General features: G+C 40.5%; 1 protein-coding gene across 1 annotated transcript; it reads right to left on the bottom strand.

Moving 5' to 3' along the window:
- Window positions 1-4,014: 4,014 nt before the first annotated feature.
- BMP2K (BMP2 inducible kinase) lies at window positions 4,015-110,925 on the bottom strand. Its single transcript, XM_074950468.1, has 16 exons — window positions 110,769-110,925; window positions 77,802-77,920; window positions 70,615-70,720; window positions 64,812-64,954; window positions 64,255-64,376; window positions 61,517-61,598; window positions 58,251-58,383; window positions 52,963-53,066; window positions 49,143-49,222; window positions 47,040-47,200; window positions 43,986-44,161; window positions 42,748-42,843; window positions 40,313-40,497; window positions 33,557-33,714; window positions 25,033-25,146; window positions 4,015-8,966 (listed from the first exon to the last, which is right to left on the bottom strand). The coding sequence occupies exons 1-16, from the start codon at window positions 110,923-110,925 to the stop codon at window positions 7,516-7,518; spliced, it is 3,387 nt and encodes a 1,128-aa protein (XP_074806569.1). The 3' UTR covers window positions 4,015-7,515.
- Window positions 110,926-121,896: the final 10,971 nt, after the last annotated feature.

Raw genomic sequence — 121,896 nt, 5'->3', positions numbered from 1 at the left:
GTATATAAATCTCCCCACTGTATTTTCCACTGCATGCATCCGATGAAGTGAGCTGTAGCTCACGAAAGCTTATGCTCAAATAAATGTTAGTCTCTAAGGTGCCACAAGTGCTTCCTATCTAAATGCGGTCCAAGGTCAGGGAGCTAATCCTTCGCAGTTTTTTCATTCCCAAAAGGAGGAAAACCTTCAGCTCCCTCTTGATCTGAAGAAACTTGATCAAATTCTAAGAAACACTGCATGGTTTCTTTGGCTACCAATATTAATTCCCTCCCTTTGCAGGAGCAGTTTGGGTCAGTCAAACAGATGGATCTTGGTCATATTTCAAGATGAAGTAATTGCAGGAGATTTTGGGTTATAGGTTTGTGTTGGACAGGGATCACTTCCAATACAAGGTCCTAGTCACTGCAAAGGGCACAGGTACATACATTGTGCTTAATCCCAGACACAGGAGGGCCTGGCCCATGTCCCAGCCTGAATTAAACCAGGTCAGCACAAGTAAAGCGAGTTCACCTGTGATGCTTCTCTTACCTTCCTCAATGAGACATTCCCTCCTTCTCTGCTAAGCATGGTTCATGTTAGAACAACAGGGGCATCATTTTCTCCTCTTCTTGGATGCATTGTTACAGGAAATCAAACTACTGTAGGCTTAGTAGAGACCATAAAAGTGAAATTCCCATAGTAGTGTTGTTACCAAGTAATCTTGCTGTACGTGTAGCCTACATCAAGATATTGCATATGAAAAGGAGTGGGTTTTGGGCTAGAGCAGAAAAATTGCTCACATATATTCCTCTACTTGATTCTGTCGTGAATCCTAAGGAACTTTAACAGTAATTATGCTATCTCCCCGTATGTTGCATACCCGGGCTGTGTGTTTGTGTGCATGTGGATTTCAGCACTTGCAAAAGATGTCAGACGGATAGTCCTGGAGATTTAAATACTGTAATTAGCTGTAGCACAGGCATCAGAGTAAGCTCTCTCCCTCCCACCACATTCCCCCCAAAAGTCTGACCAAAATGCTTACATCTTTAACTAAAAAGACCACTGTAATAGTTCTCAACATCCCCTTCCAGCAAGACCTGGTTTTGCAACAACCGCACCCCATTTCCTTCTGGCCAAATCAGACTCCCTTCCGTCCCTTTCTGGAGCTATAAACAGAGAGTCCAGCAAAACAATCTTCACACCTGACATAAACCAAGAGTTTCCTGGCCCTTCCTGGGCTCAGTGCTCAGCCCTTCAACCTTCTCCCAGAAAGCTGGCTCTCAGGTTTCCTCCCCTCAGAGTCCACACTTAGCCAACACACAATGAGTACCCACTGCTTCCCACCAGCCACACCCCTCCTGCTTTGAGTCTGCCCTAGCTCAGTTCCAGTCCCCCCCAGAGGAGCCAACCATACAACCGGCCTCTCTTAGCTCCCTTTGCTGTCTGCTGCTTCTCCTGGGAACTTGGCCTCACTCCACTCAAGAAGCAAACCCTTCTTATGTGCAATCCACCCAGCTGAGCCTATTAATGAACCCATCTAAAACTGCAGCTGATCAATATCATGGGGCGAAGGGGGAGCTCAGCTGGCCCATGTGTGGCTGGGTTTCACCCCCCTTAAAGGGACAGTCAACCTGTAACAACCGCCTAAGAAGAATGAGAGATTTTCTGTGCCTATTCAATCACTGGGTCCTGTACTGAGACTGCTAAAGAAGGTGCCAAGTGTTTAGCATAAGACTATAACCAGCCAACCAGCTGTTGGTAACTTTTACTCAAAGGCAAACTGAGCTGGATTTGAAAAGGGACCTACAGATGAAAAGAAATCTCATTAGCCGCCTATTTAACAAAGCTTCTTTTATAGATGTACATCATTTTTGAGACTCTAGCCGGGTCTACACTGGGGGGGGATCAATCTAAGTTACGCAACTTCAGCTATGTGACTAACATAGCTGAAATCAACATACTTAGACCTACTCACCGCAGTGTCTTCACTGCGGTGAGTCGACTGCTGCCGTTCCCCCATCGACTCCACCTGCGCCTCCCGCGGCGGTGGAGTACAGGAGTCGACGGGAGAGCTCTCAGGGGGTCGATTTATCGCATCTAGACTAGATGCAATGAATTGACCCCCGCTGGATTGATCGCTGCCCACTGATCCGGCGGGTAGTAAGTTTCTGAATCAAATGATGGTGACTGAAGGACAGAACACACAGCCAAATCACCACTAATATGGGGTACTCACCACCAATTACTAATATTGGTTTCTTCCCGTTTCACTTTACTTTTACATTTGGTTTGAATAGGGGTAACATTAACATTGTCATTAGTCTTCAATAAAGCCCTACTCTTACCCCAGTCTGCTCTGGGGTTTTAGTAGATTGGCCCAGAGTAGTTTTATCCTAAGAAATGGTTAGAAAATCAATTGCAGGGCAGAATCTGTATAGTAAGCATATAGACAGTATTTAGAATTCTAGCCAGTAATGGAAATTGCAAACATTTGGCTTCCCAATTAAGAATCTGAATGTTCACATATGAAAATCTTCTGCAGGACGGAGTCAAGTAAATATGTTGCATTCATGGAATTATAAAAGAATGTGTAATCCACTGGGATTTACTGCTTTAAGAGAAAGCAGATTATTAGGCAGCAGATATAATAAACAATAAGAAAAAAAATATTTCAAACAAAATGAACTAGGGACCAAAATCAAGTCTGTAGCAGTGAAAAGGTAAAATGCCGTAAAACTCAATTAGTGATTAAATGGAGAACGTTAATGGCAGCTCATCAGGAATATGATATTACACAATTAGTTGTTTAAGGAGGTCTGCAAAATCACTATCACATTTGATTATTTTTTTAATAACAATCGCAAGTATTTTATGATGTACATCAATTTCACAGAAAAATTAAAGTTCTCTGTTTAGTGGTACACAAAAAAGCTTTAGAAACTTCAAGTCTAACAAGAAATGGAAGTGTAATTCAGGAAAGTGCACTTAAAGCTGTATGCCAGCAATTTAAAAATAGCTTGTATGCTGTTTACTATTAGAGGACACCCTAGTCACACAAACAAACTTGGTACACACACAATTATTTGATTTTCCTTTTGAAAGAAGTACTATAGAAAAATAACTGGGCACCCACCCCCTGGCGTTTTTCTCATGTCTCCCTGGCATTTTTAATGGCTTTTGTTCATATTCTCTTTTCCAGTCACATGAAAATGATTGTGGTTGCAATGATACTTAAAAAAAAAAAAAAAAAAAATCACATTAACTCCAAGAGATATGTAATGTGTGAGTGCATGTGTATATTTATATATATAAAAATACACCGTATAGTATAAAAACCTCCAGATAAACTCTATTTGTTATCCTCACAGTAGTCAAAGTATCCATTTATTTTCACAGTGGGTATCTCATCTGACTAGCTGGAACATGTTAAAAGGTATTTCCGTAAGTGTGGGACACACTAAACTACGTCCAGCTCTTGTATTGTGCAAGCTAGTAAAAAGCAATGCAGATCTCCCAAATCTGATGCTTTGGGATCTGCAGAGAAGCTAGACTTATTTTCAGTGACTCTTGCCCTTAACCATGAAGGGCTTATTAGTACCTTCTGACAAGATGTGCAATCTTAGAAAATCCATTCAACGCTTGTTAAGACGAACAGCTAGTGCATTGCCAGCTGGGGTGTAAATCTACATCATGCTAGCGTGCTATCCACTGATGGACTGTGTGGACTGCTATCATGGCACTACGTTCCCTAATGTGCTTGGATCTACTGCAGTTTGAAAGTAGTTGATTTGTGAAGATCTCCCCTGCTGCCTTTTATATTCTAGAGCAGGGATCGGCAATCTTTGGCCCGCAGCCCGCCAGGGTAAGCCCCCTGGCAGCCCGGGCCAGTTTGTTTACCTGCCGCGTCCGCAGGTTCGGCTGATCACAGCTCCCACTGGCCGCAGTTTGCCGCTCCAGGCCAATGGGGGCTGTGGGACGCGGCGGCCAGCACATCCCGTGGCCCCCGTTGGCCGGGCACAGCGAACCGCGGCCAGTGGGAGCTGCAATCGGCCGAACCTGCAGACGCAGCAGGTAAACAAACTGGCAAGGGCCGCCAGGGGGCTCACCCTGGAGGGCCGCAGGCCAAAGACTGCCGATCCCTGTTCTAGAGGGAAGGATCAAACCCTAAAACGATACTCCCTGCTGGGTAACCAAAAAAAAAAAAAGTGACAATTCCCTACCTTTCTATCGTTGTCTTATACAGCATCGTGGTACTTATCATAGTATGTTTTTTCCAGTATTTGGTCATGATATAATAATCCTTTTTAAAATATATACATGCATACACACACACACAGTACAGGCAAAGGTAAACTGTTTTCCCCAGTGACACCAGTTACTTTGGTTCCATTAACAGATCTTAATGGAAATTAAACTCAAGGTCAATATCTCCACAGGCCAAGTCTACTGCACAGCCAACCAGGCAAAGCCAGGTTTGTAAGGCATGCAAATATTGTCTCTCTTAACCATCGCCTCCAAAAAATCATTGTCACTACAGAAACATGTTAAAAATAAGTCATTTCTGAAAAGGATCTGCTAAATAAATAGAATACATAAATCAAGGTATATTAAGCCATTAGGAAGGAAAGGCCATAATAATGAAAGGCCAGAGAATTTTGGAATTACTTGGTTTTACAGTATTTTTGTTTCCCTTAAATGAGACTTCATTACTGAGTCTCATTTAATCTAACATATACCTTCCTTCTGCTGCGAGAAAAGAAAGACGAAAACATTTAAAACATTCTCCAACTTAAACATGTTTCAGGATAAAAGTCTTAGAAAAGAAATCCAATTAGGATGACAATGATCTGCCTTCTATGCTCATTTTAACTGAAAATCCAGGAAAGAGTTATCTTAGTACATAACCTTTTTTGGGGCCCAATGTTCCCCCCATTGAAGTCAAAGGCAAACTCCCTTTCACTTCAAAGAGCAGAGTCAAGAATCCCTTTGTGCAGACTGTTAAATTCAGAGGTATAATTCCTGTGTGTGAGATAGATCTAAGACTAAAAAATGAATTTTCCAATTTAAGACAAATGTTTTGCAGGTAGTTAAGATCATTCTACACAAATGAAAGCAATGACCAGAGTGTTCTAGACATGATTTACTATAATTTCTGAGTCCACATTACACGATTTACCCCCATGAGTAATCTGATCACCTGTTCACTTTTGGAATTAACATCTTCCAAGAACTAATTAGGTAGGTGCATAAAATTTCAATAAAAGCAGTTTGGTGGGTTTTTTGTAAATCAGTGTTAATCTGAGAGCCAGAAAAAAACGCAAGCTCAACATTTGCTTCCTGGCACAAGAATAGGAAAGAACAACAGGGATAGAGCCTAAAAGAACTGGAATATTCAGATGCAGATAGATAGAGGTTACCCATTTTTAACTGTCTTTCCCACAGCTAAACATTTTAGCACGAGGACACCCCTAACTCAGCAAGACTTTGTATTTGAATTTCATCTGTTTTGTCAGAATAAAGAAAAAAGAGAGGAAGAGATAAAGACCCATGTATGCAGCTGTTATTTCTCATGCCTAAGACCAGAGACATGAATACTTTAGCTACAGATGGTTTCTAGTCAATCCAAAAAAGCAGTCAATTAAAATGGAATAAAGCTATCAAAGGAGAGCAGCCATTTGTTTTAAGAAGTCCCCTTTTTCTTTTTGTGCGTGAAAAGAGCCAGACTCCTCTGGAAAAAATCTATGGAGAAGTCTGCACCTAACTGTATTTGTCTTATTAACAAGACTTTCAGAAGAAATGTGTTAATCTAGATGTTTAGCTAATCCACAATGTGTGTGTGTGTGGGGGGGGGGGGGGTGGACAGGTGGGTAGGAAGGGAACACTCACTGCATCTGTATATACATTCATCCATTGATTTGTCTCAAATAATTTAAAATGGGTTTTTTGTGCAAAATGTCAATATTCAGAGCAAGATATACCATGTTGAAATAAACACAGAAGACCCGATGCCTTCCATCTCGTGTCTAGTCATTTACACCTGTGAAAAATGAGTGTGAAATGGGTGTCAAATACCACCATTCTGATTTCTGTTCACTTTGCAATAGGTGTAAGTGACTAGACACAAGGCACAAGACAGTGGAGATTCAGGCCCATATATAGCTAGTATATTCTTTTGTAACAGAACAGCTAAATCATGTATTCACCAAGTGGATTAGCATCACCAGCCCATCATGATATACTGTGTAGTATACGTTTTTAGCAATCTCATGTGCACCTATTGGCTTAGAGGTACTTTGTAGCAGGAAGTGGGTCCTGTCTGTAAGGCCTTGTGGTGTGAAATGCAGTTTACTGACAGAATAGTAATCAGTATCTACAAGCTACCTGCTGCTTACTGCTTCTCTTCTGAAACTCTGTGGTTTCATGGTATAGCTTCTTCATAGCTCAGTGCATTTAGCAGAAACTCTTATAAAACAGACTAAGTACAATAGTAGAGTTGTCAGAACTGAAAAGAATATTATGCGACAATTTCATAGTTGTCGTTTAAAAACAGTTTCTAAGGTATACACAGATTTTGTTTGGAATAAAAATCCAAAAGAAAGTAGTGGTATTTTCAGATGCACACCCTAATTAATAATCGAATAAAGCCACTCTGTAATCTTTACGTGTTTGCACTTGCTGCCCATTGTACTGATGATCTGATATACTCCTGCTGTGCTAGACATGGCACCCAGGTAAATCAGCCCCTCTTGTCAAGTGTACTGTGTAGTCTTCAAAGTGCTGCAAACGCTGGCTGTATCCCTGCTACTTTGTTACCCAGGATTTTATCTAGCAAACCAATATATTCTCTATATCTTTAGTTTTAACTCGAGACTTTCATTTTGCTATTTTACATTAATGGCACTTACTGTAAAAACATTTATGCTCAGGCACACAAAAATTGCCTTTCACCTCTACTTGTGCACCAGTTCTCAAGCCACCACCACACTCCACAATCTTGAGACACACAATCCTTTGAGTAGGTGTCTTGGTTAGGATTAGAAAAGAGCTTTCATTTAGAAGGTGGAGACTGAAAAATTTCCAGCAAATCCTGGATACCAGCAGATACGTATTATCTCAGGTCTCAGAGAGTCACAGGTTTGTATCATGGAAGGATTCCATTCCATCAGACCTACTGGATGCATCATGGCAGACCTTCTTCCCTGGTTTTTCCCCTGGCACTGCCTGTGAGTGGAAAGGCCATGCAAAAGTGCAGAACAGTATATTTCATGGCTACAAAGTCAGTGGCTGAAATAAGAGCTCACGTCTGATTCCTCTGGAAATGTGCTGTCCTACTGAAATGCTTCCTCCTTTTTCTGGGTGTTTTATATGATACAAAAACACATGATTTTAAATTTTTGGGGAGAGCTGGGCATGCAGTACCGAGGCTGAATAAACTGTACGAAAAATCAGTTTCCTGTCAATTCAACCAGATGGATTATTACACTATTTAAAAACAAAGTTAAATAGTGCGGAGAACAAGAAATCTGGTGGAAGCCTTTACTGTTTGGAAGGAAATGGAGCTGCCCCAAATGGATCTAACTCTAATGCCTGTTGCTGCTGGGCCTGCTGTGGTGTTACACTCTGCACAACCAGTTCTGTGAAGGGCACTGCACCGAAGTCATCTGTTTTTAGCCCATCACCACTGTGAACGGCCCCATGCAGGGAGCTCTGTCTAGGTCTACCAGGCACTACTATATTATGGTCCCCACGGTTGTCACCCAGTCCTTGATGTTGTGGGTTCCGCATCAAGTCTGGTGGGTGGAAAGGTTTGGCTCCAAAGGGGTCCAGCAGATTCTCGTCCGCTTGCAAAGGGTTGCCTCGATCTTTGCTGTCAGTCAATGCAACACTTATGTTTTCCTTGGAGTCTGAGATGGTTAGGAATTCGTTGCTGCTTTGGGAGTCCCTGCGGCCAGTTTTTTTGTGCCTGCGGGCTCTCTCTGGGGTGCGGTAGCTGGGTTTCAAAGCCTTCTTGGTGCTGGTCGGGGTGCCATGGTGGCGCTTCCCATTGCTTTTGGGCACCTCCTGTTTCATGCGTCTTTGCCGGGAGGAGAGTTTCTGCAGGTTCCGCTGCTGCTTCACCTTCTGTTGCTGCTGGCTCCCTGTAATCTCCTCAAAGGGGACAAGCCCAAAGAGGTCCTCTCTGCTTTCACTGCTCTTTGGGGTGGGAAGAGGCTGGAAAGGGGTGCAGCCAAAAATATCCACACTTCGGGGAGAAGTAGGGGAGGTTTGGCTCTCAGCTCCTACAATCGGGCCATCTGGCTGGGCCACCTTCTTGCTGAATGGGGCTTTGGTGAAGACATCAAAGTCATCCTGCTCTTGCCTCAGGCTGAGAAAAGCAGGCTGAGGAGAGAAATCTGTGTCACTCTCTTCTCTTGGCTGAGGTTGCTGAGTCTGAAGAGCAAAGAAGGGGACAGCCCCAAACACATCAAATTCTTGGCCAGGGCTCACCTTGGCCACAGTACTTGGTAACTCAGGCAAGGAAGAGAGTGCTACATTAGGTTCTTTGTCTTCACGACTGCCACCCACCTCTCTGTATCTACCGCAAGGGATCCCTTCCATGGGCTTTCCCTTGGTGTGATCAGAATCGGAATCAGAACTCTGCTTTTCTTCCTCCTCTTCCTCCGCCTCATCTTCAGAGTCCATAAGGAGAGGCCGATGGCCTAAGTTCTCAGGTTCTGTATCATTGTCATCATTAAAGTCTCCATGCTCCCCCTGTAAGACATCTTCATCCTCCTGCTCTTCATCTTCCTCACTGCTCTTGGGAGAAGGAGGATCAGATTCAAAGTCACTCTCTGACTCATCGCTTCCTTTCTGCACTTGTCCCCCTGCCGTTTTTCTTCCTGAATGGTGCTCTCGAGAGGCTTGACTTGATTTTTCAGTCTTGTTTGGGCTCCCTAAATTATTTTCTTGACTGCTGGCTGAATTGTCAATTGCCTTTCCCGGAGAACCTGCAGGGCCAAAGAAAATATAAAACATAACTTTACATTCATTTTTACAACCAACAGCTCTTATTTCACATATACCACATAGACATGTAGAAGGGTGCAGGTGCATTCAGATGTGCCTCTTTTGCAGTTATTCACATAAAAGAGATTGAAGGTCCATATAGAGTGTCAACTTTTGATCTGATGTTAATGAAATAGGTAAACTGTCAGACCTTTGTGCCCTTTGGTTACTTCTAATACACCTGGCCTGTGAGAACAACATTTTCTCTCCTTTGACAGCTCTTGGTATCAATCTTCAAAAGATAATATAAACAAGTAGGGCCAGCTGTTCAGGTGTGCACAATGCAGCTCCTACTGAAAATGATGGGAACTGCTGGGTGCTGAGCGCTTTGAAAATCTTTCCATTTCTTTAAGATGCCTAAGTGGGAGCCGGTGGGGTCCTGATCTTTTGAAAAACTAGTCTGAAAAATCTTATAGCTCAATTAATGGGGGGAAAAAAAATCTACCAGTGTGAGCTAGTCACACTGAATCTAATTTGTGCAGTTTCTGTACACCATGTAACAAACTACCAATCACAAATCAGAGAGCAATACAGTTGTATGACAGCATTTGAATTTGAAGATGCTTCTTTATTTTTGGAAGACAAATGTGGACACCACCTTACTTGGCTGTGTGCACTGTACAACTGCATAGGTACCGGTCTGGGTAGCAATATTGATTTTTTTATATTGATACACTACCGCATCGTACATCAGCGGACAACTTAGCTATGCTCTGACTGTGAAACCAAATTGCAAAAAAATACAGTGCAAAGAATGGAGAGTGTATCATAGAACAATATAATGGTAGTAATAATCGTACTGATTACTGTTGTTGCATGAGCTCTCAAAGGGTGAAATTCACTTTTTCCTGCACATAGTCCGAGTAAGAAGGCTGTGTGTGAAGAAATACACAGATGAAGAGGAGGTGGGGGAATTCAGCACACCAGCAAGCCACATGGCTGCAATACGGTCCCAGAAGTATTTTTTATACAGCACCACGTGCAGGGTGAACTATTGGTGAATGTGCCAACCTGGCGGTGTCTTTGGATCAGCATATGTATAAGCGTATGCAAATTCCCTATGAAGAAGCCCGCAAAAACAGATGTTTGAGCAGTACCACTTATATCTATAAAAGGACGTAGCTGTTATGAAACACCGGTCTCTTGCTTTATTTTAAAAGGTCACGTCTCTTCCCTCCTCCCTAGGAGCACATTTTAAAAGCTATGTTCTAATTTCTCACCTACAACAATACTTTGGCCCTGGTTCAGCAAAGCACTTAAGTCCATAATTAATGTTAAGCACATGCTTAAGTGCCTTGCTGAATCAGGGTCTTACACTGCCTACAGGCTGTTCATTTTCTTGGTAAAACACTGATGCACTAGAAAGACTAAAACTACAAATACAAAATCAAGTCTTCTGAAATAGCATAAAGGGGATATGTTAAAGGGTCTTTCTTCAATCTCTACGGAACAGAGATGATGGGTCCTGTTTCAGTGGTACAGGATTGTAGGTTTGCAGATACAGATCAGAGAATATTCTCCCCACTCCAGAATAAGGTTGTACTTGAGGTAGTAGAGTCTCAAGTCTAATTACTTGGAATACTTTTGTTAATTATGAGGCCAAAACAGTGTCTATAGAGCTTGTAAACAAAAGGGGGGGGCAGGGAAAATAGAAAAGGCAGCTCATCTTTATTTAGGCTCCATCTGAATAGCACAAAATGACCTCTTTCATTAAATGATTTTTTCTACACTGCAACCCCAGTTTTATGGGTGAGGCAGAGTTGCGTAGTGGATGAAGCACCAGACTGTGATATAAGAGAGCTGGGTTCTATTCCTGGTTCTGTCACTGGCCTACTGGGTGGCCTTGGGAAAGTCACGTTACCTCTCTGCCTCAGTTTCACCATCTGTAAAATGGGAATGATATTGATCAGGTGGTCAGTATTTTGTAAAGCCCTTTGAGATCTATGGAAGAAATGTGCTATACAAGAGCTAGATATTCAAACTCAAGTTATCTGTTATTAATCTGATGTGCTACTGAGTGTAGTTAACCATGCAGAGCTCTTAATCCCCTGCACGGGTCGAGCAGAGCCCTACTCCTGCAGAGGGTTAGACTTGCTCCAGCAGAACTTCAGAGCTCCCCTGTTGCAGAAATTACGAGTGCCATTGGAGTTTAGCTTCAGCCTTGTGGAGCTTCAGCACCCCTTTCTGCTGACTCAGCCAGCCTATAACTGAGGGAACATGGGTCACCTGAAGCCCTGATTTTACATAGGCATCATGTGTCCCTTGAGACCTTTGTAAAATTCAGAGTTCAATTATACTAATATTTTAATATCTTACAGGTGTCTTATACAGCACCTTTCATCTTAAAGGACATCAGAAAAGATTACTCACACACACAGTATGGAGAATATTTATACCTTTGTAGATACATTTCATTTCACCCACAGAAGATTGCTTAATGAATATGGGTCTCATGTTTATAGTATCACACCAAAGTAAATCAATTTATTTACTGAAAATGCTATACTTCCTGACTTCTCAGATCTTCACTCTTACTGAAGCACACCACTGATTGTCTTTAATGAGTCCTACTTTTTAACTACAAAAAAGGACTGAATCTCTCCTAGCAGCAGCTGTTTTACTACTGGGTTTTGCTGTCCTACAGGGGAAAATATAAAGCAAAGCTCTTGTACTGGCCTTTACTTTTGGCTTTATTAATTACTTACAGCAGTGCCTAGTATGAGTCGGGTGCTTTCCAAACACTGAAACAGGATAGTCCCTGATCTAAGACCTCAAATCTAAGGACAGACAAGCAAATTGAGACTGAGGAAAGGGAACAATAGGCAGTTTATATACAAGTTAACTAGAGCAGTGCTTCTCAACCAGGGGCCTGGGGCCCGGGAGCTGATTTTAGGGGGTCCACCAAGCAGGACTGGCCTTAGACTCGCTGGGGCCCAGGTCAGAAAGACAAAGCCCCATCGCATGAGGCTGAAGCCGACGCCTGAGCAACTTAGCTTTGCACATCCCCCCGCGGCGAGGGGCCCAGGGCAACTGCCCTGATTGCTACTCCCTAATGCTGGCCTTGGCTTTTGTGTGCATAACAAGAGTTGTGGTGGCACTGGTGGGCTGTGGAGTTTTATAGCTTGTTGGGGGAGGTGGCTTAGAAAGAAAAAGGTTGAGACCCCCTGAACTAGAATCATTATACACAGCATCACACAAATGTGTCTTTCAGAGGGACTTAAATGTGGATGGGGTCAAGTCTTTGCAGGTGAGTTCAGAGAGCTCCTATGTAGCATAGAGGTCACATGGAAGACCGCACAGAGAGGCTTGTGCAAAAAGCTAACAAATGAGTGGACAAAGGTAAGAGCATGGGTGGAGTAGAAGGGATGATGGAGGGGCAATGAAAAGCTTGACAAGGAAAGATTAGTAGGGAGGACCAGAATTACAGCGAGCTTTGAAGGTAGTTGATGAGAAGCTTAAGTTGGATGCAATAGTGGGTAGGCAGCCAATGGAAGGATTTGGAAAGAGGGGGATGGTTACATTGATTAAACTGACGGGCAAGGAGGAGGGGATGAGTGTCTCTTCTAACGTGAGCAATAAAGGGAAGTAAGCCACTACTGTATTCCACTCCAGATAGTAAAAAAAGCAACTGCTAACACCTACCCACAGAGCACTGCTACACTGAAATGCTTCATAATCAGTAGGAAGGGAGAGGGATGGGTGGCATGGAAACAAAATTACTCGTCGGCAGAAGAGTTTAAAATATGGAAGGGCCAATTACCTCTTTTCTCTCACCTACACTCCCCCCACATGTAACTCCATTCTTACAGCATTTAACACATTTTAAAATTTAATATAAAAGACTTTAAAAGGCATGTTTATTTTTAAATTGAAATATATTTTGAATGTATAAAAAGACTTCTTACAACTGACATACAGTCACCTATTTCAGAGATGGGACAAATTTGTAATCCCCAGCCCTAGGCACTGTTTTTACAAATACAATTGTAGCATAGTAGGGGAAAAACAGCCTAAAGGCAAAAGATCTGATGCAGTTCTTCAGTTTTGGGAGTGTCAAGGGCACAATTTTGGATCTGAGTTTAACAGTGTTGAGATGAACATGGTCAGCAGTAGCACTAGCCAGTAGCAAGGGCTGTATAGTTATATGTCTGCTCCCAGAAGCAGCAACATGTACTCTACCGTATATCCCCTTGCTCCTCCTTCAAAGACACACAGGACAAAATCTCTGCTTCTTGTCACTGCATCTGACAAGAAAACATTTAGTTGTGTGTTCCAAAGGCTGTTCATAAAGTGAATGAGAGGTATACAAAATACTGAACAGAATAAACACTTTTGTCAGTAGAAATCTGTAGTTCTGTGGATGAGGGAAACCAGCTACACATTTAAGCACTTCTTTCCAATTCCAACAACATTGGCCCAACCACATTACATCTATGCTCCATGGACTGCTTCCCAGTTCAGTTTTTAATTGATAAGGCCATATGTGGTTTGGGTCCTGTAAAACTTGAACAGCATCCCCTTCCTATGCCTCGTCATCTCAGCTGAAGCTCTTTTGCTGACCGTGCGATGGTGTTTTCGTGTAGGGAGTTGAGGCTGGTTAATTTCCTAGCATGGAAGCCACTTCTTCTGGGTGTATCACAAGAGATCACTTTTATCGACCTTCAGAGCATGGAACAAAACATATTTTTGATCAAGCATTTGCTCGACTAACTGATAATTACTACTTGATTTATGGTCAATTGAAATGGGTTGTGCTGGGGGGAGCTATTTGTACTGTCCACTGGGGGCAGTCTAAAACAGTAAGATTCAGTAATATACCCATATGCAACAGTCATTAATGCATAAAAATAAATGAATAAATCATTACATCACAGTCAACACCCAACGTAAGTTATAGGTAGAACAGCTATGTACTGTTAAAGCAACTAACAACCTCTGTAGTACCCCACTTGACCTGGAAAGTCCTCAGCTAAGCAAAATTTACATATACTTTAATGACAGTTGTGCTTGAGTAAGGACTAAAGGATTGGGCCCTCTCTTCATAAAAAAAAATCAGCACTCCTGGAATATAAGCAACTGAAGATTGTTCACAGTACAGGCCAAGTTTGCATGGTTTTTTTGTTCTTTTCTTAAAGGATGAATTGGTTAGTCTGAGTAAAATGTTTGTCACTCTACTCATTGGTTTCTAACTGGTAAAGCTTCTGCTGTTGGCTTACGATTTATTCCTTTGCCACTCAAGGAGTATGCAACTTTATCACTCCAAGCAAGGTCAGTATTATCTTTTGATGGTTAATGGTCTATTTCTGGCAGGAAGTAGACGCTTACTGGACTATCTTGTTGTATTCTATGAAAAAAAGTATAACAATAGTTTTTGGTAACCATTTTTTCACCTCTAAAACATGCCCAGAGTCATAATAAGAATTTAGAAGTAATGTATGTTTTTTATATGGATTTAAGAACAAAATGACCAGAAACATCAGGTGATTATAGCTTTGGACTGTTTGTTTGCTTCTGGTGTTAAATTGCGTCTTATCTGTTCTTAGTTTAAATAGTACACATTTGGTTTACTGTTAAATTAAAATCTGGATTATTTGACTGGATACTTTAGATTTCCCAAAGGTATAGCCTTCATGTTGGACTTGATAACCCCATGTCTTCCAAATCCTGACATTTCCAATATTTGTTGAGACACTGTAATTGTTAACATGAATGTGATTAGTTTGCAAAATGAAAATAACCTAAATCTATCTGATTTAGGGTAGACATTAGCAACATTAGGTTCAGAAAGACAAACTTGTTTTTAAAATATTAGTACCAATGTAAGTGTATACTCCGCTTTTTTGTATATACCTACACACATATTTCTGTATGAAGAGAGCTGAACACTTGTAACCGGTAAATGGTTCAATTTCTGTCTGATGAACTGAAAATTTGGTACACTGAAAATATCTAAATATCACATATTAGTCTTTAGTCTCATATTCATGCTCTCACCCTGATGATACTAGGAGACGAACCATCCCCAAACTGCATTAGCAAGACAAAGAGAAACTGTGAGGGCTGTGTTTGACCCCCTGGAGCATACACAGTGACTCCTCACTTAAAGTCATCCTACGTTGCTGATCAATTAGAGAACGTGCTCGTTTAAAGTTGCGTAATGTTGCCTTATAACATTGTTTGGCAGCCGCCTGTTTTGTCCACGGCTTGCAGAAAGAGCAGCCCATAGGAGCTAGCTGGTCGGGGCTTGGAACCAGGGTGGACCGACAGCCCCCCTATTTATCCCCACTCCCCTAAGTTCCCTGTGCGGTAGCCGCCGAACAGGCTATCAGTTGCGGGGCAGTTCAGCTGTCCCTCCCCCCACTGCCATGTGCTGCTCCTGTCCTCTGCCTTGGAGCTGCTCCCGGGAGCCTGCTGCTTGCTGTGCAGAGGGGAGGAGAGGGAGAAGAGAGGTGCTAATGTCAGGGTGTCCCCCTCACTCCTTTATCCCATCTCCACAGAGCAGGACGGAGGGAGCTTGCTGGCAGCAGCAGCTGTCTCAACTTGCTGACCTAACACCCCCCCCGCCCCGACCCTTACATTAATTCTTATGGGGAAACTGGATTTGCTTAACATTGTTTGATTTAACGTAGCATTTTTCAGGAACAGAACTACAACGTTAAGTGAGGAGTTACTGTACTGCGGCAAGATTTAACCCATATAATGGTGCGTGTTTACTTTTTAAATGGGAAACGTTGCCATGACAGAACACGTGTAATAAAAGACTTGGGGCTTGAGCCTGTGCACGTTATAATCAGTGTGCTGAATCTGATCTATACAGTTTAAGAGTCCTAGCACACTAGGTCAACTTCACTTTTGTTGACCTACATGAACATCCGAAAGCCTAGTTTTCCAATATATGGATAGTAACTCATGTAGAGGCAGGGGCTTGAGAATGGAGGAACGGGAGAAGAAATCAGTTGGGAAATAATTTTTTAATTTGAGCTTGCTTGCTATGTCTACTGCAAAGAGGTCTTATTTTAATTATACATGAAGTGGTTAGGTGGGTTTTTTGTTTGTTTACTGGGATGAACATTTGCTGTTACTGGGTCTGATCACCCGAGCACCTCTTACTATCACCATGGCCTTTATCGATGTTTTTCTTTCAGCCGTAATAAAGCCAAGAGAGCTTTGAGAGATTTGGGGAACAGTTTAATAGCTGACATAAAATAATATTTAGTTTTCATATTTAGAGCACTCTGCAAACAGTCCGTATATGACTAACTGTTCCATTGCCAATCAGCTTTGGTGCCTCCATTCCTTGTAATGGCATAGGAACAGGCAGTCCTATTGAGGCTGATGGGACTAGTCACATGAGTAGCAGTACTCACAGGCATGTTTCCACGATCAGGTCGATAAAGGGGCTGTGTTTGTCCGAGATTGTTCGATGGAGTCCTTAGACATTGTTAGCATCCATATGTCACTAATCGTAATACTGAAGAAATAGATCTAAAGATCTGCACAGAGATGCAATAAGGATCGGGGCAGAGCATGGAACAGGAAGAATAAATTGCTAGGACTAGTGTTATTTGCGTGCTTTCTTATTTATTCTAAGTGTCTGATGAATTAGGATTGAAGTCTTTTACTGTTCCCACCTATCAATCGATTGAACAGAGATCATATACGTATGAGAGGCTATTTCAGAATAAAGATTAAACCAGGGATCTCAAACTCAAATCACCATGAGGGCCATGTGAGGACTAGTACATTGACCTGAGGGCCGCATCACTGACACCCCTCCCCTCCACTGCTCCGGCCCCGCCCCCACCCCTTCCGTGAGGCCCCGCCCCTGCCTCGCCTCTTCCCACCCCTTCTCTGCCCCCATTCCAACCTCTTCCCCAAAGTCCCCACCCCAACTCCGCCCCCTCCCTGCCCCTATTCCAACCCCTTCCCCAAATCCCCGCCTCTTCTCCGCCTCCTCCCCTCAGTGCATGGGTCCCTGCTCCTCCCCCAGCCCCCCGGAAAGCGCTAAGCTGTTTGGCAGTGGGAAGCACCTTGAGGTAGGCAGAGGAGCGGGGACACTGCATGCTGGGGGGGAGGGGAGCTTGGCGGACGCCGGAAATAACTTGGGAGCGGGGGCGCGGGGAGCTTGGCGGGCTGCAGCAAATAACTCCATGGGCTGTGTGTTTGAGACCCCTGGATTATGCTATATCAGCACTGAAGTAGGTAGATCACACAAAAATAATAATGACCTATACATTTCTAAGAGTCCATAGTTTTTCATTGTGTCCCTTACTTGTATATAGTAGAAAGTATAGCAGTTTTAACCAACTGGACCATTCCCTATCCAAGGTTTTCGAGAACATGAACCTAACTTTAAAGTCCTAAATCCATATGCAGGTACCTAAACAAGTGGCTTGGTTCTTGAAAGTGCTGAGCACTGATGAGCTCCCACGACTTCCGTGGGAGCTACTGAGCACGCAGTATTGTTGAAAATTAGGCCACTTAAATGTCTAAACAGAAACTCACTCTCGATACCCATTTTTGTACATTGTTTCAAAGTACAGAACAGAGTAACTGCACTCCCCAGAGCATATCATGCACAGAAATAACGCCCTTTAAACTTGAACTTCCTACTACTTCGGCTCGTGACTGCAATGCAGTTACAAAAGCATCATATCTGTTGCTATGGGGTTGAAAAAAAGAGCAGCACAGTTTCTGAACAAGTGGTATCCACACTACTTATAACTCACCCAGTAGAAAAATAATTCAAAATATATTATTTCTGTGGTTACAGGCTTACTTTGAAGACAGTTGCAGGATTTTCATTTTCTGATGACTGCCAAGTCATTTTCTAGTTTGATGGTTCCTACCCTATATACTATACAGGAGTGCCCACTTAAACTCTGAAACCACAACCGTGTAAGTGTGGGGATTAGAATCAAAGCTCTGTCTCCTGAGCTTGTACTACAACTCAAAGAGCTTTCACACAGAAGTGCACTTGAAAGACTCTTGTTCATCCCTTGTTCCCCTTTCCACCTCTCATATAAAAAGATTTTAACGAAGCAGCAGCCATGCCGACTCATTCTTAGTTCTCTCTCTGCCATGGTCTAATGTGAACCGCTGCAGTTTAAAATCGGTGACCAAAAAACCCCTAAATATAGGAGACAACCCAAGAATAGAGAACAAGAAACTATGTGGGGGATTTGTTTCTTTAAACTTGCAAGATCTTTTCTAACCACAGCTCTGTGTCAGCGTTCTGTTACCATTTATTGACAGTAACTAACAGTGAGATCAAGTTTGGGTGTCTTGGATGTAAATCTGAAGCTTACAAGACATAGCTTGCAAAGAAGTGGGGGTGAGAGATACGTTCTGTTAATTCTCATCCCTATCAAAACCACCCTCAATATTACCCACTCCATCTGGAATTTTAGAATAATCAGATTTACAAAATATTTTCCCCCAGGACAGTTAATTATTTCATAGCTTTAGGATTGGGTTGTCCTTGCTCCTTATCTAGATGTGACTATTATCAATTAAAAAAGTACCTCTGGTTACTATTAGACTTAGAATAACTTCCAACTTTCATTTAAGTAACACTTCTGCCCTAAACTGCTTATTTCTCATACTTTGTTTACAAGCCACAGAAGTAGGTTTTCCTTGTTTGTATACACAGGTGATTTTTGTTTAGATCTAGAAATAAGTTGCCTCCCTGAACCCTCCCCAGGGTACTTGTAAGTGCATACAACCAATGCCAGTTTATGGGGGTTAATTTGGAATATTTGTTTAATTACTCAGCAATAAGAGAGGCCAAAAGTCATTCCACTTCTATTAATAGCAAATCTCGATTTCTTTTTTATCATCTGCAGGTAAAACTGTGAAAAACTATTTCCTAGAGGAAGAAGCACAGTGTTTTATTCAAAACTTGAGATTAATTTCCTGACATAGTCCCTACTAAAACTGTCAAATACTTATTAGAATGATACAAAAGCAAACCCAGGAACCCTCTTTTTCCCCCCCTAATTTCATTGAAGAGATTCACATTTTGCTTCGTATGACTTTCCTCAGCTTTGCTGAGGAAAATCTGATATATTATGGATGTATTAAACTTCTGCAACTTCTAAATCATATGCTGAGATAATATAGTTATAGAGATAGTAAGCCTGGTTTTCCTCTCACTTACACTGGTTTTACAATGGGGTCTCCATTGACTTCAGTGGAATTACTCCAGATTTAAACCAGTTTAAGAAAGGGGAGAATCAGGCCCTTTTGGGGGTAAACAGAAGAGAAAGCTCATCAGAAGGTTACATCAGTTTCTGCAGAAATAAGAGTTTTCTTTACTTTTTATATACACCAAAAATACACAATGAAACATGTCCAAGAGAAAATCCTTTTTAAGCAACCATTGATTTTGAGATCACCTCAAGGAATTCCCTTACATACTGAATACATTCTTGATCACGTTGAAACGTATTATTTGGACCCAGAGGACCAATAAAAATGAATTGCCCAAGGCAGTCTTTCAATCAACGTACGTTACTTCTGAACAGGAAAAGCCAAAATTCCTACGGTTCTCTCCTCGCCTCCTCACCCAAAATTCCCCCAGGGTTCTCTCCTCTGTTTCTCCTCACCCTCCACCCATGTCCCCAACAATATGCAGGAACATTGCTGATTTCCTGATGTGGAGAGAAGAACTGAATTACTAGATTTTTGTAATGAAACCAAAAAAACCCTGAATAAATACAAAAACATTTAAAAAGATGGACTAGGCATAATGGATAAGCTAATTAAAATCTTCAGTAAGTGGGAGCAAAAGTTGTAACAAAAACTTGCTATTGGTAATGCCTCCATGACTAGAATTCAAAGGGGCCTCAAAACAGGAAAACAGTGAATGTCAGATGTTCCTGATGGCAGATGTTTCTCCCTCTTCTCCGTTCTGTGACGAATGCATGGCTAATGTATATTATATAGTTGGGACATCACTGGTCATATGTCCTTGCATTTTAGAAAAGAGCGTGGATCTTACTCTACTTATTTGTTTACAGTACAAAGTCACAGCACAAAAAAAGTATGATTAACAGTCTTTGCTGAAAAAAAGCCCAAGTCCAGAATATACTAGGCATATATTACAGTGCTACACTTCGCTGGATTCATCATTGCTTGAAGAAGCTTCCACTACGTACCTGCACACATTATGATTATGCAGAGCTCAAACATGCTTTTAGGGAATAAGCATACTTCCACTTGAAATCAACAACAACATTCCTGGTGACTTTGGTCAGCGTCACAGTTGGTTAAATTAATGAGCACTACATTCAACCTTAAACAAGTAAAAATAAATATCCAAATACAAAGCCCCGGTATTGTTAATAATTCACATAAGTTTAAACATTATAGAAATTTTCCTCCATAAATAACAGTAAAACTATTTTCAACCCCAAAAGTAGAAGCTGTCAAATTACACTTCATTTACCAAAATTTGTAAATGTATCAGAATAAATGCCCAAAGGGGAAAAAAAGAGTTTTGTTGATTTAATGACATTTTAATGTTGTCAGAATGCACTTTAAAATAAACACAGCAGAAGATTTCATTTTTTTTAAGTAATCTTCTCAAACTGTAAACTGCTGCAATGAAATTTTCAAATATATATTTATAAAAGCTGAAGAAATATGCAGTAACATCTGTTTGCAATGTACTGCTCAGATTGCTACACTTCTAATCAGGTTTGCATCTTGTAGGAGACAATTGTTCTTCACTCAAATGCAAGGCAGGTGGAACATCTTTAATCATATAAGAAGATCCTAATAATCTTCAAGGAAATTTTCTGTTCTGATGTTCTTTTTCTAGACATCCGATTATAAGAGGATGAATGGCTTGTAACAACTGCAATAATTACATTCCTTCTGCTGGTTCATCATTTTAGGGGTTGGGGGAGAGGGGTGGAAGAGTGGGGCATAAGGACCTTACGCTTTCTTTGAATTGGTAACATACTGCCACCATCATTTCACAGCAATTTGCCACATGTCAGGCCCCAGGATTACTGGGACATTTCAACTAAATCTGCAGTATTTCTTTGACGACAGGCAGAGCAGCAGCTGCTGAATACTGTAATAGATGTATGCTGCTTGCTGCTCTTGTTTTCAAGACAAGAACTGGAAATTAAAACATGTATTTCTTAGAATGTGTTTTTTCCCCTTCAAAACACATCTGTGAATAACTTTACAATTGTTAGGACGTCTTTGATGGTTTTTAGTGGGACCCCTCTTGTATCATGAAACATGAGTGGACTTACATAATGCATGATCCTGATGTACTGATCTATTTTAATTTTAGGAGTAGAAAACCTACTTCATTATTTACTATTAAAGGATGCCTAGTTATGCAGCCTCCAAAGGATCTCTGTTCATCCCCAAAAAGGAAAGGACTGAAAATGACCACACAACAAAATGAGTGACAGGAGTATACTTGAGTCATTTCAAGAGCAAAGCAATCAGTATTGTCCTGGACCATCAACTTGTCACAGATCATGAATTCCCACTGTAGTAGGAAACTGACAGCCATAGTTTAATAAAGACTGCAATATACGCTATGCTATTTTTTCAGTCAAAGTCCACAATATTAAGTGCGAGGTTTTAAAAAAAAAAAAAGTTTCCCCCCAAAGTGAATTACTCCATGAACTCACTGATATTGTTACTGTGAAGTGGACCACTGCTTAGTAGATGATCATTTAGCCAGAGATACTGGCATGAATTAGCTGCATCATCTTCCAGGCAACTCAAAAATACCAAAATAAGTATGTTTTGCATGCAGCTGGAGAACTGTGCAGTCTTATTTGATATTTATATAGGGAATCAGATGTTTTATGCAAATTTGCCTCATTGATTCAACTATATTCCATATTTCTTCTGCCTAAATTTAAGTGAATTGTGCCTCACATTTACAAATCAAAATCTATAGTAATCTGTGTGTTATAGTAAAAATATGATGGGGAGAAATTTATCACATGAGTTACCATGGTCTAAAATCATGCCTACAGATTTAAAATCATGCATCATTCATTATTCTTGATTACCACAGTCTGATGACTGGGACACTACCACTATAGTTTACCTGTTCAAAATTAAATTTTCAGGGAAAGCTAGATGATATTTCTGGTAAAAATATAAATTAGTTTCATTACAGATGCTTTGCAGTAGTAAAGAAATGAAAACTCTACTTTTTAAAAAAATTTTACCAAAAGCTACAAAATACAACTCGATTCAGAGAATAATTCCAGCCCTTGGGAGCCTGAAAATATATATATTATATATATATATATTTTTAAAGTCTTCAAGTTCTTGGGAATTGTATGCATTGCAGTTTAGTTACTCTTAAAAGACTGAGACCAAAATGTCCTATGCAAGGAGTAGAGTACAAGGCTGTTAACGATCTATCTATAACATTATCGTTGAGTACCATTCCAAATAGCAGAAATTTATTTATGGGAATGTTCATTTTTTTCTTTTAAACAAAAACTCTACCAGAAGTTAACCTACAAAGGACCAATTCGTTTGTAGAATTCAGAACTCTTTCATATGTTATACCAAATTGTGCCAGCCATCACAAGACATTATACACTGCTTTGAGATTTGACAGACTGTGGTATAGTAGATATGCTATCAAGAATTTAGGGAAAAAATAACTGTCACCTTGTAACGAAAGGACGTATTTTCAGGCTTCTGTATTTGCTAAATAGCACTGATCTTGCTGTATCATGTCCAATATCTCAACAAGTGGTCCTTGTTGAAGAAATTAACCTAATAAAGCCATTTTTGAAAGCTGTGTTTATAGTACCCACAAGAGGTTTAGTGGGGAGGGTCCCCCCAGGATAACATAACACCACTAAAACTATTTAAAAAGCTAAATTTTATTTTAAGGGACGAAGCTGAAGCTATGCACACAGAGAGGTTCCGACCCACACGAAACAGCAGTGACAGGAACTGGAGAGGTGGTCAGTCTGCCCTGCCCTTTATCCCCTCAGTCAGAGGCACAAGGTGAGCCAGGGAGCACATGCGGATCAGTGGACACTACTTTCAAATTCTCTGGCTTCAGACACATTGTGTGAGCGTGTAATCCGCAGTGGAATACAATAGGGACCATCACTTGAAGAAGAACATTGACATTTGTTGCAGTTTTTTCAGTAAAAGACCTCAACATAGGCCATGCCTCCCAGACTGCTGTAGTGTAAGAATTTTTACAATCAACAGCTAGAGAAGATCTTTTATAAGTCTCCTCTTACTTTTCAGCCTCAACTGATCCAGGATTGTAAATATTTTTTTTTTGGTAAGTTTTACAAATGGCAAAAGAGTCAATAGTGAGGGTATACAGTTTCTCTCTCTAGATCTCCCCAGCTCTTCCATTTCCTGGACTCAAGATTATCCTAAATATGTAAATGGAAAAAAGTGGGGGGTTTTCATTATATGATTTAGTAAATTCAATGTAATTATCTTAAGGTTATAGGCACAGCAGGCTGAGAAGCAGTAGCAGAGTAAAAGAATCAAAAAGTTGTGTCAGAAGTTAAGGGACTATAAAAAGTTTCCAGACCTAAAAGTATCTCAGTGCAGGATACCTTGGCTTGCTGAGTGCGTATCAAGATCAGGAAAGTAAAACAGTGACACTAAGTTGGATGGCCATCACTCAAAGGGACCATTTCTTTCCTTATTTCACATTAATTCAGCCTTGCCTATAAGGCAAAGAAGAGTCTTTGCAGCTACTGCATAATGCAAATCCTGCAGAGTCTAGTTCTATGGAAAACACACCGTACTTAGGACAGGCTTAAGAGACCTGAGAAATGCTAGAACTCTTTAGAGCAGGGTGATTGAAGGTGGTAATTTAGTGCTTGCTGAGCAGATATAACAGACGAAAACTCAGAGAATGTAGTAATGTGAGCAGAACCGGTTTAAGCAGTTTAACCAGTTTTAACCAGTTTAAGGCAGCCTGACAAGGAAAAAGTTGATAGAGAATGAGAACAGAACTAACAGCCTAGCTCTTAATGAGTACCACAGTAGAGAACAGAATGCCAAATATTATTCTGTTCACACCTGGTAGTGCATGGTCAGAAAGGGCCTAAGTGTTAGATCACATAAGGAGATTCACAGAAATGCAAAGTGAAAGAAAAAAAGGGAATGTGGCTGCAAAAAAAAAAGTACACAAGACTGAAGACAAAGTGAAATCAGAGCATATTAGAGGAACCATTTCTGTGAATATGGACAGTCAGAAAAATCACATGAAGAGGGCATTTTTAACTCAACATACCCACAACTTTGAGCATCTTTACGTTACACCTTATTTTACTCATTGCTGGCTTCACAGTAGTACAAAGTAACAAAAACTTTTTGTAATGTTACGGAGGAGTGCCCTAGATTCTATTCTACCTCATGCATTAAAATTGTCAATGAAGTTCTTGTTGCCGAATTTTTAATAACTGGCAAGTTAGTAAGCGATAGAGCACAACTTGGTTTTTAGATCCCAGAGTTCACAGTACAGTCAGAAAATTTGTCTCTATAAAGAAAGTTATACAGAGTTTCAGTGTCATAAGTGTGACTGTAACCAGACATAAAGCTAAGCTCTTTATCCCTCTGCTGTTGCACCTGCAGATTCTAATAAAATAGAGGAGCCAACAACAAAAATAAAAGACAGAAAGGCTGGTGGCTGAAAACAATAAAGGAAAGTAGCAATACTTGTGTGTGACCTAAATGACTAATTTCCTTAACAGGAGACTTTTTTTTTTTAAACTGACACAGGTTGTATTAAATTCAATATATCATGCATATGCAATTTTTGAAATGTAAATGTATCAATGCATTTGGGTGCTAGGTTAGATTTAAACTCCAAGACATACATGATAATGTTCGAAAAATTGTCGTCTATTCAATCTTCAACCACAAGGCTGATGATTCCAATTTGCACTGGTTTGGTCATATAACTGAACAAGCTTCCTTTGAGAGAGAGATATTTAAATAAGAGGTAGTGATGTTACATATGTAACTTGCCTGGGTGAGAAATGAAAGGTACAGAACCAAAGGGATCTTCAGAAGGATGGTTCTGTGGAGCAGAATGTGGCTCCACATTCTTATCTGAGGATGCTCTCCTCTCCACGAGCCTGTCTGTAAAAATAAATGAAACAGAACAAAAAATAAAATAAAATAAAAATGGCAGTTCTTATGCCAAATTAATGATACGTTTAATAGATTTGTGTTTGTTTCGGAAGGATAACATCCTCTCCTTGTACCCTGACAGCTATCCCATTTTTGAAGGCCTTCATCTGCAAGAGTTCATTCTTGCTTTACTTCTCTGCTCCCACCCCGAAGTAAATTGTGGCAGATGATGAAAAAGTATTAAAACCAAAAACCAATATAGTCAACCAGCACTTGTAAGAGAAACTAATTTTCATTCTGTTCCGTTTAGGTTCTAACATCACAAACACCATGGTATCCAAGGACCTAAGTCAGACACCTTGTGTTACATTTTAATTTTTTATGTCTAAAAACAGTTTAAAAAAAAATTCACCAACTTCCCTAAAGGTAAAGATTTTCTGCTAGAACCACAATGAAGGACATAAATTTGTAATCCCGCCAGCATTCCTTTTAAATTATGGAATTGTACTAATGATTGCAATAACAGTTTTTGAGTTTCACCAAATCCAAACAAGTATAGTTATGTTTTGTATGCTCTTTATTCTCTTGTGTTCTGGTCCATACAATGTGTTTTAGAACGGGATACATACAGTAATCAACATTACAAGAATAATGCAACACAAAACTGGGAATGTAGTCTCCTCATTTATTGTAGCCTAGTGTTCCAAGGGTCATCAGTGATAAGACAAGAAGGTAACCCATAACTGGAATTCTGTCAGCAGATCTATCTTGGTGCACTATTGCTCAAGAGTCCTGGAACCATTTCAAAGCAGTTACCCAACAGCACACAAACTGATAGTCATAGTTGAGCATTCTGTGAATATAAAAAGCCCACATCCTCAATTGCCCACGGCGCCTCTCCATCTGGCTAAACTCCAATTTTTGATTCAAAAAGAAGAAGGGATGGAGGGCAGGTGAGCAAGAATCTACAGAAACTATACATTCACCTAAAGAAAGAAAAATTACCAGTAACCAGAGTTAATATAATTACCCTTGTGGTATTCCATCGTAGATTAACAAGTAGTTGCAATTCCCAGGTGGATGACTAATGAGTGCTTAATTGGACAGATATTGGATAAATGATTTGACAGAGTGAGCATATTGTCTAGCTCCAGCATTTTGAGAGAATATTACTGAGCCAGATACAGATACAAACTGAAAGCATTCTAAATCTGATGGAGGCAAGATAAAGAGGTGGCCACAGCTCTTCTAAAATGGGTCATAAGCCCTTCTGGCAAATACCCACACAAGAGTTGCAGAACATGGTGGTTCAACTATGTTGATTACAGGTATGTCACTTATAGCAGTATCCAAGTCTCAAGACTTCATATGGATCTCTGTGTAGGGGAAGATAATGGTGGCAACACCACTGTGTCAGACCTGAGCAGGTTCTTGAGTCATATGTGCACTCAACTTGCTCTCAGTTGCACTAGCTCATCTGTGCACTAGGTGCCAGTTTATGTGTGTGTGTTCATCTATCAGATTGTTGTATTAAAAGCCTGTCAATTTCTGCTCTGTTACAGCAAATCCTGAATGTCTGAGTCATGGAAGACTTCAAGTAGCTCCTGGTCAGTTTAAGTTTCAAAAATGGCATTCTGCAGAGGCCATAGTAATAAGCACTGTCAAATTAAAGCATAGTATAGGACAGGTGTATGGGTAGGCTTTAAAAAACATTGTTTCCTCCCACCATCACACCCCTGCATAGGGCCAGTCTGAGGAATTTGATTAGTTGTTCTTTTGCATATACTCTACTTATACGGCCTAACATTAACTGTTTAACTCTTACATTTTGCCTCCCTGCCCATGATGAGCAGACAACTTCCAATTTTTTCCATTTCTCCCACAGCCATCTTCACATTTGTTCCTACATGACCCTTTTACAGGTAACATCTTCTCTGATCTGGTCTGTACTGACCTTTCTTATTTCCAAGTGCCAATTAAATGAACTGACTATTCACGGAGAGTCTGAGGACCAGCTGGAGATAGCTGATAGAGGAAAAAAAAAAAGTATTTTCCTCCACCCTTTGTTTGCTGCTTGTTTTTTAAGCTGTGAGGTCATCAGGACAAGGACTGCCTCTTACTACATATCTGGACAGAGCCTGCTGCATTGTGGCCACTACCGTAATACAAGTTTATGTAAAATGTGCATGTGGGAGGCTTTAGGTACCATCATCCCTAGTCTCCTGCTATAGGCAAAATGGAGACCAGCTGTTTTTCCCCTCTATTTTTCACAGAAAAGACCTCAGAATATGGATGGGAAGGAGGCAGATTGATGGGTAGAAGGTTTTCGGACAGCTAGATTCCGAATAAAGAGTTGGGATTCTTAGCTCTCTGGGAACATCAGCTGATCCAGAAGACGAAGCTAATGGGATCCAGGAAAGGTTTCACTGACTTGGCACTCCTTGCATTCCACACCCTGAGACTGCCGCTATTGAATTGTTTTTGCTGAGGCTGGTTTTCAGTCTGTGTACCATTACAGTTATACTGCTGCGAATAGCAAAAATGGGTAAGCCTTCCTTCTCAATTGAGCTAACCTTTGGTGTTAATGTCACAGTGACACGCTTCCCTTTGATTTGTAAATTTACTGGTAACAACAAGGAGCCCAAGGAAGGAAGGGTGAGGAAGATGATTAAATCTTGCTGTGATTTAAGAGTTTGTCCAATTTCCTGATTAAGGCCAGGGCAGAAGCAGGCTGACTCCATGGTTTCTTGATGCTCAAAAGGACCCTCAACATGTGGAGCAAGCAAAGTTACTTTCATGTGATAGCCTGGAACTGAGGGATAAAAAGCTTGCATGAGCTTTCCTTGAGTGTCAATGATTAAGGCAATTAAGACTGTTAGCACACTGATATGAAGATTTATTTGTCCTTCAGCATAGATGATTAGGCTTTAGAGGAAAATTATCAGTTTCTTTAATGCCAATTGACAATGCAATAGATTCCACACAAGTGCCACAATCCAAACAAGACTTGCATCCTGTCATAAGATGCACACTTCTTTAATAACCAGCTCTCTCTAGTTTTTACTTTGAACCAACAAGAAAGCATAAAACAGAATAAAACTGGAAAAATGACTATACAAAAAAAACATTTTCAAAAAATGGTTAATTTGCTTAAGACAGGGACTGGATGGTTCCTCAACACAGCTGGAGTTAAACTATATTGAGCATCCCATGCCCATGGGTCTTCTATACATTTCTCTAGAATGCTGGCAACCATGGGCCCCATATGGGGGGAGGGATAGCTCAGTGGTTTGAGCATTGGCCTGCTAAACCCAGGGTTGTGAGTTCAATCTTTGAGGGGGCCATTTAGGGATGTGGGGCAAAAATTGGGGATTGGTCCTGCTTTGAGCAGGGGGTTGAACTAGATGATCTCCTGAGGTCCCTTCCAAACCTGATATTCTATGATTCTATGATATGCACACTTGTTTGAAGTGATTTTGGATCTCAAAAATAATATGATTCAGAATGGATCTGAAGAGGAATTCTATTTAGGAGAATGGGCAGTTTTCAATCCCAAAACCATAGGTTCCAGTTTAAGAGTACTGGAGCTTAAAAAGCAATAACTCAGCAATAGTAAAATTTTCCAATTTGGGAAAGAATGTTTTATTTATTTATTTACACTAGGAACAAAATCTTCAGCAAAGACTTCAGGAGCCAAGATAACAGAAAATCATAGTGAGCAGAGATGACCGTTCAACTATTGTTACCCATATTCCAGTGAGTGTTTTACTTTGGCTCCAAAGTGTAGTACTGCAGCTGAGTGTTTAGTCAGTAAGGAAACCATTTAGTCGTAATGCAATTTTATAATTTTCAGAAACCCATTACAATCACTCATGTTTGGCCTTTGCAGCTTCATTGGCATCTTTAAAACCATGACCACGGAAAAGGAAACCATGCAGAAAAAAGCCAATAGCTAATGGAATAGCTAATTTTGAAAAAAATGTTTTTACACAAAAGAGTTCTCACTTAGCTTCATCTAGTGGTTAATTGTCAAGTGACTTTGTCTCTGTGAAAGTAAGATCTTTTCCACAGCATAATATTCTTTTATATATGATATAAAATATTCAGTTTATTCATTTCTCCTGCAGTGACCATGGAGAACAAAAAGCTTAACCGTCATAGCATCAAGAACTTTAGTTCTCTGTGCATACTCTACTATGCACGCAGATAATAGTTTAACCAGTTTATATGAGAGATTGTATAGCAGAACGTGCCCACATTAAGATGAAGATGCTGATAGCTGCAGATAAATCATATACCCTAAAAACGTTGACTTTTGAGACCCAAAAGGGAGAACCTAGGAAAGTTGTTTAATGAATGGTGAACAAAACTTTACATATTTTTAATGTATATGTAAACTGTGACATGACATAACAAATTAGGCTTTTAGAAAATAAAAACAAGGATCAACATTTTGTGATATGCCAGCCCAGTGAAACTGAAAGCAAATGGAAAAGTTTATTTCAAAAGACTATATGATAGCTTATAACGCGTCAATTATCGGGCTAAGTAGTACAGCAATGAAATTTTCTTCTCTGGGTTTTCATTCTTCCGTCCTTATTCCCTCAGATCAAAAAAAGCAAAAATAAACTTAGAAAATTTACACATTCTGTGATAAACAGTGGCTTTCTCTTGTAAAAACTGATGTCTTCTCCTGTTGAAAGGAATCTGGTTATTTTATGAAAAGAGCAGTGATATATATTTAAACACATCTGCACGATGTCAAAAACATTTTAGCAAGTATAATCTTGTTAATGTACAATGAAATAACTAAAACCAGTATTATGTAAATTATCTCTGTAGAGGTGTATGCCTGTACATTTACCACTTTTGCCATTTTAACTGTATAGTGGTAAACATTTGTGCTCTGATTTTAAAAGATTACTATAGGTATTACAGAACATACATTTAGAACAAGACTGCTAACTGTCTCAACATCAAAATCCATAGGCTAAAATGTAATGGAAGTATTTTATCTACTTTGTCTACTATTGCCTTAATATCAGGGATCTCTTTTGTGACAGGACATCAATAATTGCAATGAGAAATTCATTAAGAAAATCCTCATTGTCGGAGTGAAGATTGTGGAAATTTGTGATGTGTAGTAGGGCTTGCCACTGAGGCTTTTAAACTGGACTCAAGCCAAAGGTGAGGAAGAAAAACTATTGCACCTCCTGCAGTATACTAAACCAGCCTGCCACCTAGTGTATTATTTGTCAAACCACAGCAAGTTATGTCTCAACATTTTCCTAGGCAGCGCGGTCTTGTGGTTATATATAAAAAAAAAAAAAAAAAAGGAGTCAGGAAACCTGAGTTTCTAGTCTTGGCTCTAACAACTCATTGAAGGACCTAGGGCACATCACTTAACCCTATCTATAAATGGAGTTATTCGCTAGTTCAGAAATGTAATGTGATATTAGTTGATGTTTGAAAAGTTTTTTTTTTTTTAAATATACAGTGCTACGTACAAGCTAAGTACTAAATACTGAATAAATGGAACAGTGCTCAGGTACTTAATTTTACAATGTGAAGTGCTAGTGGCTTATTATCATGAGCCTCTTATACAATAGTAAAGTCACTTTACAGACTAGGGTAGGGGAAAAGCAAGATACACCAGCACCAGCACCCACTGTTTGTTTAGTCAGTTATACTAGCAGGGTATAATACAAACACTGAACAATGGAAGTAATCAGTAACTCTTAAAGGAGAATCAGCAGAAAAGATACAAGGAATTGTAGAGTACAAGACATCATTAGTTTATTTTCTTCATATAATTCTCTTGTAGAAGCTCAGTATACTTGAGGAAATAAGGAATAACTCAAACAGATGTCGGCAGTAAGGTAACATGAAGTCTAATGTCTACTATGCTCTAACTTTTACTACATATTCCGCCCGACTTAACAGTAAAGAGCAAAAGAGGAGAGAAAACTGTGTGGTTTCAAGCACTCCCGTTTTTACAAGGACTGCGTTCCAAGAAACATCATATTAAGGTTACTACACAAATTCAATGGCAGGCATTATAATATAATGAACGCAATATTAACAGGAGCCACCAACCATGTAAAAGTTGTTCTAATTCTTGTCATGTTACAATAATTCTTCCTTTTTATGCCATCACTTTACAGTCCCATCTTGCTCACTGTGATGTTGGAATAAAGCAACTGTTGGCCATGACTACACTAGTGAGCTTATAGTGGCACAGTTGTACCGATGCAGCCATGCCGCTGTAAGATCGCTCGTGCAGCTGCTCTATGCTGACAGGAGAGAGCTCTCCCATCAACATAATTAAACTACCTCCAACGAGCGCTGTGTCGACGGGAGCACATCTGTGTACTTACGTCGGTGTACTTATGTCACTCTGGGGTGTGTTTTTTTCACACCCCGGAGTGACATAAGCTATAACGACCAAAGTGCTAGTGTAGACGTAGCTCTAGCCTACAGACTGTATAATAATCTTAGTCAACTATTCTTCTTTGTATTCTCCTTAATCTTGCACTGAGAATACCACCAGTCATCTCACTACAAAGCGTCATAAGCTCTCTATCAGGTGTGTATAAAGGCATTACATAACTTCAGGGCCTCTGAGACAATGGTATTAGAATTTCCTGATGAGATAACCTTATGCAAAGTTCACTAGCATTTACAGGAAGAAATCAACCTCCTAGAACCTTCAAAGAAAGTGACTTTGCGTGAAAATAGCATTACTTTAGGATTTCTATTTTGCTGGAATTTTAGAATATGATCACACTGTATGAAGAAAAAAATTAAAATCTTAAATCTCTGACAATCTTATTTTCCCTTCTTAGAATCTGTTTAAGTTGTCAATTTTTCTACATCTTTCACCAGACTGAACAGAACTTTGGGTATGCTCAGTATAGCTGGCCATTCTCAGTAAGTACATTTGCTAGATGGCAGCTAGTACATTAGTCATGAAGCCACTTAAAATATTTTTCTGGTCAGTATATTTTGTTTTCCTTACATCTATTGGAAACATGGAATAATCAGTGAAGCCAGACACAGGACATACTCCGGACATTTAGCATAATTATGGTCAGCAAAGTGGTTAGGAATTATGAGAATGGGCAGCGCTATGCTGACCTTTCACTTTTAAACAAACATTCTCCTGTTGAGTATTATTTTGATTTCCAAATCTTCCAGGGCTCCTTTTGAAGGAAGTATGCTTAAGATTTTAAACACAATTACTGGAAAGACAATAGTTTCAAGTTCAATTTTTTAAAGAATGGTTATTTTCAACTAGGACAATCTTCATTTCCCAAACATTAACAAGAACAAGTTTTTTGTTCTACTGGAAATAATTCATTTTTGCAGTGCTACTTTGACATCTCTTAGAAAAATGGTACAAATAAACCACATTTGTGCAACACTACGGTAAGCTTTCGGTTCTGCCCTATTTATTTTAGGATGATTTCTTGAATTTAAATGGTAGAAAAATGATTTCATGTATGTTCTTTAATATTCTTATGTTCACTTTGCTTGTTGGCATTCCACATTCTCACAGCAAGCTTACAAAAAAAAAGTCACTTGGAAAAATTAAGCCACCAGAAATGTGAAAGAAGCCAGCTCTGTTAAAATTATAGTTTCTTTTTCCATTAATTCCCCACTAGCTATTTTGTTGCATTTTTACAAGTGAGAAATCTGATCCTATCTGTCAAATTATTATATCTGTAACTCTGAAGTCAATGTCATGTTTTGTTACATGCTACAGGTCTTTTTAAAAACAGATCTAGTCTTCCTTAACAAAATTACATTTGAAAATAGTATCGGGATGAATACCAACAAGTTGACTAAAGAAAGTGATTTCAAGTAAAAACATTGAGATATCTGACTTAAAGAGGAAAAAAGTTTATTTAACTATTGCCATGTCAGAACAATAAAGCAGCCCTTACATGTAGCCACTCATCAAGGACATTACAAAACATTAACATAATGTAATAGACCAATTTTTCTTTCAGGCATTTTCAAAGGGCATTTCAGACCAATAGACCCTTCTGTTCTGGTGTGCAAGAAAACAGAGCTGCAAATGGAATAATGCAAGCAGCTAAATTGTCTCATTTATCTGAACACCATACTACTGATACTTAAAATTCTTGACAATCAAGGAGATGTGAGAAATATTGAAGAGTTAAAGATTATATCAATAGCTGCTAATGCTAAACAGTGAATTTCCCCTGCACACAACATTTTCCATATGGAAAGAAAAGTGAGAAAGCGGACCTAGTTCTGCCCTCAAACGCTCAGAAAGAATTTTGTGTACAACAGACTGCATGGCCCTTCAAAAGGACAGTCTTTGGCACTGTTGAGCGTACCTACAGAGCCCTTATTTACTGTGAAGCGAAATAAGCCTTCAAGCGTCCCTTACTTGATCTCAGAAGGTCAAATTCTCTGTCCAGTAGCTCCTCCTCTGTTAGCTTGGAGAAATTGTCCTCTCCAAATGGGTTCCAGCCTGACATATCCGGTGGGTTACTGACGTTCTGCTTTGGGTAACTGGAAACGGCCTCTGCATCAGGAACGGCTGACCTGTGAAGTCAATTTGGGGAAGCAGATAAAGAAACATTACAGCCTATTGATGTAAAATTAAGGATATCAGAATTTCGTCATTTCAGAGGTCTTTGAATATTTGTTCTTACACACAGTGTGACAGCTTCCCAGTGAGATAGTTTAGAGTTTTGTTCCACCTTATTTTATATTGTTGTATATAATTCACTTCAACTTGTGTTTTACTTTGAGTTTTTTCCTCCATTCATTCTAAGCATAGCCAAATTGCAAATACCTTCTAATGTAAACATGACCTGAAATAGTCAAGGCAGTGTATCTATTTGTTTCTGTATTATATTTTAAAATAGCCAATATGTTTATTTCTGCTTTTTTAGGGGGATAGCAGGGGAGGAATATTGGGAATGTCAAAATTTGTTTCCCCTGTTTTGTTGCTGGGATTTTTTTTTGGGGGGGGGGGGGGAGGGGGGGAGAAAACATATCTGTAGATTGGGAGCTGCTGGTCCTTAATTGAAGGGCTGGGGCTACTGACTAAAAGGTTCTCCTCCTCCTCCAATTATTTGTAGAGTTAATGAAGTTAAATAAGTGTTAACAAGAAAAAGATAAATTTTAAACAAAATAAAGTCACTTTCTCTTTAATCAAGTTTTTCCTTTCTTGGAATCTTAATACTATCTGTTCTTTGGTTTTCATTAAAAATAAGGGAAGACAGGAGGGCTATATAACATGTCAACTTCTAATGAATGTGGTTTTTAAAACTTTTCAGGCCTTTATATAGCGCAGCAGCAAAAAAAAAAAAAAAAAAAGGCATAAACCCATTTCCTTCGGAGATCACTTTCAAGGAACAAAGAAGAGTAAGTAGTATGTGAATGCCTAAGTGAACGTTTACACTAGAAACACTACAGTGGCACACCTACAGTGCTGCAGCTGCACCACTATAGTTCTGTACCATAGACAGACACTACCACGATGGAAGAGGTTCTTAAACCCATCTCTCTGAGAGGCCATAGCTATGTCGAGAGTGTCTACACTGGGGCTTAGGTTGGTTTAACTACATCACACAGGGCATGAAATTTTTCAGTTAAAGCACACATAACTTTACAGTGTAGACCAGGCCTAAATAGATATGTAAATATACTTTCATTTTTTCCATTTCTTATTAACTGGAAACATACAACATTTTGCCCTAGCCTCTTGGTTTACATCTCCAAACCCCTTCTACGTTGCTCCCCCCCACCCCCTTTGCAGTTTGTATAAAAACCATGATCCCACATCCCATGCAGGCTGAAAAAATTCAACTCAAATTTAAAAATTAAAAAGCTAAGACAAAAAATGGTGACAACCCAATTCTCTTTGGGGTTGGGAATATCACCGGCAAAAGTAGCTCTAGACAAGGCTTTAAGGTTGTTTGTGGGCTGAACTTCAGTGTTGAGATTAACTGGATAGAATGGAAAAATCTTTCCTTGGGTAGACAGGCTCTTGGTATTGTGGAGTCTAAATTGGCCCCTATAAAGTCTATTCTTTGTTCCAGAATTAGTATGGATTTCCTATGATAGCTCAGAGATTACAATAAGGTTAATGCCTTGCCCACTGATGACTGGATCTTCTCAGGTGACCCGCCTTAGAGCAGCCAGTCGTCCAAGTACAGGAATATCGAGCTGACAGAGAAGCTGCTACTGCTGAGAGGATTTTTGTCAGTCTTTGAGCCACGGAGAGTCTGAAAAGGACAACTCAATATTGGTAGTGATCTGTTCCTATTCTAAAGTGTAAGCAGTGCTTGTAGGATGGGTGGATGGCTACATGAACGCAGACATCCTGTAAGTTGAGGGCAACAAACCAGCCTCCCGGATCTAGGGATGGAATAATGGTAGTGAGTGTCATCATTCTGAAGTGCTGTGCTAGGACATAATTCAAGTTCCTGAGTTTCACCCTCTCTCTCTCTCTGGAAGTAGAAAGAGATTGGAATACAAGCCTCTTCTGATAAACTCTGGTGGAACTGGCTCTATTGCTCACAGGAGGAGGAGGGGGGATTGAACCTCTTGTCTTATGAGTTCCTCGTGAGAACGGTCCCTGAAGAGGGACGGGTAAGGGGGAGTGAGAAGGAGGGGAGTGAAAGTGGATGGAATAACCAACTCTGATGACCTCCAGTATCCACTTGGCTGAGGTAAGGTAAGTAGTGGGACAGACAGTCACCAAAAGGGACATGGAGGAGTAACTGCACAAGAGAGGATCCAGCAGAATGGGATGCTTGATGCTCTAAGAGGTGGTTTTGACAGCTCAGTCGAGAGCAGACTGAGTAGAAGTGTGTGGGGGAGTGGAGGGGGTCCTCATTTTTGCTGTTTGTATCTTCCAAAGAAGAGTTCCTGAGGCTTAGAGAAGGTGTGCTGATGATACTGGAATGGACTGGATCTTTGAGCAGTTTGAGATCTACTAAACAAATACTAAATCCCCAGTGACTGCAAAACAGCCCTGGAATCCTTGAGTATGCAGGAAGAGGAGTCCATATTCTCACTGAAGAGATTGGGTCCTTCTAAAGGGAGAGACTCCCCATAGCGTTTTGAACCTCTCTCAGAAGATCTGAGGCCTGGAGCCAGGATACTCTTCTCATGACCACAGCAATGGCTCTGGACCTGGAGCCGTGGCATCTCGGGTAGCCTGCATAGAGGCTTTTGCGACTAATTAGCCTTCCAAGATGGACTGAAATTGATCTCTCTGGTCTTGTGGCAGGTGTCCAGTAAAATGTGTAAATTTTGAGTATGTGGCAAAGTCTTATTTCGCCATGAAGGCCTGATAATTGACAATATGAAATTGAAGAGCAGAAGACTAGTAGCTCTTCCTGCCCAGCAAGTCCAGCCACTTGATCCCTAGTCCACTGGAGAAGGTCTAAAGTGAGCTTGATGGCTCCTTTCATTGGCTGCATCCACCACTAGGAATTAGGACTGGAATGGGAAAAGAAGTGTTCTATTCCACTTGATGAGATATAATATATCTTATCTGCCCTCTTACAGGTGGGTGGAATTGTGGCAGGTGTTTGCCACAGGGTGCATGTAAGAGATAGAGAAATTAATAGGCAAGGCAAACTTTCCTTGGGGATTGATATTCCAAATATCCATGAAGGAATGATGCGACTCTTGGACTTCCTCTAGCAGGATTTGGAGAGAGCCCGCCAGCCACTGCATGAAGTCCTGGAAGGTCTTGATGTCACCAGCACAGGAAGGCAATGACGGTATTACCACCTGGTCCAGAAATGAAGAGGACCTGACGGAAGGAAGAGAGACCCCTCAGCCTGAGGTTCTTGTTCCTCCTATGTATCATCCGATACCGAAGTAGTGAGGGAATTGTCCGTTGGTACCCATGGACAGTAAGGTTACTGATCCTTTATCCCCAAGAAAAAAGTAGGAGTTCTCAATGATAATCAGACTCTCTAGGCCTACAATGTCTGGCAGGTTCCCCCAAATTCTCTCCATTAGAGGGACTCATAGGAGTGTAGTGGTACAGTACATGGAAGAATTCCTGTACCAAGATCTCGGAGTCTGACCAATCCTCTCTTGAGCTACAAATGGAACCTCAAGGTAACATAGCCAGTTCTAAAGGCTAGCGACTTAGGTGAGTCTCAACTTGTGACTGTCTGAATGTTACCAGGGAGGGAGCTCTGACAGATCTCAACAGTGGAGACTCCAGCTCATCAGAAATTATAAAGTCCTCCAAAAAAAAAAAAAAAAAAAAAAAACTAGGCACTGGAGGCCTCTGATAGCCTATAATAAAGACTTGGGCTGTTACCAGAGGCGGAAATGCCTACTGGTGAGATAGAGATTGTTGCAGTACTGAGGAAGCTGCAGGGTCTGCAACCATCTGCGGAACTGTGGTAACAGACCAGTGTCGAGATATGCAGGATAGCCCTGTGTATACAGCAGTGTCATGAAGGATCAGGTGGTGCCACTGCAGTAGGTGCTCTGGTGCTAGAGGGCTTGTTTATATAGGGCTTCTTATGGTACAAAAACCTTGGTCCTGGACTCAGCCAGAGATTCAGCCATACCCTCTGAGGGATGTACAGTCTCCTGAAAGTGGGTCATATGGGATGACCTACCTCTTTTCTTCGTCCACCTGGCTGGGGAGGCGTGCTTCTTTTCCTTTGAAATCATCATTTCTGGAGCTGCAGATGAAGCTCCAACAGTGGCCAAAGCAGCCAGCAATGTTGAGGCCAACGTAGAGGAGGAGGGAGCAGACCCCTCTGGAACTAGAGTACGTTTCATTAGGCAGGAGTTCTAGTCTCATTTCCCTGTCTTTTTGGACCGGTCTTTGAATACCAGATACACTTTACATTTTGAGGGCAGGCAAGAGACCCCCAAACACCATAGGCAACTCAAGTGTCTTGTCACTGCAGGGACAAGTCCTGCGGCAGGTCTGGTAGGGGTTAAGCCCTTAAGTGTAACAGGTTGTGCTCCAGCAAAAATGAAAGGTCCAAGAAGAGGAAGGGGGAACAGCCCCTCGCTCCCAGGAGCACAAACATGCTAACCAAAAATAGAAAAGGGGATAATTAAGTAAAACAACAGATAAAATAAATAATGGAAAAAAATGGCAGAAACCTGAAGACAGCAGAACGCTCCATTCTGAGCTGTAGTCAATGAAGAGGAAGCTGAGTGGCAGCAGGCTCATGCCTCCTTTTATCCTCTTGTTTGATGCATGAGGCACAGCTCTGAGCAGAAACCACCCTGTGGACACTAAGTTGCAGTCTCCACTCGAGAGCGCATGCACATCTTAAGGTGGAGCATCCATAGGCATGAACTTAAAGAACTGAAACATTTATTTATAGGTAGAAGTGAAATATACTAGGACAATGGAAACAAGTCAGTCAGTCAGTCAAGGCCTTTTAAAAAAAAATACAAAATGATGAGAAAATCCACTCTTGAAGTCTTTCAAACATGATTAACTTGTACCAGTATCTATCATTGACGCAACATATAAAAACCGAAAAAACTCAAAGGATTGGCAGCTTTTCGTCAATGTTCTTGTGTTTTGTCGTCTGTATTTTACTTTTGATTTTATTTTCTGTTGTAAGCTGCAGAGATTTAGGGGCTGTGAAGCTGTGACCAAGGGAACTCTCACATGGGGAAGAAAAAAGGACCAAGAAGCTGACTCCAATTAGCTACTTTTTTCAGAGTCTGCTGGAGTGGGAGGAGGCTGGGGTTTATACAAGCCAGACCCAGCTTATTCCAGAGAGGAGGAAGAGCAACACCAGCAGCACCCAAGAAGACTAAGCTGAAGGAGTGCCAAGAAGAAAAACTGCCCTGGAAGGGGCTGGAGGAGAGGCAGCCACCTTGGGGAAAAAGGTATTGAGGTTGGGGAAGGTGGGGCACCAACTGGGACCTGCATTGCTAAGAAACTGTGAACTTGCCTGACAGGTAAGAGAAATATGTAGACTCTGGTTGTAGATGATAAACTAAATACTGACACACCTCTTTAGTAAGGTCTCCTACATCCTCACTGGTGTCTGTTTTCTTCCCCCATCCTGTCTGTGGTTGTCAGGTCATCTTGGCCCATCAGACAATGCCCTGGTGATATTTGGAGCTGTGGGATTTAGGACTTATCTGGAGGGCCACAACACCTTAGTGATCTCCTGCTGAACTCCCTGGGGCTTCTGAGATGCATCTGGTTCACAGAAGCCTATCAAACCTCAGGCCATTGTTAATCTTGAGTTCTAACAGCATACCCTAGCTGTCCTGGATGCAGACTATGCCTGTTTATCTGATATGGTCTCTGTGGATTCCTGCTACTGGCCAGGAGGAAAATTTTGCCTGTCAACTGAATGTTGCCTTCAGCTATCGAGTCTCAAGTGTGATCTTACATCTGTGGAGAGGGCTCCCATATGGTGCCAAATTCAGCCTAATTTTTTAACACAACCCCCACCCACATCTGACCATAACAGCTCTCTCCTTTACCCTTCAATCTATGTCTGTTTGGTTCAGAAAACCCATTTAACAAAATCACAGTTTTGTAAGTAAGCTGAAACTATTTTAGCTGCAGCCTCATTCATATTTCCATCATAACAAATGAAGCTGATCTTTTCCTTCCAATGCATAGTGAATAAAGTAGAAAAGTTTACACCGCGTGCAGCTAAAGTTGAGGCCTGAAAACTGAAAGAAACTTCAGCCATAGCTTGTGTTGTGGGGTGTACAAGTAACAGTCAACAGCAAATCACGACATACTCATACCTTGAAGCAGCATATGAAAAGGTTTTAATCCTGCCTAGAGATAGCAGAATAGTAAATGGCAGCAGGGTGTCAAGTTCAATACCTGAGCAACTTAGCCCATGACCGACCAAGGCAGGAAGTGAGGTTAGTCCAGAAGCAAGCAGCTATGAGTGGTGTGTTCTGTCAGTAGCAGAACCTGAACTGATTTGTCAGTCAGAGTAACCAGAGAAGTACCCCACCCCACCCCACCCCAATATAAACAGCATCAAGTTGAATGCAGATTGTAGGACACATTTTAAATACATTTCAGAATAGTGAAGGAAGCATAAGCTCTTTCAGAAAGGACCAGGCAAGTATCTGTACAGTGCCCATCGCAACGGGATGAGTCAACTAGGGCCTCCGGCACTACTGTCTCAACAACATGCCTACTTGCCTGTTGGCAGTATAAGGAGAATCCATTACTGCTCCAACATGAGCTGGAAGCGATGCAGAGTAGGAAATTAAGGCTGGTGAGAACTCTTGAGGAGAGGTAAGATACTCAGGAGACTGTGGCTGTTGCTGTTGATGTTGCTGTGCAAGGATCCGCTGATGTAAGAGAGCTTGCTGGTATTGTTGCACCTGAGGAAGAGACTCACCATTATAAAGTAACCAGAATTCATGTGGCCATTCAACAGGCCACTTTCCTTTTGCTTCTTGTACAGTATTTGGACTTGCAATATGACTATCGTCGTAGTTTCCAATGTTGTTGTAGCTGTATTGGTCCCAAGATATAAGACACGAAGTGGGTGAGGTAGTATCTTTTATTGGACCAACTTATGTTGGTAGAGGGGACAAGATTTCGAACTTCACAGTGCTCTTCACCTTCTCCAGACCTGAGGAAGAGCTCTGTGAAGCTTGAAAGCTTATCCCCTCCACCAACAGAAGCTGGTTCAATAAAAGATACTACCTCACCCATCTTGTCTGAAATTAATATATGAGGAGGAAGACAAAAAACATCAGGCTATGGCAAAGCCAAAGTTACATATTTCTGCTGAAACTGCAGGAAATCAGTATTAGAGCATTTATACTACTAATAAAATTGCTTGTTTAATAAATCACTCATTGAAACATACGAGTTGGAGAAGGAAAAAGATCAAAGTAAATATATAATTGCTACCATTTTTTTTTTTAAATTACACACATTCAATATACTGAGGGCACTGTATGGCAGCACAGAGGAGTCCTTACAATGCTGTACTGTATGCACCGTCAACAAGTTATGTTTTACTATATCCACTAAAGGTTGAAATGCTGAGTAATGTTCATTTTAGTAATCTTGGTGTAAATTATCCTTGCAAAAATTATAGTTGCCCACATACCCAGATAAATCTATTTTGATGGGGGGGTAAAATCTCTAATTATGTTAGAGATAAGAGAGTGTACTAATTAGATTGGGCTAATTATTTTTCCATGTCCTTTTTTCTACATTGCAAAGGTGGAGTAAACTGACAATATTATATCTATTAATAAAAATAGAAAAATTTAAAATTAGTTTAACCGTAAGTCTAATGAAATAAAACCACCTTTGCAGTCAGGTTCTAAGTCCAGAGGGACTGCATATCGCAAAACAATAGGAAATTATTCCATCTTGTTAAGAAAAGACCAGACCACCTACAAAAGCTCTCTCTAAAGCAGGAAAATTCTGAGCTTAAAGTTTCCACCGTGATGTATCTACATACTGCAGCACACGTACTATGTAAGAACATTTACTCTTTAGGGAAATTATGATACATCAAATGGTAAATAAAGGAAAGGTTTAACTTAACCGATATTTTTTGATGTTTGTTAACTCAAGACTTTAGATATATTTTAAAAGCTGCATTCAAGAATATTTCATACAAACAAACTTCAGTCAATGTAACATATACTTGATTTCAAATGCTTTATCATAAGCAAGTGAAAAATTCTCTCTCTGCTCTGGTGCCCATCCTATATTTTATGGCATACTCAGAATATTTATTTATGAACCAATATAAAAAGTAAAAACAGGAAAATGAGATGTTGCATAATAGTATGCATGGAGTAGCCAAGTTAACATTACTCTGAGAAAGTTAAGGTTCTAATAGTAATGTTAACTCAGCCACGTTTGTGCATACAACTGTCACCATTAAAATATTTACTGGCAAAGGCAAGCAAAATTAATGTATGTTATGCTATACTTCAGTATCTACTTGCAAAAGCAAAATTATAAATATTTTAAATGGTGTCTATTGTAGTGCTTTGTTTTCTATTTTTGTCTTTAAGGACCAGACTTCCATAATTGTGTTCAAAATGAGTGTTCGGTTAATATGACTGCATGCAACTGCAGAAGCTACATGTACTGTTAGCCAATTGTGATAAAGTACCAGTATAATGGAGCCTGAAAGGGAGCTGCTGGATATTCAGGCCACTTAAGAACCCTATTTTAAGCAACCACTTTTGAAAAAGTCTTGGCCTGAAAAGTTTATTTCAAATATTGGATTTTATAGAGGTTTAATTTTCTACCAACCTTTAGACGTTGAACATCTGCCTACGTTCTTGTAACAACCAAATATCTCTCAGGCTAGTGAATAACTACTCAGCAGTGTTTCAGGCGGTATGTGTTAACTGTACCCAAATCTACACATTCTTTAAAATGTGCTCATTATAAAATCAGCTAATAGATATGAACAGAGAAACATGTTAGCACTGAAAGCTGTAGCATATTGGGAAACAAATTAGATGATTCACTGCCCAATATTTAAGATGTCTATTGCAGCTCAGATACCTATTAAGACTATACATTGCAATTAATCTGTATAGCACACCAACTAATCAAAGAAAGAATATCAGCATCTACAGGCAACATACCATGGCAGGATACTGGGATGGGGAAGGTTGTTGTTGGTACATAGATTGCATCATAAGTTGTTGTTGGACCATTTGCTGGTGCATTGCTTGTTGATACTACATTTAGAAAGAAAGAGATATTTCTGAAAAAATTAACCAAAACAACTCAATGAGTAATGATTTTAAACAGCTTGTTTAAAAAATGCATCTATATGCATCAGCAGCATTTTCAATAAAGGAGAGCAATGGTTAAATAAGAGTAAAACGCACTATCAACAATTGGTGCATTTTAAAACACGTTGTTCTGATAGTACAAGATATAAAAACTGGGCCAGTATTTAGTCTATTTTGCAAGTGAACACTTAAATGAAAACTCAATGGTCTACCTTAAAAAGCATAGAGTCCTGTGGGGGAAAAAATTATGTATTATGGACCCACTGAATCTGTCAAACCTGGTTGCTCTTTTAGATTCCCTCTCAGATGGTTATTTATTGTATAACTCACCCTCAAATGTGTTTTAGGCACCACACAGTACAAGTAAAATGATGTGATCCTCAGGAAATTTAGGAAGCCATACTCAACAGAACACACATTTAAGTAAGTCTTAAGGATACACAGTGTCAACAGAAGAGCTGGAGCAATGCAGAATCACAATCACCAAAAGGGAGCACCTTTGCTGACCATGGTCAAAAAAGGGATCATAATGTTTGCGAAGTAGTATTTACAGGGTGATCCAACAAGAAGGGGGATCTGTCTTCTGCTCTCACTGCTGCTACCCTCCAGGGTCAAAAAAACCTCAACAGCTATGGGAATTTTACACTGACTAGGCAAAACCACAGAATGAGAATCCTACACAGATGGCATCTTTAGAGAACAAACTATTGCTGACAGTCATTGCCAGCATCACATTGCTTTCCTAGATTGTTGGAATGAAAGGGTGACTCACACAACACATCACTTACACCTAGTGCTAAATCAAAATCCAGCTAGGATCCGAGTTCAAGCAGCCGGAAGAAACAGCAACTGGTTAGCACGTAGAATGTAACTATAAAAAGTGTGTTATACAACAGATGTAGGACAAAGGGGAAATAAGACAGCCCACTTTGCTCTCTGCCTGAAAAAGGCAGAACCCCCCCGCCACAGTAGTAGAAAAGTTTACATTTCCATGTGTAATTGAAATACAGAATTTAAAAAGAGGGCTTACTCACATTTAATTATTTTTAAACATGGCATTTTCCTCTAGTAAAATAAACCTGTACCTGTTGCATGTAAGCATCCTGAAGCAATTGTTGCTGTTGCTGGTGATGTAAGTGGTGCAGTTGCTGTAATCTCCAGTCCCCCTGTTGCAGTTGCTGCAGTACTCTATTTTGTTGTGGAGGGTGCTGATTGGTCCCTTGGGACAAGATCTCTCGTCCATTTCCTGGTCTTAGGGTTCCTATAACATTTTTAAAGAATTTTATTAACTCGTGTATTGCTGAAGTTTATTGGCAGAATTGTCAGTAACAGTCACATTTTTATTTTAACACTCTTACTGCAAACAAACTGTTTTCTAAGTCCGAGTATACAGTTACTATGTTATTACTACATCACTCAGGGGTGTGAAAAATCCAGATTATATGGACCCTAGCCCCCCACGTAGACAGCACTATGTTGGCCAGAGGGCTTCTCCTGCCGACGCAGCTCTTGCCTCTCCTGTCAGTTTACAGCATCTTCACCAGAAGTCTTTACAAATTCAAGTTTGTTGCATAGACCTGCTCTAAGAGTTTCCTTGACCAGTTTGGGAAATTGAAATCTTAAGAGAAGGTAGAATTGCAAGGTAAATTTTATATCTCTGAAGATATCTTGCAGAATTCTCACTCTAAGAGTTCATGCCTCCAGCCTGAGTCATGTGGGAAATTCCCTTTGCTCTTATGATTTGACTCAATGGCCTTTGTCAGCTGGTTCGAGGGCTCTTCTTTACTGAGAATGCTCAGAGGTCCCAAAACATTCCAGTGAGTGGGAACTTGATACTGAAATAGACAGTTCCCTTTATTCCATTTGTATCCTTCTGACTCTTTAATGTAATGAATATACCTTGATGCATGACTCATCCATTTAGGAAAATATATATTTGCTTGTTGTGGATCACTCCACACGCTGGCAAGTTAGGCACATGAAGTCTTCATGCATCAAGGTATATCTAACTCCTCACACATTATAGTTGCTTAAGATTTTAAAAAAATAGCTAGGAAAAATGTTTTTGTATATTCAGAGATCTAGAGCATATTGACACAAACATTTGCAATATACTGAAAACACACACACTGGGCCAGATTCTCCAGTCCACAGAGTCCTCTTTGTGCAGCCTTTATTAGGTAAGTAGTTACTAATGTACTACACACTGTTGTCTAAGTAAGATGAAGTCAGGTAGCTCATGTATCATGTATCTCATGTGTAACATTCTAGGCCAGTGGTATAAAACTTGTGCCCTGGGGCCACTTGCGACCAAAGCTTTAAGCAGTGGTCCTTGAGAGCAACTGGGTTAAGAAAATAATTACAAATTATTCTCATAAGTATCCTGCCACTTTTCAAATTAAGCACCTGAATCAGTCTTATCACTGTATGGGTGCACAGCCAACATCTGTTGCAGCTGCTCACGAGTTCCCCTACTGGCCATTTTCTGCTTTGCAGGGGAAAAAGGAAATCTGACCTACCTATCTACAGGACAGGAGCCCTATGGCGAGTCAGACAGGAGTTTGACTGCCTTTGCCTGTGCCTGGGAGAGTGTAGCCAAGAATGGTTCCCCTCCCTCAGACAGCTACGTAGGAGAGTCCAGGATACAGGAAAAAGGAGAAGTTGAGAACCAGCCACCTATTATTACATGTCCCTGATTCTTTGCACCAGTTAGAACAATCTGAAGGTTGCTTTCACTTGTGCCACATAATTGCTCTCCAGCCACTCCCTGCAACATGCCCTCTGCATCGTGGTCTGTAGAGAGGGTGGTGAAGGAGCAATATATGCTGGCTCTACACCTACTGGCAATTCCCACATTGGGGTACTTTCATGTAATTTCTGTTCCCTTTATCGCAGGGATCAGAACAACAAAAACCACGGTGGTGTAAGGAGAGGTTTGAATGCAGGCTCCACAAGCCTTAGGAAGATTAAACTGAAGTCCCAGGCAGTAGGAGGTTCTCTGACCAGTGGGAGAGCGTGTGTGTAATATTCCTTTGGGGGTGACAAGACTAAGCAATACTGTACAGGCAGATGGCAAGCTTGGCTTGCTGCTAGGTGGGTCTCAGAGATGAATAAAAGGCCAGACTGTTTTAAATGCAATAAGTAGTTGAGGACCTTCAGTACAGAGGCCTGGACGAGGTCCAGACCATGCTGGGCTGCTTGCAACAAGAACATCTCCCATTTAAATGAATATGTTTTTCTGGTAGATGCTTTCCTGCTCTGTATCAGGATTTTCTGGATCTGAAGGAAGCAGTCTCTGTCCACGGTACTCAACCAGCTAATAGCTATGCTGTCTTTGGGAGGCTGCAGTGACTTCTGGATTGGGAAGTGTATCTGGTTGTGAGGCTGTAGCTCAGCTTCAAGCAGTCTGGGAGCTGGACCAAAGGCTGGATGGACATGTGTAATCAATCTTTAAGCCAGAACTGCTTCAGCCAGTACAGAGCTACAAATAATTCTTCATTTGTCCCTTTTAATCTTGGAAATCATGCTGGGGGATCTGGGGAATTGGAAAGGCACATAAGAGACCTTGGTACCACTGCAGAAAGAAGATGCCCAATAAGCCTAGACTCGTGCTCCTTCTGGAACAAAAGTTCTGGCACTTGGCGTTGACATCAGTGGCGAACAAATCTATCACCAGGGTCCCCACGTCTCATCTCTATGATGGATCTAGGCAAAAAATCGCTGATGAGTGGTAACCAACTGTCTGCTCCGGACGTCTGCCAGGTTGTTTCTGCCATCTCAGTTATCTGGTGTTGATGACACATCTAGAGTTTGACAGCTTCCAATCGAGGCAGAGGAGAGATGAACTTGTGCTTTCTTGATTGTTTATGTAGGGGAGGTGCTATCTGTCAAGATCCGCACCGTGGAGTTTTGAAGAATAGGTAGGATGGCCATTAGGGCTATCCAGATGGCTCAGAGCTCCAGGACACTGATCACAACAGCTACCTCTGGGTTTAAAGTGACTGTCACAGACTTTGGATTTCTATCATTAAAAACAATGGAAAAATAGAACAAATCTTCTCCACCACCACCCTTTTGGGGGTGGGGATGGGGGGAAGGAAGGGTGTTAATATTTAAGTCCTTCAGCGTGAGTGAATTACCTTTTTGCACACAGTTACCGAATTCACCAGGAACCGATACTTTTACTGGTGTTGCTGAGCTCTGGATAGTTAGCACGTTAGAAGTGGCAGTGCTTGAATTGCCCTTTGGTCTTTGTCGTGGTGCAATTGAGGTTTCTGTTGGTCCAACAGCATCTGTTATTCTATAATGAAAAATGTTCCAGAGAAGACATTTCAATGTATATGACTGTTCTTCAGCTTTATTCAAGATACCCTTAAGCCCATCTTCTTTTTGCATACCTTTAAATTTTAATGTTAATATTTCTAAGTTTTGATTTCTAAAAATATTGAAGACATTGAAAAACCCCTGACATTACTTTTGGAGAACAAGCCCAAAGACCTGCCTACTAATTCAGATAAACTCTCAAATGTCTATAGATACCACAAGAGGGGGCCCATGCAACAACATTTCCAAGGAGACCAAGGTGACTGAACATCATTAACATTCATTCTTCCTAAGTGCAAGTGTTCTGTTTTTCCTGGAGACATATATTGATCATAACTTAATGACAGAATGCAACTGTTTCAGAGTTTGAGCAAAGTACTGTGATTGCACCATGATGATCATTCATGGAATATTCCAGAAACTCAACACTGTGATATAGAAAAAGTAGGAGATGATAAAATATTTTTTTTAAAAGCAAGAATCCTTTCTTCTCTCTTCATGGTGGTCAAAAATCTACAGACTCTTGAGCTTCAGTCATTTCCAGTTCTATTTCGCTATTTGGGAATTTTATAGCAATGCAATATTCTGCCAGAACATGAGTAAAATTTTCCAAAAGTGCCAAACTGACTTAGGAGCAAGCCTTAACCTCATTTCAAAAGGTACTTAGGCACACAGAAAAGGAGTACTTGTGGCACCTTAGAGACTAACCAGTTTATTTGAGCATAAGCTTTCGTGAGCTACAGCTCACTTCATCGGATGCATAAAGTGGAAAGTACAGTGAGGAGATTTTATATACACACAGACCAAGAAAAAATATACATTGTATGGAGAGTGATCACTTAAGATCACTTAAAATGAGCTATTACCAGCAGGAGAGTGGGGTGGGGGGAGAGAAAACCTTTTGAAGTGATAATCAAGGTGGGCCATTTCCAGGCATTAACAAGAACTTCGGGGGGGGGGGGGGGGGGAAGGAATTAAACAAGGGGAAATAGTTTCACTTAGTATAATGACTCAACCACTCCAGTCTCTATTCAAGCCTAAGTCAATTGTATCCAATTTGCAAATTAATTCCAATTCAGCAGTCTCTCGTTGGAGTCTGTTTTCGAAGTTTTTTTGTTGAAAGATAGTCACTTTGAGGTCAGAAATCGAGTGACCAGAGAGATTGAAGTGTTCTCCGACTGGTTTATGAATGTTATAGTTCTTGACATCTGATTTGTGTCCATTTATTCTTTTACGTAGAGACTGTCCAGTTTGCCCAATGTACATGGCAGAGGGGCATTGCTGGCACATGATGGCATACAGCACATTGGTAGATGTGCAGCTGAACGAGCCTCTGATAGTGTGGCTGATGTGATTAGGCCCTATGATGGTGTCCCCTGAATAGATATGTGGGCACAGTTGGCAACGGGCTTTGTTGCCCTGGTCTGTGTGGAAATAAAATCTCCTCACTGAACTTTCCACTTTATGCATCCGATGAAGTGAGCTGTAGCTCACGAAAGCTTATGCTCAAATAAATTGGTTAGTCTCTAAGGTCCCACAAGTACTCCTTTTCTTTTTGCGAATACAGACTAACACGGCTGCTACTCTGAAACCTGTCATTAGGCACACAGGAGGCTAAGTCAAGTCAACTAGGAGCTTCTGAAGTTATCCTATCAATATGTGCCCCTATCACTAATCTGTCAAAAAAAACCAAATGCTAAAGAGACATTTTTTCATAATAAAATATTCTTATCTATTAAAATTACCATCTCAGACTGCTAAAAACATTGACCTTTAAAAAAATTCATATACACACAAGTCCCGGGTATCAGGAGGAGTTTTAGCATATTAACCAAACATATAAGAAAACTTCAGGTGCATAAAATTGCTATAAAAATATCTACATCAGAATCCACGAAGTTCTACATTATTTTACTCACCTGGCTTTTATTTGGCTTTTTCTAGCAGCTGCCTCACTAGCTGTCATGGGTTCAGGAAGAGTTGAAGGGACAGGAGAATTCTTCAGAAAAAACACATGTGAATTAAAATATAAAATCCTGAAAGTTGTTACAAATTGAAGAGGAATACTGTGGCTTCTTGGGGGATCTTAATTCATAAACAAAGTATCAGACAGTGCTTTGGCTCAGTATTGTGGTTAAACACACATTGTCAGATTAAATGTATTAAAAATGTTTCCTTACCTATGTTACAAAGATTGTGACACTGCACCGCATGTTCTTCACAGTGATGTTATGATAGCTTTATGGCATAATTATGATACATTTTGTACATTAGGCATGTGAAGTGTCATTGGAAAAGTTATGATTTGATTATTATTATCCTATCATCTTTTTATCTGAAGTTATGAATATTGACTATATCTGTATTTCAAATGTAGTTACACCTGGCTAATGCCCACTAGACAAAATAGTGGGTGGAGAAGGGCCTATTCAGGGCAATGGGCCATTATGAAAAATCAATAGGCTTTCAGAGAAGCTTATCTCCCACCTGGTGAGCCTTCCTGTGAATGCTCCAAACAGCCTGTAAGTACTGGCTGCTATGACTCTACAAGGACATGTGATCAGACCACATGATGCTGGACTCCATCCTGGGATGTCAGTATTTTTCCACAGACTGGTCTGGGAACCAAGCTTTGAAACAAAGGGTTCCCACCATATGCAAAAGCTATATAAGGCAGGGACTGACATCATCTGTGGTTCTTCACTCCCCACACAAGACAACTCCTGGAAACACCCGGGGAACAAAGACTAAACTGGGGGAAGTGCTAGACCCAGGCTAAAGGGATTTCTAGCCTGTGAATGAAACACCTGGGGATTCCAAGCTGTAAAGCAAGTGCACTTGCCCCTTAAGAATCTGCAACCTTCTTGTACCATCTCTTAGGGTGAGAATCTGCTAATTCATATCCAGTCTATCTAGTATATTAAGCTTAGTTTGGTGTTTTTTTTTTATTTGCTAGGTAATCTGCTTTGATCTGTTTGCTGTTCCTTATAATCACTTAAAATCGATCTTTTGTAGTTAATAAATTGTTTTTGTTTTATCTTAACCAGTGAATTGCAGAGAAGGGTTTGGGAATCATAGCTCAAAGGCTGTTGGGTATTCCTCTCCACATTGAAGGAGGGGGGAAACTTTGAGCTTATGCTGTCGAGTTCCCTATGCAGCACAAGACGGTACAATTTTGGGTATATACGCCAGAGGGGGGGGCATGCCTGGGGAGCTGGGGGTTGCCTTGGCTGTAGCCTTCCTATGGGGGGCTGGTCAGAGAGCCTGCATGTAACTGCAGCTGGGTGTGTCCCTACCTGTATGAATGCTGGTGAAAGTGCAGACTGAAGGGCTTTGCAGTTTGTCACAGCAGTACCATGTGAGAGGGAGCACAGGCTGGTGGGTCAGGGGGCTCAGTGTTACCCCAGTTCCAGGTGGAACCCCATGGAGAAACCATCACAGAGATTATTAATTGCAATTTTTTTAAAAAAAATTCACCATTATATAGACTGCTTTTAGCTTTCTCATCTTGAATAGAAGTCAGCTAAGTCAGTTTAACTTTCAGGCTCCCATGCACTAGCACAATGCTGTTACATTTGGGCTGCACAGAGTGCAGAGAATATTTGTTTTAAAATGTTTCCTTTGGAGTTTTCAAACACATTCATGGAAACACTTATTTTCACCATATGCTTTATAAAAGATTTTTTTTTAAAACACAAAACCTACATTTGGATAGAATTTGACACTATTCCTTCAGAAAGGAAGAGAGGTATCCCCCCCAAAATGGTGGTTCAGACCCCCCTCATGAGCAGAAAAGAGGGCACTTCTTGTTCTTGTGAAGAGATCCACCTTCAGCAGACCCCATCTTAGGAATATGTTTTGGAGGACTTGAAAGTCTAGTTCCTATTCACAGTTCTGTGCCATGTGTCCGCTGAAAACATTGGCTGTGGTGTTCTGAATGCCCAAGATGTAGACCACCAACATTTAGATCTGATGAGCTATGCACCATTTCCATAGTATGTTGATATAGAACACGCAGGACACACTGTCCATCATGACCCGACCGATTTGCCTCTGAGAGGCAGGAAATGGAGGCAGACATTCCTGACAGTCCTGAACTCCAACAGATTGATGTGGAGATTGGTTTCCTGCGTTGTCCATCTGCTCTGAGTCATGAGAGCATTAAGGTGAGCTCCCTATCCCAACAATATTGCCTCTGTTAAAGTTAGTGATGGAGTTGGGAAACAGAAGGGAATGCACATCGAAATGTTGAGTTGATCTTTCCACCAATCCAGGAAGCTCCTCAGTTGTAGAGGAACCATCACCTGTTTGTCCAAGGTGCGGCTGCCTAGAAAACAGGTCATTCTGAGCCAGCCTGGAAAGAAGTGGAGACGTAGCCATGCGTGTTCGGTCACAACACCGCAAGCTGTCATGTGTCCTTATAGTAGTCCAAGGACTTCCCTGAATTGTCTGTACCAAACTTGATACGATTATGAACTTGTCTAAGGGAAGGCAGGCCCTGGCTGTCAACGAGTTCAATGAAGCCCCTATAAACTGTATCTTCTTTATGAAGGTTAAGGTGAATTTCCTTACTTTCAGCTGAAGACCCAACTTTTGGAACAGAGCAAGGGCTCTCTGGGTGGAAGATAGCACAGCTTCATAAGAATGGCCCTCGAGTAGCCAGTCATCCAGGTACTATTACTATTACTAACAGCTAACTATACTAACCAATCTTATCAAGCAACTCTAAGAAGAATACACAATAGCCACAGCACGCTCCAGGCAGGCACACTAGAGCTCCCTCTCCGGCCAAGGCGGTAGAATAGGAACTAAGGGTGGTTCACTCAAGCATCCCTAAATAGCTTTGACATCTGGCATGAGGAGGTATAGGGCACATACACAGGTCAAACAGGCACAGGTAGTGGAAAAACCTCTGATCAAAGGGCTCAAGAGGCATATGCACAACTGAAGCAGAGCACCCATATGGACACTACTTCAAGAAGAATGCTTGGTTTTGAAATAATTATTCCATCCTTATAACATTACTAGTTATGTCCTCTCAACCTTAACTCCATCTTAAATGTAGTTTGTGTCTGGGAATTAGAGATTTTATATCTTTCCCCCAAATGCCAGAGAAATATAGAAATAGGGTGAAGGGGGCTGAGGAGAAAATCTCAGGCTATTCCATTTTCCCTTGTCGGTACATAAGAGCCTGCCAAGGCTGGAAATGGCTAAGGATGGTTAATAATACTAAGTTAACTCAAAGCTCTGTTCAAAATTATCAGTTCCTTTTGTCCTCATTACCTCATGTAGTAACTCTCAAATTTGAACTTACTGAGAGAAAATCAACATAGCAGGAACAATTTAAAATGTATTTTATATTAACCCAGAGACCTAGCCAAATAAAAAGTGTGGAAAGTACAGTTCACTGAAAGTACCATTACGTTCTGATATAGTTTATCAGGATGTGTCAGAAGCGATTTTCCATTCCATCTTTATTTATTAGGGCTATCCAGAAGATTCTAAGGCAGTTTTCCTTTTTGCTTTAGTTTAACAAGCTAAGAATTCTGTCAACACAGCATCTATTTGAAATTTATCATATCCAGAAATTTCAGCACAGGGACAGACTTTTATAAAGAAAAAAGTTAACATTAGACATGTTTTCACTTGATTTGATCTAGAAGTAATAACTCCTTTTGACAATATTGAGGGACACTTACTAAATCTATCAAAAGACGTGAAAAACAGAAGACTACTTACGTTAATATTGGACAATGGACATTCCTTTCTGGTAAGTTTAAAGGCAAAATAAGATACTTGAAAGATGTCGGGTCTGCGTTCTTGATCTGGTTCAAGCATGTACCCTATAAAAGTGGATTGATTAAAATTTCTCTAATAGCAATTAAAGAAAATTTGCCTACGACATAGTACAAATGAAGAGTAAATGAGAATTAAACTACTTTACTAATTGATTTAGAATTTACTCATTTCAAAAAGTGGTTTTTACTTCTTTCAGACAAGTACTGAGTTAGACTGGTGTCTGTTGCCAAGAATATGTGGTTTATACTGTATGTTTTACTCTTTTGCTTGAATGAAAGAGTAGAAAATTTGCATTACCAGTCCTGAAGCTCAGCTGAATCAGTTGAACAGCAGACTTGTAAGGACTGCTAGGGATGCTATAAAACAAATTGCAAAGTGCTACACTAATAAATTTTTAAAAAAAGTAGTTCGTATTTTAGGAAAACTGAGTCTCTCCACCAGCTAGATCAGAGTTATGTCTTCAAAACCTTCTTCTCCATTATTAGAATGAAAACAACTCAGGAGTACCAGCCTTCTTGAAAATCATTTTCTGAGACACAGAAACGTAAAACAGTGAGCCAACTAAAGGCATCACAGGTGGGCTGATGTGTAAATGTCACTGCATTTGGAACCGGCAACTTTTTTTTTTTTTTTTTAATTAGAGGACCCATGCAAAAAACCACACACACACCCTCCCACTCAAAACATAACCAAGTTCCATCTCTGAACACAAGTTATGTTTTCTGAACTGACACAGCCAGCCATTTCATGAGAACATTATTCTATATGAATGTTAAAATTAGATGCAGACTAATTAAAAAAAGAGTGGATTTTAGACCAGCACCAATCCATGTGTCCGTTACAGAAACAGCATTATTAAAAACAAACTTAATGTTAATAAGTAATTCTGAAGTACACTCAGTTTAATCCAGTGACTCTCAAACTGTGGGTCATGAGCCCATTTTAATGGGGTCGCCAGGGCTGGCGTTAGACTTACTGGGGTTTGGGGCCCAAGACTGAGCCCCACCGCCCGGGACCAAAGCCCACGCCTGAGAACTTCAGCCTTGAGCAGCAGAGGTCAGGTTTCAACTTCAGCCCTGGATGGTGGGGCTCAAGTTACAGGCCCCCCGCCCAGGGCTGAAGCCCTTGGCCTTTGACCCCTCTGCCCAGGGCAGCGGGGCTCAGGCTTCGGTCCCCCCTCATGGGGTCATGTAGTAACTTTTGTTGTCAGAAGGGGGTCATGGTACAGTGAAGTTTGAGAACCACTGATTTAATCAGTAAACTACCAGAAATATTTAGGTTCACTACAGAGAGTAATGGCATGTAATTAACTAGTTTGGAATGCAATGCATTCAATATAATAAATATAAATATGGAAACACCTAATGCACTGGAGAATTAAGCATCCATCCATCCTACATTTTTAAGCAAGGAAAAGTTCACATATGAAGGAAAAACATTTCAGTAAAAGTTCAATTTCAATCTTCCAAAGTATTCTACACAGAGCAAGAGGGAAAGTATTTTGAGTACGAAATACTTAAGTATTTTGAGATATTTTAAAATAAATCACTTATTTGATTAAAAGAAAAAACATGAGCACGCAAACCTTTCCATAACCACACAGAAGCTTACCTTTTACACATTACAAAGAAATGCAGCTTGGAAACCAAAGAGTTATGTTTAAAAGTATGGCTCTTACACTAAACAGTAACTGGTTTCTTAAACTTCATTTTGGAAGTCTAGCCATGCCTGAAATCCTACACATCGCATCCTTTACTTTTAACTTGCTTCAATTTGCCACTGAAAATGATAATCACAAAGAATAACCAGACAAATTTATAAGCCTGATTTTGTATGTAGTGATATTTATAAGACGCTAAGCTAGCTGTGTCCCATCTGTGACCTAGGTGCCAGTTGGTGGCCTGGAGGGTCACTACATGAAGAAAAAACGATATTTGACTCCAAGTGAAAAATGTGTTCCTAAACAAGTGCAATTTTAAAAAATGAAGTGTTCAAAACAGACCCATCACTTCAGGGAGGACACAGGACACGCTGTCTCATGCTACTTCCAACAGCTCTGAGGTGCGAGTGCTCTGAGCTGCTGCTGTCCCTTCCCTGCTGCAGTTCTATCTCCTTCATCACGTCACCGAGGAGAGAAAAATTCTGGCTGCTCCACTGTCTGCTTCCGTGGGGAAGCCCCAGAAAGGGCAGCAAAAGAGCTTCACTAGCTCTGCCTGAGCTTAAGGGCGCACTAAGCAAAATACCACTCTCCTCTCCCATGCAGGGCAGGCCAGGAGTTGAGCAACACCACCCTGTTACAGTTCCCCAATTCTTTGCCCTGGGAAATGCCTCAACTTATGTCTGCTGGCTGTGGTCCCCAAGGGACAATATGCCAACTGGGCACAGCCCAAGTGTTCATTCCAACTCAAGTGTCCACCCCAACCACTCAGATGCTCCCTTTTCAGGAGCTATGCCTCCCTCTATGCAGGAGCTAGAGCAGGTGCAGAGCTAGGAGTCTTCCCTACATCGTGGTAAATCCTGAACGGTGCAGAGAGAGAACAGTGCAGAGAATCAGCCCCAAAATATTGATTGTAGACTCCTGACCATTCTGAAATACACTTGGCCCTCAGGATTAAGAGATTGGACACTACTGTAGTAAAACATTAGCAAATTTCACCCTAAAAATGAGGTCTAGCCTCATTTCACATATTTGCAATAATCCAAGAGTTTAGTCAAAAAGGCTGGGGAAATACCATTTAAAAAAGATGACAAGAACAGTGTAAGATAGGATGGAAAGGTTGCAGTGTCACCACCACATGATCCTAGCCTGGTGCAAAATTGCTGGAAATGATGGCATCAGAAGCACCTGAGAAAGAACAGTTTCAGGCATTGCAAGTAGTGTGTGTGGGTGGGGGGTGGGGGGGGGGCGGCTCGGGGCACAATTAGGACCTCAATTCTATTAAGTTCCCCTAGCTAACAGAAGTAATATACTGCAGCTGGGAGAAACTGTGTGCAGCCCTCCTCTGAAAGAGGTATGTCACAACAAAGCTTTTGACAAATTCAAGGTTAAAAAGATAGATGCCCAGGGCTCAGAAGGATTTAGAGGCATATTTGGACTCATCCTGGATTTTAGTGTCCTGCTAGATACATGACAAAATCACCCGTAGTCTTGTGTGAACCAAGACTACACGATAAGTTACAGCCTATTAAAGTACACGTTGGTCAGAAATTTGCCAGTGAAGTCAGCATACTGAGCTCATCATTTAATAAGTTGCCAAATACAGAAACAATTATAAAAATAGAAAAATCTTTCTTAGATTCTGAACAAGAAGTTTATAGCAAGAACATGTCAGGAAACTTTAAAAGTATAATTTGCATCAGCCCAGGCTTTATCAAACAGTTCTGGGGTAATAGCTTTCCTGGCAACCTGGGAAACCAGCTGAAATATGACAACATTCATTCTAGGAATCAAGAAAGGTCATAAGAATAAAGAACTAAACAGATCTGATTTGAAAGAGTGATGGTATCAAATTAAATGTAAGTTTCAAGCGAGAGATTCTTCCTCATCTCTGGTGTGCACAATCAGGTATCTGGAGTTAATTCTGATGAGAGTTCTGTTCCTACTTTTTGTTACTTTTCTCCAGGTAGAAAGCAAACCAAACAGAAATGTAAGACTGGTCTAGATGGACAACATTTTCTAGAACACATCTTGCTTTATCGACGAAGAAGGCAACACTGTTTTTATTCTTTAAAAAAGTGAGTGTGTAGAGGTACATTTCAAGTACTTAAATAATAATTACTTAAAGTTATGAGGTCTCCGATTTAAACAAGATTTTTCCCCAGAATTTTAAAATTTTGTTTGTTTTTCTGTCTATGGTAGCTTCTTCATTAAATTGATTAGAGCAATATAGGGCTATATTTGGGAGCATTGCAAGGAAGTGCAGGGGAAATTCTGTGCTATATCTCAGCATGGTTTTATGAATATCTGCAGAATTTTGGTATTACCAGTGTGTTCTATAAACACTCTTTTTAGAAAGAAATGCATTTCCTGCTCCTTGCTGCAAAAGTATCCTTGCAAATACTGCATAAGTATCCTTTCAAAACATATGTTTTTTCCATCCTAGCTGCGATTCTGTCTTTTTAAGTTAGCTCAGGAGTAAACTCAACATTCCTCACAAAGCGGGGGTAGCTCAAAACTGATTATTTAAAAAAAGACTGGCACAGGTAACTAGTTTTACTGAAGACACTATATATTGCTTAGATTCTTATACAATGACCAATGTTGAAAATTTTACAGATATAGCTGGTTGTCCTATCAAAAAGTTTTTTTGGGGGGGCTGTCCTCAATGTAAGTTTTCAGCAAGGAGGAGGAGAAGACGCTGTAAACAATGGGGAGATCTGTAGGGAAGATCTTGAAGAAGGTGAAAGATCTCAGACAGGGATACCTTTTTAAAGAAAAATTTTAATATTTTATATTACCTAATGGATGCATGGATTGCTCACTGGCATAGGCTTCTTACACCGCTCGCATGGCTTAAAGCCCAGGGACCAGGGCATGCCCTGTCCCTAGACCAAGTCTCTCCAGGGACTATCTATACTACACTTAACCACTAAGAAGTGCTAGAAACTACTAAAACTACTACTATTTACAGGTATATACACAAGAAAAAACTAGAACCACCACTGGTCAGTACAGCTTGCTAAGGCAAGAGGAGCGTTCCAGCACCAGCACTGGTGGTAAGAAGGAACTGAAGGGGGGAGGGGGATTCCCTTATACTGGCGCATATGCACGTGACTCCAGAGGGCACCAGAGCCAGCCCCTATGGATACCAAGGGGGAGGGGGGGGATTCCAACACCCGTGCAGGTGGCGCGCACACACCCCTAAATGGAATGGACATGGGCAAACACTCGAAGAAGAACTAAAAGGAAACTTTTTTTTTTTCTTCATCAGAGCAGACAATTTTCCTTTTCAAAAGATTTCCTCAATGCAATGATCCCCCTTTCTTCCCCAGCAAAACAACAGATTTACTTTGATTTCTCAGACAGTGGAGATAAGGACTCTTCTGAACTTAGAACAAAGGTCTAAAAGTGGTGTTAGGGCAAGGTTAGATTATGTTTAAGCAAACCTTCAAATTCACTGATTTAAAGGACATTAACTATAAGTGCATACTGCAGGTAGGGAAGGTTACTAGTAGTAAGGTCTAATAAATTCACACAAAACAATTTTAAGTGCTGCCCAGCTACTTACTTATCAAACAATGTACATTATGGGTATATCGGGAATTGTCTGGAATGGTAAAATTTCCATCACAAATAGCAACCTGACTCTCCCCAAAGGGAAGTGTGAAGAAACAAAGTTTATACAGCAAGCAGCCAAGTGCCTATAAAATAAAATAAAAAAAAAAAAGAGAAGAAAGAAAAAAGTATTGTCATTGCAAAGTCTAAATGGCAATAAATCAGTGTAAAAAGTGAAGCTAGATTTAATAAATAACTTAAATGCTGGTCTCTACTGATGCCTGCATAGACATTGAACATGGTAGCATTTTGAGTTAACACTCCATTGACATAACTTGGGATGTAAGCAATGACGTGATCTGAAGCAATTCTACAAGTGCTTTTTGTCCCTCCAACTGGATGCCAGACAGCAACTAAGCTGTTAACGTAAAGAAATTCAGAGAGGAAACTTACATCTGTTTTTGAATTTTAAAAAAATCTATTTTTTAATTCAGATGAATATTCCAATATGTGTTTATACAGCGAAACTGCACGTGTAGAACCACCATCTAAACTGACAAATAAGAGTCCTTGAGCTCATGTTATTTTCCCATAAACTTTTTGATGGAATCTACTCAAGATGCACCTGTCTGGCATGTAGAAGAAAAGTAATCATAGAGTTGTTCTCCCATTTCAGTGATCTGAAAAAGTTCTTAAGTCCTCATTAGGTATTGCAGATGTTGACAATGAAAGTGTTATATTTCATATAGTAATCAGATTTACCCTCGCTTCATTTCCTCAGTGGTTTTAGTAATTAAAAGTGTTGTTGTAGCAGTGTTGGTCCCAGGATAGTGGAAACACAAGGTGGGTGAGGTAATATCTTTTATTGGATCACTTCTGTTGGTGAAAGAGACAAGCTTTCAAACTACACAGAGCTCTTCTTCCAGTCTGGGAAAGATACTCAGAGCATCACAGCTAAATACAAGGTGGAAACAATTGTTTAGCATAAGCAGTTAACACATATTGTAAGAGACTATTCCAGGTAAAGTGACCTGTGAACACCTCTGCAGTCATAGGACAAAAAAAAAATAGCAGGCTAGAGAGTTACCGATTGTTGTAATCAGCCTTAAATCCAGTGTCTTTATTGAGACCATGATTTCTAGTGTCTAGCAAGGTTAGGAATTTAAGCTCCCAGGCTCATCTTTCGAAAGCATTATGCACGTTCTCTTTGAGAACGAGGACTGAGGGATAAGATATGGAATGATTGTTTTGTGAAAAGTGTTGGCCCATGAATGTTGTTTTTGTCTTATCACTTTTCTGTGAGAGTTCATTTGAGAGAGTAATGACTGGTTTCATTCACACAGTTGTTACTAGGGCATTTAGTGCACTGAAAGAAGTACACCTCGTTGCCATAGGTATGTGTAGGACACGTGGATCTTAAAAGGTATGTTATGGTGGGTAATGGTCATTATAGGAGCAGAGTTGACTCTGCAGGTTTTGCATCTGTTATGGCAGGGCCAGTACCACTTTGAGTTGATGTGTCCTAGTCTGTGGGGAGCTTGCCTCTATTCATGAGATTGGTGAGTCTGGGGGGTTGTTTTAAGGCCAGAAAAGAGGGTTCAGAAAAGATTTTTCAGGCTGTGGTCCCCATCAAGTATGGATTGTAATTGTTTAATGATACCCTATATGGGTATCATCATGTGTGGGTGAAACTAGACCATAACTATGCTCTCAAATGAACTCTCACAGACCTATGACTGAAGAGGTGTTAACGTGTCCACTTCTCCTTGAACCGTCTCTTAGGCCTGGTCTACACTACAGAGTTAGGTCAAGGTAAGCTACCTTATCTAATAAGGATCTACCCTAAAATTTAGCTCCCACGGATATAAGTCACCCACTACATCAACTTAACTCCACTTCTGTGAGAGGCATAGTGCTTAGTTTGACATAGTTAGGGCAACACAGCATCCATGTAGACGCTACATTATTTACATAATAATGTAAATATTGGGCCGTGCGTCCCTGGGTAGAGTGGGGCTGCAGCTGCGAGCCCCGCATTGCCGACAGCTCAGGCTGTCAGCCCCAAAGCCCCAGCTGTCAGTACCCCACAATGCCCCACACAGTTAAGTCGGTGGAAGCACTCCTAGTGAGGACACACCACCAACAGAGGGCACAGTATGGACATGAAAAGCCCCATTAATTACTGTGGTTGCTATATGTCGACCTAACTTAGGTTGACTTAATTTTGTAGTGTAGACTTGCCCTTAGAATGCACATTAGCTACTTATGTTAAACAAATTCTTTTCCACCTTGTATTTAGCTGCAAAACTCTGGATACACACTACGATAAAGAACTTGTGGCACCAAATCTCAGAGCCAAGTCTCCCCCCTCACAGGATCTCAAGGCCCAGATTCCAGCCTGAGCTCAAATATCTACACTGCAAATTTTATAACCCCACAGCCCAGTTCAGCTGACCTGGGCTAGCTGTGGCCTCTGCATATCTTTCCCAGACCTGAAGACCTCTCCATAGCTCATAAGCTTGTCTCTTTCACCAAAAGAAGTTAGTACAATAAAAGAGAGTGGCTCATCCACCTTGTTTCTTTAGCAATTAAAAGATGTTTAACGAACAGTACCAGCCACTCATTACAAATATTTATTTTTGTATTACATACCTTATTTTCTCATTGTTACTTTTCTCCTTACGCTCAAATTATGTCCAGCTGGTTATTACTGAACTTTGCATTCTGATTATATATAGTGTAATAATCAGCAAATATAGCACTCTTCATCTTTAATGCACTCTGCAAATATTCACTATACATCATTAGTGATAATAAAATCTTATTTTTCACACTGAACTAAACATTGCTGACATGGCTGAATGCACAGGAGCTGGTCACCTATTCAGTCTGCCTTATTTAAATCATACTTAAACAGGTTTCTATTGAAGCCATTGTTAACAACTGAGTCAGAGCGAGGAAAAATACTGATGTTACCTACATTTTGCACTAGTAGGCTAAAGAAAAAAAATACTTATCTAAATAATAATTCCCCTTTTACAGTACATCACGTATGCCAATAATTTTCTGTAGGAAAAGACAAAACCATTATCTACAGCTATTTCTTTTTATCACCATTTCCCACACACTACTTCTGCTGCAAGAAGCCACACCTTATTCTCTCACGGCAAAGCCTTTATTTTGTATTTTCTGAGACGCTAACTTCCCTTTTATCAATTTTTTACTCTTAATAAAGCAGAACAACTCTACAAGAATTAGACCACCTTTTATATTACTTACCCAAATATCTGCCTTGGTAGTAACTGGCTTTCCTCCATAAAGATTAATCATTTCAGGAGCTCTGTATGACAGTGTTGTATACCTAGCAGAAAATAAGTAAAGTGGAACTGAGATGAAATGGAAGATTTGCAGTATACCTTTTTTAGCCACCATTCATAAGCTAATACACACTAATTATTTTTAATATGGGTAATTGCCCACTACAGATTACTTATACATTATGTAAAATAGGTTTCAGAGTAGCAGCCATGTTAGTCTGTATTCGCAAAAAGAAAAGGAGTACTTGTGGCACCTTAGAGACTATCAAATTTATTTGAGCATAAGCTTTCATGAGCTACAGCTCACTTCATCGGATGCATTCAGTGGAAAATACAGTGGGGAGATTTATATACATAGAGAACATGAAACAATGGGTGTTACCATACACACTGTAATGAGAGTGATCACTTAAGGTGAGCTATTACCAGGAGGAGAGCGGGGGGGGGGGGGGAATAAACAAGGGGAAATAGTTTTACTTTGTGTAATGAACCATTCACTCCCAGTCTCTATTCAAGCCTAAGTTAATTGTATCCAGTTTGCAAATTAATTCCAATTCAGCAGTCTCTCGTTGGAATCTGTTTTTGAAGTTTTTTTGTTGAAGAATTGCAACTTTTAGGTCTGTAATCAAGTGACCGAAGAGACTGAAGTGTTCTCCGACTGGTTTTTGAATGTTATGACTGGGAGTATGTGTGACTGGGTGCGGATGGGTCATTACCCAAAGTAAAACTATTTCCCCTTGTTTATTACCCACCCCCCCACCATTGGTAATCGCTCACCTTAAGTGATCACTCTCATTACAGTGTGTATGGTAACACCCATTGTTTCATGTTCTCTATGTATATAAATCTCCCCACTGTATTTTCCACTGAATGCATCCGATGAAATGAGCTGTAGCTCACGAAAGCCTATGCTCAAATAAATTTGTTAGTCTCTAAGGTGCCACAAGTACTCCTTTTCTTCTTCCTATGTAAAATAGTAAGTCATTGCAGCATTCCTGTAAGCAACAAATGATGCTGTGTGGATTGATCATTGACCATCTATGCGGACATGGCAGTAGACATGCTGCTCATAGCTCAGCAAAAGTTTTTTGTTTTATGGAAAGAATCTTTTGCTGTTTTTCTATACTCTTAGAAGAATTACAAGTTATAACTATTGAAAATCAAATACACCAAGTTTATGAACACAAAAAAGTTTGTCTAAAGGTATCAAACTTGAACACCTGATTTTAATAAGATCAGGGAAGTGATAAATATTTAATTCTTGTTATAGATTATCTTCAAAAGCAGCTACGAAAAAACTATTTCCAAATTACACCTTAGATTGTGGCATTTTAACTTCTCTTATTTTTTGATATTTTGCTCACACTACTCTAAAGGTATTACACATTAACAGATCAGTCTCCTATTGAAATTCTAAGCAACATGAAGCTAATGCTGGAAATATGGAGCATGGAAAGAGAAAGATGGAGCTAGAAAAGCCAAGAGTGATTTTTTTCATAGCAGTATGTCTACTTCTATTTTTTGGTAACTTTTCTTGATAAATATTGCAGTCAAAGCCAAACCCAGATGCGGAAGTTACATCTTTGAACTGGTTTCAGAGTAACAGCCGTGTTAGTCTGTATTCGCAAAAAGAAAAGGAGTACTTGTGGCACCTTGGAGACTAACCAATTTATTTGAGCATAAGCTTTCGTGAGCTACAGCTCACTTCATTGAACTGATTCTTGCTAGTTAAAAACTAAGCATATTCCAGGGATATTGAGTCTCATATTTGTAAATAACAGTGTGTTTATAAAATGTAACATATCATTCCCAAATGTATGTATCCTAAGTAGTAGTTTCAAAAAGGTGTACATTTATTTTCCATTTAAGTTCTGAATAATACATAGTTACTCTTCAGCACCAACTATCTTTAGCAGGCAAACAAACAAACAAATTTTAAACTTGAACACATGCACAATTTCTCTGATTAAACAGAGTGGAAATGACATGGATCTTACTAGATCCATCATTAGGACAGATCTAGACCTTAGTAAGTTAGTATGAAGCCTTTTTCCAGTGTCAGCAATCATGCAGGCTGATTGAGCCTGTTCTTATTAGTTGTCTTTCAATAGCACCCAGATGTCTCAACAATATGCTAACAAACTTGCACATCAAATAACTTTGAATCTAAGGTCTCACAATTCTGCAATTAACAACATGTTGGTACAATAGTTCACTTGTATGCTGTAAACTGCAGGTCAGGGGCCTAAACAGGAATGAAGCGAGGCTTAGAACACTGCAGGTTCTTAGGGGGAAAGAGCCAAGACAGTACAAGTATCACAAGGTTGCATATATTCTAAGTTTAATGTATTACCTGGAGGCATCAAACTTTTTGTAATTAACACTCTACTGTTAGTGTATTCACTTTAAATTTTGCAGGAATTGCTTGTAGGTTAACTGAAATAGCATCAACATTACCAGGTATTCCTACTATCTTGCTATGCCTATTTTAGGTATTTGCATAGCCCTGATCACTACTAAGGAAGTGGTTAACAACAGGAATGTATCTTCAGGAGTTGTGCACTTAAATCAACCACCCTGAACACTAATTTGTTCCTAGCTAGTCCCTTATGTTTCCATTAATGTACATAACATATAATAAGTTCTGTGCTGCTAAGAAAATTAATTAGTGCTTACAAATAGCTATTTAAGTGAACTTACTTTTTAATTTCTTCTTCAACTACATTAACACCATCTTTCTGAGGATTAAGGAATTTGTTAGTGGCACTGCCAAAGTCACAAAGGACATAGTTTCCATTGTCATTCAACAAAATATTCTCTACCTTAAAAGGAAAAATGAAACAATCAGGTAAATTGACAAACTGAAAGACAAAAAACTGTGTAGTGTCCAATTTTATAGAAAGCAGCTAAGTCTTCCCTCTAATTTTCAGTTAGTGTTAACAAACCTGTCATGTATTAATATTCTGAACATTCTAAAGAAATTTAGCATTAATAGTAAAACAATAACTTCATCATTACCTCATTAGGTCACCAGTAGTGCCAAAATCTATTCTACAAGAATGTGATGCCTAACCTACCTAACGTTTTTCATTTAATCTTCTGGGTACGGTTCTGCAGACAGACTTTGTTCTTCTCCCCATATATAAGTGGACAGCTTTTGCACGCTATGAGATGTCCTCCACATTACAAGTCATCTTTTGACAGCTGCTCAATAGCAGCAAACATTTCAGCTCATTACCTTTTAGTGGAACTCTTACCTTCAGGTCCCGGTGAACTATTGGGGTTTTGCAGTGATGCAACCTGGCAACAGCTTCACAGGTGTCACAAAATATCCTCAGCACTTCTGGCTCAGTAAAGCCTGTCTGAAGTCTCTGATTCATCTGATTTACGACTTGCCCCGCTACAGCAGAAACATAACTTTGTAAAAGTAACAACTCTTTTTAACGATCTTTCAAAATGTTGTGTGGCCTTGAATCTAACAAAGTGTGTTTCTATTTAAAACCTTATCTATATGCACTCAAAATGTTTCAACCTCTTGTCAAAAAATTAAACAAGTTTTTAATCAACCACTCTTGCTGTTTTTCAAACAGGGCTAATACACCCCCATCCCCCGTACATCTACAGAACAGACAAAGTTAATTACCCTTAATTTTATTGATTCCTAATAAGAATCCACTGCTCCAAACAGAAGGTAATTCAGTGTCCAATCCCACTCAATGGTGGCAAAAGGATCTTTTGGAATTGAAATCTGAAACCTCCCCACACGAACACACTTGCTTGACCTTCGCCAAATCCTTCCAAATCTGAGAAGACCCAAAAACTACAGAAGTTGTTATAATTTCAAAGTATAGAAAATAAACCACCATTATGCAGATGCCACTATTGCAATATTTGACATCTGACACCGCTTCTTCACCAGCCTAAACAAAAACTAGTTGATAAATATAGGGAAAGTATGTCCTAAGAATTATAGTCATATTAGGGAGGCAAGTAAGAAATCTGGTTTTTTCCCTCCTCTCTTGGATTCACTGTCCTAGACAGGAGTCCTAATTCATGAGAAGTAACAAACATTCATTATCACTCAACCACCATATAGGGAAAGTAATAAAAGTACCAGCGCAAAGAGTATCACAATGACAGAAACGGTTGTAGAGGGGGAGGGATAGCTCAGTGGTTTGAGCATTGGCCTGCTAAACCCAGGGTTGTGAGTTCAATCCTTGAGGGGGCCATTTAGGGATCTAGGGCAAAAATTGGGGATTGGTCCTGCTTTGAGCAGTGGGTTGGACTAGATGACCTCCTGAGGTCCCTTCCAACCCTGATATTCTATGATACTATGACATGTTCTAGCTCAGCTTAAAGGTATGGGGCTGCATGCAGGAATCAACAGGTGAAAGTTCTCTGGTCTGGTTTTTTATACAGAAGGTCAGACTAGATGATCATAATGCTTCCTTCTGTCCTTAACATCTATAACTCAGGAGAAAAAAGCAACCACTGAGTAACTGCCAGAAATCTGAATTAATCACATTAGAAAGATACAATGGAGACTATTCAACAGTCTTTGAACTCAAGATTTCCGCATGCAGAAGGAATAATTTTCTTGAACACAAAATTTTATTTTTTAAAATGTGCATCTTTATCCTGAAAAGCACTGACAGCTGACAGATCTGTTGCCCAAGAACTGCTATCTGAAGAAACCAATTCACCTTTTCTATTTCAGAAAGAATAGATTGAAAAAAAATCCTGTAACACTGTGATTTGGTCAGAGAGGACTGATGGTTCTCCCTCCACTATGTTACATAACTCTGGCAGAATAAGCACCAAATTCTCAGAGGAAGTTCTTGGATTATTGGTAATCTCTGGTGATCATGGAGTCATTTCTAACATTATATTCCATTAAAGTGGAAAAAATAAAGGAAAAACTGGTTTCCCAGAGGCAACTCCCTTGTAAAAGGATCTCACAGAGAGCAAAAGAGAAAACATCTATTATCTTCAGTGCAGGCAGACATACTGGAAGGAAGGTGTCGTTAACTCAGCAAGTGTGCCAGCAGGGAGAAGTTTCAGAAGGAAAAGACTGTCTCCATTAGGTCGATTCAGACACCAATACCTATTAATTATGACTTCAAAGCAGTGGATCAAATGAGAAATACATTTATGCTCTCCATTAATTAGTAGCTTAATTTTCTACTCCATCTACACTGCAATCAAGTTAAACTTACATTTAGAAACAGCAGTTTTTGAATTGCTCACCATATTATTCTCATGTTATACTTAGAGCCCTTCATTTTCAGTTATTTTATTTTATTTTTCCCAGGAATTTATCTGTGTTTATTAATACAATGACAAAAACAGATGAAAACTGGAGGAAAAAACTATTAATTTTTATGGACAAATATCGGTATTTATTTTGGTGGACACAAGGACGGGGCAAAAGTATTGAGTAGATTAATGCTTTGATTAATAGAATTCAATGTGGTTTGCTACAGAACTAAAACAACTCAAAACACAATGCCAACTCTGAGTTTAAGAAAACAATATACCTCTAATCCCAAACTAAAACTTTTAACTTGAATAAACAGTTTACTGTTATAGACTTAAAACTATTAGCCTATAAATATTTACTTTAGTAAGTGGGCCACAGCATTTGCAGTGTATACACTCAACTTCATTGGTTTTCCTTGTTGTTTTTTAAACTTTTAAAGTTTTTTAAGCTTTCCTTATGTTCTGAAATGTATTCTGATACAGATTTTCCCGACTTTAGTGTGTCAGAGCTTTAAACCGTTATCTGCTAACAGCCTGAAATGTGTACATGGTGGGCGTGAGATTCATTAGTACATTCAGATGCATACGCACTTCAGGAGCTTGAATGTGTGCCTGTTCATTTATTGTGTGCATCTTCTAGACGAATACATAACCTTACTTCAACAAGCACCTTTGCATATACACACACAGACTAATGTATTATCGTAATACATATCTCATGCAATGTATTGTATTTTCCTAGTAAAACAAGTTATATTTTATATATAGATATGAATGATCCAAACGTAGGGTGAAAAATCAGAAAAAAAACCCGAATACTTATTGTAAAACCTAGGATTTTTTTTTATTTGTAAAAATCAGTTTAAACCGAAAACGCAAGGGCTTAGTTATACTACACATAGAATACTATCTTTTATGAGATTATGAGCCTTACTTTCAGACGCTAGGAAAGCATAGCTCCCATTAGTTTCAAAACCACATTTCTTAGAACATAAAAATGGCCCTACTGGGTCAGACCAAAGGTCCATCTAGCCCAGTACCCTGTCTTCTGACAGTGGCCAGTGCCAGATGCGTCAGAGGGAATGAACAGAACAAGTAATCATCAAGCAATCCATCCCCTGTTGCTCATTCCCAGCTTCTGGCAAACAGAAAAAAAAAAAAAAAAGTAATATCAGTTTAGTTAACTTATATTAATATCAGCAAGTGGACAAGCCATAAATTTTTAAGATTTTACTTACTGAAATTTAGATGTTTAAATCTCAGAAGTGTGCAAAATCAAAACATGACTCAAAATCTGAGCTGAATTGAGTCAATTTTTACATGAACAGCTGCAATCTATACTTATAGTGTATAAACATATGTTTAAAAGACACTATTAAAACTGTTTGCAGTGTTGTTGTAGTTGTGTTGGTCCAAGAATATTAGAGAAACAACGTGGATGATCTGTGTGGAGCTCGAAAGCTTGTCTCTTTCACCAACAGAAGTTGGTCCTAGAAAAGATATTACTTCACCCACTATTAAAACTGCGAAGTCAAGCATTCAGAAGTCCTGCTTATGCACTGAATGAGGCAGGGGCCTGAGCAAGGGAAGTATGTGATCATGTAATTAAAGGCTGTCTCCCCCTTGATGCATTTTGACAAACAGAAGCTGCACAAACAGCAACTTGAATTCTACTGTTTTTGTAACCTGAGTGCTCAACTTCACAAACTTAATATCCTTTTAACAGTTTTTTTCATGTAATTTCCTCAGTTTTCATTTTTTAAAAACCACCTATCACCATCATGTGCAACTGTACCAAGCTTCTGCATGCATTTTCAACAGGGTTTGAACCCAGAAGTTTCAAATCCACGTCACAAATCTCGTCCATCTCAACTGAAATTAATGGAGTTACATCTCACTCATTTTCTATACCAACCTAGGTAAAATTCTGAGGCAGTGTAGCTAAGTGAATGAGACCTGGTCTGCCTTACTGGAGAAGTGACCTTGTGCAAACCCTGTAAGACCTTTTTATAAGATGGGAGAAGTGATTAAACCCTACCTTAAGAAGGGGGAAGGTATCAGGTCTTGTTCATTAAGCAATATGAAAAGAATTAGTATTAGTGGAAAAGCATGGTCTTCTGGCTCTCAGATCAGTGCCCCTTTTCCCTATTGAAAAGCATCTTTAGTTTAGGAGAACAAGAGCAATATTCAGTTTTAGTTCTGTACGGCTGCTTCAGAACAATGCAGGAGCTTTCTTAGTCTACGTGATCAGCACAGAGATAAAACCATCGTCAAAACCACGTACATGATGGTGCAGAAAAGTCAAAGAACTATAGTTATCTATCTAAATTAAGTACAACAAGAGAAAAGGTAGCTGGAAATCTGAGGGTTACAGCAGACATTCCCTTTACCCTCAGTCAATAGGAGAAGATGAAGTAAATTCAGGCTGTAAATGTTGAGCACAATGAAAGCATCACTCACGTAGCTCCCAATGAGCATAGCTTTCTAGAAGGTTGCAGAAGCACACAACAGTGCACCTCACAGCAACAGTGAGAATCCACAAAAGCTACAATGACACAGAATCGGATTTGTCTTTCAAAACAGAGATCCAAGGATATCACATCAGGCAATTAAACAGAAGGCCAACTGACCAGCACTGGCTGAGTGCAGACAAAGGCCAAATACCCTCAAAGGGAAGGCACCTGAAGCATTTTAAGCACCTAATGCGCAGGCTTATGCAGAACATTTTATTTTCACATGGAGCAGACACAGTTACTTTGAAATCCAAGCATTTCTCCAGATTCACCATAACTGGATCCTAACACTTCTCTACATTTGAGCTAAACTACTAGAATACATTTCTATACAAAAAAGGGGGAAAAACCCAAACTATACACCTCTACCCCGATATAACGTGGTCCTTGGGAACCAAAAAATCTTACCATCTTATAGGTGAGACCGCGTTATATCGGGGCAGGGAGAGGAACCACTCCCCGCCCCAGCTCACCTCCGCTCCGCCTCTTCCCCTGAGTGCGCTGCCCGCTCCGCTTCTCCCCCGCTCCCTCCCTTCCTTCCAGGCTTGCCGCGCCAATCAGCTGTTTCATGAATTTGGATATAACGAGGTAAAGCAGCCCCGCTCCCCGGAGCGCTGCTTTACCGCATTATATCCAAATTCACGTTATATTGGACCGCATTATATCGGTGTAGAGGTGTACTTGTAAATTAAAGAAACTAAATATTTGAAAAAGAGGGAATGATTCTGAAGCCACTTGTATTGCCTAAAACAAAAAGAACCGTTATAGACCAGGACATGAGATACCATTATTTGGACCTCCATGGCCTCCACCCTCCACCAAATAAACTGATTTAAAACAATTTAAGGGATCAGGATAATGAGACAGCATGTAGCCTTTACAGTTCATTATCTGGAGCAGCAGTTTCATGAGTGAAAAAATATTCAGTTTTGCAAAGTCTTCATTCCCAAATCAATATACAAATATATTCTGAGATTTGTTAGAGGGAACAAGGACACTTTACATATTTATGTAAACATTTAATTTCCCCCCCTCTTTTCTGGTCAGACCTTCATATAAAGCAGTGTAGGTTGAGCTTTTCAATATTCCCAGATTCATTCTTTCTGGCACTTAAGAACAAATCAAGTGTGATAGTGTTTTCAGTGGTCTTAACCTTAATTAGGAAGATAATAAATGTGGTCTTTACCAAAATACATGTCACATTTTAGGAGATAACCCTGGACTCTAACTTCAAGAATGCTTTACTTATGTTCATAAAAAATAAGAACTCCAACAGTAGTTTACTTACCTCGACAATATTCCATTAAGATGAGCACCTCCCACACATTGTCACTAACAGAATTAACAGCACAGTCCAAATAGCCTACAATATTCTTGTGCCCAGAGAGTTCTTTCTGAAACCGGAAAAAAAAACAACACATCACATTTTGAATAACAAACGTTTAAATAAACTCTAGAAAGTATAAAGATACGTCTATATAGAAGATTGGAGAATTCTTGGGATATGGAGTCTTTCATCTCTACACCATGCTTGAAACGTCCTAGGTAACTGCTGAAAAAACATTCTAATAGCTACTTAGGAGCTTATGTCAAGTGAGTAGGTGCCAACTACAATTCCCAGGGGACAGGTGCCCACTTCAAAGAAAATAGCTAAGCACCAAGCTAAGCACCAAGGATCAAACAGAGCAGAAACATAATTCCTCCAAAAGAGGACTTAGATACCATGGGCAGGACAGTGTGAACACGCTTGGATTGCCACTATTTATGCTGCACCCGTGTAGGTAGTAAGGTTCAATTTACAGTGCTGTCAGTTTGGAAACTTTATAAACACTAAGCACATGTCAAAAGAAAAATGTTCTCTGTTAATTTCATCATTAAGACAAACTCAAAAATGTTAAGATTTTGCAGCTATAATCATAATACACTGCAAACATTCATGGACTGTGTGTTACATTAAAAAGGACTAACGGAAAATAAGCCAAAATTCAGGCAACTTGATCCATGCCTGACAGTTTCCACAGCTGTCACAGTCCTTGCTTTTAAGAGGACTAGTGGAAAGTTATGAGAGCTTTCCCTCACAAAAGGATGTGAGAGTTACACCATATGAGCCTGCACTTGGTGCAGGAGCTTCTTTTTATAATTAGCGGCAAAGAGCTCCACCTCTAATGTACCCCACTAGAGAAAGACTTGATCAAGCAACCATTTAGTAACCATAGTAAGCAGCTCTTACTATGACAACATTCTCTTTTCCAGCTAGTTAAGTAGCCAAAAGCAGTATATACTGGACAATTCCCAGTCCTACCTTCACAGATTCCAAGGCCAACTGGGTCTATTGCAGTCATCTAAGGTGACCTCCCATATAACATACGCTGTATAACTTCCCGCAAATAATTCCTGGAGCATATGTTTTAGAAAAAGATCCGATCTTGATTTTAAAATGGTCAGTGAGAAAGAATCCACTACAACCCTCAATAAATTAATTATTCACTATTAAAAATGTACGCCTAATTCTCAGTCTTAATTTGTCTAGCTTCAACTTCCAACCATTGGATCATGCTATATCTTTGTCCGCTAGATTGAAGAGCCCATTATTAAGTATTTATTCCCCATGTAGGTACTTATAGACACAAACATATTACTCCTTAACCTTCTTTGTTAAACTAAATAGATTGAGCTCCTTGAGTCTATCACTCTAAGACAGATTTTCTCATCCTTTAATCATTCTCATTACTCTCTTCTGAACCTTCTCCAATTTTTCAATACTCTTCTTGAATTGTAGACACCAGAATTGGACACAGCATTCCTGCAGCGGTCACACCACTGGCAAATACAGAGGTAAAATTATCTCTCTATTCCTACTCTAGATTACCCAGTTTATGCATCTATGGATCACATTAGGCCTTTTGACCACAGCGTCGCAGTGGGAGCCCATGTTCAGCTGATTATCCACCATGACCCTCAAATATTTTTCAGTCCCTGCTTCCCAGGATAGAGTTCCCCAATTTGTAAGCACGGCCTACATGCTTTGTTCCTAGATGTGTGCATTTAGTTATATTAAACCACACATTGTCTGTGCATGCTCAATTTACCAAGCAATCCAGACCACTCTGTATCAGTGACCTGTCCTCTTCATTATTTAATCGCTCCCTCAATTGTGGGTCATCTGAAAACTTTATCAGTAATGATTTTGTTTTCTTCCAGGTCATTGATAAATATACGCTAAACAGCGTAGGGCTAAGAACCGATCCCTGAAGGACCCCTCTAGATGCTTGATGATGATTCCCCATTTACAGTTACATTTTGAGACCTATCAGTTAGCCAACTTTAAATCTATTTAATGGGTGCTATGTTAATTTTTCATCTCTCTCGTTGTTTAATCAAAATATCATGCAGTACCCAGACAAATGCCTTACAGAAGGCAAAGTATATCACATCAACACTATTCCCTTTATTACTCAAACGTCTAATCTCATTAAAAAAAGATATCAAGTTACTTTGACAGGATCTATTTTCCATAAACCTATGTTGATTGGCATTAATTATATTATCCTCCTCTGATTCTTTATTGATCAAGTTCCACATCAGGTGCTCCATTATCTTGCCTGGGATCAATGTCAGACTGGCAGGTCTATAATTACCCTTGTCATCTCGTTTACCCATTTTAAGTATTGACATAACATTAGCTTTCTGCCGCTCTTCTGGAACTTCACCAGTGTTCCAAGACTTATAGAAAACCAACATTACCAGTCCAGTTCCAGTAAGCTCCTCAGTTAGCTCTTAAAACTCTAGGATGCAAGTTATCTGGGCCTGCTGATTTAAAAATCTTTAATAGCGGTTATTCAATGTGCTCCCGAGATACCAGTGAAATGGAAAAAGTATTTTCATATGAGACAACATCATCTGTTTTTTCTCAAATGCAGAACAGAAATATGTATTGAACACTTTTTCCTTTTCTGCACTATTAATAATTCTACCATTGGCCTCTAATAATGGACCAAAGCCATTGTCAGGATTATTTTTGTATCTAATATACTTTTTTTAAAACTCATTGTCCATAACTCTGCAAGTGATAGATTTCTCCTGGTGTTCCTTTGTTCCCTGACAAATTTTCTACAAATTCTAGCTTTCGGTTTATATTGATTGCTATCAACGTCTCCTTTCTTCCATCTATTTTTTTTTTTAATTATTATTTATAGCTGTCTTCACTTCCCTTCTAAATCGGGTCAGTTTTCTAACCAATACTGCCTTTTTCCCTGATTGTGGCTTTTGGAGCATCTAGTGAAGCGTTCTTAAACAACTTCCAATTATCATTCACAGGGATAGTTTTCCTATATAAAAGAATTAACACCCTTGCCTCCCCATAGATTTATGGAGAACATGGTGGCACTGTCAGAATCAAGAGAACTTTTTGAAATACTGGTCTTTAATAATCCCTTTGATCAGGATCACTTGTCATGCTCTAAGGCAGAGGTGGGCAAACTATGGCCAGCGGGACCATCCTACCCGGCCCCTGAGCTCCTGGCGGCTAGCCCCCGGCCCCTCCCCCTCCCCCTCCGCCTCAGCTCACTGCTCTGCCGGCGCCATGCTTTGTGCGGCGGGGCTGTGAGCTCCTGGGGCAGCACAGCTGCAGAGCCTGGCCTGACCCGGTGCTCCATGCTGGGCTGCTGCCTGTCCTGGTGCAGCTGCGCCGCCAGCCACCGGTGTTCCAGGCAGTGCAGTAAGGAGGCAGGGAGCGGAGGGGTTGGATAGAGGGCAGGAGAGTTCAGGGGTGGTCGTCAGGGGGTAGGGATAGGTGTGGATAGGGATCAGGGCACTCTGAGGGCGGGAAACAGGGTGGTTGAATGGGGGCGGGAGTCCCAGGGGGGCAGTCCAGAAGGAGAGGGGGGGCGCTGGATGGGGCGGCGGGGGGCAGTCAGGGGACAGGGAGAAGGGGTGGTTGGATGTGGCGGGGTCCGGGGGTGGGGGGGGGGAGTCAGGAAGGAGAGGGGGGAGTTCAATGGTGCAGTGGGGAGGTAGTTAGGGGCGGGGGGGGGTGGATGGGGCAGGGGTTCTGGGGGCAGTCACGAGACAGGGAGAAGGGGTGGTTGGATGTGGCAGGGGTTCCCGGGGGGAGAGAGGGGGGCTGGATGGGGCAGCGAGTCCAGGGGTGGTCAAGGAGAAGGGGTGGTTGGATGGGGCAGGGGTCCCAGGGGGCAGTCAGGAAGGAGAGGGGGGAGTTGGATGGGGAGGCAGGGGGCAGTTAGGGGCAGGGGGTCCGGGGGCGGTCAGGGGACAGAGAGCGGGGAGTGGATGGGGCAGGGGTCCCTGGGGGGCCATCAGGGAACAGGAGGATCGCATGGGACAGGAGTCCCAGGGAGGAGAGGGGGGCAGACTGTCGGGGGTGAGAAGCGGGGGCGGCGCCAGGCCATGCCTGGCTGTTTGGGGACACACAGCCCCCCCTAACCGGCCCTCCATACAATTTTAGAAACCCGATGCAGCCCTCAGGCCAAAAAGTTTGCCCGCCCCTGCTCTAAGGATCTTTAAAAGAGTTGTACAGTACATTTGAAAGATCTGTTGCTCACCAGGAAGAAATATCAGATCAAAGCCATGGACCCGTTAATATGCAGCCATATACAATATGCTTCATGTATTAGATGCTGATCAGAATGGACTTGATACAATTATAGTAAGGGCAGTACATGTGGATGCTGTGCCTTTCACAGAAATTCTGCCCTGGTTGTTGTAGCCTAGTACAGGACTGTTATGGGTTCTAAAGGATCTTCTGACCTACTTTAAAAAAAAAAAAAAAAAAACTTCTGCATCCTGCATGTTTGCTTCACATCTACCTTTGTTATTTCTTTGGTTTAAATTCAACTATGAGCCAGCTAACGTGGGATGGATGTGGATCATGGGGAGGGGACAGGTAGAGTGCGGGGGCCCCAGGTTGTGTGGAGGTCACATGAGCCCCCCCCCACCTTTGTGCCCCTCCCATGAGGGCAGCGTACCCGAAAGAAATGATTTGTACTTGCACCACTGATACTAAGTGAGGGCACATAACCAAGCAGCTGCACCCTTCATATTATTTCTATATTGTGTCTAGAGTGTGGGTTGGCGTAAAAAAAATGTATCATCTTACTTAAGACATCTACTCATTGCATATAGTTTAAAATATAAAGTTCTTATTGCTTTCTTCTCATGTAGAAACTTCAAAACTAACAAATTAAACCAGGTTGGGGTTGGAGGTTTTTTTGCACATCAGAATGGTTTACCGGGTTCCAATCAGTTACACCTGTAGAACCACACTGCAGACAAGATTGTTACAAGCTGAAAGTTAGAACAGGCATTTGCATGGCACTGTTGTAGCTGGCATCGCAAGATATTTAAGTGCCAGATGCGCTTCATATGAAGATTCATATGTCCCTTCATCTTCAACCACCATTCCATAGGACATGCATCCTTCCTGATGATGGGTTCTGCTTGATAACAATCCAAAGCAGAGCAGACCGATGCATGTTCATTTTCATCATCTGAGTCAGATGCCACCAGCAGAAGGTTGATTTTCTTTTTTGGTGGTTCGGGTTCTGTAGTTTCCACATCTGAGTGTTGCTCTTTTAAGACTTTTGAACGCATGCTTCATACCTCGTCCCTCCCAGATTTTGGAAGGCACTTCTGATTCATAAACCCTGGATCGAGTGCTGTAGCTATTTTTAGAAATCTCACATTGGTATCTTCTTTGCGTTTTGTCAAATCTGCTGTGAAAGTGTTCTTAAAACAAACATGCTGGGTCACCATCCGAGACTGCTAATGACATGAAACATCTGGCAGAATGCGGGTAAAAGAGAGCCAAAGACATACAGTTCTCACCCAAGGAGTTCAGTAACAAATTTAATTAACGCATTATTTTTTAACAAGCATCATTAGCATGGAAGCATATCCTCTGGAATGGTGGCCAAATCATGAAGGGGCATACGAATGTTGAGCATATCTGGCACATAAATATCTTGCAACACCAGCTACAAAACTGCCATGCTAACGCGTGTTCTCACTTTCTGGTGACATCGTAAACAAGAAGCGGTCAGCATTATCTCCTGCAAATTGTAACCAAGTTTGTTTGTCTGAGCGATTGGCTGAAGTAGGACTGAGTAGACTTGTAGGCTCTCAAGTTTTACATTGTTTTATTTTTCAATGCAGTTATTTTTTGTACATAATTCTACATTTGTAAGTTCAACTTTCATGATAAACAGATTGCACTACAGTACTTGTATGAGGTGAATTGAAAAACACTTTCTTTTGTTTTTTACGGTGCAAATATTTGTAATAAAAAATAAATATCAAGTGAGCAATATATACTTTGTATTCTGTGCTGTAATTGAAATCAATATATTTGAAAATGTAGAAAACATCCAAAAATATTTAAATAAATGGTATACCACTATTGTTTAATTGCACGATTAATTTTTTTAGATCGCTTGACAACCCCATTACAAGCATCATTTAGCCAGCAGAACCTTGATTGTCACATATAGTACTTTCAGAGCTTACAGTTAAAGTTCACAGATCTGGCAGAAAATTTTTTTTTAGTTGTAAACAGAACACATTTGACACAGAAACAGACTAACTGTGGAAACCTACACTGCTATTTTTACCATCGCTTTTACAGAATTATACTTTAGAACAGTTTTAATGTTACTTGTTACATGTAACACTTCAATTGCTATGGGGAATTGTGATTTTGAGGTTTGGAAAGGAGGCGGTCAATAAGAGGATCTCTTTCACATGATTCACAAGGTAAAAAATTTAGAAGGATAAGGGATATGCTGTCTTACTGTTACTCTCTTTTTTTTTTTTTGGTAGTGTGCATATTCTCTTTTATACATGGAAGAGAGTTTTTCTTATAAGACTAGAGCAGTACATTTGCATGTTCTCAAACCTTTTAACTAGGAGTCAGAAGGTTGAAGAACATGAACACATTAGCAATAGCTTTCAGGAAACAACAGCGTTCAGTGAAGAAATTCTAACATAGGCTATTGAGTACAAATAGAGATACTAATACTGAGATTGCTAAAAAATGAGTTTTAATACTGCAAGGTTGGGCCCTAAAGCATTTGCACATTGCCCCCATGGCTTGTTGCATTAACACCAGCAAAGGTGCCTGCACTTGACCTTCACAAATCAGTCACTCCAGATATAATCCTGAATCAGAGATAAAGACTTTTACCCACCTCTTCATTCAGTATTATAGGTTTATATTTGCTGCATTTGTGGCTGCTGCTGAGATGCACTGAAATCATCTTTGAGAGAGAAGGGGTTCACAAGAGTTTCTCTCCAATTCTACTCCTTGACCAGCTAAGAGTAACTAAAGCACAATTCACACTCCATCTTCCAAAAGTAGAGGATATCTATATTCCTAATCTCACCCCTCTAGAAAAATAAAGCTGCAAAATTTCCATTCAAATCCATGCCTGCTGCATACCATCAAACAGTTGCTTTACTTACCATAATAGTTATTTCTCTTTTGCAAATGTTGAGGTCAGGCACGTTATTAACATACATTCGTTTCAGTGCACAGCGTACTCCACCATGGGTACGCACCAGGAACACAGTGGAAAAGCCACCTGAGGAAAAAAATTACACAAAAGTTAGACCACTAGAATTTCCATTATTCCTTTAAAAATGTATCAAACCACGATAAAACATGATTTTTTAGAACACTTTTTTAATCAAGTAGGAAATCACTGACACTTTGGTCCTCTTGTAATTGTACTTAATTGTTGGTTAACAATTTAAGGCAACTACAATATGTTATGCAGTGCTATTGCCTGAAAAATGTTTATTTCACGTTAATGTTAGTCTGTCAACTCCTGCAGCTTGTAACTGTTGCCATTTGCAGATGACAATGAAACTTTTCTGAGAGGTTTAATCCAGGATGAACAGTGCCATGTTTTATATTTTTAGTTCTATACTTACTCACAATTTTTAAGCTTTATATGGCAAATTCACCCCATCTTTCATCAAGTACACAACCTAAACTCAAGTTTAGGAAATTCTTTTGGCACCCTAGAAAGCTAGGGGGTAGGCAAAGTAGCTTGAGAACTGTAAAGATAAAGCCTTTAAAAAGGTCACAAACTTGAAAAAGATACTTGCTAATTGAATTTTGCACACAATGCAAGTGACAATTTAAACTTAATCTGCTTTTACACTGTTGATCCCCTTGGCAACACATATGTACATATCCGAGAATGAAATTAAACTCTCCCTTCATCAGTCAGATCAGACCCCATCTAAAAGCAACACCATCAATACGAAATGCAAATTTCAGTTTCAAGTGTTACACACACTACCTTCGAGACACCACTGACTTCCTGAGGAAACTACAATCCATTGGTGATCTTCCTGATAACACCATCCTGGCCACTATGGATGTAGAAGCCCTCTACACCAACATGCCACACAAAGATGGACTACAAGCCATCAAGAACACTATCCCCGATAATGTCACGGCTAACCTGGTGGCTGAACTTTGTGACTTTGTCCTTACCCATAACTATTTTACATTTGGGGACAATGTATACCTTCAGATCAGCGGCCCTGCTATGGGTACCCGCATGGCCCCACAGTATGCCAACATTTTTATGGCTGATTTAGAACAACGCTTCCTCAGCTCTCGTCCCCTAACGCCCCTACTTTACTTGCGCTATATTGATGACATCTTCATCATCTGGACCCATGGAAAAGAAGCCCTTGAGGAATTCCACCATGATTTCAACAATTTCCATCCCACCATCAACCTCAGCCTGGTCCAGTCCACACAAGAGATCCACTTCCTGGACACTACAGTGCTAATAAACGATGGTCACATCAACACCACCCTATACCGGAAACCTACTGATCGCTATTCCTACCTACATGCCTCCAGCTTTCACCCTGACCACACCACACGATCCATCGTCTACAGCCAAGCTCTGCGATACAACCACATTTGCTCCAACCCCTCAGACAGAGACAAACACCTACAAGATCTCTATCAAGCATTCTTACAACTACAATACCCACCTGCGGAAGTGAAGAAACAGATTGATAGAGCCAGAAGAGTTCCCAGAAGTCACCTACTACAGGACAGGCCTAACAAAGAAAATAACAGAACGCCACTAGCCGTCACCTTCAGCCCCCAACTAAAACCCCTCCAACGCATTATTAAGGATCTACAACCTATCCTGAAGGATGACCCAACACTCTCACAAATCTTGGGAGAAAGGCCAGTCCTTGCCTACAGACAGCCCCCCAACCTGAAGCGAATACTCACCAACAACCACATACCACACAACAGAACCACTAACCCAGGAACCTATCCTTGCAACAAAGCCCGTTGCCAACTGTGCCCACATATCTATTCAGGGAACACCATCACAGGGCCTAACAACATCAGCCACACTATCAGAGGCTCGTTCACCTGCACATCCACCAATGTGATATATGCCATCATGTGCCAGCAATGCCCCTCTGCCATGTACATTGGTCAAACTGGACAGTCTCTACGTAAAAGAATAAATGGACACAAATCAGATGTTAAGAATTATAACATTCATAAACCAGTCGGAGAACACTTCAATCTCTCTGGTCACGCAATCACAGACATGAGGGTCGCTATCTTAAAGCAAAAAAACTTCAAATCCAGACTCCAGCGAGAAACTGCTGAATTGGAATTCATTTGCAAATTGGATACTATTAATTTGGGCTTGAATAGAGACTGGGAGTGGCTAAGTCATTATGCAAGGTAGCCTATCTCCCCTTGTTTTTTTTTCCTACAAACCCCCCCCCCCCCAAGACGTTCTGGTTAAACTTGGATTATTGCTGTGCACATTGTAAGATGAGCTATTGCCAGCAGGAGAGTGAGTTTGTGTGTGTGGTTTTTGGAGGGGGGTGGGGGGGGGGGTGAGAAAACCTGGATTAGTGCTGGAAATGACCCACCTTGATTATCATGCGCATTATAAAGAGAGGTTTCAAAGAGGGATGGGCTATTACCAGCAGGAGAGTGAGTTTGTATGTGTGTCTGTGGGGGGGGCGGGGGGGGAAGGGTGAAAAACCTGGATTTGTGCTGGAAATGGCCCTCCCTGATGATCACTTTAGATAAGCTGTTACGAGCAGGACAGTGGGGTGGGAGGAAGTTTTGTTTCATGGTCTCTGTGTGTATATATAATGTCTTCTGCAGTTTCCACAATATGCTATGCATCCGATGAAGTGAGCTGTAGCTCACGAAAGCTCATGCTCAAATAAACTGGTTAGTCTCTAAGGTGCCACAAGTACTCCTTTTCTTTTTTCTTTTTACGAATACAGACTAACACGGCTGTTACTCTGAAACACACACTTGAGTCATCCTGTCAATTTTTGTCTATTTTTGTTTTTAGTTTTTCTCCTCACCTTGCTATGATGAGAACCATACAAATAATAGGTAAAAACAACTGTACAGGGAAAACAGTGAAACTGCATATGCACAAAATGCTTTCAAATGCACTAAACCAACAAAAAACCCTTTTCCCTCTCTAATGTTCATTACAGTAATCTTCGGGGCTATTTGTAACAATAGTAGATTTGAAAACTATTCAAAAGTGTGATTTTCAAGTTTGTAGTGTCTTAAAGTCCACATCTTTCCCACACTTCTAGGCAAACTGTCTCAACTCAACAATCAGGGCTCTCCATAATTCACTACAATCTGATCATGAGTCTGAATACTCATCTGGGAATTATGACTCAACAATGCAGAAAATGAAAGGTTATAAAATAAGGATGTAAATGCACAAATAAAAAATGAAATGCTTAACTACTATGACAACCATTTCTCCTATTCAAAAAGGCATAAATTTTTAAAATTACTGTAATATAATCCAGAAATTAATCCACCATTTAAGAGATATAATGGCTCTCTTGACAATTTGCACTGGAAAAAGGAGAGGGTGATCATATATGAAGACATCCTTAAAAACATTCTGGCAAATAGTTTTTAAAAGTTTTCTAGAAGTGTTAGTATGGGCCTCCCAAAAAACACAAGAGAAGGTATTTTGAGATACTGAAACTGTCATTGCAAATGTACGTAATGTAACATTTATGCTCTCTTTCACTATTTTACCTAAAAATAGCAAATTCAGGGTGAAGCAATTTAAAATTGTTTAAATTCCTTAGGTGGGTGGTGTTTTGCGTAGGTTTGTTTGTTTTGTTTTTTTTAAGATAATCATGATTTAAATCCAGTTGAGACTTTGTAAAATGCATTTGAAAATGTGTGCTATAATGAAATAACACATGGTGGTTTATTAAAATGCCTGAGAGCCTCTTATTTGATTTTTACAAAACTGTTATAGACAAAAACAAAATACTGAAAGTTAAGACTTTGATCCTGCAAGCACTTAAGCAGAGAGGTAATTTGTCACATAAGTAGTCCCACTGACTTCAATAGGACTACTCAAATGCTTGAAAGCAAAGCATGTGCACATACGCATTTGTAGCCTAGGAGTTGAAAATTTTATTTATTAAGAAATTTTCACTTAGAGGCAAAACATCCATCTTTCCAAACCAAATTGCTTCACTGTTAAAAGTTATTTAAGAATGAAAACCATCAACACTGTTTTGCTGGCTAGAGGCTGCCTAGACTTTTGTAGCTATATTAAAAAAAACATGAAACAGAAAAGCTTCTTAGGATAGTTTGAACAAAGAATCTCCTTTCTACATTTAGAAGAGAGAAGGGGAGAAAGTTACTCTCCAGAAAAACAAGGCATTTGTTCTTTAACATACAAAGAGAAGTATCTTCAGGAAGTACCTAGTTAAGGTGTTTACACTTTTCGGTAGGACTCTTGAGCAAATCATCTTTGAGCACTAATAAGAAAAGGAGTACTTGTGGCACCTTAGAGACTAACCAATTTATTTGAGCATAAGCTTTCGTGAGCTACAGCTCACATGGTATGCATCCGATGAAGTGAGCTGTAGCTCACGAAAGCTTATGCTCAGATAAATTGGTTAGTCTCTAAGGTGCCACAAGTACTCCTTTTCTTTTTGCGAATACAGACTCACACGGCTGTTACTCTGAAATTTGAGCACTACTATTAGTCTAATTTTGAAGGCAAGTCATAATGAATGTTTAGATTATGGTTGTGAACTGCCAAAATGGCAGCAGTGGGAAAAGACTGTAGCCCCACAAGCCCTTCTGCTTCCCATTACCTATAGCCAACAGTGCTGAGAAGAGAGACTGAGGAAGGCTAAGTTTGGGAGCCCACCACCAACCCATCAGACTTGGGCTCGTTGGAATCTTACCTGCTCTTAGGAGCCTCAAATGCTAGGCATGAGCATTAATAGGTTACTTTTGACATTTTTGGTGGTAGTGATAGCCTTGACCAGACTGTTTTAGTGAAAGCCTATTTTAGCCTTGCAGGGAGCCTGCAATAGCAGCTTTGAGATGTGTGAACATTGATCTCAGTTGGGAGTTAGCTCAGATGCCCAGTAATTTAAATGTCAACTTTGTTAACTACCTTTCTGCTGATCAAAGCATGTTAGAAAAAAAAAAAAGGAGGAATCACATCTACAAGTGTTAATTTTGTAGATTGCCTGCAAGGAGTGGGAGAAGGGGAAGGGGAGCCTCAAAACCCCATACCTGCAAGGGGCTCCTTTTTCCCTCTGCATCTATGAGAAAGGCAACACAGCTTCTTCCCACTTCACAGGGACCCGATCTGCAGTAGGAACTCAAAGGTCCCCTCACTGCCAGTACAGTTTAGAGCAGCTGCACTACTCACAGCCTCTCTATTACCACGTTCTCTAACCCCAGTCCCTCCAGCCCTAAAGATGCATGGAGTTGGCAAGATTCTCAGAGCTGAACTGTTCTGAGGAATGCCTCTGAAGCATACACACGTACTTCAAGAGTGTCCCTCAGTTATAGCCAACCCTATCATTCTCCTGAAACTTATCTCAAACACAGAGACCAAAAGGAGATAGGATGCCCTGTTTGTAGTCTTCCATCTGAAATGCCAAGGACTCAGAGCTTCCGAGTCCTCTGTTGTTACGTGGATTAGACTATGTATTGTGAAAGCATACAAGACATCGGAGATTCTGGTTCCAGAAGGAATCAGGGCACACTACACATGATCCCTGGTGACCTTATGGGCAGAAAGAGCTAGTGCATCCCTAGCAGAAATTTGTAAGATAGCCTCCTGATCAAATGCTACCACTTTCATCAAGCACTACAAGGTGGACTTCCTGTCCTCTGCAGAGGCATCCTTTGGCAGGAAGGTGCTGCAGGTTGTGACTTGGAAATTATTTTGCCCTTTGAGTAAGTATTATTGTGACCGGGGTCCCAGCTCGGTGCCAGCTGAGGTCACTCAATTAGGGTGAACTGCAAAGAATGGGGCAGGTAATCCCCAAAGCTGGTGGATATTTTCAATACTTAGATTTACCAAGACAGCATAAAACAGATTCTTTGTTACCTCACTGGTTGCCCAGAAGTCAACACCACAGTTCCCTTGAAGTAACCCAGCCTCAGGCCTCCATCCAGATACCCAAGTCAAATATGATGAAGATTTCTGAAAATCTTATTTCATCATATAAAAGACAAGGTTCTACCAATCCCAAAGGATCAGACACATTACCTCCCAGATTAATGAATATTTCAGATCTTACCCAAATACACGCATACAGCCAATTCTTAACAACTGAACTAAAATTTATTTAAAAAGGAAAGAGTATGGCTAAAAGATCAACATACATACAGACAATTCTTAAGGTTCAGATACACAGCAGAGACAGTAAGCTTTATAGTTGCAAAGAGTTCCTTTAGAATTTAGTTAATAGGTTGTAGTCCAATGTCCAATATCACCTTCAGGGAGTACCAGCATAACTGGGATCTCAATCTGACAACTCAAACTTCCCCTGATGAAACTTAAGCGGATCTGAGATAAACAGGATTGGGGCCCAAGGATCTTCCATACAATTTCAGGCCTTCTTTGATAAATTGGAGTCCCTCAGGGAACAACAGGCCCTCATTTCCTAAGCATCATTGTTAATTATTCACACAGATTAACATAAGGCCAATGGCCTGTTTCTCCACCATTTACAGATGATTTGCTGTACATTTCAAAGAGATGAATACAGAGATATCCTGTGTTTTCAATTCATTTAAATGCTAGGGTGTTCTTTTGATCTTTGAATTAACAGAATACAGCATAGACAGGGACTGTTGATTACACTGTTGACCTCTACCCATATACAAAACACAAACATTATCTCACCATATGTCTTTAAGAGTTGAATTTTAGTAATTTATTCTGCAGGATGTTTAACTCTTTCTGGCCACGCGTCACAATCAAGCACAACAAGGTGAACTTCCTGTCCTCTGCAGCGGCATCCATTGGCAGGAATGTGCTGCAGGTTGTGACTTGGAAATGATTTTGCCCTTTGAGTAAATATTATAGACGGGGAGGGATACCATTTTCCTTTTTTTGACCTTTTCCTATAATTCTCAGAGCCCCGTACAGAGACACGTACAGTTGTGGCACTTCTCTTCAGTGGGATACTGTGGCCTTAGACAGATTGAAGGTAGAACCACTTCTCTGGAAGCAATGAAAGAAGAGTTCACCTTCATGACAAACGATTCTGCAGTTCTGAGCACCACCTCATCCTCGTGGGGTCCTTAGGCTAGAACTCCCCTTCTGAGGGGATAACCATATTTTTAGCCAGGGACGCTATGGCAGCAACAATCTTCAATATCTCTGTAATTGCAATTTTTGGTTCCTGGATCTTACAGAACTTAAGATCATGTTTAATATGTCCTTCTCTGACTTATCCCATTCATCTCTTATTACTTCCTCGAAAGAGGAGTGTAGAAGAATTGCAGCCGCAGGGGAAGATAGGGTGGGGGGGGGGGGGTGTTCAAAGGCTTACTCTTGGGATTTTGTTCAGACTGAATCTGAATCACAGATTCAACCTTGTTAAACATGGCCTCAAATTTCTCAAGTGGAAAAAACCTTTGCTGAGTGTTTCCCCAATCCTGATAGGAGTCACAGCCCAGCAATTCACCATCCTCTGTGGAAGAGAGCAAGGAAGGAGAAGTCAAAGGACTCATAACTCCTAGATCTTTTACACTTTCTTCCCCTATTTTACTTGGATTTTTTAGCTTCTTTAGCTCGCTTACAGATCATACAAGCTCTCTAGTGGCTTTGATAAGGCCTGTTGGAGCTAGCCATACTGAGAGCCTTAAGTGCTTTTGTGAGATCTCTGAGTCCTTGTCTACTGGGACCCATCCAAAAGATACTTTTATGAAGCTTTGAGAATCCAGATATTACAAGTTTTCATTCACTTGCTATATATTTCCACATCTTTTAGTCCAGGGATTATCAAATATATTTCTAAATTACAATTTGTTTGATTAGATTAAGTTACATTTTCCTCCTCTCCACAAGAACACATGCAAAGTAAAATTCCATGAAAGCCTGAAGTAGACCTTTCACCTGCTATGGCTTAAATTTTTTTTCGTCTTAAATGGGCCAGCCACCAGTAGCAATTTAAATACAAATATGCAAGTAACTGTAGTAGGTAATTAAAACATAAGAACAGCCATACTGAGTCCGACCAAAGGTCCATCTAGCCCACTATCCTATCTTCTCACAGTGGCCAATGCCAGGTGCCCCAGAGGAAATTAACAGAACAGGTAATCATCAAATGATCCATCCCCTGTCACCCATTCCCAGCTTCTGGCAAATAGAGGCTGCCCATCCTGGCTAATAGCCACTGATGGACCTATCCTCCATGAATTTATCTAGGTTTGGTTTTTTTTAAACCCTCTTATAGTCTTGGCCTTCACAACATCCTCTTGCAAGGAGTTCCACATGTTGACTGTGCATTGTTTGTTTTAAACCTGCAGCCTATTAATTTCATTTGGTGGCCCTTAGTTTAAGCCTGTGAGATAAATAATACCAGTACCACCAATGGGCCGGAGCCAAAACATTCTACATTGGCATGATCTATTTATCAGTGCTGTTAAATACAAAATAAGTTCCATGGTAAAACATGTTCTCTACCTGGATAGAATAGTACACCTAGGCACTGGAGAGGGAAGAGATTTTTCTACAGACAGCTTTTAGTATGGCCAACAAGAGCTGTGTAATTTGAATATATTCACAGGAAGCTAAACTACTACTGAAAATAAAATAATGTTTGGTACACCTACTCCTGCTTGGGAAAATCCATTTTTAAGAAGTCTCAAATTCAGAAAAACAATACATTAGCCATGCTACTTGTGACAGACTCTTTACTAGGCACCTTCACCCATATGCAACAGACTCAGGAAGTAACAGGTATGAACTAAGGGTAAAATTCTCAAAAGCATTTAATTCACTTAGTGCCCATTAGGCACTTGTGAAAATTTTACCCAAAGTCTTTGACTGGGCTTATATCCATGGTGACAGGATGAAATTTCAAAGCAATTACAGTCACATTTATGAGTCTTATATATAAGAATATTAAGAAATATAGTATTTTTCAGATAAATTAATTCCTGCATTTTATTCCACTTTATTTATTGTTTTATGAAACTAATATTTAAAACCTTCCTTCTTCTCTGACCCAACACACCAATATTTTCAAATCTGTACCCATTTATTGGACATTAACATTTCACAAATTTATCTCTGGCCTTTTTTTTTTTCGCTGAATACCCAGTCGTTTCCATTTGATATCTGCCCTTGTCTATTTGTTTCAAGCTTATTAAAAATACCTCTATTTCTATGAGCTAGGAATACAGGACAAGATTTTCAAGAATTCAGGTGCCCAACCTGACAACTTAAGGAGACCCTGATTTTCAAAAAGTGCTGCATACCAACTCCTGAAAATCAAGCACTTTTTAAATTGTCTCCAGTTAAGTATAATAAAAAGTTGAAGTATCCCAAATTACCATTCACTTTAAGGTAGAGCTTGGCTAGACCAATTAAAGCACGCTCTTCTAAAGTGCATTTGACATCATAACCAAACCTGCAGTGTTGTGTCATGTAAATTCAAAGTGTGTATCACACAGACCTATGCCACTGTACGCTACCAAAATGTTTCAGGGACATTTAGTGAGGCAAATCAGCATCAGTATTTTGCTCCTTTCTTATGGATTACATATAAGAAACTTCTGTACTTCTATTTTTGATTTGCCTACCCATGACCAGCAGCAACATATCAATATAAGCTTACATGCACAGTACCCCAAGAAAGTGAGAAAAGATTAAATCCAAGTAAGTTTGCAATGATGCTTACAATTGATACACATCCATGAATTTTTATAATGTCCCACAATTGTACAGTTCAAGAATTTAACTATCAAGCTTCATCAGGATTTTTCCACATGATATCAAGAACTACCCTGAACAGTAGAAAGTTCAGTCATTTTATATCGATTTTAACTTTTAGTTAAAGTTACAAGAATTGCAAACCTTTGAAAAGACTATATTGTTAATTCAGCATCTACCATTCCAAAGAAAAGATTAAAAAATAGAATTTTGCATCTAAGGTAAAAGGCTTTTTCCTTCTCAATTAGGATAAATTAAGGGCCTCTAAGAGACATAATCAACACGTTTTTATAAACTTTCCCAAACAATTCATTTCTGAAGCAGAATGTCTAAAAGTATGAATACTGGAACCAAAAATAAAAGTTTGGACTGAGGTCTATCAACCTTAACTATAGCACTGCTTTCACTAGCTGCCTTTTTTCTATTCATTAAAAGCAAGAACCAAATTTCTCTAACATTACAAATAATTCATGGACTCCATTGTTTAAGGCACTAAAATACTTTGGTTCTTTCAACAAGGAAGTGTGGTAATGAAGTACCATAATTAGTAATGCAAGGTTAACAGATTGCTTTCACTGCCAGTAATATCCCAGCTGAGTATGCAAATTCAAATGATAACCCGTTTTCACCTATACATTTTATCCAAGAGAGACTTGTCACTACAAGAATTAATCAGAACAGTCTTAGAAATGAGTTAATATAAAAGTCAATCAAGTTTATGCTTGGTCATAAATCACAATCATTTTGGCTTCAACTTTTTTTTTTTTTTATAATAAAGAGTCAGCTTTTACAGCTCTTTATAACTGGGTGCTATGAAACTGAATTCATAAGAAGGTATCAAGATTTACTTGTAATTAAACATAATATCAATTATGCATTTTGGGGCTAGAAGTACTGTAGTGTTCTGCAACACATCTGCAGCCATCCTCTCACAAAGGGGAAACATACTAATTGAAAGTAGGGCTTAATCTTGAATTTTAGAGACATTAATCTGGCCTGCCCCCAATCTGGTTAGAGACAGAGTAGTCACTTCAATATTATATGGACGCCCTGGAGAAAGCAACCTTTCAAATCTAGACCAATATATTGTACAAAACATCCTTAAACATTTTGCTTCTGACATGTCTGTTACAAAAACACAAACTGCTCTTAAAATGCTGGAACCTGAATCCCTGCATTAAATCTTCCCAAAATGGGGACACCAGACTACATCTCCAAATTATGCAAAAGAAAGACTTGATGTGGGTTTACATTAAGGATGAGTAGTTTGATCACCTGTCTGAATATTTTATACATCTCATCCCTTACTACACCAATGCACTTCAATCTGCAGTGTTTCCTTTATATTCCAACATGATGTTGATTTAAAGATGCAGACAAATAAAATGCAACAGCGCCTTCTTTGATGTTGAACTTAACGTTATATTCATACACAACAATGAGAAAATTTAAAGTTATGGTTAGTAGTCATACACAAAAATTTTGAAATGTATATTTGGAATATACAAAAAGAAACTTCTCAATTAATTCTTTACAAAAAAAGGACTCACTCAAACAAGACTTCCTATAACTGAATTTCTTATCCAACAAATAAAAAGGTCATGTGTACAGGACAGGAAAAATTCATGTTTCAGTTTAATCTCATTTATACTAACTGTTGGTGTTACTTGTGATGCCATTAGATAAACTCAAACATGATTAAACTGACGAAGAGGGAAAGCTAGAAGTGCCTCCACTAATTTCCAATGAGAGGTCTTCAAATAAAAATCCATCATTGCTTACCAACGTCATAACTACACACTATGAACTGGATGTCAAAAGAAACTGCATAAGCCATCTAATTCAAAAGCTTCTCATCACATTCTACCTCGTTATTTTTAGGTAAAAAGTACAGCAATTTTGTAGTAACCCAATTTCCAAAGATCTGCAGACAATGAAAGCGTAAGGAAATTATGCAAGACCTATCAGGATATTTCAGACACTAATGTTTTCAAAATGAGGGTAACTGATCCTTCTCTCAGCCTCTTATTCACAGAAACTGTCTTAACAGTTTTTTCATTTCCTTTATATTTTAAAAAGATTATGCTATTACTGATTGGTTAGAAGGATGAATTTTTCCCCCCCATATGCAATTAAGCATATCTTTTAGTCTACAGATAAAGTCGTACAAGTGCAAGCTCACCCCTCAGATTCCCTCCACTCAGTTAACTGCAACAATCACCAACTTCTAATTGCATCATTTAATAGTGCTGTGTTATTAGAATATCTGACCGGCCTAAGCTAGTTCTTCTGTAAAAAACCAAAGAGCTCTTAAGTAAGTTCAAGAAACGTTCAATTTCGGATGCCAGCAAACATGTGATAGTTACAGAAGAGTTTAAAAACAAATAAAGGTTTTTCTCCAAAGATACAAACATTAGTCATTGACATGTCCCATTCTAAGGAATATACTTCTAGTTCTGCCTTGTGAATTTCTATTTGCTGTTTTATTAACTGGAGAGATGTCTTTTCTATTAAAGATAAAATCTTTATGTTTAAAAATGTAATCTAGTCCAGAAGAGTTAGTGATAGAAACAAGAATTTATTCTAACTTTAACTAGTCTAATGTCAAGTCTCATACGTATTCAGGGCTCAAACCTTGGAATGGATCAAACTATAATGCAACAATAACTTGTGCAGAGAAACAGTAGCATACTGGATCACCTTGAGGCTTTGGCCACCTATACTGTCTCCCCTCTTTTAAGAGCCCTGCCATTAGGACTGTTCTCTTCTCAAAGTATTTGCTGCAAAACCTGGTAGGCTGCTGTAACAGATAATGCAATCCCATGTGATATCGCTGGGGCCCATATTTTATTAAATGTATGTATCACTGTGGTCCAAGGATTGTATGCGAACGCCAGGGAGCAGGGTTGCCACAATTCCTCCAGGAACCAAAAACAGTGGGGGGCATTAAGGTAAATCACTTAGGTTTTAAACACCGCTAAGCAGGTACCACCCACTGGGGAAGCTTGCATATAGTGGTTCAAACTGGGTTTTCTAGAGACCAACAGACAAAGAAAGGGCATAAGAAGGCTGTGCTTAAACTGACTCAGAGCAGGTCTACACTTAAAAAGCGGCAGTGGCACAACTGCAATGGTGCAGCTCAGCTGCTGTAGCACTTTGATTTTTCACACCCCTGAGCGATATAGTTATACTGATATATAGTGTAGACCTGGCCTTTCTGATCGAGCAAGCAGACAAGATCTTCTGTCCAAGGGGACCCTGAAGTCCTACAGGAGGGTTGGTAAGTCTTTCAATGGATGACTCTGGGTATATTTAGTGTGCATTTAAATCTGTTTTCTTTGTAATGCTTTTTGCTTGATTAGAAAGAGCCATGCAGTAACTTGTAACCGGTAGCAACATACTATTCATAGCCCTCAGTGAAAGCAAAGCACATGCACAGAACCTTTAGGAAACTGGCTTCCTGGGACTATCACAGTGAAAAGGAGCTGTGAGGCCTTAAAACCCCCACTCACGAGATAGAGATACTAGATGAGTTACTTCAGTACTGCTTGGAAGGATTGCATATCTGATGTCAAGTGAGACAGACCAGGGTAGAGAAGAGATCGAAAGCAGCTTTGGAGGCCACTGGTGAGACCAGGAGAGAATCTAATACATCTATGTTGATGTGAACTAGATACCTTTTAGTCTGCGCCAGAATCATCCACACAGGGCAGTTAGAGCACAACACTTTGGTGCACTCTGCAATTCACAGTCCCATCGCCTGCACTGCGACAGTGCAGACATAGCCTTAGATTCTCTCCTCTCTATGGGCTACTATCATGTCAAGCATCATGAACACACTAGGAGTAGTAGCCATATCAAAGAGGCAAAGGAAATGTGCTGGAAGTACTGTTATCCCAAGTTTCAGAGTAACAGCCATGTTAGTCTGTATTCGCAAAAAGAAAAGGGGTACTTGTGGCACCTTAGAGACTAACCAATTTATTTGAGCATAAGCTTTCATGAGCTACAGCTCACTTCATCGGATGCAGTGAGCTGTAGCTCACAAAAGCTTATGCTCAAATAAATTGGTTAGTCTCTAAGGTGCCACAAGTACTCCTTTTCTTTTTGTTATCCCAAGGTAAAATACAGGTTTCCCCCATGGGATCAATAAATAAGGATTTATAGGAAGTAGCCTTCAGAGCTATAGAAAGTAGGGAAGGCCTCTAAATTTATGGCTGCCGAAGTGTATGTGAGAGTCCCTATGCTGGATTTGAACTTTTCTGGGAACTTACAGAATACACCAAATCAGACACTGCTCTGTAACGAGGAATAGAATAGAAGAGAGGCTCTATCACCCTTCTCCACAGCAGATAATGGATAGCTTCAAGCCTATTGTGATTCTTCCTGAGGCTGAATTATGACAGGATGAGTCTACATCCCGGGACCTTTTCTAAGGCATATCCCCTTAAGGGAAGTCTCCCAAAGCTCACTCATCCAATATGGAAACTGAACAATACTCCGCACACTGGGAGAAAAGTCAGATCACAGACAAGGGGATTTCAGTCCAGATTAAGCCAACACAGAGTCCTGCAGACTTCTTGAAAGACAGGTCTATTTTCCCCTCAAGTAGCTGTTCTCCCCCAGTGTATTTTCCTGATTGAACCCCAAGGGGACTGTTTGGACTGGTATAAGGCTTGTATTTTTTCCTGTATTGTCTGGCAAGGATAAGTGACTTTCTACCATCTTGTATACCCGCTCCCTAATCATTTACCAACTGAATATCCTGAAGCTGCCATCATGGCATGGAAACAAAGTGTCCAGCTACAGCAAAATGGCAAATTCTGTGGCATCTTGGAAACGTACCACTTTCCACAGCCACAGAAGAGAGAAGCCCACAGGCCCCTTACTGAAATAAATGGGGCAAGTTTATACCTTTCAGAGCTACTGTTTCAGACTGAATGCAGAATAAAGCAGATATCACTACATCTGTTTATCTTTGAAATGATAAGGGCTATCCATAAATTTTTTTAAAGGAAACTCTGAAAAAAATGACTTTCCTTTGGATCGTTCAGGTGCAAGGAACAAAACTGAACACAGTCCCAATCCCATATGTGAGTGCTGTTACACCTGAAGCAATTGAGGGAGCTATGTATAGACTGAAACTTGCTTACAACAGCAAAATGGCTGGATCCACCATGTATAGGACAGCAGGTAAAAGCAAAGAAATTGCTGTCTCCTACTATTTAAGCACTGGTGGATAATAATACGTAAATCTGGAAGTTCTGAAAAACTAAAATACCATGAAAAGAATAATGAATTTTAGGATCCTGACTAAGTCAACGTACTGGCAGAATAGAGTTAAGAAATATAGTTCGGCCATACGTGGGATAAACAAAATTTTAGAAAACACATTAACTAATCTGCTATTAAAACTGTATCTTAGAAGCATTTTATTGTATATTATATAGTTTGCAAATTTCAGCAGGGTTGTGGGTCGTTTGTAATTAATTTTACTTCTAAATTCCATGCTGTGGAGTTTGAAGCTTTTAACAAAGCTTACCAAACACACATGCCCCATTAGGTAAATCTCAGCTGGAGATAACCAGTAGCTGAATTAACAAGTGAGGTCAAGTCCTCACTTGACTGGAAAGTCTTTGTGTAATTAGAAAATCAGTTCCCATGGAAATGTGATTTGTAGAACAAGGCAGATAAATAAATCAGATTTTAATTTAAATATTTTATTTAAATCAGATTTATTTTAAATAGGTTTTTTTTTAAAAAAAAAAGTATTTTAATTTAAATTTGGAATTGTGACAACCTATATTAAGGATTAAACTAACAGTAATCTATCAAAATCATTTAAATAAAAGGAATACTAGTGGCACCTGAGAGACTAACCAATTTATCTGAACATAAGCTTTTGTGAGCTACAACTCACTTCATCCAAAGTGAGTTGTAGCTCACGAAAGCTTATGCTCAAATAAATTGGTTAGTCTCTAAGGTGCCACTAGTACTCCTTTTATTTTTGCAAATACAGACTAACACGGCTGCCACTCTGAAACCTACCATTTAAATAAAAAATATTCAAGCAGGACATGCTGGCTACAAAAAAGTTTTAAAGAAAATCAAACCAATGAATGGTAGAAATTTGGAGCCAGAGTTTGCTGAAGTGCTAAACCAGCTTTTGACAGCAACAGCTTCTTCTGCAGGTGAAGAAAGATTATTTTCTTCATTTAAATTTATTCAAAGTTAAATTGGAAGTTGAAAAAGCAGGAAAGCTTGTTTTCCCTTTTCCAATCTATAAATATAAACAAGATCCGAGAGGATGAGAGCTACCTGTTCGAAAGTCTTAAAGTCTTCCTTTTGTTTAATAAAACAGTTTTAATTGCAAAACATGTTTTTATCAAAACTTACATAAGAAAAAACATCCAGCACATTTACAGTAGTTTTACTTAATAAAAATAATATTTTAAAAAGGCAGCTTGTGTGAATTTTAGCCGAATTCCACTTTCAATCCAAATGCAGCTCAGTACAAAACATAAGCAAAAAAATAGTCTAGTAAATAAGAAATGAATCATTCACAACTTTCTAACATAAGTAAAAATTAATCCAAATAAAGCTAAGTTTAGCTTTAAAAAAATGTGTAGATATAGCTTATCCTCCTGGTTAGCAAAAAGTAACACACTAAATTTGGTAAGTCTATATTTAGCTGCAACCAACATGTTTTAATGATTACCAGTAAAAATTACAAATGCAAAATAAAATTAAATTGATGATTTAAATCAAGGTTTCCTGCTTGCCGATTGTAATCATGATTAAAATCATTTTAAGTCAATCCACTCTGTACTACAGAATTGACCATTTTGTCCATTACCAGTATGTGTCTTCTGATACCACAAATCCATCAATCCAGAGTCAACATTAAATTAGTCCTTGCTATCAATCTTTCCAGAAGTAGCACAACTACTTTGGAGACACCACAGTGTACTCACATCTGCAGTAGATGCCAGTGTTTCCCAGGACAACTTCTCAAACTAGATTGCATAAGGTATCCAGCTGAAGTCTCAGAAGGAGTGGTCTCAGCCTTGTAATACTTGTTTCCCCATACACCATGATACAAGGCCAACTGACCACGTCCTGTGGAATGCAGGCTTCTGCATATCAGGTAGATCTGGAAGGATCACAGTGGCTCAACCTTTTTGTTGAATACTTCTAATAGGAACGTCAAGTTCATAAAACAAATTTCACCACATTACGTTTTTTTCAGATAGGATGAGAGACTCTAGATACAAACTGTCTTGTCGAAGGTATCAGAATCTCAAACAGTCATGGTTTTTAGTCCCAAAGGAAATTAATCCATCTGGATTAGGGGGGAGAGACCCCGGTCACAGACCTCTGGATGTACAGGAAAAATTTGTTTGGCCAATTTTTGTCCACCCAGTATTATGGGAGTGAAAAAATAGTTATAGATTGGCCAATCTGCAGACTCAAGAAATTACAGAAAACAAATCATGTAAAAGGAATCTTACAGTTGCAAAGTTAAGCACTCAAAAGACAGGAAGTTAAAAAATTAAAGTTTCATGTACAACCTTAACTTAGCCTCACTACACATATACATTACAGTATTCTCTTCAAGTTCTCATTCTATATCAGCACAGTAACTAAAGGCTTGTACTCACTACCACTTATGTCGGTATAATTTACTATGCTCAGAGTTGTGAATAAGCCACCACTCACCAAGTGACATAAGTTACATTGACCTAAGCGCCAGTGTGGACAGTGCAAAAACATGACTATCACTGCTCGCTCCCAAGCAGCTGCACAGTGTAACTTATTACAATCTCTTCCATTCCACCTATATTTCGAAGATTGGTCAGTTTCACCACTGATCCCTGATCTTGTAATCATCACACTGCTGCTCCTAAAAGTTATGAAGAGTAGGGATGTGGGGTGATTGAGACCAAGGGCAGAGGTGAACCAAAAACCAGTATGGCAAAATCTCAGATACTTAACAAGAGACTAATAGGGGACAGTACTGAACCCCCTCAAAAAAAAAAAAAAAAAAAAACAGCACAGAAGGGGACAGAACGCCCCTCTTCTCTCTCCACCCTGTCCACTTGCTGACAAGGGAGAATGGAGACAAAACTTTACCCATACACAGACCAGACCAGTAACTCAAAGTTTACTTACTCTCAGCATAAGACAGAGACGAAAGATGGGGTGAACTTTCCCTTTCCAGCAACCAAGAGGACGGGACAGTATATGCCATGTATCAGAGAATTGCCCTTAAAGCCATTGGAAACTGAATCCTATCCCCAGACATTTAACCTCTAGATATTAGCTATATACAAGTATTTCAGGCACTGTTAAAAGCCTTTTCAAGCAACTACTAAATTAAGCTGTATTGACATATTGTATACACACAGAGACACAACTGATGCAGAGGAAAAAAAACCTGAAGTTTCATAATAGATTTACAGAGGTTCCAGCAATAATTCCTAGTGTGCCATCTGAAACAAACTCACAGTATTTCTCTAGTAGACTGAGGCAGGCAAGTGTCCAAATTGTCAGGGTTTTTTTACACTCTGAATTATAAGACTATAATGACCAGGATGTGCCACCAAGCAACAAATACAAAAGTGACAGTCTAAAGTCCATAAAACTTATTAGAGATAAAGATCTAAGTTAAGGATTTAAAGAAAGCTAATAAAAGTTTTTAACAATGAGGGAAAGACTGAAAAAAGGTTAAAATAAATTAAGAAAAATATATAAACACAACAGCCAGGAGCCCAGTTACAAGACTTAAAATACTGCCCCACCCACTGAGTATTATTCTCTTCTGTCAAAAATCAATTTCACTCTCTCTTCAACCCAAGTAATATGCATGTGCTATCTCTCTATCTATATGCCTGAATGACCAAGTAACTCTTAAAAATAATAATAAGGGTACACTTTCCAATTTGACTTTTTGGGTCTGGATGGTTCTCTCCCTACAAGTGAGTCTCCATAATTTAATTTTGGACAAGCTGCTCTTCTAGGTTGTACTCACCAAACTAGGCAAGAGGAAGGATGGTCTTCTGGTTAAGGCACTGATTGAGACTTAGGAGAATTACATTCAGTCCCTTGTGACCTTTGCCAATTGCCTGGTTCAGTTCCTTATCCATAAAATGGTCATACAGTAGAACCTCAGAGTTATGAACACAAGAGTTACAAACTGACCAGTCAACCACACATCTCATTTGGAACCAAAAGTTCACAATCAGGCAGCATCAGAGACCAAAAAAAAAAAAAAAAAAATGCAAATACTGTACAGTACTGTGTTAAATGTAAACCACTAAAAAAATAAAGGGAAAGCAAGCATATTTATTCTGCATAGTAATGTTTCAAAGCTGCATTAAGTCAATGTTCAGTTGTAAACTTTTGAAAGGACCATAAAATTTTGTTCAGAGTTATGAACAACCTCCATTTCAGACATGTTCATAACTCTGAGGTTCTCCTGTACTATTATTTCCTTACTTCATAGGGTGTTGTAAGGATAAACTGATCCTTGCCTAGGAGGAGCTTAGACATGAAATCACCACTACTGATTAGAAAGGAATTAGTCTGAGAAGTTGACTTTTCTTCACTGTTGAACATGTATTGTGTTGTCATATCAAATACTGAGATTCATTCATTCATTCATCAAAAATTAAGGACTTAGCTCATCAGAGACTTGGTGCGTGACAAGCCGGGGTGGGAATGTACAGTGCACTAGCTTGCTGCACACTAACTGCATATGTTCCAGCAGCATATCAAAGTGCACTACAGAACTTTTAATGCACAGTAGCAAGGTCCACAAAACAAGTTAGTGTGTCGCAAGCTAGTGTGCTGCAGATTCACACACCAGCTTCGTGCACACTAACTACAATCCATGTCAGTTAAAGTTACTGTTACTCCATTTTAAACAAAAGATATACAGGGTAAGTTTGTTGAACGACAAGAGGATACACAGCCAAATAAATCTTCTAACACTGATCTTAATTTGTTTGTGTTTCTATGATACACTAAAAACATAAAATTTTAAGATACTTCTGATTTCATCAAAACTATGCTTTCACTATCTTTTCAATTTATCCTTATCTTCCCACCCACTCCCACCCCATTCTGTTTATTTTGTCCACCTATTGCTTTCTCACGATTAGGGTAAAATTTTCAAAAACACCTAAGTGCGCAAGTCCCTTTTGAAAATTTTAACCCTACGCTAAGCTCTCTGGAGAAAGAACAGTCTTCTTTGTTACTCATCTGTACACTGCCTAGCACAATGGAACCCTCACCATTGATTAGAGTTCGTAGGTACTACCATAATATAAATTAATAGTAATGTCAAACTGTATTAATGTCAATATCGCCAAAGCAACATTTATGAAATGTAAAACAAAAAGTGTTTGCAAATAGAATCTACCAAGATTTGACTGGTGGGAAAAATTATGAAAAATTTACATCAAGCTAAGCATAAAATGTCTCCCAAAGAAAAACTGTTAGTTAACAATAGTCTGATTCTTGAGCACTATTTTACAAAAAAGCTTTCAGAGCTACTGAGCTACCATGTACGTGGGTTTCTCCTTCTGCTAATTTAAACCAATATCCAACTACAATTAGGCATACACAGAAAATATATTTAGTTTCTCTTTTAAATCAAATTGAGTTTAGACAATAAAGTGGGAAATGTGAAAATAAATTATAATACACACTAAAATGTGGAAATAATTGTCTAGGGAATGATTGAGCATTAATAATATGAAAAGAGAAGAATTAGACTAAAACTCAGGAACTCCTGAATTTTTATCCTTGATCTGATGCAGACACCCCTCTCCAGCCCTAGGGAATTTTTTTCATCCTCCCTTCCTTAGTTTCCCCATCTACATAATAGAGCTGATCCTAACAGCCCTGTGAAGTAGATGGGTAAAAGTGTTAAGATCTTATTCTAATTTAGGATACATCAAAATCAGTTAAAGTATATTGAGTTAGTAAACAAAATATACTAGTTACTAATTTTATTATTCCACCAAAATTAAACATTTTTCAGTGAAAATGAAATGCTAAGGAGGGAGCCATAACATTTTTTCTTATTTTGTACCTAGTACCACTACACTGAGTTAAAACGAAGCCTTCCTCTACTCAGTACACTCTCAGTTATGCATCAACAACATATGGGAAAGACAAATCAAGAATTACACACATCTACCCATAGGCACTTCCTGTTTTTAAAGAAAATGTATTTGAACACAGCTGCATCCTGTAGAAAGCAAAATGTTAATCTCACTTCATATTGCTATTACTAGAGCTAGTCTATCAGAAGTGTTGATGACGTTAAAACCCTAGAATACCTTTTAGTACTCAACAGCCTATTTTCCTGCCTTACATAACTCCAAGATCAAAAGTTCCTTTAACCCTTCACCTCCTGCCCCACATGCTATTGACACAAAACTCTCACTGAATTTCACATAGAAACTTAGTTTGTTCATTTGGAGTGGCGCTGGGTGCAGAGGAGAGAAGGGGAATGCATGAAAGAACATTTAGGTTGTATAGGCTTCAGAGTAGCAGCCGTGTTAGTCTGTATTCGCAAAAAGAAAAGAAGTACTAGTGGCACCTTAGAGACTAACCAATTTATTTGAGCATAAGCTTTCGTGAGCTACAGCTCACGAATGAAATGCATCCGATGAAGTGAGCTGTAGCTCACGAAAGCTTATGCTCAAATAAATTGGTTAGTCTCTAAGGTGCCACTAGTACTCCTTTTCTTTTTAGGTTGTATAGTTTCCTCAGTCCTCCATTTGGAATATTTTACTTATTTCAAAGCTGTGACTTCAAATAAAAATAACTATATCAAATATTTTATGTTCTTTCACAGTCACAATAACGTTTTATTCTATAAACAGACAAGATACAGAAAATTAAAGTTTATATCATCATCACCCTTAAGTCTGAAATGTTTTTAAATCTATTTCCTTTTCACCAATTTTGCTATTTAATTTTTTTGAGGTAACTTAGCTTGGACAAAAGAGAGAAGTCAGTTCCATTTTTTAGCTCTCCTGTATTAGCACAGCATAGTTGTGTTTAGGGGCAGCACCAGTTGTGAGTTGTGTATTTAACCTTTCTCAACAAAGTTTAATTCATATTATGTTTTGTAAAGCCCTTAAACAAACCAGCAGTTTGGAAAACTAACTGTCTCTCTAAACTTACAAGAAGTCTTGATTTTTTCTGGACTACTTTTTCCTGAGCAAACAGAATAGTCCATAAGCATTTGAATATCTAAAGCTTTCCAGACTCCCAACAGAAAGGATTCTTATTTTTATTTGAAGATACAAGGAGCAGCATGATACATGAGACCTAACTGCTGAAGTGCTGAAGAAAGCCTGTGTAACAAAATGTAAGCTTGCAAAGAGTTACTAAGGCATGTCTACCCTACAGACTTAAGTCAACCTATGTTAGGTCAACTTACAGCCCCCTCAGTAATTACTGATGTTCACGCTACCCTACTTCTGTCAGAGGTGCACATCCTCACGAGGAGCGCTTCCACCAACTGAAGATGGACATTGTGGAGGGGCTGAGAGCCATGGCTCTCAACTCAGTGCAGCTCCCCACTGTGGGGTGGGGGGAGGGGGGAAACGGGGAAGAGGAGCCACCCGGGCTTCTTGCTTCCCTGAGTGGGGAGCCAGGCGGGCACAGCCATATTCTGGAGCACCAGGGGCAGCCAGGCTGTAGCATCCCAGCTTTCTTGTCAAATTTCAAGGCTCCAGCATGGCAGCCAACAGCTTATGTAAGTAACACAGAGTCTACAGAGATACTGCGTTGCCCTAATTACATCGACATAAGCTTTACGACTCTCATGAAGGTGGAGTTATTATGTCGGTGTAGTACGGTACTTACACTGGCAGGACACGGCTGTAGTGTGTACACTGACATAATTAGGTCAACGTAAGCTGCCTTACGTCAACCTAACTGTGTAGTGTAGACCAGGCCTTAGTTTCCATTTAATATAGTTACCTAATTAAGGTGTAAAAATGAAGTAGCAGATGTAAACACATCCTCTGCCTATAGGAACAAGAATGGTCAATACTGAGATTTTGATTCAGACTGAAAGCTAGAGAATACAAAAATTTATCTAAGCATATATGAAAATTTCCTTTCAAGTAACAAAGTCCACAGATTCATCACAATGGACACTTCAGCAGGCTTGCAGCTTGGAGGCAGAACCAGGCCTACCCATCTCTGCCACCATCTCCTGAAGTTCCCTCCAGTTGAGAATTTCCACACTCAGATTAATTCAGCTCTGCTTTTCTAAATCATCTGTTTAGCTTTATGGTGAGCCACAGTTTATTACTCAAAGAAAGGAAAAAAAACTCAGGAAAGTGCTGGTAGCTTTTCCTATTCTTCATTGTGCTATGTTGCACAGATCCATTATAATAGGATTTTCACAGCAGTATGCCTCCAGAATGGGAACCAAGACCATCTTTTAAAAATGGACATCCAGAACCACCTACATTATATATTACTTACCCCAAAACTTGGTTAATTCTGAGTTAAGGTTGCCCAGTGGACTACTTGTTTAATTTTAAAAATACTGGGTCTCATCACAAAATTTTGTCTGCGTGCAGTTATTAATTATGAGGAGATATATTTTAGTGGAAAGTATAATGATACCTTCTGCAGCAGTTTGAGCCGGGTACTGCTATAAGAAGCAGACTGAACTTTTAAGGTAGTGCTCCGTGACGTTGGAGGCTGGAAAAAGGGCTGTTGACCAGAGGAAACATTTAACGTTGGTGTTTGTGTAAAACTTCTCTTTCTTGAACACTATAACATTATACGACAGAGAGACTTGACCTTTTTGCTTGGACTCTCTTATACAACCACTTTAAAGTCCTTCTGGAAGAACTCAAAAGTACGTTTCATTCTTTAATACAGTAATTAAACTATGGACTTTGCACCACTCAGTAGAATAAGTTATTTGACGACTTCTTTTTAGCATTCATGAGAGAAATGATCAGTTAAAGTTACCCGTTTTATACTGTCTGGTCCTAGAAAATTGTTTTTTTGCAATAGCAAACCGCCACTGTGAGAGAGAGAGAGAGGGAGGCAGGCAGGCAGGCACTGGAAGGTCCATGCCAGGTTAATCAGTTCTGACAAACATAGCCTCTTCAGCCAGGGAGGGTGGGAACAGTATCACTGCCACCCTCAACTATCCTGGGGCGCAGCGGGAAAGCATAAATGAGAAACATTGCCCAGCACTATGAGAAGTCATTCATCACCTCATATCTTGGGTCCACGCCTATGGAGAAGCCACACAGAACTTTACTGCTGTTTCCAGATACAAAGAAACCAAACAACCCACCATGCTGATTTACGAGTGAAGATATTTCTGGGTGAATGTTGCACTCTGCTTAATCCAATATTTATGATGTATGTCTCAGAATTCCATCTCCACCTAATAGGCAGTGCGCACAGAAATAAGTAATCTTGCTCCACCCGGGACAGAAATTTCTCTCCCTCTCGGATAAGATTGATCATGTTTTTGCTAATTTATGAAAACTATACCAGACACAAAGTGTCATGACCAGAACATCCCTGAAAAGAACAGTGCTTTTAGATCTCATGAATCATTGTGTTCCAGCAGATGGATGCTGTTCTCTCATTCCGGTACCCATCCCATTCCAAACAAACTTGCAATGCTATGAAGTCTAGCCATTCAAGTCACTGAAAGACTGGCAGTACTCTCCTTGGCATTGTATCTCTTTACAGTGAGGACATGTATATTACAGTGGCAAATCTAGTGAAGATTCGTTACTGTATGCTAGCAATTTATGTATAGGTAAACCTCTAAAATACCAATTTGCCACTTCCAGGGCACCAATCCTCCACTCACATGGAGCCTAACTGAAGTCAAGCTATAGGATCAGAGCCTGCCTTTGTAATAGCCTTCAAACACTCAACCTGAAATATTAATTTTCAGAGTTTGAAATGTTTATCCAACACATACTTATCCAACAACTAAGCCTATCAGCTGGGGTGAAAATATCTACATGGCCACTCCACACCATTTCAATTGGAAGAATAGACAGCTGTGTATTCAAATTGCAATGAATTCTTAAATAAATTTCTATTTTATTAATTCCAGTTGCCCTAGACTAAAAGCTCTTTGAGGCATAGACCATATATCTTCCAGTGGGTTTATACAGGACCAAACACAATGGTACCCCTAATCCAGACTAGAGGATTTAACAAAAATAGTAATGTTTGCTGAACAGTATTTGACCCACTGTAGACCTAGCTGAATTAAAACAATATTTGCCAAATAAGTCAAACAAACAGATACCAGATCTCCTAATACAATGAGACTACAAACAGGGCTGGGGTCTAATAGGTTGCTGTCAAATAGATAATGCTCAGATAAGCCAGCCCCCACACCTCCAGTTACTGCAACAGGTGAAGGCATTGGGAGTCCCACTAGGATGCTACCCTGAACCCCCCCCCCCCCCCCCAGGACTCCATCTTTTATAGCCTCCAGCTAGTACAGGTCTGATCAATGTGGTACCCTCCACCCCAAACGTCCTCTGCCTGCTGCTCCTCTCAGCCAGCCTTTTCTTCCTGTTCCCCCAACTCCCATACTACAGTCTCCATGGCTCCTGTAGCTACTACTTTAGCTCTCCCCAAATCTCTTTTGAATCCTCTCCACTGACAGCTCCAGTGCTTGACCACTTCCAATGCTCATCCCAAGAAGCACTGAATTTAAATTGGTCTCCCTCTTATCAGTTTCATCAGCATTTAAATTACAGTGAAAACTGACAAGAGTGGCTGAGATGGTATGCCTGCATTCAGAAAGGCAAGAGAACCCTACACTAGGAGTTCTCAGACTTTTGTACTGGTGACCCCTGAGTGCAACCCCCCTTTATACATAAAAAACACTTTTTTATATATTTAACACCACTATAAATGCTGGAGGCAAATCGGGGTTCAGGGTGGAAGCTCACAGGTCGCGACCCCTCAGGGGTTCTCAGGGAGAACCCCTGTTTCTCAGTTTGAGAACCCCTGCCCTACACCATATTAGGAACATTTTCTTCACAACTATAAGGACTAGAAACTTGCTTTTTACAGGAAAGAGGATAAACAGAACCTTAGAGTTTGCAGAAGTACATAACACGATGAAAGGTTCCTACAGGCCCTTGCGCAAGTAGATTTTATTTTAGCTCTGCTAATTTTTAATTCCACATTTTCACTTTCATTTCTTTTGGCTTCAGTGGAAGGATTACAGATGCAGATGTCTTCACAATGCCACTAACTATCATTGCTGAGTACAAACATTGAACATTATCAACTAACTTGAACAGTAAGTTTGACTTGAATGCTTTCTAATGTAATCATAGAGCAAAAGCAGATACACACAAAAGGATGAAGTTATAGACAACATTATATTTTATGGCTAATGCGAAGTTACTTGATAACACAGCAGCCAACAAAAGGGACAGGCTACACACGTATTACTTTTCTCCAACCCTTAGGCTGATGTAGTATCCTAACATCATTCACCTTAAATAAGAGTTTATATTTTTCTTAACTGACAATTTACAAATGAGATTACCAGTCCTCTTAAGTATGTAAGCCTGAGCAAAGCACTATCCAATTTCCCTGTTTTCTACCACAGGCCTATTTTAAGTCACCTCCTCAACTATTAGAGAATCATACCCCTACACAATCCAAGAAAACTGTATCCTGCAACAAGCCTTGCAAAGGCAGATCCCTATACTGAGCCCCATTGACTTCAATAAGGGTATGTCTACACTACGACATTAGGTCGATTTTATAGAAGTCAATTTTTAGAAATCCATTTTATACAGTCGATTGTGTATGTCCCCACTAAGCACATTAAGTCAGGGGAGTGTGTCCTCAGTACCATAGCTCGCATCGACTTACAGAGCCGTGCACTGTGGGTAGCTATCCCACAGTTCCCGCTGCCCATTGGAATTCTAGGTTAAGCTCCCATTGCCTGATGGGGCAAAAACATTGTCACAGGTGGTTTTGGGTACATGTCATCAGTCGCCCCTCCCTCCCTCCGTGAAAGCAACGGCAGACAATCGTTTTGCGCCTTTTTTCCTGGGTTACCTGTGCAGATGCCATACCATGGCAAGCATGGAGCCCGCTCAGCTCACTGCCGCTGTTGTGAGCATTGTAAACACCTTGCGCATTATCCTGGAGTATGTGCAGAACCAGACTAAGAGACGCCAGCATGAGGACGATTGTGATGAGGACATGGACACAGACGTTCCTGAAAGCATAGGCTGTGGCAATTGGGACATCATGGTGGCAGTGGGGCTGGTTGATACAGTGGAACGCTGATTCTGGGCCCGGCAAACAAGCACAGACTGGTGGGACCACATAGTGTTGCAGGTATGGGATGATTCACAGTGGCTGCAAAACTTTCGCATGCGTAAGGGCACTTTCCTGGAACTTTGTGAGTTGCTTTCCCCCACCCTGAAGCGCAGGAATACCAAGATGAGAGCTGCCCTGACAGTTGAGAAGCGAGTGGCGATAGCCCTGTGGAAGCCTGCAACGCCTGACTGTGCTACAGGTCAGTCGGGAATCAATTTGGAGTGGGCAAGTCTACTGTGGGGACTGCTGTGATCCAAGTAGCCAACGCAATCACTGACATTCTGTTATCAAGGGTAGTGACTCAGGGAAATGTGCATGCAGGTCGCACTGGATGGCTTTGTTGCAGTGGGGTACCCTAACTGTGGTGGGGCAATAGACGGAACACATATCCCTATCTTGGCACCGGACCGCCTTGCTAACCAGTATGTAAACCGCAAGGGGTATTTCTCAATGGTGCTGCAAGCACTGGTGAATCACAAGGGATGCTTCACTGACATCAACGTAGGATGTCCAGGAAAGGAGCATGACACTCGCATTTTTAGGAACTCCCAGCTGTTCGAGCAGTTGCAAGAAGGAACTTACTTCCCAGACCAGAAAATTACCGTTGGGGATGTTGAAATACCAATAGTTATCCTTGGGGACCCAGCCTACCCCTTGCTCCCATGGCTCATGAAGCCATACACAGGCACCCTGGACAGTAGTAAGGAACAGTTCAACTATAGGCTGAGCAAGTGCAGAATGGTGGTAGAACGTGCCTTTGAACGTTTAAAAGCTTGCTGGCACTGTTTGCTGACTAGGTTAGACCTCAGCACAATCAACATTCCCATTGTTATTGCTGCTTGCTGTGTGCTCCATAATATCTGTGAGAGTAAGGGGGAGACGTTTATGTCGGGGTGGGAGGTTGAGGCAAATCGCCTGGCAGCCGATTTTGAGCAGCCAGACACCAGGGCGATTAGAAGAGCACAGCTAGGCATGCTGCGCATCAGAAAGGTTTTGAAAACCAGTTTCATGACTCGCCAGACGTGACAGTTGTGTGTTTCTCCTTGCTGCAAACCCACCCCCTTTGTAGATTTTAATTCCCTGTAAGCCAACCACCCTCCCGCCTTCAATCACAGCTGGCAAAGGAAATAAAATAACTATTGTTTTGAAACCATGCATTCTTTCTTTATTAATTTTAAAAAAGTGAGATAACTGACAAGGTAGCCTGGGTGGGGTGCGGGAGGAGGGAAGGACAAGGCCACATTGCTTATTGTAGCCACACTAAAAATCAAAACTGTTTGAATGACAGCCTTCTGTTGCTTGGGCCATCCTCTGGAATGGAGTGGCTGGGTGCCCAGAGCCTCCCCCCCATGTTCTTGGGCATCTGGGTGAGGAGGATATGGAACTTCGGGAGGAGGGCAAGCAGTTATACAATGGATGCAGCGGGGGTCTGTGCTCTTGTTGGCTTTCCTGAAGCTCCAGCAGACACTTCATCATGTCCATTTGCTCCCCTATTAGCTTCAGCATCGCCTCCTGCCTCTGCTCTTCGCGCTCACTTAATGCTTTCCTGGCCTCTGCCACTGAATGCCTTCATGCATTAAGCTGTGCCCTATCAGTGTGGGACAACTGCATGAGCACGGAAAACATGTCATTGCGAGTGCGTTTTTTTCACCTTCTAATCTGTGATAACCTCAGGGATGGAAATGATAGAGGGAGCATAGAAACATTTGCACCTGGGGGGAGATAAAAAGGGAGAGTAAAATTTAAAATGATACATTTCTGAGAACAAAAGGGAGACTCTTTCACAGTGAATCAAGCAATTCACAGCAGACAGCACATGTGCTTTAGGTACAAGGTCGCATTTTGCCTTTTATATTGAGCGCCTGCCGGTATGGAGCAACAGAATTTGGTTTCCAGGCAGCCATGGTAAGCCTTTTGGTACACAGGGTTGGCTTCTTATGCCTTCATAACATGTGGGAATGGTTTCAAACTGCAGCGCCATCCTTTCCCATAGCAAGTAATGCCAGTTGGGTTTCACATTTAAAAGGAGGGGCTGAGGTTTTCGGGTGGATGTGCAGCACACACCTCCCTCCAGCCCACCACGTGGCTATTCTCTGGGATGATCCCTTCACCCCTCCCCCCACCATGTGGCTGTTCTCAGGGATGATCCCTTTTAGCCAAGCACAAACAACCCAGCATGAACGGGGTCCTTTTACTGTTCCCTTACAAAAATTCCCCTATTTCAACCAGGTGACCATGAAATGATATCACTCTCCTGAGGCTAACACAAAGATATAGACCGAATGTTGCTTGAATGCGACCAAAACCCAGGACCATTCGCTGCCATGCTTTGTGCTGCAATGATTCCAGACTACTTGCTACTGGCCTGGTAAAGTGTCCTACCATGGAGAACGAAATAAGGCAGCCCTCCCCAGAAACCTTCTGCAAAGGCTTTTAGAGTACCTCCAGGAGAGCTTCATGGAGATGTCCCTGGAGGATTGCCACTCCATCCCCAGACACATTAACAGACTTTTCCAGTAGCTGTACTGACTGCGAATGCATCCCAATTCTTCAGAGCAAAACAAACATTAAACACTATTGCTTTTAAACCCTGTACTGTAGTTACAAGTGTGCACTCACCAGAGCAGCCTCCTCTGGCTTCAGGATTGGGGATCCCGCCTTGGGAGGGTATTGGCTCCAAGGTGATGAAAAGGTCCTGGCTGCCAGGGAGAACAGATTCACTGCTTGCCTGCTGAGCATTCTCCTCCCCCTCCACAAAATCCTCCTCCTTGTTGCGTGAAACTCCCCCCTTGCAGGCGTCCATGGGCAGTGGTGGGGTCCCCCCCTAGAATGCCATGCAGCTGATGATAGAAGCGGCATGTATGGGGCTCTGACCCTGAGCGACTGTTTGCCTCCTTTGTCTTTTGGTAGGCTTGCCTGAGCGCCTTAACTTTCACGCGTCGCTGCTGCGTGTCCCTGTTGTAGCCTCTCTCCACCATGCCCTGTGCGATTTTGGCATATACTTTAGCATTTCTTCTTTTTGATCAGATTTCGGCCTGCACAGATTCTTCTCCCCATACAGCAATCAGATCCAGTGTCTCCCTTTTGGTACATGCTGGAGCTCGTTTGTGATTCTGGGGGGACTGCATGGTCACCTGTGCTGCTGAGCTCGCCACGCGAACCAAACAGGAAATTAAATTCAAAATTTCCTGGGGCTTTTCCTGTGTACCTGGCTAGTACATCGGAGTTTAAAGTGCTGTCCAAAGCAGTCACATTGGAGCACTCTGGGATAGCTCCCGGAGGCCAATACTGCCGAATTGCGTCTGCACTACCCCAAATTCGACCCAGCAAGGTCGATTTTAGCGCTCCACCCCTTGCCGAGGAGGAATACAGAAGTCGATTAAAGAACCCTTTAGGTTGACGGAAAGGGGTTGGTTGTGTAGACGCATTCATTTTAAGATGGACCTAACAAGGCTAAATTCGGCCTAACCCCACAGTGTAGACCAGGGCTAAAGCTCCATAAAAGGGTCCACCTGCATTGCTAGCCTAAAACTAATGTATGAGTACTGAGCTCACTTCCAAACTGCAAAAGCAAAACTACCCATCTTCTCAATATTGAACACTAATTCAATTTTAGCTAAAGGGATACTGTCAACTAATACTTCTGTGTGAAAGATTAAAAAAATTCATTACAATAGATAAAGATATTAATTGAAAGGTGAGGTGGGAAAATTCCACTCTACTTTTGGCATCAAGTGCTGCGAAGTGCATGGTCAGTATTCCTTTGTGTGGGTATTTAATAGTTGAATTGAAACCTTAATAGGAAATTATTACAGAAAAATTTGCACAAAAGCTAAAAAAAGATGCAGTAACAAACTATTCATTTCATATTTTTAAATCAAAAAGATCAAGATGACAGTGTCCCTTTCAGAGAGCACTAAAAGTCAGGGTAGGCAAGTTCTTCCTTAGAATTCATATTTTTCAATAGACCTTTCAAGGTTCTAAAGAGGATTCCCAGAATCCCACATACTTTTGAAAAAATGAAAATTCCACAATAACATACTCCCGTTGCAATCATTTCTCAATAGCACGGGATAAACAGTACTCAGATCTACTATCAGTATCTGCAATGCTTTAGCCGTTTACCAATTCTCTCACTTTGAAATAAGGAAATCAATTCAGAACCTATAAACGTTCTTTGTTTGACATTAATAGCAGTTTAATAAATATATGCAAGGGGGTAATGAGAACATGCAAACCTACACAATTGCACACAGTACTTGGGTTGAGAGTTATAAATAAACCATGAAAATTTGCCAGCATGCATATGCACATAAGTCTACTCTCCGACAACAGGAGAATGGATTTGTGTGTGGGGGGGGGGGGGGGGGGAACCTGGATTTGTGCTGGAAATGGCCCACCTTGATCATCATACACATTGTAAGGAGAGCGATCGCTTTACATAAGCTATTACCAGCAGGAGAGAGGGGTGGGGGGAGAGAAAACCTTTTGTAGTGATAAACACCCATTTTTTCATGGTTTATGTGTATAAAAACATCTTCTGTATTTTCCACAGTATGCATCCGATGAAGTGAGCTGTAGCTCACGAAAGTTTATGCTCAAATAAACTGGTTAGTCTCTAAGGTGCCACAAGTACTCCTTTTCTTTCTCCGACAATAAACATTAACATAATTTTATTCACTTTACTGTTTTCTAATTTTGCAAGAATACCACACCGCATAGGTGTATTGCAAATACAAAACTGGCCTTATGTCCAACCATCCAAGAAGGGAATTTTACAGCAGTCTTCATAGCGTAGAGAATACATAAACATTTAGCTAAGGGATAAGAACTATACTGGTTACTCCCACAATAAGAACCCAAAGCGGATACTAGTCAAGATTACCTGTTATTTAGTTTACTAAAATGCATAGCATAAATGACCAAATATTGCCCATTCAGAGCTTTTGTTGTCTAACATAAGTTCACTGCAATGTCAATTGCCGGTTTAACAATACAAGCAGCATGCTAATGATGGAGTAATTAATCAAATATTGTTGCAAGGGGAAAGACAGGAGTCCTACTGCATATAAAGCTGCAAACACCACACATTCATTGCTGATCCAAGTACAAGACTGTTGAATTCCAGAAGTTAGGCCTTAATATAAGCTTCATTTAGAATTACTTAGCAAACAGGACAAAAATCTTATACAAGCCCGTTCTCTGGCATTGGTTACTGTACACTACACGCATTCTCTGAAACACCATTTGATCTGACCCAATGAATCATCAGATCCAACAGCAGCATGCCACTTGCTAGGCAATTTCGTACTGGCTTACTGGTGACAATATGCCAGGAAACTAAGTAAACCCTATAATGAGGCCAATGCACCAGCCAATCATTTAAAAAAAAAAATCACTAACCGGCTTATAATGTGTATGCAGCTATTTAGAGTCTGGGAAGGAGAGCCAGTGCCGGGGGGAGGAGAAAAAAGGGGCGATCCAAAGGTCTCCGGCTTCTAGCCCAGAGTGGGGGCGCAAAGGGAAGACCTCTCTCCTTCTGTCCCCAACTTTTTAGTCGGTCTACGGGAGCCCCCTTCATGGACTCTGCAGGGCTCCTGCCTCCCAGCCCCGATTCCCTCCCGCAGGGGCATGGGCTGGCACTCGTGGCCCTGGGAAAGCGAGCGGGATGGGGGCTGAGCCGCCCTGCCCCGCCGATCCCCCCCGGGGCATCTCCACCGAGAGGGCGGGGGCTTTGCCCTGGCACTGCCCACCCCCACGGCCCGGGGCCTGCACCCGTTACCTTCCGCCAGCAGATCCTCCAGGGTGACCTGGTGCCGTCCCACAGCGAGCACCCGGCCCGCGGCGCCCGCTCCGCCCGCGCCGCCGGAGCCAGCGCACGTCGTCCCGCCGCCGCCGCCGCTCCCCTCGGCCTTGGGCATGCGGGAGAACTTCTTCATGGCGAGCGGCGGGCTGGGGACGGAGCCGGAGAAGCGCGGGCAGTGCCCGGCCCCGCAGCGAGGGGTGCCCGGGGGTGGGGGAGGGGACGCGCTGCCCGGGGAACCGCTCGCCGCTGGCAGGAGCCGGGCTGCGAGCCTCACATTCCGCCCGCGGGGAGCTGCCCCCGCCCCGCTCACTCGCCCGCCGCCCCGCCAGGCAGCGGCACCGCGGCCGGGGGGGGTTGGGGGGGTGGGAAGCGCCGGGCCCAGCTGCGCCCCCTTTGCTCCCGCAGGGCCAGGGGGGGACCCCGCGCTGCCCTGCCCGGCACGGACTTTGCGCCCAGCCGCAGCAGCAGCAGCGCCGAGGCGAGCACTCAGGGACCTGCAAGGGACCAGCCGCCTCGCCTGGGCTGTGTGCGGTCAGCGGCGCATGCGCACTCCTCCGGTTCCGCCCACTCCCCGCCCCGCGGCCGGAAGTGAGGTCGCCAGGCCTGGCCGGCACGTGGGGAGGGAGGGAGAGCTCGCGCCGCCCTTTGAGAGCTTCAGCAGTTGTTTAGAACGTTGGTGCTGGACCCCGCCTGCCGTTAGAGGGGGAACGACCGTTTCGAACGCTGGAGGAGCAGGGGTTCCAGCCCCCGGGGAGGCTGGCGCGCGCGCGCAGGGATGTCCCTGCCCTTAGGCCAGGGGGAGAGCAGCCCTTCCCCAGCCAATACTTAATTTGTAATGAAAGAGGTACTGGGGCACAGGCATTTTTTTTATATACATTCATAACTGATGGAGCAAGCCCAGCGGGGCTATGACTGCCAAGCCTAGAGGTGCCAGGGATCAGCCCTGTCAAGCCCTGGCACAAATTAAGCAGTGTCCCCAGCCAAAGCTTAGGACAGGCCCAGCAGGCATAGTTATTCTTGGCGGCAACAGCCCTTTCTTCCTTTCAATCCCAGCTGCTGGCACATCCAAGCGCCTGTGAACAGGACATTTCTGGCTCCTGGGTGGAGCTGGTCAAAAACTGGCATCGTTTTCCATAATTGTTTGCAGGAAAGGAAAAAAGGGTTGTGAAACTTTCAACCTGCAGTGAACAAGAGAAAAAACATAGCAAGGTCGGGGAAGCCCATCTACTACGGTGATGAAAGTGTTTTAAGAGCCTGCATAGACTAGAAGAACTTGCTGACACAGAAAAAAGTGTAATCACACTTAGAGGTCTATAAAATCATGAGTGGTGTGAGCAAGAAAGTGTTATTGACCCTTTCAGACAATACAGAAACCTCGGGGTCACGCAAGGAAATTAATATGCAGCTGGTTTAAAACTAAAACAAAGTACTTTTTCACACAACACACAATTTAACCTGTGTAACTCACTGCCAGGTGATGTTGTGAATGCCAAAAGTATAATTGGGTTCATAAAAGAACTAAATATGTTCATGGAAGATAGGCCTATAAATGGAAAATAGGCCTATTAGCCAAGATGGTCAGGCATGCAACCCCATGCTCAGGGCAATCCTAAACTTCTGACTGCCAGAAGCCAGATGTGGAAGACAGGTGGATCACGCCAAAATTGCCCTGTTCTGTGCACTCTCCCTGAAGCTCTGGTGCTGGCCACTGTGGGGGACAGGATATGGCTAGATGGACCATTGATCTGACCCCATATGGCCATTCTCTTATGTATGCTGGATCCCCAACATCTGCAGCATCTAGGTGTTCCATAGAGCTCTTCGATCCAAGTACTGACCCAGCCTGACTGCTTGGGCTGAGGGAGATGACAGGATCCTGACACAAAATGATATGACTGCAGGCATATCTTTCTCTGGGGATTCCCATAATACAAATGCAGATGACATGCAAGTAGCTTTTTTCAGAGGGTGGTATCATACTAGTAAAATATTTGCTGTCAGTTACTTTAATGCACAAATACAAATACATCCACATTTTGGAGCTCTATAGTCCAAATCTGACAGTAGCATATAACACCTCATGCTGGGATACCTAGGACAGCAGTGGTAGTTGCCAGTTCATTAAAGAATCTTTTGATACTAGAAACTTGACATCTTTCAGATAGTCTTTCTTCCCTCTCAGTTTTCCAATGAATAGCAGAGAGGCACCCTGAGTCTACTTAGATTTCTCAATTTCCCACTGGCAGATGACCTAAAGAGGAGGATTGGATAGATCCAGTGCAAAGAAGGGGAGGGGAGAGCAGGGGATGGATCAAAAAGAGGCACAACACACAGGTGCGGATGATGAGTGACGCAGAAGAGAGGGTGGGCTGAAGAATAACCCAGCAACTGGAAGAGGCAAGATGATGGGGAGGCTGGACTAAAGGGTAGAAAGAGACCAGTTATAAAGGAAGTGGGTGAGGGAAACGGAGCAGAGGAGTGGACCAAAGCAACATTGCCAACGCTCACAATTTTATCTTGAGTCTTGCAATATTTGTCTTTTCTTAAAGCTCCAGCTCCTGGAATCATGTGATGATTGGAAAATCCAAGCTTTCATTTTAAAAAAAGGTTTCTAGCCTTCAAAGTTATGGAGCAATCATTGAAAATGTGTACCCTGGACACTTACAAACTTTAAAGCAAACAAAAGGCCAAATTTGATTATTTTCTAAATCTCATGATTTGTAAGATGCTCCAAAAATTATGAGATTTTGATTCATGGTTCTCTAAAGGCTGGGTTCAATAATACCAAGGATTGCAGAAAATGAAGCTTTTTTAACAAGAATGTATAATTGCAGACACATATGGAATGTAAATTACTGCGCTTAATGCTCTTATTTAGTAATTGTGTAGATCTGGAGAGCTCTACTATAGCTGGATCCACAAATACAAATCCCCAATTTTTTGAGTGTACATAGCAGAGGATGTGTTTTTAGATTCAAGATTTCTTAATAGTTTATATGGATTATACAATGTAATGTTTCAGCAGTGTCATTGACATTTTTTGTAAAGTGCTTTGAGATCTACTGATAAAAAGCACTATATAGGAGCTAGGTATTATTATTGTTTTATCATCATGCAAGAGCATTTGAAAGTTGCTGTAACGTCAGGTGTTTTCCATATGCTGATATCAGGTGTGGAGTTAGGAACATGCTGACATCATCCTCTCCTCTCTATACTGTTTAACACTCCAAACCTCCTCGGTTTTGTTTCTTTCTGTTTTCTAAGCATCTCTCTCCCAACTGTAAATTCTTTCCCTCATATGGTTCATAAAATGGTTTAAACTCAGTCTCAACAAAATCAAATAAACCTTCCCGCACAAATGTTTGTAATGCTCTTAAAGGAAAATAAAACAAAAATCCCCATAGTACTTCTCTAAATTCTTCTTTGTGTAGATATTAGTTCTTAAAAATGTCTGCCTGCTGTTTTCTTCCTGGACAATCTTTCCCTCATACTAAATTCCCAGTCTACTTACTGGAAACAAATGAAAAGAAAATGTTTAACTATTCAGAAATCTGTTTTTACTTTACTAAAACTGTCTTATCTCTCTCTCTCTCTTTGTTAAAGCTAATTCTCCTTAAATTATACTTCATCTCATACTCAAACTGTAGGATTTTGCCTTTGTACTATAGACTAGCTGGTGTGCAGAGGCCATAGCAGCAATATCTGCATGCCATTACACCAGTTCATTTATAATACATGAAGGTTATTCTATCTTTTGATAGTTTGGTTAGTCTGAACAAGAGAATTCAAGAGAAAAGTCTCATCATAAGCATTATTTTCACTTTTCTACTCTTATCTCACTGTTTTATGTTTGTTTTCTTTCTAGTCCTGTGGGAACGCTGAGAACCATCATCTACACAAAGTAGCAGCTATATAATCTCCCCACCCCAGTAAATACTGTTTCTCAGTTCCTTGCTGATGACCCTGGTTTAGCCTGAATTAGATACAGTGACCAACACCAATCCAAATGTTTACTGATGAAGGACAGGAGGACAAACCCAAGAGACAAGTGAGCTTCTCTAATATAAAGTAAATACCTTAACTCCAACGCTCAGTAGCAAGAAGGAAAGTTCCTGTTTTTTTGTTTTGTTTTTTGGGGTTTTTTTTGTTTGTTTTTAAATGTATACAAAATATCAAATATCTGGTACATTGAGAGGCTACTGTGAAAAAAACAGTATGGATGAAATTCACTCCTTTGCAAAGGTCCAACACAAGACCCACTAGACTGCATAAAGTCTTACTTTAGACTAGACTTGGCAGAGTTTGATTTTTTTTAATATAATTTGGACCAATAATATCAATGTTTATTTTTAAACATTTTTATTTTGTCAATTTAAATGTTCACAGTTGTGGGAAATTATGTGTGTGTGTGTGGAAGGGGTCAGACTAATTATTTAATGACAGTAGACATAGAAATCCAAACGTTAAAGCTTTAGAATCATTAAAACACAAATTGTGAACATCACAGGTCAAAATATACAACATAAGTAACCTAAAATCAAACTTGTTCTCAAGAAGCATTTTTATTATTTTGCCTATTTGTAAATTTCAGTTATCATCAATGGAAATATTTTTTCATTGGTTTGTGTATAGTGAAATCAACATTTACTGACATTTACCAGTAGAAATCTAATACTTCCAAGCCTACTTAATACTTAATTTGAGGGCTTACACGGTGTATAGACGTCATGCTGGCCTTACAAACAGAGGAATTTCAAACCCTGTCAGTTTCAACCCCATCTGTTCTAAACATGAAATAAAGCGAGCCAAAGGAAAATTACTGATTCCTAATACTAGGATGTAGAATATCTAAAAAATTGACTAAAAGGTATAAATGGCTGTATTCAGCCTTGATGTAAGTGGGTGCAAGTCTCATTGACACTGAAGTCAGGAGCCATTGACTTCAATGGAAGATTTGCCCATTCATATGCGGGTAAATTTCTTTTTGAGATTACAGCCCTTGCCCAGGTAAGGACAAGGGAATGCAGAGAAATTCACATCTGTTCATACGGCCATAGGGACAATATCAATGGATGACATTTTTTCAAGATTCTTCTTAGCGTATGTGCAATGTGCCTCAGGTGGCACGCGACCAGGATTCATCACCGAATTTCGTCCCATGGTTGGATCATTAGTTTCCCCAGGCTGGGTACTGACTGAGAGTGCGACATGAATGCTGCTCCATGCCCCTCTTTGCAATGAAGTAAGGAATTTGATGGAGGATATAATGGACTGGAAAATTACTTTGGTGCTGGTCCTGCAAGCTGTTTCACGTGGGTGGATCCCGTGGCCTAGCTGGAGCAGCTTGCAGAATTGGAGACTTAGATGCCAAACTGGAATCCTTTAATAGTTCGATTGGAAAAGCTGGAAATTTGGAAATTAAATAAGCAAGATCAAGGATAGAACTGAGTTTGCTTTTTGAAGTTATATGGGTGGATCCTACAAGACTCTGAGCACTCTGACCCCAATCCAGCAAAGCACTTAAATTTTCATTTTAAGCTTCACCTCAGTAGCATTACTCATATGCTAAAAGGCCAGGGCCAGGCAATCTGAGACCCTAGGACCACCTGTTGCTCTGCCTCCATGGCCCCACCCCCCAGTCTCTGTCCCTCTTCTCCCAGTGAGACAGGGGCAGTGGCATGGGGCCCCCTTGTAATCTCAAGAGTGGCAGTAAGGTTCCTCTCTTCACTCACCCCTAGAGAGGCAGGGGTGGCAATGTGATCTTTGATCACATGACTCCAAGAGTTGGGGCCCTATAAGTACAAGTGTATTGTGCCTATCCCTTACCTGGCCTTGTTTACAGTTAAGCATCTGCTTAATTGTTTTGCTGGATTGAGGATAGAGTGATCAAACCCATATCTAGAGTTGGAGCATATGAGAAAACATGATAAATAATCTTATAAAATCACCAGTCAACTTTATTTCCTTTGCTACTGAAATGGAAGGAGATATGCAAGTATTCAGGTAATGTTCAATACTATGTTCATAAATGGCTCATGTGCACAAAATGATCATATATGTTAAGACAGAAAGAAGAATTTAAAATCCCCATAGTGGTTAGGGACTGGGATTCCTGGCTCTGAGACAGGCTTTGTCTATGTTCTTTGGCAAGTCATTCAGGGACTTTAAAAAGAACAAAAAACAATTAGTGAAACCACTCACAGAGTAAGATCATACTCAGAATAGGGATGGCAGGCAGATCCACAATTCTTTGAGATGCTAGATAGGGGACACTATAGAAGTGCAAAGTATTGGTATTGTTTTTACTCCCATTTCAAGACACCAGTGCAGTGATCACATTGTTATATGTGGCTACATTAAGACCTAGAATATGATTCCAAGAATTATTCATTCATATAACATGCAGAAGTTTAAAATGTCTAGTTTATGTTAAAATTAATTTACTCATATGATAATTTATTTTGATTATAAACGTCAAAACAAATCTTCGCTATATCTGCCATACACTGTGATGATTGTGATTCTAGATCACAGTTCTTGTTTATTCAGTAACAAAGGGCCAAATGCTTCTCACCTTATGAGAGTTTTCTTAGTTCAGGTGAAACAATACATACAATTAAAATCAGGAATTTTGTTGATATGAATAACTACTAGTGCAGAACACAGTCAGTTTCTTCATTCGGTTAAAATCTCAGGCTGGTATTTCATTTTATGTATATTATTTAAACATTTTCTAGTTCCATAGTCAGACTCTTGATATCATTTTCTCCTTCCTTGTTATTCATCCTCTACTGTAATTGTTTATCCTTTGTCCTGGCCCCCCACGCTCTAAATGATTTAGTCATCTCATTCTTACCAATAACCTCATCCTCACAGTAATTTTTCCTTTAACATGTGCAGTATTAAAGGTACATAACACAATTTTGATTATGTCCGTAAAATACACTTCCTCTATGGAGTCTTTTCAAAGCAAATGCACCAAGCTAAGCATTTTAATAAAAACAAAACCAACTCTGCAATCTTTTGAAGCTGTACCTTTTTCAATTAGCAGTCAGTGAAATATAGTGCTTGCCCCCCAAACTGTGGCCCATGGTCTGTGGAGTACCTACTGATGGTTCGTGGAAAGCTGACTGGTCATATGATGCTCACTCCCCTTATTTCCCCTTATTGCAAAATTGCTTTACAAGAAAACTGAAATACATTGAATACATTACTATTATGCTTCTATGTCACCAGCTGCTATGTTTGCCACAGTTGAGGGAATGAATGAAAGCGGGGGGGAGGGGAGGGGTCAGCGCAGTTGGGAATGGGAATGAAGGTGGTTTTCATGATCACAAATGGAAGTGAGGCATCCACAAGACAATCTCTGTTAACATGAGGCCCCATCCACATGTGGAAAAAGTTTGAGATCCCTGCTCTGTCTAATTTAAAACATAAGCACGATAGGTGCATGGGCTATAGGGCAAAGCCTCAGCCAGTGTAAATTGTCATAGCTCCACTGAGTTCAAGACAAAGTCTTCAAGATGAAGTTCACGTGGCTATGACAATTTACAGCTGTTGAGGAACTGCTTCTTGTCTTTTTCTCTGTAACATACAGGTCCAAGGACATTAGTGTCCTTCAGTGAAGGATAATGTTATGTTTTATGTCACATTTTTAGATTGACCTATAATGAATGACAATGAGTGTAGCCATGAGAGGAGGGAGAGGTTACAAGAATGAATCAAAGTATCACCAGATATGCTTAATAAATCTATACAAGTTCATAAGTCACAAAAGTAAAACTTGAGTACTTTGTTAATTTCAGCAGAATACTGTCTATTGCAGCCTTCCTTTATATACTCTTGAAATACACATACATTATTTAATATCACAAAAAGAAATCCATGGTGCCACTGAAAACTGCTAGAGGCTCTGATATGCCCTGAAGCTATGTGGAACAGTAAGAAGTCATGGAATGGCCATAGCACCTTTGAAGAGCACTTGAGGTACAAAAAAAAAAACCATTTTGTTTTTCCATCATATTCTTTTTATCAGAAGACGGCTGGTTTTGCTTTTACATCTGGTCCGTGAAATGTTTGATGACTTTTTTTATTATGTACTTTTCAAGTATCAGGAAAAAAATCCTGGGACCAATATGGCTACAACAACACTGCATAGAGAAAGGTACATAGTGAAGCTACAAAATATTGTTAGTAATCAAACCTAATGACAAATATATACATATTCTTTTATATAGTACTATAAGCATTAAAAAACATTTTGGAAGCTGAGAGCCTGAGCACAACAGTTACTTCTTAGCTAATCAAGAGCATCACTTAACACAAAACAAATCTGTGTCATACGATGCATGACACCTTAAAGAACCATTGGCTTAATCTACTGAAGTACTGAGTACCCTCAGTTCCCACTGTATTCCCATACACCTGGTTGGAAGAGGCCTCAAATTATCATGACTTTAATTTTGACTTTACTGTATCAACTGTGGAAATTAATTTATTAAAAACTGGATTTTGGAACTTTAGTAATTTATTTTCAAAACACATGAAAAGCAGCTTTAACTATACTAGGAAAAAGGAGCAGTGTGAAAAAAAAATATATATATACGAGAACGTGTGTGTGTGTGTGTGTGTGTGTGTGTGTGTGTGTGTGTGTGTGTGTGTGTGTGTGTGTGTGTGTGTGTGTGTGTGTGTGTGTGTGTGTGTGATGGCCCACCTTGATTATCATACACATTGTAAGGAGAGTGATCACTTTAGATAAGCTATTACCAACAGGAAAGTGGGGTGTGGTTGGGGGGAATGGGGGGGAGAAAACCTGGATTTGTGCTGGAAATGGCCCACCTTGATTATCATACACATTGTAAGGAGAGTGATCACTTTACATAAGCTATTACCAGCAGGAGAGTGGGGTGGGGGGAGAGGAAACCTTTTGTAGTGATAAACACCCATTTTTTCATGGTGTGTGTGTATAAAAACATCTGTATTTTCCACGGTATGCATCCGATGAAGTGAGCTGTAGCTCACGAAAGCTTATGCTCAAATAAATTGCTTAGTCTCTAAGGTGCCACAAGTACTCCTTTTCTTTTTGCGAATACAGACTAACACGGCTGTTACTCTGAAACCTCTCTGGGAACAGTTTTCCAACCAGTTTTGCACCCACCTTATGGTAGCTCCACCTAGGTTGCATTTCCCTAGTTTGTTTATGAGAAGGTCATGCGAGACAGTATCCAAAGCTTTACTAAAGTCAAGGTATACCACGTCTACCGCTTCCCCCCATCCACAAGACTTGTTACCCTGTCAAAGAAAGCTATCAGGTTGGTTTGACGCAATTTGTTCTTGACATATCCATGCTGACTGTTACTTATCACCATGAAGCCATGTTGTATTACACAAGTAAGGCACAATGCTTAGTACTTTTGAAGATCCCACCTTAAATGTGTATCTGGTGAAAATAAACCTAGAATGCAAACATTTAAACAGTAAACCCTGCCTTTTAAACAGTTTGAGGTTCCAGGTTTTCTCCCCCCCATTCCCCCCAACCACACCCCACTTTCCTGTTGGTAATAGCTTATCTAAAGTGATCACTCTCCTTACAATGTGTATGATAATCAAGGTGGGCCATTTCCAGCACAAATCCAGGGTTTAACAAGAACGTCTGAGGAACAGTGGGGGGGTGGGGGGGGGAGGAATAAACAAGGGGAAGTAGGTTACTTTTTATAATGAATCAACCATTCCCAGTCTCTATTCAAGCCTAGGTTAATTGTATCCAATTTGCAAATTAATTCCAATTCAGCAATCTCTCTTTGGAGTCTGTTTCTGAAGTTTTTCTGTTGTAATATCGCAACTTTCATGTCTGTAATCACGTGACCAGAGAGATTGAAGTGTTCTCCAACTGGTTTATGAACGTTATAATTCTTGACATCTGATTTGTGTCCATTTATTCTTTTCATAGAATCACAGAATATCAGGGTTGGAAGGGACCTCAGGAGGTCATCTAGTCCAACCCCCTGCTCAATCAGGACCAATCCCCAATTAAATCATCCCAGCCAGGGCTTTGTCAAGCCTGACCTTAAAAACTTCTAAGGAAGGAGATTCTACCACCTCCCTAGGTAACGCATTCCAGTGTTTCACCACCCTCCTAGTGAAAAAGTTTTTCCTAATATCCAACCTAAACCTCCCCCACTGCAACTTGAGACCATTACTCCTTGTCCTGTCATCTTCTACCACTGAGAATAGTCTAGAACCATCCTCTTTGGAACCACCTCTCAGGTAGTTGAAAGCAGCTATCAAATCCCCCCTCATTCTTCTCTTCTGCAGACTAAACAATCCCAGTTCCCTCAGCCTCTCCTCATAAGTCATGTGTTCCAGACCCCTAATCATTTTTGTTGCCCTTCGCTGGACTCTCTCCAATTTATCCACATCCTTCTTGTAGTGTGGGGCCCAAAACTGGACACACTACTCCAGATGAGGCCTCACCCAATGTCGAATAGAGGGAAATGATCACGTCCCTCGATCTGCTGGCTATGCCCCTACTTATACATCCCAAAATGCCATTGGCCTTCTTGGCAGCAAGAACACACTTAACTCATATCCAGCTTCTCGTCCACTGTCACCCCTAGGTCCTTTTCCACAGAACTGCTGCCTAGCCATTCGGTCCCTAGTCTGTAGCGGTGCATTGGATTCTTCCGTCCTAAGTGCAGGACGCTGCACTTATCCTTGTTGAACCTCATCAGATTTCTTTTGGCCCAATCCTCCAATTTGTCTAGGTCCCTCTGTATCCTATCCCTACCTGCCACCGTATCTACCACTCCTCCTAGTTTAGTATCATCCGCAAATTTGCTGAGAGTGCAATCCACACCATCCTCCAGATCATTTATGAAGATATTGAACAAAACTGGCCCCAGGACCGACCCTTGGGGCACTCCACTTGATACCGGCTGCCATCCAGACATGGAGCCATTGATCACTACCCGTTGAGCCCGACAATCTAGCCAACTTTCTACCCACCTTATAGTGCATTCATCCAGCCCATACTTCTTTAACTTGCTGACAAGAATACTGTGGGAGACCGTGTCAAAAGCTTTGCTAAAGTCAAGAAACAATACAT

This window comes from Natator depressus, chromosome 4, assembly GCF_965152275.1.
Source record: "Natator depressus isolate rNatDep1 chromosome 4, rNatDep2.hap1, whole genome shotgun sequence".
NCBI classification, from domain to species: Eukaryota; Metazoa; Chordata; order Testudines; family Cheloniidae; genus Natator; species Natator depressus.
This window is presented reverse-complemented; position numbering and strand designations above follow the sequence as displayed.

What these genes read in the sequence shown, in the direction of transcription:
- BMP2K (XM_074950468.1), bottom strand. Translation starts at nt 110,925, where the DNA reads ATGAAGAAGTTCTCCCGCATGCCCAAGGCCGAGGGGAGCGGCGGCGGC. An exon ending in CTTAATGGAATATTGTCGAG is followed by an intron (nt 64,955 to 70,614) that starts GTAAGTAAACTA and finishes TTTCTGCTGTAG; the next exon opens with CGGGGCAAGTCGTAAATCAG. An exon ending in GTCCATTGTCCAATATTAAC is followed by an intron (nt 49,223 to 52,962) that starts GTAAGTAGTCTT and finishes TTTTTTCTGAAG; the next exon opens with AATTCTCCTGTCCCTTCAAC.